The sequence below is a fragment of the Mytilus trossulus genome, chromosome 1 (genome assembly GCF_036588685.1).
Source record: "Mytilus trossulus isolate FHL-02 chromosome 1, PNRI_Mtr1.1.1.hap1, whole genome shotgun sequence".
Lineage (NCBI taxonomy): Eukaryota > Metazoa > Mollusca > Bivalvia > Mytilida > Mytilidae > Mytilus > Mytilus trossulus.
Window position 1 is genome coordinate 106,669,723 of NC_086373.1, and position 115,582 is coordinate 106,785,304.

Below are 115,582 nucleotides of genomic sequence, written 5' to 3' on the forward strand. Positions count from 1 at the left end.
CATAGCCAGCAAGCTACAAGATGTGGTCACTAGGAATACTAAATGTTGATCCTAAATCTAAAGGGCAAGTCAGGTTAACTATTAATGGCAACTGTTCTGTTAAACTAGGACAACCAGAAACTATTCAGCGAATAGGATTGGCTTTGATAAAAATGACGAACAATTCAGATCTAATCGAAAAACGCTCTGAGATTGAATACAGCTACTTTTGTTATTCAGAACAGATATGGGTTGACAAGAAATGGTTGTATCACCTTTGTTTACATGTTATTTGTCCTTTGAATGCGCTGGGCATGAAATGCTGTCGTACTGTGTATCAATATGAAACGCAGAAAAAACGTGTCATGTGTAGCCCAAAGATCATGTCTTTTGGAGACATTTGGTGGCAATATCCATTTATCATCGGAATCGTTATCTTTGCCTTTTTTCCAATTATTTTGTTAAAGACAGTAAGCACATTTTCATCCGGCAAAGACGAAAAAGAGTCTAAATATGGAAGTATACAAAACGAAAACCAAGAAGGGAGCATTCCTAAAGAATGGCTGTTATCAAATCCCATCTCTGTGTGGAATCTTATCAAGAGAGTGATGACTAACTTCGGGTGTGGACAGAGTCGTTTTAGTTCCAAAATAATCAAGCTAACCTTAGTGTTTCTAAGTCTGAGTGTCCTTGCTGTAGAAATTATTCAGAGTTACTATTCTGAATATGAATTTGTTGTACAGAGTGTGAGACAAGGTATACCAATGAACTTTGCCTCAGTTTTAGCAGGATTTAAGGAAAGTAGAGAAAAGTTCTTGTATTATTTTGGTGGGCCCTATATAGCTTTGATCGTGTATGTTTTCTCGCTGTCGTTACTGCTTTGTATTCCTAAAAGATTCTCAGATATAATCGACAATGGAATTCCGGACAATTCCGGTCTAGCTGTAACACTAATAACACTTGATCTAAAAACTAAAGGCACCCTCGGAGGCATATATGATTTACACAAGCAAAAGGAATATAAACGATTTTACAGTCTATTGAAGTCACATTTGTTTTTATTAATAAACCCAGCCACATGGGTTCTAGGTTTCAGGCTTCAAGCTCAGAGATTCAAAGGATTACTGAATATTTCACGAAGAAAGTCATTTCTAGTGTATATTACATCATTAACTTTATTCCCGTTTTATTTAGTATTTTGCACTTTGGAATGGTGTATTGTAATTGTCTACTTTGTCTTACCAGTGTTTTCGTTTTTCTTTGTAATAATATGCGGTTTCTGGAAGACACTTACTAATTACTGGAGCTCTGGAACCGGAAGAGCAATAATATTTCCGATCCTCGCATTTATTATGTTTTACAATATATACATATTCTCTGTAATATTTTTGGAAAGCTTCATCTATATGTCTCGAATTTTTATCTTCACTATGACTGGATTTATTGCCTTTCCGAACAAAAGCTACGTTTACCTGGTTCTTACTTTAACAATTACCATGTACATAGCAGAAACTATTCATTCTGTCCGTAGTGTCTACATGGACTATTTTGTTCGAATATTTTCTATATGCAAAGACATATCTGATAAATGTCAATTTCCAAAAGTACAGCTGTTTTCGAAATACGGAGATTCTTCTGTGATTTCACGAGAGGTGTTTTATTACGTCATCAATAGGCTTCGACCAATCCGAATTGAAGTTTGTTTTTCTCTCACGAAAGTGCTTTTGATCATGTGTGTTCTATATTTAGCAGTCTCAATGATCGTAAGTTTTGATTCATTCGATAAAATGGAAAGTGTAACTCAAGTTGTTACTGTCTTATTCATCTGCTTAGTTCCAAAGCTGTGTAAGAAACTTTGTTACACAGAAAACAAATTCAAATTAATGAAAGATAACGCAAAAATAAAAGGATTAATTGAAGACTTTTGTAGGCAAAGACTGTATTCTGGAAAGAATAGGAAATCCGACAAAGTGTTGATACAGAGTGATGAAATATCAAGCCTTATTTCACCTGTCGAACAGATGGATGACGATAGCAGTGACGAGCTTCTTTTCGAGTCAATGTAACATTTAAAAAGCTAAAGAATTAAGATATGACATTTCAATTATATTCAGTTTAACGTTGTAGAAGGTCAAAAAAGATGATTAGACCATAAAGTATTTGTAAATATCAATTTTATGTTTTCTGTTCTTTTTTTAAAAACTTACTAGTATGTTATGAGCATACATAATGAAGGCTACTCTAGAAAACAAATTTATTGCGCACTGAAATCTGTATCTTATCTTTATATTCATTACAACATGATTTTTTTAATAGAATATAATGTCATAAGTTGGTTTTTCTATTCTTATATGGTTGACCATTAAAAGCGAGACGAAAGATACCACAAGGGCATTAAAACTCAGAAGTCGAAAATAAACAGACAACGCAATGGTAAAAAAGAAAAAAGAGCAAAGCACAAACCATTGTATACAAAACACTACAAGGAAGAAAAACGACTGAGCAACACCATCCCAACTCCATGAAAGATTTATGTTTTCGTTCATTGAATTTTCACAAGTACTAGTAAAATTGAGAATGGGAATGGGGAATGTGTCTAAGAGACAACAACCCGCCCATAGAAAAGACAACAGCAGAAGGTCACCAACAGGTCTTCAATGCAACGAAAAACTCCAGCACCCCAAGCTTCCTTCGTAGTTCATTTAACTCAATAATATAAGAATATTTACCTCTATGTCTGAAGTGCCAAACAACGAATGAAGGCATAACAAGCTTTGGAACATGCACTATTTGCATTACTTAAAACTGTGTTTAAGTCTCATACTACACTAGTATTGACTTTGTGGATTTTAGAAACTTGTACAATATAAAACACAACTTATAGATATCATTCAGATATTAGAAGAGAAATGTTCGATTTTTGTCATTAGGTTTATTAGAATGTTAGTGGTTCGATGCTACTGCTGGTGGACGTTTCGTCCCCAAAGGTATCACCAGCCCTGGAGTCAGCACCTGTGTTGACATGAATTATATGGTAATTCTAATAAATTTCTTGTTGACAAATTTATTTTTTTTTAAACTAAGGATTTTCTTATCACAGAAATAGATAACCTTAGTCGTATTTGGCACGTTTTGGAATTTTGGGTGCTCAATGCTCTTCAACTTTGTAATTGTTTGGCTTTATAACTACTTTGATCTGAGCGTCACTGCTGGGTCTTATATAGACGAAACGAGAGTCTGGCGTATTAAATTATGTTCCTGGTACCTTTGATAACTATAAATTACACACCTATCATTTGTGACTTTGGAATGTGAACTTTTTTAATGTTAGTAAACTGAAGAAGACCTCAAATGTGAAAGAAACAGCCTTTTCAAATAGATATACATGTTTTCACCATGACGTCACATAAAACTTGAATTTTTCTATAAATTTTCTTGTTGACAATTTTTTTTTTTTTAAACTAAGGATTTTCTTATCACAGAAATAGATAACCTTAGTCGTATTTGGCACGTTTTGGAATTTTGGGTGCTCAGTGCTCTTCAACTTTGTAATTGTTTGGCTTTATAACTACTTTGATCTGAGCGTCACTGCTGGGTCTTATATAGACGAAACGAGAGTCTGGCGTATTAAATTATGTTCCTGGTACCTTTGATAACTATAAATTACACACCTATCATTTGTGACTTTGGAATGTGAACTTTTTTAATGTTAGTAAACTGAAGAAGACCTCAAATGTGAAAGAAACAGCCTTTTCAAATAGATATACATGTTTTCACCATGACGTCACATAAAACTTGAATTTTTCTATAAATTGAAGATCATTGAAACCATCGAAACACACATCTTGTTCAGTTCATGGAAAATATTTGGAAAAAAACCCACACTGATTCCAACATCAAAGAAGATATCATCTAAATGTGGACTATTTATTTGTTGATTTTGGCCTTTTTACTTGTTTGATTCAAGTCACTGATGAATCTTTTGAGTCTTTTGTAGACAAAATGCAGGTTTCCCAAACAAAATTTTAATTCTGGTATCTCTGATGAGTTTATTTGCTATATTGGTTTGGCTCTCTCTAATTAATTTACAGGATAATAACATCATAAACTACTGAAAGATTTGAGTACATTAAACTTACAATATTTTTCAGATCTTTCCAAGTCTTTGTTTCTTGTGTACATTGACATTTTTTTTTTTCATGAATATATGCTTTTTTCATGTATTACATCTTTGCTAGTCAAGGATTACGATCCACTCCCGCTCTCTTCACCCTTGGCGGATTGAGATAATATTTTGGAGACACAAGGTAAGGATTTTTATTGGTTGCAATAGAAACTCGCTGCATCCAATCAAAAAGCGCTTATAACATGATCACGTGTAGATGTAGAAAGTGTTTGTAAACAGTTGCCACGTGTGAATGGTGCAACAAGTTTTTACATCACTAAACATACGACTATATTTAGTGACAACTTGGATGTTTTTAATCAACTAATAGAAGTTTCTGTGTATGTTTCATGCACAAATGCATGATTATTGAAGGAAATTTTTGTTTCTGGCTTTACCAAGTAGGTAGAATCTAGACGCTACCGTGTTTTTACCTCCAAATTGAAGAGTTCAAGTGCTACCATTGGTCAAGAATAATGTATTAGGAATGACTTTAATCTTCTGATAGATGGCGCAACATTGATATCACAAATGTTGGCTCAATCTGCCAAGGGTGAAGAGAGCGGGAGTGGACCGTAAACCCTTGGCTAGCGAAGATGCATGTATTATTGTAATATCATAAGATGGAAACATTCTAAGGCTGTAACGAATAGAATCTACCTGATCATCGTTTCAAAATGCAATGAAATAATAACTGAATACAGTAAACATTTATTGCAAATAAGTTGGTAAAAACTACCTAACAAAATGGATTTCTTATTATAAAGCAATAAATCAATTTCTTTACAAACTAATATTTTTTTTATATAAATAAATTCATTGAAGTAGATTGCCACATGATATCATGAATAATAAAAGTAAAAATCATAGTTACATAATACATATATATATATAAATTAAAAAATTTAAAATTTATATCCATAAAGTTAGCATTTCATTAAAAATAAACAATTATACATCCTCTATGGGCAACAGTTTGATTTTTTGCTAGATATTTAATAAACAAGTGGTTCTCTGATGGTGGAGGGACTGTCCAGCAGTCTTTTATACACAAATCTATCAAAATAAACTTAATAATATCATGTTCACTTAGAAAAAAATCCTGTGCCTATCAAAATATTTCTTAAAACAATATGACACACTATCCAGTGTAAGATCAAGATATTTACTTTTAACACAACCATAAACATATCATTAGAACTTGATATAAACTTTTTGCCATTTATAAAACAATAATTGCGTAGTATTGTTTTTTTTCAAAATGATTTTTTTAATTTAATAACATTTGAAAAATTATGTAGCTGTGTTTTATTATTATTATTTACAATGCAAAGAGTAAAACTTGCAACACTCCAACAAACAAAATTTCAAAACTTCAGAACCATTATACTATAATTTAAACTTTACTGGTTTTTATCAAGAAGCCTAATTGTTGATTAAAATGATTCCCTTGAAGCATTCTCAAGCCTTAAATTGATTATGTTTCACATTATTGAGGTATGTTACTATTAAACATATGTGAAATCTATCATAATGAACCTGTTAATATTAGTTTCTAACATTGCATAAAAGTCTTCGTTCACATTTTGAACTAATACTAATATTGTGCTCTTTATAGAAATCAGGGGTGGATCTAGCCATTTGAAAAAGGATAAAGAGTGGGGTGGGGGTCAATCACATTCAAATGCGTTGATTGTCCCAAACAAAAGGGGGGTTCCAACCCCGGAACCCCACCTGTATTCGCCACTGGAAACACAATACAGCTTGGGTCAAAAATACAAAACAATATGACACAAGAATAAACACATGATATTATATAGATTTATAAATTCTACATTGAAAATATATAAAAGTAGCACCTCTTCTTTATAGTACAAGAAAGATTAAAAAATCATATGAAATTGGTAAACTACAAGAGACAACATCCTATCTACACTCAAAAGCATATACATGGAGTGATGGTTTCTATCATGTATTAAAAAAAAATATGAATAAAAATATTCAGATATGTCTTATTTCAACCTATGTAAATGTATTCTTAAATACTCCATATATGAAGAAATGAATATTCTATAGTAAAAATATGTGTAGCTTCACAAAAATGTAAACATTATAAAACTAAAAAATCACAACACTAATGATAACTTTTTAAGTCAAATTGTTATATATAATATTATGACAACTATGTGAGAACATTAACTTCGGGATCTCACACACAAATAATATCTATTTTATTCAAAATGTAACTATTGCATCAAATGTCTGAGAATCAGATCTATTTTCCATTATATACATCATCTGCCCATGTCTAATCCTGGTCAGCCTTTGTTGCAAAAGACTGTAGAGTGGACAATTCTGATGGCATGTTTGTTAACTGTACCTCTTCTTCCTGGCTATCAGTGTCAGCATCTGAAATACACATTAAATGGTGTAAATTTAGGTGAGATTTACAGTTTACCTACATGAATTACATTTCAAGCTGAATATCACATTTTAATGCAATGATTCAGAGATCCTTTATTTAATGTTGATTACATGAACTTATTTCTGTACACAAGGTTTCTTTGAATGACAATTTATATACTCATATTTAAATAAAAAAAGTTACATTCCTAACCTGGCATGCTTATAAATCAAAAGGGAAAAAGTGACTCAATCTTGCATACATCATTAAATAATTCTGTATCATTGAAAAAACTGCTACCATACAGAATTTGTAAGAGGGGTTAAAGATATGACAGAAAATAAAATATATTTTTCATTATTGCTTAAAGTTTTCATTGTTTTTATATAAAACTACCCATGTATTTTCACAATTGTACTTACGAGCACTGGAAGCAGTCTTGTGAGAGGGAGCATACAGAGACAGCAGTCCAAAGATGTACACATTCCAAAGACCATACACACCTAAAAAATAAATCAATTAGTCTATCAACAGAGTAAATTATTACATAAATATACACAAATTTTATTCTTATGTTTATATACAATTATATACACTTTTTAAGCTGTCATAAAGATGAACAAAACATTATTTGTTTTTAATCTTATATTACTTACCTGTAAAGAATGCACTTGAGTATTCCAAATTAAGATTTTCATCTCCCCATTTCCACTGTCCTTCACTCAACTGACTGATGATGAAAAAAACTACGGTCAATGCAGCACAGAATAAAGTCAGCAGCATCAGAAACTTAAATCGGAAGATTAGACCCTATAAAAACAACAGTAGGTGTTAATATTGCTATTTACTTACTTTTACTTTATCTTTCTGTGTGATAATGGTTTTTCCTAGTGCAGTAGAGAGGGAACATGATAACTTTATGAAGCAATGTCATTGATATTTCCAAGGAAGTGTATCTATGGTCCTTCCAGATTTTGTCCTTGGATAAGACTTTTGTTGAGAAACTACGTTTAATTTCAAAACCATAGATATTTGCTTAAAATACTAATTAAGACAAATAACAGGTTTGATGTATAAAGAACTGTCAAAACAATCTGGGTTTTTTTGTATTGATTTTTCGTTTATTCATGCACATTTCACAAAATGATTAAATGAAAGATCACAAATATTTATAGGGACTGATTTTCTCAATTTAGCTTAATGTTGCTGTCTCTCCATTATCTCATGATTAAACATGCACATTTTTATGTAATCACTTTATGAGAAACTGATTTATCCAGAAAGTTTTTTTGTTTTGTATTGAGTAGGTTGATTGATATTTGTAAATAATTTTTTGAAGAACAAAACTGTATGCCATATGATAAAGAGTTTATATGCTTAATTTTTATGAAAACTTCTGTTTTTATACTGCCATACCATATAATACTTTTTCCTCATATGGCTCATGCTTGGTAGGGATGATTTTTTGGCACTGATGTTTCGGAAGACACGGTAAATCATGACACACAAGAACAGGAAGTAGGCTGTGGCAGCAACAGCAGCTATTATAATAAAAGCCAACTTTTTATGTTAAAGAAAAGAGCTTTGTGATTTAAAATTCATACTCTTTATAGATATTTATAAAAATATAAGTATGAGTATGAGGGCGAGAGAACTTTGAGACTAATATTTCATCTTAAAAGATTGCATTGTGTTAGCTGACTTGGGCATAACAAGAATGTGTCCATAGTACACAGATGCCCCACTCCCACTATCATTTTACATGTTCAGTGGACCATGAAATTGGGGTCAATACTTTAATTTGGCATTAAAATTAAAAAGATCATATCATAGGGAACATGTGGACTTAGTTTCAAGTTGATTGGACTTCAACTTCATCAAAAACTACCTTGACCAAAAACTTTAACCAAAACTTTAACCAGATCTTCGCACAATCTTTTTCTTTGTTCAGTGGACCGTGAAATTGGGGTAAAAACTTTAATTTGGCAATTAAGTTAGAAAGATCATACCATGCGAAACATGTGTACAAAGTTTCAAGTTGATTGGACTTCAACTACATCAAAAACAACCTTGACTAAAAACATTAACCTGATGGGTGACTAAATGACTGAGGCACAGACCAGAAAACATAATGCCCCTCTACTATCGTAGGTGGGCCATAAAAAAGCTTAAGCAAATTGTTTTTTAATAACAGGACATATCCATCAATATTCTCAATGCTATTTGACATAAAACAACAAAAGGATACAGCCAGTTTTGACCCAATTTCACTTGACCATATACTGTAGAATGGATTCTTCAACTGCATTCCTCTGTAAAATAAACACAATTGAAGCATGATTTTTTACTACGGTATTCAAAAAATCATATTATGCTTTAAGTAGTTGTAGTGTCAGGAGTTGTTATGATACATTCCCCATTTCCATCCTCAATTTTATTCAGAAGGTGTTATTGTAGAATTAAAGTACAAAACTATGGTGAAAGTTCAATAACTCCAGTAAAAAATGTCAAATCAAACTAAAAGTATAGTATGGTCAAGAGAATATGATGACAAATATTCCTACCACATATGCAAACTTTTTTTATGGTCTCTTTGAGTATTGTTGTGTTTTGAGCAGATGACCAAAAAGACATACAAACAAATCCTTATAATATATCTTGAATTTAACAGGTGTTATGGAAAAGTGTTCAAAACAAATACCAATGATGGTAAATTACTGTAAAATGTTTTTGCATTGCAAAGTCTACAGTACAAGAATTGGCACTTACAAATAATTGATTACAATTTTGTGTGTTTTTAACAATGAGGCGGTAGAAGTAAGTATTTATAATCAAATATGTACCTTTCACACATCTCAAACACAAACAAGCAGACACAACCCACTATTACAGCAGTTAAATGTTTCCAGTACAACTTCAGTCTGTTTCTCTCTGTCTGGTCCTATAAAACAATGTTAATATACTGATTGAGATATCTCTGTCTGATTCTAAAAGAGAATGTTAATATAACGACTGACATCATCTATATAATGTTAATTTGCACTAATTTAATTCATACTTAAAATCAACAGATCATCAATTTCATGCTAGACTAAAATTATCTTTTAGGCAAAAATTAAATATGATAAGAGAAAATAGTAAACAATCAAGACATTGAATGAATGTACATGTTTATATGCATGATATGTATTGGATGTAGGTCATTGTAGGTCCAGTTTTATAGTTTATTTGTATTGAAGGTATTAACACATTTGAGAATATTTTTTATATGTACAGATTTATGCATAATGGATGATTAAATCATTTGTATATTGGATGTATGTATAATTGTATGGATGTTGGATGTATAAACACATTTGTGCGTCTTTTTAATATGTACATGTTTATGCATTTATTCATTCATTCATTTCTTTATTTCCTCTATCAAGAGATTCAATGAACAACATATATGTTAACAAATTAAATTACAAAGGTTTACAAAAACAGGCAACAAAATACAATATTACACTATTTACAATAACTAAAGCATATTACCAAAAGAAAATTTTAAGACAATTGCTCTCACTAACGACAGCTCATGTACTTAGCAAGCTACTGTATTATCCTTCTCGTTACTCTGCTATACTCAGCAACACAGAGTGCAACGTGTATGTGGCACAAACTAAGAAAACTGTCAGTGTCGATATTTACTGTTGTTATGTGCTTGCCCAAAAGAATGCAGTATAATTGTTCATCTTCATATGAATACAGTTCGACAAATAATTGCAATGGAAACCTTTCAATAATGAAATCCCACCATGCATCTCTGATTGATTGAGTACCACAACAACTACAACACGCATGTACGTACACATCTAGACGCAAGTGCTTCCCGTGTTGTTAGGGATGTCAGTTAGTAATTTTGTTATGAAGTATGTGTTTACGACTTCTCTTGATGATGTACATTGGGGGAATGTGAAGTATAAAAATGTGTGTGCATGGGATAAATGTAAAGGTTTGTGTGTATGGGATGTATGTACAGGTATGTGCCTGTTGTTTATGTCAATTTCTAATGACTTGATCATCCTATTGTGTATAATATCAGCAAAAATGCTTACTAAATGTCTTCAGATCTCATAATAATAGCATCCTTCATTATTCTATGATGAACTTACCATTATATGTTCTCCAGTAAATATAATCCAGAAAGACAACAACATGGCATAGAACGCTCCCTGTCTGATATCATTCAGCAGTAGCATGAAGGGAATATTCAACCAAAATGTCAACCATTCAATGGGTACTGAAACATTATAAGCATAAGTAAATGTTAACTACATACTATGTTACACACACACACACACAGAAACATATATATGGACTTGACTTTCATGTGATGTAAGGCATTTTAAAGTACACAATCAGAAATACTTCGATGCTATCTTGTGATTTATGTGTTGAAATGCTTGCATTACAAAGATAACTGACAAGCTTCTTTTTGACAGTGTAAGAAAATCTAAAATGGTAGTTTCTTTAATGTGTAAAATTTTCAAAGTCCTGAATGTCATACTATCAGAGACACATGCGTATATGTTAAACTATTATTACTGTGTTTGAGTAACTTACAGTTTATATGTTTGAGTTACATACCTATCTTGCTATTTCAACTTCGCGTTTTCTTAATAAATGAATCTTTATCGTAACAAGAGGCTCTAAAGAGCCAGTGTTGCTAACTTTGGTCTATGTGCACATTCAACAAAAGACACAATAGAATTCATGAAATTTATAACAAAAATCTATGTTTTGTTGATATTGTCTTACTATAAGGCATAAAGCCAAAAAAAATCGTAATTAAAGGACAATAACTCAAATAAGGAGTTGTCGGACCAGGCGAGCTAAAAATGAGTATGACTTACAGTTTAAGATTGACATTGTTATTCCCAAGGCAAAGAGTGTTCTGAAAATTTAAAAACATAAATACCTGTTATTATACAGTAAATAAATATACAATTTAAATGTCTTTTATCAATCTACAAATGTACATATGATGGAATATAATGCATATCAATGTTAACAGTGTTAATCGTCTACAGCTTACTTGTCAGACAGACTTACCATTCAGGGAGCATTTAATGCTATTCCATTACTTTGTTATGTACAATTAATTAACAGTTCTGACTAACCACATTTGACAAATAAGAAAGAGGTAAAATGTTCCATGTCCTACTGTCCTTGATACAACAGGGAAATCAATGTGAATTAGCTAAACATCACTATTGGCATGAATGTTTAATGCTCTAACCTCTCTTTATATACAAAATTATGTCATATTTTGCAAAACTTTTCTATGTAGTTTTTACTTATTTTAAACGCTTCTACATGTAGTAAGTTTTTGAGTCTTCACATGTGTAACTATTGAGATCTTACCTTTCTAGTAAGTTTTGGAGTATACATTTGTGTGGCTATAGAGATCTCACCTGTCCAGTAAGTTTTGGGGTCATTGTCAACACATCTGAGACTATTGAGATCTAACCTTTATAGTAAGTTTGGGGGTCTACACATCTGTGAGTATTGAGATCCTACCTTTCTTGTAAGTTTGGGGGTCTACACATCTGTGACTATTGAGATCTAACCTTTCTAGTAAGTTTGGGGGTCTACACATCTGTGACTATTGAGATCTAACCTTTCTAGTAAGTTGGGGGTCAACACATCTGTTACTATTGAGATCTAACCTTTCTAGTAAGTTTGGGGTCTACACATCTGTGACTATTGAGATCTAACCTTTCTAGTAAGTTTGGGGGTCAACACATCTGTGACTATTGAGATCTAACCTTTCTAGTTAGTTTGGGGTCTACACATCTGTGACTATTGAGATCTTAACTTTCTAGTAAGTTTTGGGGTCAACACCAGGGACTAAACTTAACTGTTTTTGTCTAGGGGCCAGCTGGGCCCCTAAGATATTTTTTTCAGGGGCTCAGTTGAAAGTTTAGGAGCCCAGCCAATCTTTATACAAAAAGAATAAATGAAAATAAAACTGAAAATAACTTAATATACTTACTAACAGTGTTCCAGCTTGAATCTCAGGGCAGAAGGGAGCTAGTGCTCCTAAGTAAGGAGTTTTAAAAATAAAACCGGTGAGATGGGAGAGGATAATTTTATTTTGATGAAACATTACATTGCATACATTGCAGAAGCTAAGAACTGTTACTTTTTTTCTCCATAATTGTTAAAATTAAAAGCAGTTAATAAGTGCCCCCATGCTGAGACTACTATAACACAAAAAAAAAAAAAATGTGTTATAGTAGTCTCAGCCCCATGTAAGGAGGATCATAAATACAAGAAGTAAAACAGGAAGTACAGTCTTGTTTATGTTCAAATACAAATTTCTCTGATTCTTCTTTAAATATATGTTCATGGTATGAAACAAAACAGTTTTTTTTAATAAAGCTTATAATATTTAAATTATTGCCACCAAAAATGTATTATAAGATTTGACAATATTTATTTTAGGTTATTTCCTGCCAAAATTGTCTCCCTTCGTTTTTTTCAACTTCCTGTTGACCTTTAGACAACATGGCTGTTTCTTCTTTTAATAAATACTATCTCAATCCAAGCCATCCTCTAATAGTGTTGATCAAAATATATTTTGCAATAAGTTTTTATTGAAGATTGGATATCAAACTTAATATTGGGATATTTATTTACGAGACTTTGCGTTTCGTTTTTACATTAAGTATTTTTTTGTAAATAGCGATTTAGGGACAAGTTACCGTCTAACACAGGCTTATGATGACTGCCAGGTCAATTAGAAAACATCCCTTTCGCGATGCTTATTGGACAGTTGAGATCAGTTGAGAAGAAAACACTATTCAATAATGAAATAATCGTAGGAAATCTAGCAGAGTTGAAAAAAAAACATGTTGATTGAGGAGGTATATGATATATCGTGACTTCGGATTGAAAACATAGCTGTTCGACTGGGTTTAGGTTATTAGAAAGAACCTACTGGTTTTCGAAATACTCTATGTTACTATATCGCTTTGAAAAGACAAAACAGGTTTCCTTTTGGGAACAGTCTTTGTTAATATCGCTGGGGAAAGGGTACAAATGGGATTTACTTCAAATTTTTTAACAGTCGCCAGCTGGGCGATCATGATGACTAAATTTGCCCAGCCGAAAATCTGGTCGCCTCGGGCGACTGGGCGAGCGTTAAGTTTAGTCCCTGCAACACATCTGTGACTAATGAGATCTAACCTTTCTAGAAAGTTTTGGGGTCAACACATCTGTGACTATTGAGATCTAACCTTTCTAGAAAGTTTTGGGGTCAACACATTCTGTGACTATTGAGATCTAACCTTTCTAGTAAGTTTTGGGGTCTACACATGTGTGACTATTGAGATCTAACCTTTCTAGAAAGTTTTGGGGTCAACACATCTGTGACAATTGAGATCTCACTTTTCTAGTAAGTTTTGGGGTCAACACATCTGTGACTATTGAGATCTAACCTTTCTAGAAAGTTTTGGGGTCAACACATCTGTGACTATTGAGATCTCACTTTTCTAGTAAGTTTTGGGGTCAACACATCTGTGACTATTGAGATCTAACCTTTCTAGTAAGTTTTGGGGTCTACACATGTGTGACTATTGAGATCTAACCTTTCTAGAAAGTTTTGGGGTCTACACATGTGTGACTTATGAGATCTAACCTTTCTAGAAAGTTTTGGGGTCAACACATCTGTAACTATTGAGATCTCACTTTTCTAGTAAGTTTTGGGGTCAACACATGTGTGACTATTGAGATCTCACTTTTCAAGTAAGTTTTGGGGTCTACACATGTGTGACTATTGAGATCTAACCTTTCTAGAAAGTTTTGGGGTCAACACATGTGTGACTATTGAGATCTCACTTTTCAAGTAAGTTTTGGGGTCTACACATGTGTGACTATTGAGATCTCACTTTTCTAGTAAGTTTTGAGGTCTACACATGTGTGACTATTGAGATCTAACCTTTCTAGTTAGTTTTGGGGTCTACACATGTGTGACTATTGAGATCTAACCTTACTAGTTAGTTTGGGGGTCTACACATCTGTGACTATTGAGATCTAACCTTTCTAGTAAGTGTTGGGGTCTACACATGTGTGACTATTGAGATCTAACCTTTCTAGTAAGTTTGGGGGTCTACACATCTGTGACTATTGAGATCTAACCTTACTAGTAAGTTTAGGGGTCTACACATGTGTGACTATTGAGATCTAACCTTACTAGTTAGTTTGGGGGTCTACACATGTGTGACTATTGAGATCTCACTTTTCAAGTAAGTTTTGGGGTCTACACATGTGTGACTATTGAGATCTCACTTTTCTAGTAAGTTTTGAGGTCTACACAAGTGTGACTATTGAGATCTAACCTTTCTAGTTAGTTTTGGGGTCTACACATGTGTGACTATTGAGATCTAACCTTACTAGTTAGTTTGGGGGTCTACACATCTGTGACTATTGAGATCTAACCTTTCTAGTAAGTGTTGGGGTCTACACATGTGTGACTATTGAGATCTAACCTTTCTAGTAAGTTTGGGGGTCTACACATCTGTGACTATTGAGATCTAACCTTACTAGTAAGTTTAGGGGTCTACACATGTGTGACTATTGAGATCTAACCTTACTAGTTAGTTTGGGGGTCTACACATCTGTGACTATTGAGATCTAACCTTACTAGTAAGTTCTGGGGTATACACATCTGTGATTATTGAGATCTAACCTTTCTAGAAAGTTTTGGGGTCAACACATCTGTGACTAATGAGATCTAACCTTTCTAGAAAGTTTTGGGGTCAACACATCTGTGACTATTGAGATCTAACCTTTCTAGTAAGTTTTGGGGTCTACACATGTGTGACTATTGAGATCTAACCTTTCTAGAAAGTTTTGGGGTCAACACATCTGTGACTAATGAGATTTAACCTTTCTAGAAAGTTTTGGGGTCAACACATCTGTGACTAATGAGATCTAACCTTTCTAGAAAGTTTTGGGGTCAACACATCTGTGACTAATGAGATCTAACCTTTCTAGAAAGTTTTGGGGTCAACACATCTGTGACTATTGAGATCTCACTTTTCTAGTAAGTTTTGGGGTCTACACATGTGTGACTATTGAGATCTAACCTTTCTAGAAAGTTTTGGGGTCAACACATCTGTGACTAATGAGATCTAACCTTTCTAGAAAGTTTTGGGGTCAACACATCTGTGACTAATGAGATCTCACCTTTCTAGAAAGTTTTGGGGTCAACACATCTGTGACTATTGAGATCTCACTTTTCTAGTAAGTTTTGGGGTCTACACATGTGTGACTATTGAGATCTAACCTTTTAGAAAGTTTTGGGGTCAACACATCTGTGACTATTGAGATCTCACTTTTCTAGTAAGTTTTGGGGTCTACACATCTGTGACTATTGAGATCTAACCTTTCTAGAAAGTTTTGGGGTCAACACATCTGTGACTTATGAGATCTAACCTTTCTAGAAAGTTTTGGGGTCAACACATCTGTGACTATTGAGATCTAACCTTTCTAGTAAGTTTTGGGGTCTACACATGTGTGACTATTGAGATCTAACCTTTCTAGTTAGTTTGGGGGTCTACACATCTGTGATTATTGAGATCTAACCTTTCCAGTAAGTTTGGGGGTCTACACATCTGTGATTATTGAGATCTTACCTTTCTAGTAAGTTTGGGGGTCTACACATCAGTTGTATCCTTTTCCAAAACCAGATTAACACAATCAGAACACATGGAAACATGAAAGTCTTAATGGAGAACCATATTATAGTAAATCCTCCATTCTGATGAATTGTCTACAACAACAAAAACAGAATTATCTTAAAATAAACAGGTATAAATGGGACACTGATGATGCCATGCTTGCATATAAAGCTATAAAATAATTTAACTAAAGAAATGTTAAAATGATGCTACCCAAATTTGTACTTGATACATGTAAGTTTCATAATATTTGCTTGAGGCATTTTTCATTTGTAAAGAAGCATAATTAACTCTCGAACGATTAAAGTAACACCACCAACATTCAAACTTTATATGTGTTTTTTTGTTAAGTACATTGTATTAAATAAGTGTTGTCTGTACATTTCATAACATTTGGTTGAGGCAAACTAAAGTAAGAGAATAAAAATCTATTGATAAAGGAGCATAACTCTAAAACAGTGAAAGTGACGCCACCAAAATAAAAACTTGATCTGTGTTTTGTGGTTATAAGCATTGTCTATTAATTTCATAAAACTTGGTTGAGTCAAACTGAAGCAAAAAATTCAGCAATGTTTTCATTGGTAAAGGGGCAGAATTCTAGTATGGTAAAAGTGACGCCACCAAAATTCAAACATGATTTTTGTTTTCAAATAAGCATTGTGTATAAATTTGATTGAGGCAAACTTAATAGTTATCAAAGGTACCAGGATTATAAGATAGAGAACAGAAACCAACTTTGGGATGTATGTACATAAAATGTATGTTTAAGTAGATTAAGAGAACTTATTAAGGTTTAGACAATATAATCAACAACAGGTGATATCTATTAAAAATTCTACTAACCACAAGAGAGATATCATCAATCTGACCAATATTTATATTCTTCTCAGGACTGGGAGGGAGTCGTAGGTTCAGAAGATAGTAATCATGGTGTAAACTGGAAATCTCAAAGGCATGCAGCAGCTCACAATCATACTGAGACCCTGGTTCTGTCTTAAAAATAAATTTAAAGATGAAAGTAATGGTTGATTAGAACAATTGATGAACAGCAATATAAAACTTTATCAATTATAAAAATAATAATAATTTAGTAATTCCTACCTCATTCTTCTCATTAGAAGTGTCAGAACAGACAAGTTTTCAGTAATTCCTACCTCATTCTTCTCATTAGAAGTGTCAGAACAGACAAGTTTTCAGTAATTCCTACCTCATTCTTCTCATTAGAAGTGTCAGAACAGACAAGTTTTCAGTTATTCCTACCTCATTCTTCTCATTAGAAGTGTCAGAACAGACAAGTTTTCAGTTATTCCTACCTCATTCTTCTCATTAGAAGTGTCAGAACAGACAAGTTATCAGTAATTCCTTCCTCATTCTTCTCATTAGAAGCGTCAGAACAGACAAGTTATTAGTAATTCCTTCCTCATTCTTCTCATTAGAAGTGTCAGAACAGACAAGTTTTCAGTAATTCCTACCTCATTCTTCTCATTAGAAGTGTCGGAACAGACAAGTTTTCAGTAATTCCTACCATTAGAAGTGTCAGAACAGACAAGTTTTTAGTTATTCCTATAGAAGTGTTGGAACAGACAAGTTTTCAGTAATTCCTACCTCATTCTTCTCATAAATACTGATGGAACAGAATTTTTTTTAGTAATTCCTACCTCATTCTTCTCATTTGTACTGATGGTACAGACAAGTTTTCTATCCTCTGCAGATTCTGCCAGTAATTTCCAATCACCCTCTCTATCTCCTTCGTTCCTGTAACCCAGTCTAAAATCCAACAGCATCACTGGGTTTAGTCCTAATAATGATAAATAAATAAACATAGAGTGAAAATGCAGTGGTGACTGATGATATAGATGTACTGTAAATGAAGTGAGTTCAAATCTGCAATTTTGCAAGCCCTCTCTCATGGTGCTTCTTGAGGTATTTTTTTTAAGAGTTCTAAATTCAGTTCTTTGCACACATTAAATGACCTAAAAGTTAACTGTTTGTACACTTTTGTTCTTTGGTCTTTAGATTAAGCTTAGTCAATTAAAGAGGAAACATGTCCAATATCACTGCTCAATTTGAGGCTCAGTTGCATCCGGATATACATTTACATGAAGACAAAATTTAATTCATTTAATTGTCCACATATGCTCTCAAACATAAAGTTAATCTCCAAACACTTACCTTTACATAGATATTGTTTAATAAGGGAAGAAACTTCAATAATAAAAGGTAGGGCCATTAAGGGCTCCAAAAAATAGAAATAAAGGTTACAGATTAAAACAACATGTCTTGTGCCCTATGATTTAACAGTCTGCACCAAAAACTTTTTCAACTACTAGTCCAAAGACCAATATTCAGACATTTTTCTTATTGGTCCAAAAAATTTTTGCAAAAACTTGCTAGTCCGAATGAAATTTTACTAGTCTGGGGCATCGGACTAGTGGCTAACCGTGCAGCCTGTGATTATGAAAATAGTTTACATGTTCTCGCTTGAATGGCAATACTAATTTTTGATACATTAATTGTAGTAACTTCAATGTATACCATTCAGCATGTTCAGTCAATGCCCTAAAACATCAAGATGCATGTACACGAATACTGTAAACCAACTTATTTTGCGACTTACAATGTACATGTATAACACAAATATAAATCATCCTAAATATGTCAAACTGGGATCTTTCCTTGTTAAACTACATTGTACATCAAGTTAATTAGAAAATCGCCAAATTAAATAGCCGTGAAGTGGACTAGAAAGTGGTAAACGCAAAATAAAGTATAAGCAATATTAACATGATTAATTTGGTTTACAGTAATGGTAATCTTGAAGTGAATTCTTTACCAATGTAATCCACTTACCTACAGGATTGTGTGGTTGATATATAATGTCAAGCTGTAATACAGACATCATGTACTGAAACCGTGGATGCATCTTCAGCTCTTGTCCATCTCTAGGGCCAGGAATCCAGAAAGCAAAAACAACCTGTTTGTCTGTTATCTCTTGACTAATGATTTTAGGATCGTCAGGCCTTAAACTATCCAACTTCTCACAGCTAATGCTCTTATTTCCTCTAGGTATATGCCATTTCTCTCTGTTGACATATCTACCTCTGGAATAGCATTTTGTACCAATGATAATGTTCACATTGTTAGGTTGAGGAGCTACAAGTATAAAATTGAGTTATTTACATGCATGCAAAGCTTCCCATATTATTTTCATTGAAACTAGAGACTCTTAAAGTGTTAATACCACCAAATCATAGTACGTCACATCCTGTTTTCCATGCGAAAAAGGGTTGAAAAAATTATCCCTTGAAATTGACATTTGTAGGAAATTAATCAAACATTTCATTGCAGTGAAAAATTTCTACGTTATAAACATCTATGTTGGTTGTTTTAAAGCAGTGTTATTTTTCTATTTGGTGTTTCTATAGGTTTTGTTTTCTTGGGCTACAGTATCCACTCTTGTTCATAACATAGCTAGTATTCTGTAATAGCAACACAATTTGCCCCTGCTTTCCATTAGTTTCCAAATTATGTAAAAATAAGAAGTTGTGGTATGATTGTCAATGAGACAACCAGCTGGTGACAACTATCCACCACAGACCAAATCATTTTATGCTTAGATGTAAACAACTTGTATTTGTAGGCGTTTGTTCAAGTTATTGCACATGGTTATTGGTATCCTGTTGGTAGCTGCACTGTGTGTTTTATCATGTGTATTAGTTTTATAACAAATGGTCTAAATGGGAAATCTGGTTTTTTGTGATAACATACTTTGTAAGACTGGTTAATTCTTATAACCCCACTACATTTTGTGACTGAACAAAGTCAGGGTAATTAGACAGGACCATGTGTTGTTTGCTAATTTGTTTGTTGGCAAAGTATAACTGGAAGGGAAATCCCTTGTTTTGCTTGGTGATACTTCCAGAAGTGGGTAATACACGTACTGGCATGGGCATTATAAAGTTTTATCATTCTTTAGTTGTTACACAAGGCAAAATACAATTTAAATTTGCACATTTTTGAAAGCCAAAGTTTTGATATTTAGAAATCATTTCAAAGTACTGTTTTAGTTTATAGAAATAGAGGTAGTGTAAAAAGCCAAGAAAAATGGTTTTTGAATAACAACCAAATAGATATATGTGACAGTTTTGTATATTTGGGTATTCTTTTTAATTATAATGGCAGTTTTTTACATACTCAAAAAATGTTAGCAAATCAAGGAAGAAAAGCTGTTTTTGCATTATGTAGTAAAATTGTAGATGAATATTATAACTGTGAAACATTACTGTCCTTATTTGATACCTATGTATCTAGTATACTTAATTATAGCTGTGAAGTGTGGGGTAATCATAAAGCTGGTGATATAGAGAAAGTACATTTATGTTTTTTAAAACGAATTCTAAAGGTTAGAAAAACTGCTGTTAATAACATGGTTTACTGTGAATTGGGACGTTATCCAATGTATTATGAAAGACAAAGAAGACTGATTCAATTTTGGTTCAAATTATTAAATACTGATAACTGTATACTTAAAGCATGTTATGAAGATATGTTGGAGAGTTCATTTAAAAAACCCAATGACAAATCGAATTGGGCTTGTTCAGTCAAAGATATATTATGTAGTTATGGTTTTCATGATGTATGGCTAAAACAAAGTGTAAATAATGTTGATATATTCATACATGAGCTAAAACAAAGAATGAAAGATACCTTTATTGCTGATGCTAATTCTTTTTTTAATAATTCATCAAAATGTATACTTTATAGATATATATATGACACAGATATACTGCAGTTTTATTTAGATAGACCTGTTAATCAAATATATAAACCTTTTATATGTAAATATCGTATCTCCGCACATAGCCTCAATATAGAAACAGGCAGATATTACAATGTAGATAGAGAAAGTAGATTTTGTACTATGTGCACTAACAATATTGTAGAAGATGAATACCATGTTATTCTAGAATGTAATAGATATAGTGATGTAAGAAAACAATACATTAAGAAATATTATTGGCAATATCCATCCACTTTTAAACTTATACAGTTGTTATCAGTTCACAATGTAAAAGAACTTAATAATTTAGGTAAATTTTTGTTTAATATTGAAAAAAATCGTAATATGTAGTTGTATTATTTATTTATCATATGAATTTTTGTCTCATTCTCCGCCATGCATGTATTGTGTATAATTGTTGTATTTATATTTCACTGATGCATTCAAAAAATATTGTAAAATTGTATATTCTATAAGCTGTATTGCTTCTGAATAAAGTATTATTATTATTAGTGCATTGTTAAATCTAATTGCTACATATTACTAAATAAACAACATTAAGGGTAAACGCCCCCTACACATATAGATTTAATAGAACAATAATAATTGTTGCTTGTATACCCATTGTGGGACCTTAATCATGTTAATTGGAATAATAAATATTTAATTTTATTAGATTTGTAGATAAGAAATGGAATGAAATAAAACAGAATTAGAAACATGATAAAATGAATAGCCTACAGCAACTATTTTATATAATTAATTGTTTGAAGAATAATATTATGATTTAATTACACAAAATTAAATCTTTTGTTTATTTGTGTTACATTAAAATTTATCTGTTTGATTTTTTTAGTTGCAATACTGGTACAAAATATTGCAATCACCAACTACCAGATACAGGAGATCCACATAATGTATACATGTACATTGTCTTTGTATTAATGTTATAAATTTATGCTGGGTGTAAGAGACTTTTCTTTGCACTCCCACTTAAAAAAATGTAATACCAATAAAAAATAGACAGCAGAAATGATGACTAATTCAAATAAACTTAAGTTTAAACAGCCTTACAGGGTAATTTGGTGCAAACTACAAAATATATCAAACATAATATTAGCAGGGTTTTTTTTACAAATAATCATCATTCTTGAACTACAATTAAATCATTTTGAAAATGTACATTTACAAAACAAAACACTGAATGTGTCACTGATAAGACCGAATAAGTGTACTGTCCATAATTATTTATTTTACAAAAAGTTTGTACCCGAAAATTATCCGAGTGAAAAGTTAGTCAAACTTACCTTGCAAACCACCAATTAAGAAAAACGTTATAAGTAACATAAGCAATATTAAGCTGAGAATGATGAGTTTCTTCCAACTCAAGTTTTCCAAAACAACGCCAGCCATGTCTTTGATGGACAATCAGTCTAAATAACTCATAAAACGTGCTTTATCACTTTCGACAACTCTTCTGTCTGAAGAAAAGACTACAGCGCCATCTGGTCTGTTTATGTCAGACGCTTCCATTTTTAGGGGTGTACATAAATTTGTAGGACAACTTTCTTTGTCCAATTTTCCTTGTTGTATTTTGGTGATTTATTGTGAGTATTTGTTTTTACACCATATGCTAATAATCAAGTTCTCAACGAAATAGATATATAAAATTTCGTGACAAAAATATAGGAAATAACAAGTAGCGAAATATTCTTACCTGTCCCTAACAATAAGCAATCCCGTAAAGTTGCATATGGCGGAGAATACGAATTTTCCAGTGACTGAAATATAAGCAGAAGATTCCCAGTTCCTTATATTTACTAAGGTAGTTGTTTTTTCTTCATTTCTTACATTTAACATTTGTTAAGTTTATTGGACATATTTTATTCATCTTATATTCATAATCATTCTTTTAGTTTTAGTAGATAGTTTGGTTGATTTGTTGATATTTTTTTACTATTCATGTCATGAGTCCCATTGAACTGTCTTAAGAAAGTAGCAACAACGGACGTCTCTAAGGGCTTGCTTTCCGACCGATAATTAGCTCCGCAGACAGCCACTTTCTTGACTTTGAAAGAAAATTTTACTAACGGCATAACAAAATTACTGAACTCAAAGGAAAATTCAAAACTCAAAGTCCTTTATCAAATGAAAGGCATTTCCTTGTTAAGAAAATGATGGTGTAAACTTGGTAATATATCGGACCGTTTAATATTGCGATAAAGTCATTAAAAAATGAAATGTAATAGGCAACCGACCCTGATTCAAAACTGAACCTTCCGTGACGCGGTAGTCTCAGCGCGGTGTTAAGTTTCTGTTAGTTAGTACCTGGATACGTTGAAGTTGTCTGTTGACCAGTGCGACAATCATTCTTAAGCCAAAAAACTTTTCTATTGCATAGCCTCATTTTCTATTTAGGATCATTCATCATGCAGTTACCCATAAACTTCGTTTTGTTGGTTTGTCCATCCACAGGGCATAGGGGGATCTATACGTGATCTATACTGTTCTGAAGTGTTATCTTTTTGCAATTTGGCACACACACAAATCCATAGGTAAAGCGATGATTTACCTTCTTTTGCATCTATAACATGAAATCAAACAGTCCAAACAGACGACATATAAAATCGTCATGGTATGCTTGCAAGTGCTTGTTAAAGTTGCTAGCCTATTTATGTTCATGTTCATATCAGGGCCTTTTTTGGACTATCGGCAGATCGCTCATTGATCGGAAACAAACTGACAATATCATGACAAAAAACGAAAACAGACAAGAACACAAACAACAGTACAAAAACACAACATAGAAAACTAAAGACCGACAAATATGAACCCCACTTAAAACCGGCGCTCATTCCAGGTGCTGTGGAAGGGTAAGCATATAAAGTCTGCTACATACGTGAAACCCATCGTTGTGCTAAGGAAGCTATATACATGATAAGTCTAATTTGGTAGGTCTCATTTATCTAAATTACACACGAATTGTTGGTAAGTTATAACGAGTCTTTGCGTTGTTAATTATTTCTTTTGATTTTTTTTACTTGTATACACGTTTTTGTATGTTATACTATCAATTATGAAAATTAAAGTTGAATCGGTGCTCATAAATATGACAGACAGCGAATTTATATCCATTGAGTCTCTCTTGCTTTTAAATTCCAATCGAAAGTACTGCAAGCTATCTGGTTTCTGTATCACTTTTTCGTTTTTAAAATTTCATAAATAATTTACAGAAATTTATATAAAGATAAAAAAAAAAGAAGATGTTGTATGATTGCCAATGAAGTGAACTAATATATATGACAAAAGAGGACATCAAAAATAAAAGCCAAATCCATTTAGGTCAACTTTGCCTGAGAAAGTTGAAACATTAGACTTAGTTTATAATCTGTCAATGTTATAAAGTTCGCTATAAAGCATGTTAGTACACCGAAGTATTGACTACTGAGCTAAACATACCCTCGGGACTGACAGTCCACCACCAGTGGTAATGATTATGTAGGCCCTGCTGTTCATAAGACCGATATGTACAGTCGGATGTTTAAGTTTTAACGTGTACGGTGTTAGCACATGAGGTAGTGAATAGTTTATGGGAAGACATAAACCTTTCATTCTCCGATCCCATCATAAGTACTTGACGAGAATCGGTAACTGGCAGATTTAAAGTATTTTGTTTGACTCGGCAATCTGGGGGCCCACGACCTCCCACACTCTAGGCGAACACGTTACCACGAGACCATGTACCTAGTATTAGGTTTATAGATTGAACCCCCCAACGTGTTAAATCAGGACAGCAAAAGTAATACAAAAAGTCTTGTTATTTTATAAAGAGGGAAGGACATGTCTATAAACATTTTCTCATCCGAGCTAAAGTTTTGAAAATCACGAATGAACTACTGTACTCTTACCTTTCAGATTAAAGATTTATTTAATTTCAGACTATGGAAGCAAATAACACCAAAGACTATTCCTGTGGGGAACACAATGATGTCCAGATTGAAGTTCTTGATGTAAATAACGACCCAACTGATGATTCACAAAACCAAACACAGTATGTATCGCTTTCTATCTAAAATTGACTATAATACTCACCAGAAAACTTCAAACTAAGCATGCTGAAAACTTACTTGGTCACGAAATAGACAGTATTACTATAATACTCAACAAAAAACTTCCAACTAAGCATGCATGTGTTGAAAACTTACTTGGTCACGAAATAGACAATAGCATTGATATCAGACTTCAAACTATGCATGCATGTGCTGAAAACTTACTTGGTCACGAAATAGACAGTAGCATTGATATCAGACTTCAAACTAAGCATGCATGTGCTGAAAACTTACTTGGTCACGAAATAGACAGTAGCATTGATATCAGACTTCAAACTAAGCATGCATGTGTTGAAAACTTACTTGGTCACGAAATAGACAGTAGCATTGATATTAGACTTCAAACTAAGCATGCATGTGTTGAAAACTTACTTGGTCACGAAATAGACAGTAGCATTGATATCAGACTTCAAACTAAGCATGCATGTGCTGAAAACTTACTTGGTCACGAAATAGACAGTAGCATTGATATCAGACTTCAAACTAAGCATGCATGTGCTGAAAACTTACTTGGTCACGAAATAGACAGTAGCATTGATATCAGACTTCAAACTATGCATGCATGTGCTGAAAACTTACTTGGTCACGAAATAGACAGTAGCATTGATATCAGACTTCAAACTAAGCATGCATGTGCTGACAACTTACTTGGTCACGAAATAGACAGTCGCATTGATATCAGACTTCAAACTAAGCATGCATGTGCTGAAAACTTACTTGGTCACGAAATAGACAGTAGCATTGATATCAGACTTCAAACTAAGCATGCATGTGTTGAAAACTTACTTGGTCACGAAATAGACAGTAGCATTGATATCAGACTTCAAACTAAGCATGCATGTGTTGAAAACTTACTTGGTCACGAAATAGACAGTAGCATTGATATCAGACTTCAAACTAAGCATGCATGTGCTGAAAACTTACTTGGTCACGAAATAGACAGTAGCATTGATATCAGACTTCAAACTAAGCATGCATGTGTTGACAACTAACTTGGTCACGAAATAGACAGTAGCATTGATATCAGACTTCAAACTAAGCATGCATGTGCTGAAAACTTACTTGGTCACGAAATAGACAGTAGCATTGATATCAGACTTCAAACTAAGCATGCATGTGTTGAAAACTTACTTGGTCACGAAATAGACAGTAGCATTGATATCAGACTTCAAACTAAGCATGCATGTGTTGAAAACTAACTTGGTCACGAAATAGACAGTAGCATTGATATCAGACTTCAAACTAAGCATGCATGTGCTGAAAACTTACTTGGTCACGAAATAGACAGTAGCATTGATATCAGACTCGATGAATTGTAATAAGATATACATCTGATTCTTCATCAAACAGGGGGCCCAAAACTTACATTGAATAAAACGAACAATGGGGTGCAAGGTTTTCGATTCAAATTATACTAATCGACTTACAGAAATTGCGCCCCTACCTGTTCTATGTATTGTTATGAATCACAGTTTATGACTTGTCTTAAAAAAGTTCCGTCTTCATTTCATTTGACACCAAAAAAAATTCCAGGATGCAGTTTTGTTTTAAATAATTCAGAGTTATCTATTTATAGTGTGGAAAACATACTAAAATTGTTGAACATATTTTTATGCCAGGCCTCTTATAACTTACTATACGATAAACGTTTTGCTTAATGTCGAAGGCTGCATATTGCATTGTTCCTGTAGTCGGTTACACCCATATCATGTGATCTTTCGTGAAAAGTTGCCTCATTGGGAATAATTCCACGTCTCCCAATGTGTATCACGGTAACATTAGGAACCAAAAACAAAATTAACCGAATTGATATCAATCAAACCAACATGATCACACGAGAATATGAATATTTGAATAATCTTTTCAGAATTAAAAAAATATGAATTGGGGATTTGTGCTTGAAGGAGGACATAAATGCTACTCATGCTGAATTATAATACTATACCATTTTATTTATTTATTTGTAATAGCTGACTTTTAGGCCTCAAGGAAAACTAAAGTCACTTTGCTAGGGTTCAGGATATTTATTAATCAGTAACGTAAAACACCCAACATGTGGAGCAAGGTAGTTACTGTTGTGGCACAAACCAATATACTCTATACTTTCCAACTATTTCAATGGCTACTGGACATAAACGTCTGTCCTTTTCGACTCCATTAGTCCTTCTAACTCAAAACAAAGAACCTCGTCGAAAATCCAGTGGTTGTCTGTTTGGTACAGTTGTACGTTTGCACGAGTCCAGCTACGCGGGACTTCCAATCTTTCTTCTGCGTAGTCTGTAGAGTTCCAAGCATGTTCAATAATGTACGGTTGAATCTCTCTGTAAGTCCGTTACCCATAGGATGGTAAGGTGTTGTTCGAGACTTTTCCATTCCTGTAATGTTGCAGAGTTCTTTGATGATCTTGCTCCAAAGTTCGCTTCTTGATCAGAATGAATACAATGAAGTTGTTGAAAACGCATCTGCTGTGGTTTTTGCGGTCTGAAGTCTGAAGCTTCTCATAGTTGTTAAAGAACCAGTTGTTGAGTGGTGAATAGCTCAGCTGTTGTTTATCTGCTTTGCGATGTTCGTTTATCCAATATATCCAGTCTTCGATAAATCTGTCTCTGATTGTTCGGCTTTAACATCAACTAACTTCTGAGATGGTAATGAAGGATTCACAGATGCATCTGAAATAATCGATAAGCTCTGGTGATGAGGTTGAGCATATTGCAGGTTACAGATGGCTTTCACTGACTCTGGCTGGATGGTTTCAGTACATCTAGATAATCCATCGGCATCTGCATTAGCATTTCCTGGTCTGTATACAATGTTGAGATTGTAAGATGACAGACTTTTATCCATTTGTGTCCGGTAGCAGCAAGTTTAGCTGACGTCAAGACATAGGTGAGTGGATTGTTATCCGTAACTACAGTGAAGGTGTTTCCAAATAGGTAGTCGTCGAACTTTTCTGTCACTGCCCACGTTAAAGCCAAGAACCACCAATTTGTGGACAGGGTAATTCTTCTCGGATTTACTCAAACCTCTGCTGGCATACGCAATGACTATTTTCTTATCACACTGTTCCTGGTACAAAACAGCACCTAGTTCAAGCATCGACGCATCTGTACGAAGTTCAAAGGGCTTGAGTACGATGGAAATCCAAGGATCGGATGGCGTGTGAGCTTTGACTTTAGTTGTTGAAATGCATCTTCTTTTGATTTCCCCCATATCCATGATGTATTAGCTGGTTGTAGTTTAATCTAGTGCTTTCGTGTCTTCTTATGAGTTGGCATTAGGTCAGTAAGCGGTCTGGCAATCCTCGAAAAGTCTTTAATGAACTTCCGGGAATATCCAATGAATCCCAGGAACTGTCTGACCTCATCTGCAGATGTTAGAGGTGGCCAGTTGACAACTTTCTCTATCTTCGCTGTGTTGGGTTGTATACCATCTCTAAATACTATGTGGCCAATGTACTTTACCTTTTCCTGGAAAAATGCGCACTTCTTTGGTGAAAGCTTGAGTCCACTCTCTCGTAGTCTCTGTAGAACTCTTTGTAGTCTATCTAGATGTTCTTCGTATGTATCTGAGAAGATAATCAGGTCATCAAGGTAGATGAAATAGATGTTCAGGTGCACGTCTCCAAGGATTTCTTCCATCAAACGTTGATAAGTGGCTGGACTATTGACGCGTCCGAATGGCAGTCTGTTGAATTCATTAAATCCAAGGGTTCCCTACGTGGGCGCCAAATATAATAGCTGACTTTTAGGCCTAAAGGAAACTAAAATCACTTTGCTAGGGTTCAGGATATTTATTAAACATTAATGTAAAACACTCAACTTGTGGAGCAAGGTAGTTACTGTTGTGACACAAACCAATTCATGTACATACAAGAATATCATACAGTGATATCTTTATAACAGCTTACAAATTGTCAAAATGTCAAGTCTGTCAATACAATACAATCATGACTATACTTTCCAACTATTTCAATGGCTACTGGACATAAACGTCTGTCCATTTCGACTCCATTAGTCCTTCTAACTCAAAACAAAGAACCTCGGAACTAAGCGGTGAAACTTTAAACTAACCAATCAAATCCAAGTAACCATGTATTATGTATGTTTATATGAGACAATATGTTATGAAGTTTATTGAATATTAACATAATTATACATCTTTATTAAAATATAAACAAAATAAAGAGGCTACCACATATTAAGAAGATAAACTTTCACAGTTTGACACCATTTCAAATTGCTGACATCCAACATGATTTATGATTCAGTTATAACTACAAAATTATGAATATTGTTACAATATAATAAATAATTGATATTTCCTGTTGTAGAGAGTTAGAAAATATTTGTTCAAATTCGTCGAATCTAGCATCACTGGCTGCAGCACATAAAGCAATGAAGTCACTAAAGGATCTGGTTCCTTGTGAATTTTCGCGAGAGGACATTACACATTCTGCCGATGAATTGATTAATTCATTAAATGCTAAAAGAAAAAGAGACTCAGAAATTATCGAGGACTTCAAAAAGACGTGCGAGTTGCAGGTAATTGTAATGTTCTTTAGTTTACACTCCCATGTGCCTGCTAATATTTTTTTTCAGCGGTTTGGTGATCATTAAAAATTCCAAGCGGTTTCGTAAATTTTGAATCAATATTCACGCCAACCAAGTTCACCTAGATACACACAGATCGACTGTTCAATCGTTATTATGATATGTTTCTGTCATTTTTATGAATTTATAATAATAATGATATTCACATCACATAATGTCTATAAAATAACGACAATGAAAATAACACCATATACATTTAATGAATCTTGAGCTCGATCTTTCTTGATTTACCTTGAAGTGCTACATGACCTTAATGGGCCGTAAAAGAATAACCAAAGTAGACCATAAAAAATAACCAAAGTGGACCATAAAAGAATGACCAAAGTGGGCCATAAAAGAATGACCAAAGTGGGCCATAAAAGAATGACCAAAGTGGGCCATAAAAGAATAACCAAAGTAGACCATAAAAGAATGACCAAGTGGGTTATAAAATTATGACCAAAGTAGACCATAAAAGAATGACCAAAGTGGACCATAAAATGATGACCAACGTGGCCATAAAAGAATAACCAAAGTAGACCATAAAAGAATGACCAAAGTGGGCCATAAAAGAATGACCAAAGTGGGCCATAAAAGATTGACCAAAGTGAACAATAAAAGAATGACCAAAGTGGGCCATAAAAGAATGACCATAGTGGACCATAAAAGAATGAACAAAATGGGCCATAAAAGAATGACCAAAGTAGACCATAAAAGAATGACCTAAGTAGACCATAAAAGAATGACCAATGTGGGCCATAAAAGAATAACCAAAGTGGGCCATAAAAGAATAACCAAAGTAGACCATAAAAGAATGACCAAAGTGGGCCATAAAAGATTGACCAAAGTGTACAATAAATAATGACCAAAGTGGACCATAAAAGAATGACCAAAGTGAACCATAAAAATATAAACCAAAGTAGACCATAAAAGAATAACCAAAGTGACCATAAAAGAATGACCAAAGTGGATCATAAAATAATGACCAAATTGGACTATAAAAGAATGACCAAAGCCAGGTGACCACAAAATAATGACATAAATGGGCCATAAAAGAATAAAATATAAAGTAGACCATAAAAGAATGACCATGGTGGAACATAAAAGAATGACCAAAGTGGACCATAAAATAATGACACGATTGGACATAAAAGCATGTCCAAAGTGGGCTATAAAAGAATGACCAAAGCCAGTTGACCACAAAATAATGACTTAAGTGGACCATAAAAGAATAAACAAAGTAGACCATAGTAGAATAAACAAAGTAGACCATAAAAGATTGACCAAAGTGGGCCATGAAAAAATTACAAAAGTGGGAATATAAGAGAATTACGAAAGAGGACCATAGAAAAATAACCAAAGTAGACCATAAAAGAATGACAAAGTGGACCTTATATTAATGTCCAAAGTGGACCATAAAAGAAAGACCGAAGTGGACCTTAAACGAATGACCAAAGCAGACCATAAACAAAGTGGGCGATAAGAAAACGACCAAAGTGGACCATAAAAGAATAACCAAAACCATCTAATGTCTTGACTTTGCCTAAGGGAATTGGCACGTTGATTTCTTAATAATTTCTAAATTGATCAACGGAAAATGTACGCAATGGTTGTTAGATAATATGTCAGTGGCGAAAGACCGACTTCTTGGCTTAATGTATTGACTATTCTTGGGACGAACAGTTCACCAGCATTGTTAACGACACACATGAAAATAACACTTAATCAACTTGATGTGTCTGGAAACAATCAAACAATAGAATAACAAGATGTCACGTGTTTGATTGCCAAGGACAACTATCGATCAGCGTCAAAAATTTGGATTTAAGCAACAAAAGTAATGGGACACCAATAAACTTTTTTTTCTTTCGAAATTGACATGAATGACAGAAGATGCTTACCATGCGGACGATAATCGCATGTTGAAAGATTTATGACTGAAATCCCGGGAATCTCCTGAGTGTTTTTAACTTGATTTGTATCATTTATATGGATTAATGAGATTGCAAATTTAATGTTGCCTCTTATTCTCCTAATGTATTACCATAAAAAATCATTATATAGACACACATACATTATATAAATTAGACACACATACATTATATAAATATTTTAATCCATCCCGCTTCTACAATTCAAAATAACGTCAAAATAATGCATGTGATTAATTGGGTACCCTAGCATTATATCTTATTTATTTACGATCAGTAAGATATGTAAACTGAACAACAGTATTTCAGAACACTGGAAAAAAGTAAAAACACAAAATTACTGAACTCCGATGAAAATTCAAAAAGGAAAGTCCAAAAGGCAAAATTAACAACTGTCATATTCCTGACTTGGTACAGACATTTTCTAATGTATAGACAGACATACATTATAAAAGACACCCTCAACATGTCGCATAAAATAAAAATAAAATGGATTGCAAGGCCACTGATAAAGGACAGAGTTGAAACGGCAAAAAGCATACTGAACTGATCGATGTACTTTGCATGTAATTTAAAACATACATTATAATATCAAAATAGAATGACAGTTTTATACTCATCAACAAACATATACTAGTAATCGTGATCTAAATGGAGGTTTGTTGGTGCACATTTACACATTTTGACACCGATCTCCTTTTTAAGAAATTTTATCTATTGATTTAGCCACTGGATTTAGCTTCTATCGGACTATCGTTTGTATTTTTTAACTTGAAAGATGTTGAATACTCTGACATTAGGGATCAACACCTCTGAGAAGCCAAAAATTTCTAGAATTAAACTTTTAAAAACTTTTCTAAACCTGATTTTTGGGTTTATATGTCTGTAAAAAAATAATTGGTGAAGAACACATCATATGGTGGTGCGCTTATTTATTGCAACGGCCCTTTGAAAGTACCAAATTTTGAGGATTTTTCCATTTTTCATAAATTTTTACCCATTTTGGGGCTTTTATCGTGAAAAAAATCACAGTTCCATAAATTAAACTTTTTTCATACTCTCAATAAAGATGAAGCGGACCATGGTGCCAATTTTGTAATTTTGCGATTTTTCTCTGTTTAAAGAACAAAATGCATATTATTTCAACGCCCTTGTTATAAATGATTGAAAAAAAAAATACATATCTAAGAAATTTGAAAAGAAAAAGTTATATAGGATGTTTATGTTTCTGGTGAAATCATTTTGTGTACCCCTCACCCATTTTTCTAAAAATTTCACTAAAAAAGACTGACTTGATTAGTAATAAAATTTGAAAATTTCTTTACTCAAAAACTACTTATTGGAAATACACAATTCTTTCACAGAGTTAAGTTTGATTATGATAATTATTAAATTCATTGCTACTTTCCATTTGTATCGCATGTTTTGGAAATAATTCCAGCACGAGATTTCAATGAGACTGAAATGTCAGAACAATACATCCTTAGTTTGTTAATCCAAAGAATATTAATGCGAAAAACCTTTTACAAAAGAATAAAAATAAGAGGCATACAAAATGGACAATAAAAATCGAAGGAAACCACAACTACAAAAATGGAAAACAAAGATGTCATAAAATGGTCAAGACTTTGTAGATCTTAACGCCTTGTCTTTTTTATAAGTTGTATCGGTTTGCCTTCATATTTTCTTTTATATGACAATGGATTATACAGCATTTAATTTGATTTGAATTATATATACACACTATAGTTTTTCATTATTAGACCGTTATTAAACTTTTCTCCAAATGAGACTGTGTCATCCTTCATTACATAATACTCACTCACAGTAACATAAAATATATTGTTTTGACTGATGGAGAATGAGGGTGTTAAGAAGCGTTTAAGAATCAAAATTAACCTACCAGGAAATTTAACCTGAACTTGTTTTTTTCTTCGACTTTTGGAAATGAAAAAAATATGTCTGGTATGTCAAACATTCAGGGAGTTCAAGACCTATGTAAACACAACATTACACATTGTACTACCAAGGTATGAAAATAAGTTTTAGTGTAGCATTTATTTTTATTTTCAGTATTTTTAAAGTTGATGTTCATTTTTTTGTTTTCTTTTCAGACAAGCAGGTCTTGCACTCTTATAGAACAACACATATTTAAAATTTATGAAAAGCAGGGAAAAACTATCCAGGATAAAATCCAAGAGTTGTATGCTGTTCTTGACAGAATATCAAAACTGGAAAAGAAGATACAAGAGTTCAAGCGAGCACTTCAGGGACTTTGCTTCGAGTTCAATGATTAATCTTTGACTTACTCAACATTGATAGTAAAGCCTGTACTAATGTTTAAATTATAGAAAAGAAATTCTCTTTATTCAGTCGTCTCGTACTAATTTACGTAGCAATACAAGTTCTTCTTGTTATTTCATTCGCACCTCACTGAACACTATCTCCACTTGCACAATCTTAAAGTTTTTTTCTCATTTGCACCCTGAAATAAATTTCTTTTTTTTTAAAATGATAGTTTAAAACAAGACTTCTAAACACACCTTAAAAAATTGTATATGTTTTGACGTTGTTGATCACTAAGACTACCCTAAACGTCTCCTTTGGTAAAATGAACAGTTATCTCACCGTGCCGTGTCTGTTTTTCTGTCAGTAGTTGTCTCTGTATCGGTTTTTAGTTCAGTTAAGGAATTCCACGGTAGTTGTCAGACCTTTGCGAAAGCTAGAACTTCAATTACTGTAATTGGAAACTGATATTATTTTATTATCGTCTGCAGCCTTATATCACAATACAGGAAATTGTTTCATTCTTTATATAGAGAGTGAAGAATTAAGTGTCATCCCCTGGGACAGCGTAGACATATAGGAGATAGCTTAGTTCTGCTTAATTTCTAGCAGACAGTCTCCTTTACTGATAAAATATCTCACTATGACTTATAATTCTAAAGATGTTTTATATTCTGCTTAATCTGTTGACAGGTGTTAGTAATGGTGCTATACTTGCTGACCTTCCAGGTTATCGTAGTTCACCGTTATGTTTTATTTGGTTTCGTGATGGCGAATCTTATTTTTCGTAATAGTGAAATAGCAAATGGTGTGGTCTCTTGTTTATTTTTCTCATGAACAGGAGCTGTGTGTCTTTCTTATGGTCTTTGAACGGCCAAATCATATAGTAATGATTTAAAATTGTTCATGTATGTTCCATGTTTTTCAAGTACCGATTTACATTCATTCATTTTTATGATAGTCACCAGTATAAAATAAGGAATGTGGCATGATTGCATATAGTAATCAGAGGTATACCTGGCTAGTTAAAAGGCGAACAAGTATAAAGTTGAAGAGCATTGACGACCCAAAATTCCAAATAATTGTGCAAAATACGACTATATAATCTATGCCTGGGATATGAAAATCCTCATTAATTCGAATGAATCATACTTTCATAAACAGTAAATTTATAAAATTGTCAAAGTTAGTGATAATCATGCCAACACCGAAAAACTTACCACTGAGGTGGTGATACCCTCGGGGACGAAACTTCAAAGATACCAGGCTTATAATTTGAAACGTCAGACGCGCGTTTCGTCTACAAAATCAGCTCAAATAATTTAAAAGCTGAACAAGTATTAAGTTATAGAGCATTGAGGACCCAAAATTTCAAAAAGTTGTGCCAAATACGCCTGAGTTACTCATGTAATCTATGCCTGGGATAAGGAAATCCTGAGCAATTCGAATAATTCTTTGTAAACAGTAAATGTATAAAAAAAAATTGAAATAAATGATATTCATGCCAAATAAAGGCAACAGTAGTATACCACTGTTCGAAATTCATCAATCGATTGAGAAAAAAACAAATTCGTGTTACAAACTAAAACTGAGGGAAATATATCAAATATAAGAGGAAAACAACGATACAACAGAAACGAACTATAGTATAACAAGGGCCATGTTCCTGACTTGGTACAGAACATTTTAAGAAAAAAATGGTGGATTGAACATTGTTTCGTGGCTAGCCAAACCCTTCGCTTTTTATGGAAATGTTAAAAATAGCATTAAAATGACATTACATGACAGGACTAAGAAACACACAAATAATAGCTATCAAAGGTACCAGGCTTACAATTTTATATGCCAGACGCGCGTATCTTTTATATAAGACCCATCAGGGACGCTCAAATCAAATAGTTCAAAAGCCGAACATGTATAAAGTTGAAAGTTATTAAGGACCACTACGAGACATTTATCAACCAACACACTTGAGGACAAGAATGAACACTATAAATTAAACCATAGGGATACAAGTATGTACATATCTAAATCAAACCAAAGTGATACACGTTTGTACATGTCTAAATCAAACCATGGGGATACAAGTGTGTACATATCAAAATCAAACCAAACTGATACAAGTATACACATATCTCAATAAAATTATGGGGATACAAGTGTGTACATATTTAAATCAAACCAAAGTGATACAAGTATGTACATATCTAAATCAAACCATGGGGATACAAGTATGTACATATCTCAATCAAACCATGGGGATACAAGTATGTACATATCAAAATCAAACCAAAGTGATACAAGTATGTACATATTTCAATCAAACCATGGGGATACAAGTGTGTACACATCTAAATCAAAGCAAAGTGATACAAGTATATACATATCTCAATAAAATTATGGGGATACAAGTGTATACATATTTTAATCAAACCAAAGTGATACAAGTATGCACATATCTAAATCAAACCAAAGTGATACAAGTATGTACATGTCTAAATTAAACCAAAGTGATACAAGTATGTACATATCTAAATCAAACCAAAGTGATACAAGTATGCACATATCTAAATCAAACCAAAGTGATACAAGTATGTACATATCTAAATCAAACAAAAGTGATACAAGTATGTACATATCTAAATCAAACCATGGGGATACAAGTATACACATATCTAAATCAAATCAAAGTGATACAAGTGTGTACATATCTAAATCAAACAAAAGTGATACAAGTATGTACATATCTAAATCAAACCAAAGTGATACAAGTATACACATATCTAAATCAAATCAAAGTGATACAAGTGTGTACATATCTAAATCAAACAAAAGTGATACAAGTATGTACATATCTAAATCAAACCAAAGTGATACAAGTATGTACATATCTAAATCAAACCAAAGTGATACAAGTATGTACATATCTAAATCAAATCAAAGTGATACAAGTATGTACATATCTAAATCAAACCATGGGGATACAAGTATGTACATATCTAAATCAAACCATGGGGATACAAGTATACATATCTCAATCAAACCATGGGGATACAAGTATACATATCTCAATCAAACCATGGGGATACAAGTATGTACATATTTAAATCAAACCAAAGTGATACAAGTATGTACATATTTAAATCAAACCAAAGTGATACAAGTATGTACATATCTAAATCAAATCAAAGTGATACAAGTGTGTACATATCTAAATCAAACCAAAGTGATACAAGTATGTACATGTCTAAATCAAACCAAAGGGATACAAGTATGTACATATTTAAATCAAACCAAAGTGATACAAGTGTGTACATATCTAAATCAAACCAAAGTGATACAAGTATGTACATGTCTAAATCAAACCAAAGGGATACAAGTATGTACATATTTAAATCAAACCAAAGTGATACAAGTGTGTACATATCTAAATCAAACCAAAGTGATACAAGTATGTACATGTCTAAATCAAACCAAAGGGATACAAGTATGTACATATCTAAATCAAACCATGGGGATACAAGTGTGTACATATCTAAATCAAACCATGGGGATACAAGTATGTACATATCTCAATCAAACCATGGGGATACAAGTGTGTACATGTCTAAATCAAACCAAAGGGATACAAGTATGTACATATCTAAATCAAACCATGGGGATACAAGTGTGTACATATCTAAATCAAACCATGGGGATACAAGTATGTACATATCTCAATCAAACCATGGGGATACAAGTGTGTACATATCTAAATCAAACCATGGGGATACAAGTATGTACATATCTAAATCAAACCATGGGGATACAAGTATACACATATCTAAATCAAACCATGGGGATACAAGTATGTACGTATCTGAATCAAACCATGGGGATACAAGTATATACGTATCTGAATCAAACCATGGGGATACAAGTATGTACATATCGGAATCAAACCAAAGTGATACAAGTATGTACATATTTAAATCAAACCAAAGTGATACAAGTATGTACATGTCTAAATCAAACCAAAGGGATACAAGTATGTACATATCTAAATCAAACCATGGGGATACAAGTATACATATCTCAATCAAACCATGGGGATACAAGTATGTACATATCTCAATCAAACCATGGGGATACAAGTGTGTACATATCTAAATCTAACCATGGGGATACAAGTATGTACATATCTAAATCAAACCATGGGGATACAAGTATACACATATCTAAATCAAACCATGGGGATACAAGTATGTACGTATCTGAATCAAACCATGGGGATACAAGTATATACGTATCTGAATCAAACCATGGGGATACAAGTGTATACATATCTAAATCAAACCAAAGTGATGCAAGTATGTACATATCTAAATCAAACCAAAGTGATACAAGTATGTACATATCTAAATCAAACCATGGGGATACAAGTATACATATCTCAATCAAACCATGGGGATACAAGTATGTACATATTTAAATCAAACCAAAGTGATACAAGTATGTACATATTTAAATCAAACCAAAGTGATACAAGTGTGTACATATCTAAATCAAATCAAAGTGATACAAGTATGTACATGTCTAAATTAAACCAAAGGGATACAAGTATGTACATATCTAAATCAAACCATGGGGATACAAGTATACATATCTCAATCAAACCATGGGGATACAAGTATGTACATATCTCAATCAAACCATGGGGATACAAGTGTGTACATATCTCAATCAAACCATGGGGATACAAGTGTGTACATATCTCAATCAAACCATGGGGATACAAGTATGTACATATCTCAATCAAACCATGGGGATACAAGTATGTACATATCTAAATCAAACCATGGGGATACAAGTATACACATATCTAAATCAAACCATGGGGATACAAGTATGTACGTATCGGAATCAAACCATGGGGATACAAGTATGTACGTATCTGAATCAAACCATGGGGATACAAGTATGTACATATCGGAATCAAACCATGGGGATACAAGTATGTACGTATCTGAATCAAACCATGGGGATACAAGTATATACGTATCTGAATCAAACCATGGGGATACAAGTATGTACATATCGCAATCAAACCATGGGGATACAAGTATGTACATATCGGAATCAAACCATGAGGATACAAGTGTGTACATATCTAAATCAAACCATGGGGATACAAGTATGTACGTATCTGAATCAAACCATGGGGATACAAGTATGTACATATCTGAATCAAACCATGGGGATACAAGTATGTACATATCGGAATCAAACCATGGGGATACAAGTATGTACATATCTAAATCAAACCATGGGGATACAAGTATGTACGTATCTGAATCAAACCATGGGGATACAAGTATGTACATATCTAAATCAAACCATGGGGATACAAGTATGTACACATCTGAATCAAACCATGGGGATACAAGTATGTACGTACCTGAATCAAACCATGGGGATACAAGTATGTACACATCTGAATCAAACCATGGGGATACAAGTGTGTACGTATCTGAATCAAACCATGGGGATACAAGTATGTACGTATCTGAATCAAACCATGGGGATACAAGTATGTACGTATCTGAATCAAACCATGGGGATACAAGTATGTACGTATCTGAATCAAACCATGGGGATACAAGTATGTACGTATCTGAATCAAACCATGGGGATACAAGTATGTACATATCTGAATCAAACCATGGGGATACAAGTATGTACGTATCTGAATCAAACCATGGGGATACAAGTATGTACGTATCTGAATCAAACCATGGGGATACAAGTATATACGTATCGGAATCAAACCATGGGGATACAAGTATACACATATCTAAATCAAACCATGGGGATACAAGTATGTACATATCTGAATCAAACCATGGGGATACAAGTATGTACGTATCTGAATCAAACCATGGGGATACAAGTATATACGTATCTGAATCAAACCATGGGGATACAAGTATGTACATATCGGAATCAAACCATGGGGATACAAGTATGTACGTATCGGAATCAAACCATGGGGATACAAGTATGTACGTATCTGAATCAAACCATGGGGATACAAGTATGTACGTATCTGAATCAAACCATGGGGATACAAGTATGTACACATCTGAATCAAACCATGGGGATACAAGTATGTACGTATCTGAATCAAACCATGGGGATACAAGTATGTACGTATCTGAATCAAACCATGGGGATACAAGTATGTACACATCTGAATCAAACCATGGGGATACAAGTATGTACGTATCTGAATCAAACCATGGGGATACAAGTATGTACATATCGGAATCAAACCATGGGGATACAAGTATGTACGTATCGGAATCAAACCATGGGGATACAAGTATGTACGTATCTGAATCAAACCATGGGGATACAAGTATGTACATATCTGAATCAAACCATGGGGATACAAGTATGTACATATCTGAATCAAACCATGGGGATACAAGTATGTACGTATCTGAATCAAACCATGGGGATACAAGTATGTACGTATCTGAATCAAACCATGGGGATACAAGTATGTACGTATCTGAATCAAACCATGGGGATACAAGTATGTACGTATCTGAATCAAACCATGGGGATACAAGTATGTACGTATCTGAATCAAACCATGGGGATACAAGTATGTACATATCGGAATCAAACCATGGGGATACAAGTGTGTACATATCTAAATCAAACCATGGGGATACAAGTATGTACATATCTGAATCAAACCATGGGGATACAAGTATGTACATATCTAAATCAAACCATGGGGATACAAGTATGTACGTATCTGAATCAAACCATGGGGATACAAGTATGTACACATCTGAATCAAACCATGGGGATACAAGTATGTACATATCTGAATCAAACCATGGGGATGTATGTGCTTTTCGAAATCAAAAGATTTGGATACAAGTCTGTGTTTATGAAGATAAAACATAGTGATACAAGTATGTGTTATTCGAGTATGCTTGTATCCAAACAAAAAATAGAGATATACGTATGTGCTTATCAAAATCAAACCATGGTAATACAAGATGATTTGGGGGTGATATAGAGATTATATCCCCCAATCTTTATACTTCTAGTGTTACTATTTTCTTTACAATGGAGGAAATGTACCACGAGTACCAATCAAAAATTTTCATTCCCAATTTTGAAGATTTTTTTCTTCTTACTATACTCTTTCTTAATAAACTTGTTTATTTACCACAGAACAATAAGGAATTTAAACTATCACTACAGTGGTCAAGAAATCTGCACTCTCGCATCAATAAAAATGGTCAAACAAATTAATGTATTGAATTGACGAAGTTCTGAGTAAAATATGACTTGCACATTTTTTCCCTTAACACGCGTTTCAAGAACAATGGCCTTGAAATCTGATGACGCAAATATGTCCTTGTTCAAAACTATATGATATTTAACGTGAAAAGTTTTTAGCAACACTCATGAAATGTTGTGACAAGAAGTGAAAACAAAGCATGTGAAATGAATATTTCACACGATGGTGAGGCGTATAAATATAAGAGATGAGATCAAACGGACCATTTAACGGACGAAATGGACTGGAAAGTTGTCTTCGTTTTGGTCTTTGGACTAACAAGTAAGTTTGCTCTGATATCATACTTATTTCATTATTTTTACTAGTTTACGAAAAAAAATTATCACTACAAATATTGCAAAAGATTTTCCTCGTAAAATTTCAGAAGTATCATTGATTTTGATAGTAAAATATCAATTTCTATACACTTTCTTGGTAGAATATAGTGAAAGCTATATAAATATGCTTACTTATTACATGTATATAGAAACATCTAATGTGATGTTAAGCAAACACTAATGAATCAATCCTTATGGTAATCATAGCATGTCAAGGAATGTAATTTAAAAAAAAATAGCATATGTTTTTAAATTATAAAAGATAATGTAACTGTGAAGTCCAAATTGCTGTGAGAGTTGAAAATAATATTTCTTTTCTTTTCAGATTCACAAAGGAGCGTCGATCGAGGTATGCTAGTCTTTATTTTCTTTAGTTTTAATTTGTTATTCGAGAGTAGATCAAATTTATGCAAGAAGTCATGAATTGACAGAACGAATAAAAAGATGCATAGACTAACAATAGTAAAAAGTCAATACCTTCCAAGTGAGTAAAAGTTCGGTACGATGCAATTAGTCGCTGCATCATCTCATAGATAATGGTAAAATATATATACCGAAAATAAGAACTCCCACATAGAGAACTGTAACATCGTTAATCGGTTATTCGACAAAAATATTCCCAAATTTACATTTTATCAAACCTGAATGAATTTCTACCTCCCAGGGCTTGATAACCATGTTATTTGTTTAAAATAATATTTTTAAGTAGGTAAGGAACTAAAGTTTCATCTTTTTGGATAGTATTTTTAGGGAATTTAAACATCCTTAAGTTTCAAAATTTTATGTATGAACATTCCTGGTGAAGCTAAATCCATATCTGGGTAAATTATCTGCATGGTGTTAGACTGTCAGTTCCCAATGTTATCAACAACTCTGTAGCCAGTGCTTCGGTATGGACATAGTTTTTTTCGAAAATTCTCCGATGATAGATTAAGGTTTCAACTCCCTCAGACTTATTTGACACTAGCAAAATTTGACTTTCTTTTATGTACTTTTTGATCGAGAGCTCTTCATGTCATAAGATTTGAGCTTTTCTGGTGTAGGTAAATCTATAAAAGCACTTCGGATGCATGACTAACACAGTGTTATTTTCATTTTTCACTTCTTATTCCCTCTTTTCAAATGTAAACATTTCAATTTCAGCATATTCACCAAACACGGAATATGTTTACGAATATGAAGCTCAGTTGGCAACTGGAATGCCGGGAGGTAGCAAGTTGTATTCTGGGCTGAAAGTCAAATCTGATGTCCGTTTCCAGTTCCAAACAGTATCCAGAGTCACGATGAAGGTTGGTTAATTGTTTATAATTAATAAAATTGAATTGATTTTGATGTGCCCATTATACAGCTATAAAACTCCAATGGGAAACCAAATTGATATGTTTGAAACATCAAAGGACATGAAAAGGAGAGAAATTAATTGTCAGTGCGAACTTTGGCCTACAAGAATTCAAATTATATCATTAGATACGTAATATATTTGACTGTTTCTTTTAAAACTAATATCTTTCATCCCTCTTTTCTCACAACCATGCTCGCTCATAAAAGAAAAAGGTTGTCCGATGTCAGATGCCTGTAATCGAGTGGTTGTCGGCTTTTTTTGTATTTTTTTGCTGTTTTACTCTGTCCCACTCCCGACTTTTTTCTTACTTTGTATATCAAATTAACTATTCAGCGACATTCTGTTTATATTTAATTCATTCATTCCCAGACGAATATCTTTTAACTCCGTGATAATCATATATGGATCCCAATAATATTTTTAACTTTACACTCGAAAACTGAAAGCTTACAATATAACAAATATTGTATTCCTTAAATAAAATACCCCGTTATACATATTGTGTATGTTTTTAGATGGACAAAGTTTATCTTTATAAACTGAACGGCTTGGTTGAAAACGAGAACCCTACTAGGGAACAACTCTCTGTTTATGAAGAACTCAGTGGTTCAGAGGCCAAATGGATGCTTGACTATCTGATGAAACCTATGACGTTCAAGTAAGTTAGTTGGATATAATACTAAAACTACGGATAATCGAGAAAATTTAACCAATGTAATCAGCTGGAACTCAACGAGATCAAGTTCGTCAACGTTTTTTTTTTTCTCTTCGGCTTGTTCCGTTTCAGTATGTCACACATAAATACCTTGTTCTAACCCTTATCTTAGTATAAATAGAGACCTGATTTGAACATGTAGCTTGTTTACAGCTTTGACTCTAATCATTGAATAATAGAAATTTGAAGGTTAAAAGAAAATATGAAGGACAATATGAAATATGGTTTAATGTCAACATTATAAATAAAACTGCATGTTATATGCCTTAATACATCAGACTTATTGCTTATTTAAAATCAGGTACATTAAAGGACATGTACTAGAAATTAGGGGTGAGACTGATGACAATGCTTGGTCCACCAATGTAAAGAAAGGTATACTGAGTTTACTGGAGATGAATCTGGAGGAGAGGATGTCTGTCAGCAGTAAAGATCGTCTGGTGGAACTTAACCGTAATAGGTTTGCTCCAACAGACTTCTATACTGTCATGGAGGTACTATTTTATCTTTCTGGTCATAGGAAATAAACATGCCAATTCAAGCACCTACTTTTTGCATATTTTTTTATATTGTGTTTTGGGTGGCACTAGGGTTTTGATTTACCGCGCTTATTATAAAATCAGAAAACAAATGATACTTCGGTGCTGACATCAATAATAACAAAACTTTGTAAAATTGTCCGTTAAAATGTTTAGAAACTATAAGAAACCAAGGTTTCAACCTTCAGACAAAGTTTACCTTAGATGGATTTGGATTTTTTATGTCCTTTTTGTTTGTACAGTTCTTCAACTGTTGAGGTTCTCATACATCTTCATAATAAGAGTACATCCAGAAAAGCGCGTCGAACATATTATAACGTAGTGTATTCATTTTTTAAAATCATTATGTAAGTACAGCACTAATGATTAACAATATCCCCGACAGTCCGTCTAAGTCAATACAAAGGCGACAAGAAATGTACTGACGTTTCATATTCGGTACAATAAGACTTAACACACTTCAAATTTATGAACAGATTGAGAATAGCATTGATTTGAAAATTCACGACATCACCGAGGTTGTGAGTTCTATTACCGCACAGGTGCGTTTAACTCCAATCTTAATTTACTATGATAGCTAGTATTACTGTCGAAGATCGGCGGTTCTCTCTGGGCACTCCATCTTCCTCCACCAACAAAAAAAAACCTGTATTGCCACTAGTGCTGAAATTTACTTTAAACACAACTCAAATCATCCAATTGAATTTCTTGTCTGTATCATTAGAGATGTAAGACTGTGTAAAGTGTTATTTGCTTTAATGTATCCTATTTTTCAGCCAAGTGTTGTTGGTGACTGTGAAACAACATACAATCTTGAAACAGATATGTCCAATGAAGGCCAGAATTACATGTACTTGACTAAAATCAAGAACTATAAACGTTGTCTGGATCGTCCTGTATATACCAGGTCTTATTTCAATGCAATGAAATGTGCACAGTGTGAAATTGAAAGGGTAAGTATTTAGATATATGATTGATTCTGTTGTTTGTTCAAAAGTTTTCAAATAAGTATATGTTTTAATAGCTAAATATTGGAACAATTTAAAAGGGATGGGATGTGAATATGAAATGGATCGCCCAGGAAATATATAACATATCTATGTTAAGACGAATCGTGGTTTTCGCTTTGAAGTGTATCAGATTTGATCCATTTTTGACGTTCACTACTATGCTGTTTCAATGGTTTTATCTGCTTTCAATTACGGTGCAACATATTTTCGGGTGTTTGTGTTAGGACATATAGCATATAGCTTAAGAATGAGCATACTCTGATTCTAAGCCTAGTACCTTTGATGAATATAATACTTCGTTCAATGTCTGTATATGAGCCTGTCTTGATTTTAATGTCTTTCATATTTTAATCATATAAAAATATCGTTTTTTCCAACAGACTGAACCATTCAAATCAGCATCCCAGATCCGATACATTCTCAACGGAGACAAACGCATGTTCCTTATCCAAAGTGCTATAGCAGAAAGTCAGCATATATTCACACCGTATTCAGCTGACGGAGGAAATGTTGCTACTTATATTAAGTAAGATATCTAGATTACACCTTTGGTTTTCCCGTTTGAATGGTTTTACACTAGTAATTTGGGGCCCTTTATAGCTTGTTGTTCGATGCAAACCAAGGCTACGTGTTGAAGGCCATGTATTGACCTATAATGGTTTACTTTTTTAAATTGTTATTTGGATGGAAAGTTGTCTCATTGGCACTCACACCACATCTTCCTATATCAATGTAATTATTTACAAGTGTTCTTTCAAAGTATAAAATTAACCTTTAATAAAACTTATGTTTGCAACAATTTTGTCTTGCTTATAAACGCCCGAATGTAACAACTTGTTCTCACTGTTTTAAATATCTATACGAAAATGTCAATCATTTTTCTATGTTTATATAAGCTATATATTTGTATGCCATAACCATTTAATGTAAATGTGTTTGTGCGAATAAAATATTGTCTATTGTCTATTGTCTATTGTCTATAAAATATTATGTAATTCATCAGAAATTGTATAACAAATCAATAAAAGATATATTGTTACATATAAAAATAGTTGTAGAATTTGTTTTATAAAATGGCTTTACAGAATATTTTACAAGGTTATAAGTTCAAATTGGTTAATAATTCAACACCGAACATTACACATGTGTAAGTGTTTTTCATCACTAATATTATAGCCAGACAATGGTGTTGATCAACCAAGAAAAAATCCAAAGTCCAATCGCCGGCCCACGAAATCCACAGGTCTATACTAATGGACTTCAAGCTGATGTACATGACAAGCAGGACCAACTTGAGAAACCTCTAACAATGCAACCATCTTTAGATCAAATGCCAAAACGAACTCCCGAAGAAGCCAAACAATTGGTAAGTCACACTACACGCTAAACGTATTCATGACGTATATCTCTATTTTCCATTATTGTAAAAGTTACTTTAAGCAATTTTGTTGCTAAAGTCAAGATTTTCAGTTACTTGTATTTCACTGTTGAGCTGGAAAACTGGTCAGCCATAAGTTTCAAATACTAAAATTGATGCAGCTATAATTTCCAAATTTGTGGTAATTGCAATCTCTATAACATGATTTTATTTTCAGATTTCAAAGTATCTGAACATGATTGTTGGTTACTCAAAAGATGAAGTCGAAGCAGAGGCGACGTCAGTAACTTTTACTTTAGCTGATGAAATAAGAAGAGCTGACGCCGATATTTTACGGTCTGTTTGGGAAGAATATGCAGAAAGTACTGATAAGTCAGCTAATGGCGACAAATACTATAAGAGGTAAATAGAAAGGGACGCTGTATTGCAAAGGTATTATGGAACCATGATCAAGTTTTACAGAAATGTAAAAGCTTTTTGTAAATAATCTCCGTTTGTTATCTTGATATTTAAACTACTAATATCAAATTCATTTCAGAGAAAAGAGAAAAACATGTTCTCATTATTTTTTCTCTCCATTTTCTGGTATAATTTACAGAACTTTAATAGCTTGTATAAATGATCTCCTTTTGATATTTTAGTATTCAAATTATTAGAATCATTCCAGACAATAACCAAAAATGTATGCTCATTCTTTTACAGAGAAATTTTATTAGATGTTTTTCCAATGACTGGAACGCCAGCAGCTTTTGAGATTTTGTCTGACTACATCAGAAAGGCTAAAACCAGTCCAGAGAGAATGTCCGTCGCCATTAATGCCTTTACTGTCACAGCTTATCCCGATATCAATATTGCCAAATATCTGCTGGTAAGTGTTAATATAAACAAACTTTTCATGTTATTTATGTATTTGGCACAACTTTTTGGAATTTTGAATCCTCAATGCTCTTCAACTTTGTACTTGTTTGATTTATAAATATTTTGATACGAGCGTCACTGATGAGTCTTATGTAGACGAAACTCGCGTATAGTCCTGGTACTATTTATTGACTTATTATAAAAACCAAAATTCAAGATTGAATTTTGTTGTTTCAGAAGGAACAGTTACGTTTATCATTTGGATGCATAGGGACTTGTGCAAGTTGAGAATGACAATGACTATTTGTAAGAATTTTCCTACATCACAAAAAAAAAAAAAAAATAGAAAAAAAACCGTATAAATGCAAACACTTGTATCTTTCTTGTATCTTTGTTTCTTCTAATTATGAGCTCTACTCCCTAGACAACGACATTTTGTCGTTATGCTGCCGTGGTGCAGGAACTTGTTTCAATCGTTATTTATAAATTGAAAACAATTTCTATTCATAGGAAATGGTGCGTGACAAATATATCTACAACACAGAACCCTTACGTCAATCCACATACATGTGTTTGGGCGCTTTTGCCGATAGGATTAGAGTTGAAAAGGACAAGCTGAACAAAAAGTTGTTACAGAAGGAAAAACAGATAAAGGCACTTCATGATGCTGAGAACAGGAAATACGTACAATCTCAGCTTCAATCTAAGCTCACACATGTCCAAGATCAACTGGAACAAACTTCTGCAGTATTTTCTAAACTAAAAATGGAAATCTTAAAGGTAATTATACCAATAAACATCGTAGTAAATGTCCGTATGTCAGCCTTTACCGATAGATAGAATTGGAATATTGATTATACCGATCAACAGTTTGGGTAACGTGATGGTACCCATATTGCACCTATTATGCCATATTTTAAAACTATGTTTGTTATGCTCCAAAACAAAGTTTCCATTCTGAGTTTTTTTTTGTAGATATATCCTTATTTACTATATAGTAACACCAATATAATTTTGAATCCATATCGAATCATAGAAAAATGGGTCTGAATTGACCTCCAAACGATCCATGATTCTGTAATGAGGAGTACCCAAATTGCATCGACTCTCCCATTCCTATTTAACTCGACGTTATGCACATGGGGATTTGTATAAAACTTGAATTCGAAGAAAAAGAAGACGAAATAAAGTAATAAACAGGTATCTTGTAATACGAGACTCTTTAACAGTTTACCAGCTAATGTATTATATATGTAGACATTCATCTTTATAACTTTGTTAAAATGGTTTAAGCATTGGTACAACAGTTATTGTAATATATCTAAGTAAAGACATTTGAGATATAATGCTTGACTTATTGTATGCTACTAGGTATTTTCCCCCTGTGTCAGGGCCTCATTATATGCATTTTATATTATCATAACATATTGCTGTCTTACAGAAAAATTTCAAAATTGTATTCGCATTTCAAAGTAAGTCACATTTTATTAACTGGTAGATACGGACACATGCTATGGCCTGTTTTTAAAAGGCAATCATGAAAAGGTCAGTTTCATTTATGTGACTTTGGAATTTCAGTAAAAAAAATGATTTTTTAATCTTTTAGTTTGTTGAACTGAACCATCAATGCGATACAATCTAAAATTGCTCTTTTGCATTTAAAAGGGAATTATCAATAGGAAAATAGGGAAACAATCTGAGAAAATGTCATGTTAGCCTACATCTTACGTATTTATATTTATTTGCAGGAAGTGAGATCATTGATGAAATCACAGAAACCTGAGGACCTTATTCTGGCTTTGAAAACCATTGGAAATGCCGGATATCCTGATTTCATTTCTGACATCAAACCTATTATAGAAGACAAATCAAAATCACAAATTATACGTGCACAAGCTATTTACAGTTTAAGGAAAATAACTGCTTACATACCGGAGGCTGTAAGTTTGTTACAATTCAGAAGACTTTATTATTTGAAAGATCAGTAAAACACTAAAAAATGGATTTATCGACTTTACTTAAAATGGAACTTTTTCAATTTTATGTAATTTGACAATATCCTGACTTAATCAGAATCACGGTTAATTACTTTCACAATTGATTATGAATGAAATGAGAGAAACACTCTTCATTGCATAGTTTTCTTGGGTGTAAATTTGCTGCATTAGATTTACTGATATTCCTTTTTAGGTTAGGATTTTGCTCTTGCCGTATTACTTCGACTCCCAAGAGGTTGAAGAAGTGAGAATTGCGTCGTATTTGTTAATAGCTGGCACCAGTCCAACAAGACCAACACTTGAACTGATTGCTCAATCATTGTACAGAGAACCCAATCCTCATGTTGGTACATTCGTGTACACACACTTGGAACAATTGTCTAACTCAACACATCCTTGTCTTATGTCTTGGTATGTTTATTGAAATAAAATTGAGAAAGGAAATGGTGAATATGTCAAAGCGACAACCACCCGACCATAAAGCAAACAACAGCCAAATGCAACCAATTGGTCTTCAATGTAGCGAGAAATCCCGCACCCGTAGGTGTCCTTCAGCCCATGAAAGCCCATTTATTGAATTGTTATAAATTCACTGCTTTTAAACTTAGGATCTGATTTGAAATAAATGAATGCACCCCACTCATATCTAAAGCTCTGACTCCTTATCCGGTTTCGGGCTATACTAAACAAAACATTTGAGGCGAGGAAATCTCCGAATTTTCTAAAATGTAAAAGTTTTGACTAAAAGTTTAAGTAAATTTCTGATACCTTCATTTATTGTTATTGGCACTGGCACGGACATGACCATGATCATCAACATAATCGACTTAATTGTCAAAATCTACGTCATCATAACAGAATGATATAATTTCTGAATCTTTGTTTTCTTTTCCCTTTCTTTTTAAATATTTAGTTCGTATACCATCCAATAGAATGGTAGTTTTATGTTGTTATTTTTGGTACTTTTATATACTAGTATATATATATGTGTTACAGAGAAGACTCATTTAGAATGGTTTACATGTGTCTCGTTCATTCCGCTCAAATATAGAAAATAAAATACAGTTTTAATGACAAAATAATGCTTACAGGAATGGGACAATGACAATATATGCTGAACGTACATAATTGAAACATTGAATTGATTTTATTTTCAGGGCAAAGAATGCTACATTTGCTTTGCGATTTGCCAAGAAATTTAGCCCCAGTTGGCACTACTCTCAATTTTTCCACCTATCATCATATAATGGTAAGCGAAAACAAACACCATATTGTACTGTTAATATATTCTCTTGTGTGTTAACAATTTGTATCTATTATAGAATATATAACATATATAGAGAGATGATAAAGTGGTTGACGCTGATAAGTTTTTTTGGTCATAATCTTGAATATATACTTTAATTGTCTTTAGTTCATATACATTTGCATTCTTAACCACTTGTCAAATAATAAAAAAAAACTTATTTTGCTGATGATAACTATAATACAAAATGCTTAAGTTCACTTAAAATATATTTATTTTATCTAATTCCTAATTGTAATTGTTTTAGATGAAGCTAAATTAGGCGGTGCTTTGGAGTTTGGTTACGTATCCTCTCCCCAAGAATTTATCCCTCGCAGTGGTGCAATTCATGGGAACATGCACATCCTGGGTTATTCTACAAACGTTATGGAGGTAAGTTATTCTATTTGTTTTATAATATAAAATTGAGAATGGAAATGGAAGTGGGGAATACGTCAAAGAGACAACAACTTGACCAAAGAGCTTACAATTAATAGCCGAAATCCACTGATGGTCTTCAACGCAACGACACAATCCCGCACTCGGAGGTGGTCCTCTTCTTGCCCCTAAATACAATTTTGTACTAGTTTGGTGAAAATGGACGCCACACTTAATCACAAAGCATACAAGTGAACTGAAATTAAGAAATGCAAGACAAACACAGATCAGAGGCTCATGACTTGGGACAGGCGCAAAAATGCGGCTGGGTTAAACATGTTATGTGAGACCTCAAATATCTCCCTATATCTCTAGCCAATGTAGAATAAAGAAACCTATAACAGCGTTGTATGTTTCATTATGAAGAATGTTTTTGATTGATATACAGTACACACATTAAATTACAAAATAAAGAATATAAATTGTAATTTCTTGTAATTATATATATAAATGACGTTTGACGAGAAATATCGAAACTGTTTATGTTTAAATATTGTGTTCTGTATTTCTAGGTTGGATTTAATACTGAAGGTCTCCAGAACATGGTCAGTAAATTACTTGGTCCCCACAGTAAGCTAGCTAGGAGTCAATCAGTTTTGGACTTACTCAAGTCACGAAAACAGTCTGTTTCTTCATCTGAAAGGCAATCTGAGGAAAGCAGGCAACAAGCTGACCAAGTCCCAGAAAGAGTTAGAGATATACATAAAAAAGTACGTATTTTCTGCGGAAACATTAGATACATTATTACACTAGTGATGAGGTTTTTGTCAGTAAACCTTATAGTGAATTTTGATCTCATTTTCCCAGTTCATAGGCTCACTACGATTCTGAAAGAAAGAACAGCAACAAAAGTTATTTCCCTTTGACAAATGCTTGAAGAGATTGTTTGACATAAACATTTACACCCTATCCCTATTTGTCATAATGAAAACATCGTATCTAAAATTATCAAAACAAAACGAATTTTGCATTTTGATGGTTTCGTACATATTTATATAACCACAATGATTACTTTTGATAATTTGCAATACAAATAAGTTTCGCTGTTTTTAAAATGTGAGTGGTCTTACCACGACTGGACCACGTTTATTTTAGTAATCTTTTTGTTATTGCGATCTTCGAAAAATCCTAAGTAAATAAATGAGGAAACTTTCTAACTGACATTATCAACGACAAAAACATGTTATGGCAAACCAAGTATGAACGCATATCTCATTGCTTGTATTATAACTTCTTCAAGATTGATCAGTTTTAGTTATGGGTTCTCTAAAAATCAGAATTCTCCTAATTTAACTATGTTTATTGGTTGACATTGAATTTTCTATTCTAGTTGAAAGTAGAACAGAGACGATCACCAAACCTGCAGGGGCACATCTATTTCAAACTCTTCAACAATGAAATTAGGTACTTTGATTTGGACGAATCAATGCTACTTAGTGTCATTCAAAAAGGTAAATATTGTCCACTCTGCTACACAACTTCATTTTAAATGATGACGATTGTCTTCGATATTTCAAAAGTTAATTTTATAAACTTGAATTATTATTATTGAGAATGGAATGGGGAATATGCGAAAGACACAACAACCTGACCAAAGACCAGATGACAGACGATGGCCACCAACGGGTCTTCAACGCAGCGAGGACATCCCACATATAAAATTGAGAATGGAAATGGGGAATGTGTCAAAGAGACAACAACCTGACCATAGAAAAAACAACAACAGAAGGTCACCAACAGGTCTTCAATGTAGCGAGAAATTCCCGCACCCAGAGGCGTCCTTCAACTGGCATATGTATGTGTTACCACTTACAATCTTAACTGTTTGTTTCCTCCTTTTTGTTCTACATTTTGTTACAACTTCTATGATTTTTCAGATTATATTTTATTCTTTTAGGATTGTCCTCAGACAAGAGTGATTCCAAGAATGGTTTTGACGTTGATTTTTATAAATCAGCCCAGCACATCGATGGCCAATACAGTTGGTTCACCGAGATTGGATTCCCCATTCATTTCAAAGTTAAAAGTTCTGCAACATCAAAAGTAACTGGTAAATGGTCTTTCGGACCAACACTTAAAGGAGGTGCTGTACAAGCAGAAGCCAAATTCGATATTGATTCAAGGTAAGTTGACATTTTTAACTTTTAACTTTAAAAATGTCGTATGTAAATATTGTTTTTGTCCAATTTGATGGAGTACTCCAGGAAAGATGACCTGGATGTGTATAGATTGCTATTTTAATTAAAAGGAGGACTTATTGATATCTTAAAATTCATCTATTTTTATGAAAAAATACATTTTTCTGTAAACGTTTCACCAACTAGCCTGAATAATCCATTGCTTATATGAAAATATTTAAAAAACTACAAATTATATTTTAACCAATGACACAATTTAGGGCACACCTTTTCCCTTACATAGATAAAGTGTCTGAATTAGCTAGTTATGGACATTTTTTAAAATTATTTATGCAATGGATAAAATGCTTCAGTTGTGCGTAAATTTTGTGTTGTTATATTATTACCCACCTCTGTACGCTGCAATAGTCGGAGTCAACGCTTCATGTGTTTACTTTATTTCCATAAATGTCCATATATGTTCTGTTCACCTCAATTCAAAAACATTAATAAAAATATTGCTTTTTAAAGGCTTTACCATCCCATGACATCTGAATTCGAAAATATGGGTAGATTCTATCAGTTTTACCAATGAATAAAATTACACATGTGTATTTTATTCCTACATTCAATATGTTTAATATCAAAATATCAATGGAGATCGTTATTTCGATTGATATTTGTCATACACATGTTGATGAACTTTAGTCTTAGACACTTATTTTGATCTTAACATCATCTGCAAGGTCAGGACCCAATGAACATTAAGTCTTGTTGAGAGTTAAAGTAATTTATAAAGCCAATAGTAGTATATCGGTGTTCAATAAAATTCAGTCAATTTATTACTGTTCTCACAGTTCATTATGTTATTGTATGAATAGAACTCAATACAACACAGTGGATATCGAGTAATTATGAAAATACACCAAGGACTGTACATGACTTCATTATTATGTATTGTTAAAATTGTTTTATAGAATTTTCATAGTCTAACCTTTTCAGTCAAAAATTGGTTTTTACTCGTGATCGGCCTGAAACAAATACAGTGCTGTTGGGCATGATTTAATCGAAGCTGGCATAATAAGCAACAAACAACTGAGTTATAAACTAAGGTCCCTTTATATTACATCGGGTTACTGATAGATGATTTTGTAGACTATGTTTATAAAAGGATTGTTGGTTTCTCTGTGTGTTACATTTTAATGTTGTGTCGTCATTCTCCTCTTATATTAAATGTGTTTCCCTCGGTTTTGGTTTGTGACCCGGATTTGTTTTTTATCTAAAGATTTATGAGTTTTGAACATCAGTATACTACTGTTGCCTTTATTACGCACTAGCTAAACAAACCAACGCAAAAGATGTTCTATCATTCGATCCGAAGGGCATCAATAATCTACAATGTATCCTGAGCACATGGATGTCGTATACTTGCACAAAGCTGTAGGTGTTTTATTCTTGTATCCAACAAATTTGACGTTCTAGAAGACATATCCTCTTTCAATATCCTTTTATATACATCAATTCTTAATTTGACTGCATAACGACGTTTCAGTATCGTTAAAATCTCGTTCTGGAATTATTTCATTTCCAAATTATGTGATACAAGTGGAAAATATCAATGAATTTTAGAAATATCATAATCAAACTTAACTCTGACAAAAATGGTTGTTTTCAATGAGTAGTTTTTGAGTAAAAAAAAATCAAATTTTAGTTACCAATCAAGTCAGTCTTTTAAGCAAAAATTTTGAAAAAATAAGTGAGGGAAACAAAAAGTTATTTTACCAGAAACATGTACATCCCACATCCCTTTTTCTTTTCAAATTTCTTAGAAATAATTTTTAGAATCATTTATAACAAAGAATTTGAAAAAATATGCAATTTAAACTTAAAACGGAGAAAAATAAAAAAATTACATAATTGGCAACATGGTAAATTTGACACAAAAAAGCATCAAAAATAATAAAACTTTATAAAATTAACACCTACAAATAGTTTATTCACATTCAAAAAATCAGGTTAAGAAAAAAAGTTTAATACTAGAAATTTTTGGCTCCTCAGAGGTGTACATCCTTAAGCAAGAGTAGATTGAAAAACAATCGAAAAACAGTTCTAATATTCTTCTTGTATTTGTTTTTTTTTCTTGATTATGATATTTCTTGAATACATTTACAACTTTGTGACAGTGGCCTTCTCGTTAACAATAATGCGATAATAACAATAATATTAACTTTTTCGGATTCGAGCGTCACTGATGAGTCTTTTGTAGACGAAACGCGCGTCGTCTGGCGGGTAAACAAAATTTAGTCCTGGTATCTATAATGAGTTTATATACGTATCATATAGAATCATAATCCTAATCAAACAGCATATCAATAATAACGATACTAGTTATGACAGTACCAATAACAATATTAATACTAAAAAAACATTGATTAGACTTCAACTTTCAAATGATACAAGTATATTATTCTCCTTTAGCATGGCATTCCAAATGAGAGGAGTGGTAGAAGCAGATTTTTACTATTTCAAGAGCGGTGCTACAGTAACATCACAGTTTCAGTCGGCATCACCAACAACCTATTCCCTATCAGTAAATCCAAGCACAAGAGAATTTTTCGCAAGGTTGGATATGAAGAATTTGGTAAGCATTTTATCTCATTTAATGAATACATTATATATTATAAATTCAGAAATTAATGCGATGTTTTTATTATTGCGAAAACTACGACAAATTTATAGTCGCAATAAATCAAACTCGCATTTTCACTTTTTTGAGGATTTAACAGGACTAAAGATCTCAAAAAATAAAATCGCGTTTATTACGAAATCGCAATAATAAATGCACGCAGTATTTCCTGAATTTACAGTACTGTAGTATAAAGTTTATGCATTGTAAATGTAAAGAAATCAATGCTTAGGTTTGATAATTATATTTAAGCGACAATCTGAACTCTAATAAGCGTGATACCTGTAATTATAAAAAAAAAAGAAAAAAGATATATAGATATTAAAAGTTATCCTTGAAATGAAATGATACATATTTAATACATGTATTTCAGAAAGAGAATTTCTTCCACAGTGAGATTAGCCCTACGTTCTTTGTTGAGAGTCATTACATTGGCGCAACTAAAGTTCCATATGCAGACCTTAAATATGTGGACAAGATGTACGACGCAGAAGTGATTCCAGTGAGTATTTACGCAAATGGTAAAATGTTTTACATGAACATGTAATACTAGTATTCGAAAAGTCCTTGTTAGTATTGTACATGTATGTGCTTCAAATTTCGAATTTAACTTCAACATGAAAGGAAATGATATAAGTGTTAATGAAGTTTATAAAAAGGGTTTGATATAGATGGTTGCTATTCAAATGTATTAGCATATAGATTATTTGATTTGCAGACGTAGATGTTTGCGTGTAAACATAACAAATTTGTTATTCCAAAAAGGTACATGTATGATGTCCATGGTTAAAATGGCTTTATATCTCAGGTTGTAACAAAGAAAAAAAATAATGTTGCAAGTATAAAGCATAATTTGTGGTTAAACATAATATAAATAAGAAGATGTGGTATGATTGCCAGTGAGTCAACTATCCATAAACACCAAATGTCAAATATGATCAGGATCCTGTTGTTCAGTGGTTGTCGTTTGTTGGTGGGGTTCATAAGTGTTTCTCGTTTCTCGTTTTGATATTGATTATACCGGTTTTTTTTCTCTGTTTGACTGGTTTTTAACTAGTAATTTTAAGGCCTTTTATATCTGGCTGTTCGGTTTGAGCTAAGACGCGGTATTGAAAAGCGTTTATTGAACCATGATTGTTTACTTTTGATACATTGTAACTAGGACGGAGTGCTCTCTCGTCATCAGTCATATTGGATTTAGCTCTCTCATCATCAATCATATTGGATTTTGTCCAATGCTTAGATCGTTTCTGTGTGTGTTAAGTTTTATTGTTGTGTCGTTGTTCTCCTCTTATATTTAGTGCATTTCCCTCAGTTGTAGTTTGTAACCCGGATTTGTTTTTACTATCGATTTATGAGTTTCGAACAGCGGTATACTACTGTTGCCTTTATATATCACATTTATATTGGTTAATTGACACAGCATGAAAACGCTGAGGAATAAAAAAGTTCATTTTAAATGAATGGACATATGTCTTTGTGGTGTGTTGAACTGTTCATTTTTTTTTTGTAATTCCTTTTCTTCTTTTTGTGAAATATCAAATGATATCGTTCACGATAGAAAACTGTTGCTAAGTGATAGGTCTTTGCACTTGCATGCACTCTCATGCAAAATTATACTTCGAAATTATTATTCAATTGAAATCATGCAATTTATCTTTCAGTTTGATTACCAATATGGAAAATACGAATTAGGCTATACATACACAATGAAAGGACAAACAGTTACTAGAAATTTCCTACCACGTCTGCCTTTTTATCCATTTTGTGGAAGAAATCAGATTTTCATGTCTCTTAAGCCAGGAGTTAACCCTCCAGAATTCAGAGAATTTCAATTCAAATATTTAACTAAACTATCAGATCCATCGGAGGACAGCAGATTGGACAAAAGTTCTGAAGAACGTCAATTAGATCAGACTAGTAAAGAACAAGATCAAAGTAATTCACAAAATGGTATTTGGTCAAATCTCAAGAGTTGGTTTGGTGCAAATACAGAGAGTGAAGAGTCAATGTCATCTAAACCTCGTCAGAGAACACAGCACCAATCACAACAAAGTAGTAGTAATTCTCAACAACAGTCACAGCAACGTCGATCTTCCAGCAGTTCCCCAGCATGGTATGGATTTGGGGTTCGATTTGTTGGCGTTGGAAGTAAACCAGAACGATGGACACAGTTTCGCGGATATTATCAACGTAATCCAACAAACAGACAGTATAGTTTTAATTTCCATTATTCACGTAATGCTTTTCCAGTGATAGAACAGCATCCATACAGTGTAAGTACCTCATTTCACTCTAAGGGAGCTACCATTTGATTTTTATGGTGGGGGAGAGGGGGGGGGGGGGGAGTAGGATGAAATTTGAAAAATATAGGCAGGACAGGAGTTTTGAGTGAAAAAAAAAGGCAGAATGAGACACTTTCAAAAAAAAAAGTCAGGACGACAATTTAGGTAAAAAAATGTCAGGATAACTTTAAAAAAAAAGGCAGGACCGGACAAATGAAAAATAAAAAGGCAGGACAGAGATTTCAGCTAAAAAAATGCAGGACAAAATTTCTCATCCTAGCAAGTTAGATATACTTATAATATTCTTCGGGTATTTTAGTCAATGTAAGCCTTCCGGTCTATTTTATTTCTCCCCGACCGGGTTCACTTGAAACTCCTTAATCGACTTCAGAGTTAATAGATTATCACGTGAAGGCACTGGAGTTGATATTCTGAACAACTCTAAGCAACTCTGGGGTAAGGCCCTGACCAAGCATAAAAAATAAAATATTCTCATTGGTTTGACGTCATTCAAGAGTTTCTCGAGTTTTACCCTAGCTCGGTGATGGTTGGAACCAGGGTACGAGGGGTTAACTCGAGTGGTTCAAGTAAAATCGTTTTGTTGAAACCCGAGTAAGTAAAGTTAACTCGAGAGTTTCAAGTGAACTCGGACCCCTTGTCCTGGTTTCTTCCAATCTTTTGGAAATATGAAGTAAACTGTAAACGGAAAATGATCAGCAATGAAATTATCACAAACATAAAAAAAAAAAGAATAATCAGCAATGCAAATCTCACAACCATGATTTCATGTTTAAAAAAGAGATTACAGGAATGAATTCAGTTATATAACAAGGTATAGAATATACAATTGTATGGAACAAATTCAATTTATATAATTGAATAATATTTGGGTAACCTTGTATTTGTTTTCGTATTACAGGTCGAAATAAAGGGAACAGGTACATATCCAGAAATGGAAATAGAACCTTCGTCTCTGTTAAGCTCATCATATCAGAGAGAAAACCAAAGACTAATCAAGAGATTTTTGGAAAGTCACAATAGAGAGGAAGTGTCTGATCAATTGTTGAAATTAGAGTCAGTTCTGGGAAAAGATAACCTATTTGACTTGATGTCTAACCCAAAGCATCGTCAGAGAGATCTGATCGAAGAACTAGTCCAGGAAAATAAAAGGTCTGCTGACCCAAAAATACAACAGCTGGTCAAACTGGCAGAAAATCAAAAACAAGTTTCACAACAGCTTCAAAGCCTTGTGAAACAGAGACATAATGTTTTGGAGTCGTCCAGTAAATTACGAAAATTGAACAACTTAATAGAAAAACTGTCGTCTATTAACGATGAAGCATCAAAGCAGTTGGAAGAAATATCAGACAGTTTACAGAAAGGCGTAATTTTGAAAAGCGTTGTCCTAAGGCAACAGGAAAACCAGAAGCGTCTATGGGTGATCAAGAAAAATTTACAAAGTCATTTAGACAGACAACAAAAACAAGCACTTGCTCTTAAGGTACAAAGCTCTCTGCAGGAGGTTCAAAAATTACTCCAAAAACAGTCGCAAAAAGAGAAAAGCAGTTCAAAGAAGTCATTAGTCATGAAAGAACTACAAGCAGTAAAACAGGAACAGGCCAAAATAATTGGAGATGTATCGGGTTCATCAAAGAAGGTACCAAAACACGCACTTCAACGGGTTGTACAGATGACAGATGAATTATTACACCAGATTGTTACCCAGCACAATGCAAAAGAAAACAAAGAGCAGTCTCTTGTGTTACTCAGTGTTTTGATTCAACGCCAGCAAATAGTAGAAGCTATTAAGCAAGCCACTGAAAATCCTGTAGACCAATCCAGTGACAAATCTATCGATAGTAGCGAGAATGATAGTGTAGAATCAGTTGGAGGTAAGCGTCAATGGAAAGAACTTGTAGATAAACTTCAAGATCAGGTTCGCGCTATTTCTATAGTTGTTGAAATGAGCGAACTTGAAAAAAATATCAATCAAATGCAAAAATCCAATTCACTTGATGATGTGCAAGTTGTTACAGAACTAAGCAAGTTACGTTTAAGACAAATTCAAATGGGCTTATCTCTCCCGAAATTGGCAAGATTGAATAAAGAACAAGCGAGAAACATTGTAAACAAACTTGAAGAAATATCAAATGAGGTAGCACAGAAAGCAGAACAAATCAGTCATTATAGTTCTGCTGTGTACCAAGTGAAAAAAATAAGCGAGTCGCAAATACAACTACTTGAAAAGGTTCAGAATTTAATACAGAACAAACAGGAAAAGAGTCTGCGAGACAGAATTCAAGGCGATAAACTAATCAATATGGATGTATCAAATAGATTGATAGAGAGAATTGAGAAGTCAGTACAAAGAAGTGTTCCACGAGCAAAATTCACAGTTTCTAAATTGATAGCTGAAATTCAGCTAGAACAACAATCCGTTGAAGAATTAGTAAAACAGCAGGGCCCAAGACAGGGAGGTCAACACATAGCTGATGTTTCCAAAGAAATTATTCAGAAAGCAAAACAAATCGTTGAAAAAATTTCTCAACAACCTAAACAATCATGGAGATCGCAAAATTTGGAGCAACTAAGCGAAATTGTCCAAAAACAAGATAAAATCTTACAAGCTATAGAAAGGGCCACACAACTTATTTCATCTCCTGAAATACGAGACCTTAAGGGCATCTTACAAAGGCAACAACGAGAACTTCGTGAAATCAAGGTTTCAATTGACAGACAAGTTCAAGTATATATAGCATCAAGGAAACAACAATCATCGTCGGCGTCTCAGGAAATGCAGCCAATCTCACAATCTGATAGTCCACAATGGTCAAGTCATCGTTCTGAAGAACAACAACGAGTTGATGTTCCCTCTGAGGTAGATCACTTGATTAAAGAAATACAGCAAAAGTTGGAACAGATAAAACTACAAGTATCTCAAATTTCAAAACAAAGAAAGTCACAATTAGTTAAAGAATCTATCAGATTAACAAAAGAAGCCGTTGCTGTTGTGTCTGCTCATCCGCAGATAAGGATACCAGAAAATCTACTCCGGCAAATCAAGGAAATCCAAAGTACGCTCCAGCAAATGATAAGTCGAGATGTCGATTCCTCAGACGATAAAAGCTTACAAAGTAGACAATTAAGCGAATTGAAGGTACTGAAAGATGAACTCAAACAGCAGACGCGTCAGCAATATGCTTTAAGAGAAAGTGTACAAAGCTCCGAACAAGAATATGATAGTAATGAACAGTACAGAGAATTGCAGAAGATGTCGGAACAGTCAGCAGACAACCAGATGTTTTGGAACATGGACATCACATTTGGATACAAAGGTCTTCTTCATAAGCATATACAAGTAGAGGTATGTTGACGATTACATTATGAACATATAAACATCATCAGCACGTATTTATGGTATAGTGAACTAGAATAAGAATGTTTATAAAACATGAAGTGTATTTTTATTTTTCTTGATAAGGGAATGAGTTTGACAAGTAAGACAGAAAAAAATTATAACTTGCATTTTCTTTTACCATTTAATCCGACACAAGTTCCATCTCTTTGGTCTTTAATCTTTTATATTTTCAGTCTAAGGACTTATATTTCCACTGAAATTAAAAAGACACTTTTTTTTAACTTTGGTTATCTGTTTGAAATGGACATTCCTTTTCCTTTATAGACCATTAATAGTTTTTATTTAAGAGCGGTATATATATATATAAATAGGAAAACAAATTAAGGCTGAAATTGCACCAAATATTTATATAAAATTTATCACAACATGGCATTCTCCAGATTGAATCAAACAGGAGCACATGCTTATGGTATCAGCATTGAGTCTATATTCCCCTTGCATTAAAGTTAATTTGTAATTTCTTTGTAACAATCTATATTAGTATACAAATAGTGACTAAGATGGGGTATTTTCTCATCGGCACTCATACCGTATCTTTTTATATCTATATAAATAAACTCATCAAAGGTACCAGGACTAAATTTTGTATATACGCCAGACGCGTGTTTCGTCTAAAAAAGACTCATCAGTGACTCACGAATCCAAAAAAGTTAAAAAGGCCAAATTAAGTACGAAGTTGAAGAGCAGTGAGGACCAAAATGCACTAAATACAACAAAAAATCCAAAGCGTCCTTGATTTTTTTTAATTATTTTATGGCTTTGGCCCTTATAAGATTAATTCATATTCCAAAACTTAAAGGAAAAAAAACAAAAACAGCACAGACATCAATGCTACTCAGAATATGATACATAAAGGATTACACTAACATTCTTATACACCTGTCAGGAATGTAATATATTTACAGTAAAGTTTTCAAACCTCTTTTTCAATAGGGAAGAGCTGAAAAGTCGATTGCCCAATTGCAGTGGGAAGCAAGGCAGGCATCTCCACAGAAAGACGATTTAGTACGTAGATATCTTGAAGAAAAAGACAATCCGACATCTAAATCAGAGCAGGCATACAGAGAACTTAAACGGGAATTAAACATGTTTCGACATTATCATTTTAATGTAAAATATGTCATGGTAAGTTGGTTGTAATTAAGAAAATGATTTGTTGTCGATTTGTTTTTGATGTGTTTTGTCAATTAATTTTGCCATAATAAGGAACTTACCGATTTTATTTTCCTCTGAGTTCAGTGTTTTTGTGATTTGACTTTTTACAACTGGATTATCAAAACATATAGCATTTCAATGATGAGACTTAAAAATTAAAGAGGCCTGAGGGGAAAACTATTGATCCATTAAACGATTGTGAAAACTTTCGGAAAAAATGTCACCTTGAAAATAAAATCCCTATCGTACCTGTTCCTTTTAATTGAAAAAAACATTGTTTTATCGTAATTAAACATAAATCATTTCAATTCAACAGAGCTTATTAATTTTTGTTTATTTCCAGAATGACTTCGAGCCATTTTATCGTATGATGTATTGGCGCTTCCAAGAATATATGAAATTTGCTTTGTATAAATATGGTGAATTTTATATGCCAAAGGAAACGGCTGATAAAATTGAGTTAATGTTTGATTTGCACAGAAATAATAAACAGGTTAGTCCATATAAATAGTTAAAACACACAATTTGGATTGCTTGATTTCTATTACCTACGAATTATTAATCTTTTTGAAATGCACATAAAGCAAGGACACTTGTTATATAAAAAAGAAGATGTGGTATGATTGCCAATAAGACAACTATCCACAAAAGACCAAAATGACACAGACATTATCAACTATAGGTCACCGTACGGTCTTCAACAATGAGCAAAGCCCATACCGCATTGTCAGCTATAAAAGGCCCCGATAAGACAATGTAAAATAATTCAAACGAGAAAACTAACGGCCTTATTTATGTAAAAAAAAATGAACGAAAAACAAATATGTTACACATAAACAAACGACAACCACTGAATTACAGGCTCTCCAATCAAGATGACAACATTTGCCATATTCTAAGCATAGATGATAATTGAACAATATCACTAAAACAATGGATTCTCCAAGTGTAGATACAAAAAGAAAGATGTTTGAAAAAGTTGATGAAACTGCAACTCCACAACGACACAATGATAGTACGTTTTCCAACAAAAGTCTATATAGTTCGTAAGGGAATTGAATCGCCAGTCTTATTATAAAACAAATGACTACATTTGATATAAAAACGAATTGTCATATAAGAAATAACATCCAAAGTAATATATCTCACATGCTTAGTTAATCACTTACATCTTTTTGCCAGATGGACATATCTCTGTCCACACCGTACGAAATGGACAGATTCCATGGTATTTATCTCCCTTGGATGGCCTATATGGAAATGTTTTACAGAGCTGATAGCATCAAACTGCCCGAGAGTGTACCTCAACAATCGCCATTATTTTCTGCATCTCAGAAACTGCCAGGTAAGATAACAACTAAAATGAATATTCTGAAACGAAAATCGTAACTGGTAGTTCATAAATAATTGCCTATAGCAACACTTCTAATGGAAAAATTATACATGTATTCAAATGAAGATATTCATTATAAATATCATATTTTCTGCCTTGTTTAAGTTCAACGTGAATGAAAAGCTAATTTGACAAAATTATACCAAGCTTACTGCTTTACGTGAGATATTATTCCATTTCCCCTTTTATCAATTCATTTAAAGAACAGAAATAAACGAAAAGAGATACTTATGTTATTCAACTTATACTGTCAAAATCATTGTTTCGTGTATTGCCCCTTTAAACAAACTTTACTGCTGCTGCTGCTGCTGCAAAAAAAAAGCACCGGAAGGTAACAACGGGATATCCAAACTCAAAAATGCGATCAAACTGTCCCTTGAGTTGGAAGAATTATATTCTACAAAAATATATTGTTTTACAATTAAAGGTGAATGTGAAGTCCGCCAGAGATCTGTTAGAACAATGGATGAGCATGTTATAGAATTACCTGATACAAGGTCATGTGACGTAATTCTGGCCATGGACTGCTCCCCAGCTGCTAAATTTGTTGTAAAAGCTAGAAGTGAAAATCCACATAAACGGGTAATTATTAAAGTAGTATAAAGCAAAGACTTATGAATAAAACCGATGATAGACACATATATACGTATTATCCGCCAGTGTCAGTACGTATGACAATTCATCAGATACAGTAGAGTTCAAATTAACGTACGTTAGTGAAACTTAGTATATTTAAATTAGTCAAAAAATATTAAAAAAACGCGTTCTGTTGTGACGTCTTGTCAATAATTCAAAAAGATGTTTGCATGATTTCGAATTCATTTACTAAATAGTACACGATTTCATTGAAACTTTAATAAGAAGTACGCTGGAGCTAATGAAAATCAACGATCGAAGTATGACCGACAATTATTGTAATGGTCACATTAAAAAGAAAATAACGCGAAAAATATATAACAATATTTGGAACTTCTAATAATACCAATTGAAAATTAAGTAGCATGAAAACAGCTGTAAACAGTTTCAAACTGTTTTATACATTTATGTGTTCCGAAATTATTTTTTAAAATTAATATAAATCCTTTATGACTGGTGATGAATGCAAGAAATGAAACACTTACCACGTCAACGCATCCGTCCTCGATTATTTTAGAATTCATGCGTTATCCTGATTTTATTTTGTTATATTGACTTATTATCTTCAAAGATTTTTATTATGTCAACAATGTAAAAACTCATGTTGCCTGTATGTAACTTATGTTTAAAACAAAGATAATCCGTATAATGTAATCAGTGAATAGATGACAGAACTTCAAACAAATTGTAAAACCAATCAGCACCCATCAGCTTGGAATTATACCCCAATACACATTAACAAAGGCAACCCTAGTATACGACTGTTCAAAAGTCATAAATCGATTGACAGAAAATAATTTCGGGTTACAAACTAAAACTAAGGGAAACACATCAACTATAAGATGAAAACAAAGAAACAACACAAACACAAGTGCAACAAAAAAAACCAATGCAACACATACAAAAACGAACTATAAGATAACAGCTACCATTTTCCTGACTTGGTACAAACATTTTAAGAAAACAATGGTGTGTTCTGTTTTTGTAGCTAACCAAACCTCTCATATTTTTTTTGGCAATGTTAAATACACCACAAAAATGACAATATTACATGACAGGAATACTTTACACAAAAATGCAAGAAAACAGGACAGAAAAATACACAAATAAACAATACAGTAGTACATTTCGACATGTTAACCAAAGAACAACAACAAACACTTTAAATAACAGAGGACAGCACACAAATACAGCACAACAGAACCACGAACTGTCAGTTAAACGGCTATATCAAAGCCACAAAAGTGAAGTCCTAAGTAAATTTCCAAACATTTGATATAATTCAAAATAAGGTTTTTAATTATGTTTTTGACGCATTTTATAATAGTTACAATAATATTAGTATAGAATTGTGTTAGTTATTATACAATTAATTATATTATCCAGCTATGTCGATATTTCTTCTAAATCAAACTGTAAAACAAAAAAATCGTGTACATATAATTGATCTAAACTAAATTAATATAAATGACTGGGTGATTAATTATCTTTACTTTTACGTACGAATAGAAAATGAAGAAAAAAAAACCACAGAATTAAAATTAAAAACGATAAGAGATGTCGTCTTTAGTTTTCTATGTTATGTCTTATGTACTATTATTTGTTTGTTTGTCCTTTTTTCATGGCGTTGTCAGTTTATTTTTTCTATTTATGAGTTTGACTCTCCATCTGGTATCTTTTATCCCATTTCTTTAACAAAATCCGATCAGAATTGCAAATACAACATTTTAACAAAATACATAAATTTTGGATCAACAAATACCGTGATACTACTCACAAAAACATTCACATTATAGGGAATAGGTCATGTTCTGTACTTAAAAGACCAGACGATGGTAACCACAATATGATTAAGATGTTGTATAAGAAAAGGCATCAGTAGTATTCCGCTGTTCGAAAGTCATAAATGGATTGAGAGAAAACTAATCCGGGTAACAAATTAAAACCGAGGGAAACAGTTCAACCATAAGAGGAAAAAATGTCCGCTGTTAGTTTAGACCAAGACACATCGTAGGGATCAACTAATTCATGATGGTGTCCATAACATTTACAGATAGTCATTTTTTAATCTTTCCTTCTCATAACTTTGTTGGAGCAGTTTCTGCATACACACACGTTAGGTTTTGGTCTCAACGTTATTCCAAGCGTGAGTATCCCAAATTGTTAACAGCTATAGTGTGATAACTCTTTTTAAATATCCTTTAGTACTTATGCATACCTAACTTATTTAGGTTGTAACTGTGATTACCGGGGAATCAAGAGTGGAAGTAGTAAAACAAGACGCCATCATTAGTGTCAAGGTTAATGGTCAACAGCAGCCATTGTCACAGGATAAATCAGTAATAGTCCAAGGACAAAGTGGAAAATCGTGAGTATCCAAACTTTGATAAGTTTAATCATTATAGAAAGGAACTTTAGTAAATCTTTTGGGCAGCGGAAATTCTTCTTATATTAAAACGAGAAGAGTTATGAGCAAGGAAAGTTTTCATAGTTTAGAAAATAATGAAAAATGGGTTAGTAATAGAACAATCCTGGGTGAAAAAACTGACAATGGCCAATATAAACTTTTGATACATTTATTCTTATATTAACTGATAATCTACAAATCTAATGAAACATTAATGGTTGGAATTTAACTGATATTGGGTACATCGAAAGGTTAAAAATACTATGCATATATAATCTATGTTTATGTGTAGCCGATGTTTTCTTTTGAAATAACCAAAGCTGAAAATTAATCTAGTACACCTTTCTACATTAGAGATCAAATAAATTGGAAAAAAATAAATATCATGTCCATGATAGGCTTAAACCAACTGTTCATAAGAAATGTGTTCTCTCAGTAGTAAACAAGAAGTTATTAAAGTTTCCAAAGAAGGAGAAGCTGTGAAGATTTCGTTACCTCAAGAAGGAATCCGAGTCATGGTGTTACGAGATCAAATCAAAGTCCAGGTAAGATATTCTGAAGAAAAACTAAAGGACTACATTATAACTTTTATATCTATGAAATTTTAGATTATAACAAGAATTCCCACAATTTAAAGTTTAAAACGACAGCCAATTCAACGCATAATATATTTGATAAAATCATATCATATCTGTGTATTGAAAGAAAATCACTCAGCAGAGTTATGCATACCTATGTAAAACAACTTAACTAAATATATTTAGATAAACATATTAAACTTGATGGTAACAAAGGGAAAGCAGCCTGTGACCACAATGATGTTTGATAAAGCGACTGAAATACACAAGTTAACCACAATACTGTGTGTTTTACAGGCATCTCCATTCCAATACTCCAAACTCTGTGGAATCTGTGGTAATTACGATGGCATCCCACAAAATGACCGCGAAAATCCCCAAAGACTACAACAGAGGTCGCCTAGCTGTTTGTTAGCAGATAATATATTACCTGATGATAAGTGCAATGTTAAACCAATCAAAGACCAATGCAGTAAAGAACAGCCACAGTCTCCTGGTAGGGTGATTAGAATATATAGAGCATTCCGTTATATATATTAGATGAAATTGTAAAAAAAGTTTTTTAATTCTGAGATGAATTTTGTTTATCAATTCATGCAATAGAATTGAAACGTTTTCTTCGTCGATTTGACATCTTCATTTCCCGCAAAAGTCACAGGGGGTGTAACGTACAGTATTAATGTCATAAGAAATGGTAACTAGGTTTGAATTTTAAAATAACTTTTTGTATTGAACCAAATACAGTATGACGAATGCCATAATTTTAAATAACTACTTCAGAGAATTTTTAAAAAAGCGTTACCTGCTCAATTAGCAAAATGTTCTCACTCCGATCAGCTTGTATGGATACCGAAAAGAAATAAATGTTAGTGTTAGTTTTACATTTTGGTTTTACTTCGTTCTAATATAGTTTACATTTAATTTCAGAAGCATGTAAACCTGTGCAAAAGCAACTAGTAAAAACAAGGCAACAAAATGGTCAAAGTCAGATTTGTTTCTCAGTTGAACCTGTAAAGGAATGTAAACCAGGTTGTAAGGAGATCAAACCCAGAGGAAAGCGTGTAGCAATGAAGTGTTTAGATCAACAAAATAGAAGCGCCCAGATTTTTCTCAGTCATAGCCATCATCGTCCTCTGTCCGAGATTGCATCGATCTCTGTTCCTAAGCAGGACCGATTTGTAACTGATGTTAAGGAACCTTACAGCTGTTCTAGAAATTAAATGAAACATTTTCAATAAAAGGAAACCTACATTTTAAACGACCCATGGACTCTCCGATTTTTACTGTTTAGCTATGCTTGAAACCCTGTTAATTGTATGTTTGTTTTGTAACGGCTTTTCTTTATTATTATTTTGCTTTCGTTTTATCTAGCAGTTTATACCCTTATTTTCAAGTATATTACTGCGTGCCGTGCCAAATATTACATATGGTTCTATATAAAGTAAACAATGTTTATGAACTGCAAATGAGTTGATTGTATTGATAGTATTTATGACATTCATTTTGAGCGATATAAATAGGGCATTAATTCAGAGGTGTTTTGTATTTTTTTACATTATAAATCCTCTTTTGAGTATTATTTTTGTTTTGCTTATACAAGCTGTGTATATATATTCGTTTGCTAATTTTTCTTGTTTTATGTTGATTTTATTTTATTTTTCTATAGGTCCATTTTTCAATTTGCTAATTTAGAATCGAATTTTTGGTTTTAGTATATGTCTTGTCAAACTTTTTATAAATAATTGTTTATATGATCTGCTTTCAATATTTTGTAGTATCATGGTTGTATTTTCTATGGATATTTATATGATTTAAAAGTCGTTAACCAGTAAGATGTAGACAAGTATCCTCAGGATAACATGATTTATGTGGGTTTCTATTGTATATAGCTTTTAGCAAATAAAGCATGCAGCATTTTGTTTGTTTGTTTTTTTCTTTCTATGTATGTGATTGAAAATAGATGTTAGATTAGGTATGCCTTAATGGACTTGTGTTAAACAACATAATTGGTAGACTTAATTAGTTGGTTCGCCTGAAAAGTTCAATCTTTTTGTGGCACTAAACGATAGTCTTATATACTTCTGAAGACCTAAAATATAAATAAATTACGGGGATGAAAAAGAAAATTGAAAGAAAATTTTGAATCCTCAATGCTCTTCAACTTTGTACTTGTTTGGCTTTATAAATATTTTGATATGAGCGTCATTGATGAGTCTTATGTAGACGAAACGCGCGTCTGGCGTACTAAATTATAATCCTGGTACTTTTGATAACTTTTATTACTATGGTCATAAAACTCCGACACACTCCGATCACGATTTTGTGCTTGTTATTTTCTCATTTGATTAGAGACTTTCCGTGTTGAATTTTCCTAGGAGTTCAGTATTTTTGTGATTTTCCTTTTTGGAATTAATATCATTCGTACGATTTAATACTATACCTTCAGTAATAGGGATTGAAAAACATCCGTACCATATCTATTTCTATTAAGTATGTTCCGATTTCAGTCCTGGCGTTACCATTTCATCAGTAGATTATGCTTTTAAGCTGCCATCATTTCAATGGTACATGTTCTCTATGAATTTTTAATTAGCGAATTATTTTGGTTTCCGTTTAGGCTCTTTTTTATATATTATAAAGGTTGCTGCTAACAAGGAAGCTATTAAACGCAAGAGTTCCAAATGATAAGGTTGACATTACGGACACCATCAAGAGTTGATTAACCGTTATGGAAAATCCGTTTCGTTGATGATAACGGATATGTTTATAACTGCAACCCTGACCCCTTCCCCGAATGGGACCTACCGAATTAGACTTATAACCGGTTTTGTACTAGCATGTGCTGACATGAGCAACACAACAGGAGCACTTCAGTTGCCCTGTTTTGGTGGGTATCGTGTTGTGTTTATTTTTATTTTTAGTGTTTCGTGTACTAATGTTTGTCTGTTTGTCCTTTTCCTTTTTAAGCAATGACATTGTCATTTTATTTTCTACTTATGAGTTTGATATCTTTTGCCTCTCTTTTTTTAACGTCGCAATCTGTATTTGACTGTTCTCAGTCAAGCGTCCGTAATTAAGTGGTAGTCGTTTATTGCTGGGTAACATATTTGCTTTTCCTTCATTATTTTGTACGTAAATAAAGCCGTTAGTTTTTTTGTTTGAATTGTTTTACATTTGTCATGCTGGGGCCTTATATAGCGGACTTTGAGCTTTGTTTATTGTTAAAGGCATTACAGTGACCTATATTTATTTATATCTTTATCATTTGGTCTCTTCTGTCTTATTGTCAATATTATCACATCTTCATATTGTCATATACATGTATTAGAAGTAAGATCACTGGCAAAGTGGTCTTAACACATAGTAACAATATTCAATGTTTCGAATTCGTACTTCACCAATGAAAGGCTAAGAAATTTGCATCAGATAAATCTGATCTGATAATGTGGTATGATTCTCAATGAGACAACTATCCATCAAAGTTCAAATGTAGTGGATGTAAGAAATTATAGCCTCCAGCTACTATATTAATGAGAAAATCCATACCATATAAAAAGCCCCGACATGAAAAATTATGAAATAACACAAGACCTATAAAATCAGTATAAAGGCTTGACTCATCAGATAGAAACAATGCAAAATATCAAATAAAAACACAGACAGGACGTGGCAAGGTTTGCAAATGTCCTTATCCTCGATGTTATTTTATCCGCTATAGTGTCACAAATATGAACTTCAATTTACACATTCGCATTGTGAAATGAAGGAGGCGATCAAGATCATGATGTTTGTGGTATGCTGTAGTTCAAGAGTTTGATGTTCAATCGTGTCAAATACCTTTCGAAATCTAAAATGAAGCTGTTCTCTTCTTTCCGTTTGTTGATGACACTTAAAAGACATTTACAAGCTGAGTTTCGAAGTCATGATATCCTGAAAGCGTGTTATCTGCTTTTGAGAATGTTTATGTTCTCTTAAATGCTTTATCAGATGCCACTGCTACTGGTAAACATTTCGTTCCCGAGGTTTTCACCAGCCCAGTAGTCAGCACTTCGGTGTGGACCAGAATATCAATTATAAGTAGAAGGTATTTTTTTTTTTATAAATTTCCTGTTTACAAAGTATGAATTTTTCGGAATACTGAGAATTTCCTTATCACAGGCATTAATTACCTAAGCCGTATTTGTTACAATTTTTTTTTGAAATTTTGGTCTTCAATGCTCTTCAACTTCGTATACTTGTTTGGCTTAATAACTATTTTGATCTAAGTGTCACTGGTGAGTCTTATGTAGACGGAACGCGCGTCTGGCGTATTAAATTATAAGCCTGTTACCTTTGATAACTATTGAGTAAATGATATGATCCAATTATTTGTATGAATATATACGAGTGAGTCAGGTCTGAAAATCACTGTTACAAGCAATATCAGTTTGTCTTTAAAAGTAGGCAGATTTTGGCACTTTACTGACACCTTTGTCGATGGATTGTTGATAGAAGTGTGTAATTACCTCTGAAAGTTTAGTTTCTATCTCTTGGATGAATTTTGTCTGGGCTCATTGATTTAGTATCTTTTAACGTTTTCAGTATCTATTAAGATTTACTCTAGAAGTATATCGATGTTTAAAAGTCGAATAACATATCAACTGAGATATGTTAACTCATTACAATTTGGGAAAGATTAGAACACAAGTAAGAAATATTTAGAAATCGTCACGTTTGTCATCGCAACTAACATACCTGCCAACTGTAACTATTTGCGTTGGATTTCCCCCACGAAAGCTTCCAAATGAAAATTTTGAAAGTGCAATTTTGCCCACAATTTTAAACAAAAAGTTAATTTTAATGTTTTTTAGGACTGTAATAGCCATCTTTCTTGCACAGAAAACCCCCATGATCATTTTGGAAAGTTGGCAGGTATGAACTTACAGTTTGGGGAGGGTGGAGGGGGGACATTGTTTTACCCAAGTCCGTTCTCCAGTCTTTCCGTCCAATTATATGTACATTAACTTCACATAACTCCTCCTACAGTTAGTCAAGAGTGCACACGCTGAAATGTATCGCCTTTTTTTTTTACTAATCATTGATATTATGGTGATATTCTTAAGTCTAAAGCTTTATTAAAAACTGTCATATAAACTTAACATTAACCAAGATAACTAAACAAAGACCAATAAACCATGAAAATGAGGTCAAGGACAGATGAATCATGCCAGGCAGACATGTCCAGCTAGCAATGCTTCCATACAACATTTGATTTGTTACTTATAGTTTAAGAAAATAGACCAAAACATAAAAACTTAACTCTGAGCAATGAACCGTGAAAATGAGGTCGAGGTCAAATAAAACCTGCGCGACTGACATATAGATCAGAAAATATTTCCATACACCAAATATAGTTGACCTATGGCATATAGTATTAGAAATAAACACCAAAACTCAAAAACTTAACTTTGACCACTCAACCATGAAAATGAGGTCAAGGTCAGATGACATCTGCCCGCTAGACATGTACACCTTACAATCATTCCATACAACAAATATAGTAGATCTATTGCATAAAGTATAAGAAAAACAGACCAAAACACAAAAACTTAACTATAACCACTAAACCATGAAAATGAGGTCAAGGTCAGATGACACCTGCCAGTTGGACATGTACACCTTACAGTCCTTCCATACACCGAATATACTATCCCAATTGCTTATAGTATCTAAGATATGGACTTGACTACCAAAACTTAACCTTGTTCACTGATCCATGAAATGAGTTCGAGGTCAAGTGAAAACTGTCTGACGGGCATGAGGACCTTGCAAGGTACGCACATACCAAATATAGTTATCCAATTACTTATAATAAGAGAGAATTCAACATTACAAAAAATCTGAACTTTTTTTTAAAGTTGTACTGAACCATGAAAATGATATCAAGGACATTTGGCATGTGACTCACCGAAACTTCGTAACATGAGGCATCTATATACAAAGTATGAAGCATCCAGGTCTTCCACCTTCTAAAATATAAAGATTTTAAAAAGTTCGCTAACGCCGATGCCGCCGGATCACTAACCCTACAACAAAGAATGCAGGCGCGACACAAACTAGGAAGTAACCATTTGTTGGGGGTTTGCCCATATATTGAAGGTGTGCAAGTTGTCAGGGTTTTTATTTTTATTAATATTTGCTCTTTTGGATGATAGTTGGAACTCTTTTTTTGTGGTTCATACTTGCATAGCTTTTCAAGATGGTTCCTCCTACAGTGAACCATAGACCCTTGTGTTCCAATGCTCAATTTTATGTATTTTGATGTACTATTTTGGTCATCATTGCCTTTTTAATCCTGTTTCTTAGCCTCACTGAGGAGTCTTTTGTAGACGAAACGTACGTCTGGCACATACAAAATTTCAATCCTGGTATCTATGAGGAGTTTATTTGCATCTACGGGGGAACCATTTGTGTCCCCAGACGCATTAACATCTAAAAAAAGTCCAACATTATCTTTGTTATAATATACTAAGTAGTTGATTTAAGAATGGTGTGTGTGGGGTTTCACTTTGTCTAGTTTGAAGACATCATTAATATTTGAAGGAAAACTAAAGAACAGAGCAAAATAGTTTGCTTATATCTTTAAAAAGAGTTGCTGAATGACTGTCCTCTTATGAATACAATTCAAGTCGTCCAGTAGAGGTGAAAAATTATAACAGACTTTTTGTTGAAATGTCAATTAACTGGGATGCAGGAGCATAACAAGATGAAAATGCGTTTAAAACTCGTGAGCATCATTGTTGTCATGTTTTCCACAATTCAGAAGGTATAAGACCAATGATCCATAAAAAATGATGGGGTTTACCAAACAGCCATTCTATATACCAAATATAGTTTACCTATCTGAGAAACTTATCAAACCTAAAAAAAATATCATTGATCATTAAACAGAAATAGAAGTTCAAGGCAAGATGAAACCTGCTATACAAACATTCCATCCACAAAATATAGCTGACCTACTGCTTATAGTTTTTGAGATACCACCACGAAAAAGTTATGAGGATGAGCTTTAAATGTTTAAAAAAATTTACTCTCATTGTCTATCCCCTTAGTATCTCTCTTCCTCATTTGGAAAGTATATATGTTGTTATGATTAAGATTTGCTTTGATTTTGTGAAATTACAGTAAAACCTGGGTAAACCAAACCCTGATAAAACCAAATTTCAGTTTAAACCGACAATTTTCAAAGTCCCACATAATTTCCCTATCAATTAACGGTAATCTAACCTGAAAAAAAAAAAGAACCCAGTCAACACCGAATTCCAAACGCTTTTTGAAGGCTCGTTAGTAAATTTGTATATCAAAATTACCTGTCAAAATCGATTGATAGCAATCAAAACAATAAAATATAATAATTATTTGCATGATTTAAATAAACAAATACAGGATGACAGAGTATCTCCGAGGGTATTTTAGGTTATTGAACTTGTGATTTTTTATTACACACTAACTAGCATGTCTGTGTCGATTATAAAGTGATTTCTTTTTGTAAAGAAAGGTTCAACTGGTCAGCTACCCCCATCGCTGATATTGACAAGAAAGGAACTTTCCCTCAGATCAATTAAATGCACCTTACTCAAATAATAACGGCCACAAAACCGTAACTGCCATTCTGTAGCTAAGGGTGCTATAAACAGTTTCGTATAAAAAACTAGGGGTTATTCCCCGACTAAAAATAGACTTGAAGGGAAGTCCCTTTTTATCAACACAATTGGTAAAAAAGTATCATGTTTTTTATATTTGATTGTAAAAATAAATTAATTAGCTTCAATTAAAACAGGTTGAATGATTAAAATAATTTTTAAAAATTAGATTAAATACACATGTTTTAAGGGGAGACAAACTGTAAACATCCTGTTTTTTTGGCAGTGAAAAGTGCAAAACTTATTTGCAGCCACTGTAGCTCTTTTCGTAGCAGGCGAACGTAGCCTGAAGCATAAATTTTTAGAAAGACCAGGTAAAAACCTATGAAATTCATACAGTTTTGAATATAAAAAATGTGCATGTATCATGTCTGCATGTGTGTGCACATGGCCTGATTTCATGTTTTTTATGCATAGATTAGGCAATGTTTTTCCCATTTTCTCTGGATAAAACTTTTTGGTACTATTAAAAGTACAATTTAATTTTATTTCATTATAAACTAGAGAAAATTCTGATTCTAATGATACCTAGTTTTATACAAGTATCTTCATTAACATTAACACCACTAAGGGTCAATTATAGATGGTCCCTCAAAATATGACGTCATAGAAAAAAACTGTTGATTGCACCCTAAACTGTTTAAATATATAATAGTTTTAAAGTCTTTCACTGGATTAGAAGTCATGCAACACAACAAGGTCAATGGATTTCGATTGCTGGATTCCCATTAGAGGCCCTATATATTTGATTCAATCCTCCCCAAGACTTCTGTTAGCTATTAAGCATAGATAAAGTCCGAGAATAAACTGAACCCCTGCTGCTGTTTCACTCTTATTGTTTGCCAAATTATCATAATCAATCAGCTGGTGACCATGTGTCTATCTTCATCTTCTCTTTTTTTATATTTACATCTAAATCAACACAAAAATAAACTGTCGTCTGTCGTGTCACCTATTATCCCTTTTACAGTAAATACCAAAATTATTTTGGTGTCGACTTCCGTTTACCTCTACAAACCGAACACCTGTGAAAACCAAACATAACGCAAAGTCCTGTGGGTGTTCAGTTTGGACAGGTTTCATTATCAGTGCTTTGTCAGACTATCTGTATTTTTAAATTTGGGAAGAAAAAAACATCTTCTGTTTCCTGGGTTTTTTTTAAAAATAACACATATGTAACCATATTTTATTTTATTTCATAAATAAATATATCAGCAACAAGATTAAAACAATGTAACAAAATATCTCACATAACAAAGGTTAAAGGTTAATTTTTTTATACCTTAAGTTCAAAGTAACACAAAAAGTGTAAAAGCAGCTGTTAATTATAATTTTCCTTCCAAGGAGATACAAGACTGACCCAGTTGAATTGTCTTATTTTTGTTTCCAAAGCAATTATACTAACATATTTTTGTCCAACAAAAAATGTCAAATATTTGATTTTGACAAGGTTTCTAAAGTTATACTACAAATCAGAAAATTAATGTATGTGCATTTTAAAGCAATTAAAACCAGATGCTCCGCAGGGCGTAGCTTTATACGACCGCAGAGGTTGAACCCTGAACGGTTGGGGCAAGTATGGACACAACATTCAAGCTGGATTCAGCTCTAAATTTGGATTGTGATTAAATAGTTGACACAGCATAGGTTTCTGACACAGAATGAATGTTTTCTAATGAACTTAAAATTTTTGTTTTCTCTTAGAGCAATTCACTATGCTGTTGAATATTAATCCTCTCAAAAAAATGTTTGAAGAAATTTTCATTCTATTTATGAAATTTCATTTCAAATGAGAAAATTGAACCCAATTTTTTTAATCACATCCCCCTTTCCCTTATTCCAAATTAATCTCAATTAAATTTCTAATGGAGTTTGCAACAATAACTACTCATTTAAATACATCATAAAATATTAAGATGTAAAAAAACTGCTTGTTATCACTGAATGGTAAAGATTATTTTAATTTATCAGTGGGTAGTAAAAAGTGAATATACATTGTATATAACAAAGATTTGAGTTGATTCTGGACAAAGAAAGATAATTCCAATTAAAAAAAAATATTGCTATTTCACAATATTGTGCAATTAGATATTTCTTGCTTACTATTCTGGACAAAGAAAGATAACTCTAATTAAAAAAAAATATTGCTATTTCACAATATTGTGCAATTAGATATTTCTTGCCATTGTGCAATACTGTGCAATTGAAAAGACTTGCTATTGCACAATACTTAATATAATATTTTAGATCCTGATTGGGACCAACTTGAAAACTGGGCCCATAATCAAAAATCTAAGTACATGTTTGGATTCAGCATATCAAAGAACCCCAAGATTTCAATTTTTGTTAAAATCAAACTAAGTTTAATTTTGGACCCTTTGGACTTTAATGTAGACCAATTTGAAAACAGGACCAAAAATGAAGAATCTACATACACAGTTAGATTTGGCATATCAAAGAACCCCATTTATTCAATTTTTAATGAAATCAAACAATGTTTAATTTTGGACCCCTATTTGGACCAACTTGAAAACTGGGCCAATAATCAAGAATCTAAATACATTTTTAGATTCAGCATATCAAAGAACCAAACCGATTAATTTTTTGTCAAAATCAAACTAAGTTTAATTTTGGACCCTTTGGACCTTAATGTAGACCAATTTGAAAATGGGACCAAAAATTAAGAATCTACATACACAGTTAGATTCCGCATATCAAAGAACCCCAATTATTCAATTCTTGATGAAATCAAACAAAGTTTAATTTGGACCCTTTGGGCCCCTTTTTCCTAAACTGTTAGAACCAAAACTCCCAAAATCAATACCAACCTTCCTTTTATGGTCATAAACCTTGTGTTTAAATTTCATAGATTTCTATTTACTTATACTAAAGTTATGGTGCGAAAACCAAGAAAAATGCTTATTTGGGTCCCTTTTTGGCCCCTAATTCCTAAACTGTTGGGACCTAAACTCCCAAAATCAATACCAACCTTCCTTTTGTGGTCATAAACATTGTGTTTAAATTTCATTGATTTCTATTAACTTAAACTAAAGTTATTGTGCAAAAACCAAGAATAATGCTTATTTGGGCCCTTTTTTGGCCCCTAATTCCTAAACTGTTGAAACCAAAACTCCCAAAATCAATCCCAACCTTTCTTTTGTGGTCATAAACCTTGTGTCAAAATTTCATAGATTTCTATTAACTTTAACTAAAGTTATAGTGCGAAAACCAAGAAAATGCTTATTTGGGCCCTTTTTGGCCCCTTATTCCTAAAATGTTGGGACCAAAACTCCCAATATCAATACCAACCTTCCTTTTGTGGTCATAAACCTTGTGTTAAAATTTCATAGATTTCTATTCACTTTTACTAAAGTTAGAGTGCGAAAACTAAAAGTCTTCGGACGACGACGACGACGACGCCAACGTGATAGCAATATACGACGAAATTTTTTTTAAAATTTGCGGTCGTATAAAAATGTCATTATACTTTTAAGGAAAAGAGGTAAACATTCAAAAAAATAAACATCTAGATATATGTTGTTAATAAAGGTAACAATCATCTTATTACATTTTGAATTTTAAAGAAAAATTTGAACATTTCTATTTCATTTACTTAATAGTGATACTGTTCCACTCCAAAGGTAGACCAATATAATAGTTAGCAAAAATGTAATGTGCAAAGTTGAGGCTGAATTGGTGGCACATGTACAAACAATGATCAAGTACTCTTTCTTACTCAAAACAACAGAAAATCAAGAGAATTTCCAACACATATTTACAGAAGTCATTTCAGTTGCATATTGAACAGAATTTTTAAAGAAACAGGAAATTTATCCTTTTCATTTTAAAACCAGGATTCTTTCCATGATAAATAATTTGTATAATCCTTCATTAAAGGATTGAATACCTGTAAATGACATGGTGGTCTTTGAAACAACATATATTTTGGATGTGTGTTGATTCTGGACAATGTTAGAAGTACTAAAATCTGCATAATATATGTAAATTCATTTGATCAACAACTGACAATTCAAATTACTGTGAGCCATTTTAAACAAAACATCTTCAATTAGCATTCCTTGTTGAGCATGCCAACCTTTATCATCTAGGCTTTTAATTCAGCATTTTTTTCATATTTAATGAATATATATAACCCTTTCTCTCTAATGAAACGGAGAGCACAAGCATATGACAAGCTTGTCTACTTCTAAGTACTTTTTTTTCATTAATTATCAGTCGAAAGCATGTCAATAAATCAGTATCATTGTTGTTCTGAATCACAATTTCATGCCTTGTAGATTGTTCTGAAGATTTAACACTTCTTTTTCTTGTCTTTTCATCTCTGATTTAAACATTTCTTTATTCTGTTTCTTTTCCTGTCTTCTTTCCTGAAACAGAATAATCATTTGTTATAATCTGTTAAAGGACATTGGAATTGTACCAATGAACTAAAAGCTTTCAAAACCTTCTTAATCTTGTCATAACCTAAATGAAATCAGTACAAAGAATGTGAATCTAAGGGGTGTATATCAGAGGTTCCTTAGAATGTTCAGAAATCTTCATTAAACTAATCTGAGAACACAGGATTCATCATGTATACCATAAATCCTACATCCATATTCAAGTGATATTGAATTGAAATGTTCCATGATTTTATATTGGAACTTATTATGAATAATCTTAAAGGAAAAAGAACTTGTCAAAACTTGAAAAAATTCCAGAATATGTACTGTAAACATTGGAATTTTTGCATGGGGTAATTAACTTATCTTATTAAAAATTAGCAAAAAATGTCTCGTTCATGATTAGTTATTAGAAAGCAATTTTGGATGCGAAGGCTTAACTTTTTATTCAATGTATAAATTCAACCTTGCAAGAAATTATGATTAATTGAAATCATGAACCTTAAAAACATCAATGTTTTCAGCACTCAGTACAAATTTGATAAAAAAAAATCCATAAATTAATCATTTACTGCCTTAAAATTGATTTAATATTCATCTTCTACATAGGCATATACATGTTTTGGTCTGCTTTAGTGTATATCAGAGGTTCCTTAGAATGTTCATAAATCTTCATTGGACTAATCAGAGAACATAGGATTCATCATATACACACTGTAGAATGAACTTTCATTTGTTTAAGGCAACAAGTGTTATTATATCTAAATTCATTTTCTAATAGACATTTTCATGCTAAAGCACTTTTTAACCTGTATGTTAAATTCAGTTTTTGAAGAGTTATTGATAAACTGATCATAAACCACCAAACGAATTGTACTCTGCTATTTTTTTTTAGAATTTGAAGAAGAGGCACAAAAGAATTCAAATAATTTTCAACAATAACATTATATCATGTTTACACAAGTTTATGTAATTAGCTGTAAAGCAGCTACTTTTTACTCTAAACACTTGGGTGTGGAACTAAGTTAAACTTATATATAAATCAACTCTGCAATGAGAAATTAATACACAATGTACATGATATAACAACTTGGTGAAATGATTGTTTTGAAATTACATTTGTTCACATCATACAATTACATACAAAGGGTTTCATGAAATTTAAGCAGGAAAACTGCAACTATTGTTAAAATGTTTTCTGTATATCAGAGGTTCCTTAGAATGTTCAGAAATCTTCATTAAAATCATCTGAGAACACAGGATTCATCATTTATACAACTGAGGAAAGATTTGATTTAGGGTAAAATAAAAATCAAATGTATTTCTTATGTACTTTTATATAATTCTGAAGTTTTGGTTTTAAAAAAAAGGTCGTTTTCAAGGGATATACAGCCATAAAATTAAAGTATCATTAGTTGTGTCTTTTCTTGTGTGTGTAACTTTGACCTTCATGACTTTACATGCTAATATTTTGTGATATAAAATCTGATAAAGAAAATATTGCAACTATTATCTAAATGTTTTCTGTATATCAGAGGTTCCTTAGAATGTTCAGAAATCTTCATTAAACTATCTGAGAACACAGGATTCATCAGTTATACAATTGTGATCAGATTTGATTTCGGGTAAAATAGGCTTTAAAATCAAAGTCATTCCTTATGTACTTTTATAATTCTGAAGTTTTGGTTTAAAAAGGTCGTTTTCAAGGGATATACAGCCATAAAATTAAAGTATCATTAGTTGTGTCTTTTCTTGTGTGTGTAACTTTGACCTTCATGACTTTACATGCTAATATTTTATGATATAAAATAAAATATGAAAAAGAAAATATTGCAACTATTATTTAAATGTTTTCTGTATATCAGAGGTTCCTTAGAATGTTCAGAAATCTTCATAAAACTAATCTGAGAACACAGGATTCATCACTTATACTATTGTGGTCAGATTTAATTGAGGGTCAACACGGCTTTAAAATCAAATGTATTTCTTGTGTACTCTTCCACAGCACACGAGATCACCCTCAGTTTTTGGTGAGGTTAGTGTTGTTTAGTCTTTAGTTTTCTATGTTTTGTTTTCTGTACTATTATTTGTCTGTATCTCTTGTTATTTTTAGCCATTGCCTTGTCAGTTTATTTTTACTCTATGAGTCTGGTATCTTTCGTCCCTCTGGTGTACTTTTATAAAATTGTATTGTTTATACAGCCATAAAAATAAAAGAAACATAATTTAGCTTTGTTTTTAGTGTCTGTGAGATTGGTCTTTAACATTCCATTAAAACTCAGCAAATCTTGTCTAAATGTTTTCTGCATATCAGAGGTTCCTTAGAATGTTCAGAAATCTTCATTAAAATAATCTGAGAACACAGGATTCATCATTTATACAATTGTGATCAGATTTCATTTTAGGTAAAATAGACTCTATAATCAGGTATTTCCTAATGCATTTTAAAGTTATGAAGTTTTGGTTCAAAATGTTTCCATATCATGGGTAATTCAGCCAAAATATATTAATATCAAATAAATGCAGTGTATGTCTATTCAAAGTGTCTGTAACCTTGACCTCACATCAAAAGGTATGCTTTTCTTCTCATTATTTGTTATGTATAACAAAGTATTATTACAATTAATAAATGTTATTGTAATAAGATATCTTCAATTTCAGAACATATATTTTGCACATGACTATGATGACTTATTTCTTAAACTGCTTTAAAACTGGTCACATGTTTAACTGATAAAAGAGCATATATTTGTATGTAATGGTCTGCTATAGTGTACATCAGAGGTTCCTTAGAATGTTCATAAATCTTCACTGTACTAATCAGAGAACATAAAATTCATCATATATACACTATAGACAATGATAGAATGATCTTGTATTTGTTTGAGTCAGCCTGTGTTTCTGTAACCATTCCCCCCCTAGTACCTCTATACATACTAAAAGAGAAATGATGCCTAAAACACTGTTTGTTTTTACATTTCTACATTTTAACCTATTTAGTGATAAGTCCTATGGTCTAGAGTAAACAGCAGAGGAATTGTACATTGTCATTCTTCTATAATTGAAAGGAGAGGGGGTCAAAGACTTCAGAGTGTTTTCAACACTAACCATAAAATATATATGTAATATGGAGACGAAGTCCCCAATAACAGTAGAAAATTCAATAAAAAAAAATTCCGGAAAATTTACCGAATTTTTCATTGTACTAATGAACTCAAAATCATTCTTTTTTAAGTCATGTTTTGAAATCCTGCATCTGCGCAGAAATCTACAGTGTACTTCCTTTTTCCTGGTTGTTTGCATGAAACTTTGAGTTAAATATATATTTATCAGTCTAGTATACTATAGTAAGGAACGCATGATCAATTTCATTTTTGATAATTCCTTGATATGAAAAAACGTTACCTAATGATAGCGTTTCTCTGTTTACATTGCATATGACGTCATAATTAAAATAACGTCACAACTAAAATTCCTAACAGCAGAACCAAAATCGGAAACGTTACAGTATTTCCGTTTATTTTTTTTTACAAATATTTAAGTTACAAAAAAATAATTCATAGAGACTTCGTCCCCATTTACAGGTAATGCCTGCCTCATATTACGTTGTAATACACCAACCCTCTCCCCAAGAATGCTCATATAATAAAATTTAACTTATAAATGAATCAAGTACACATTAAGAAATATGAAAACTTTTCAGTGAAATATTTGGTATGGAATTGTATCAGCTAACTTTATACCAACAAAGAAGCATTAATTGGGAGAGTAATATAAGACAATAAATATTCTCGAACCAAAGAGTATGCTAAAATTTGATGATATAAAATATTGTAAATTTTGTCAAAATGTTATCTGTATATCAGAGGTTCCTTAGAATGTTCAGAAATCTTCATATAACTAATCTGAGAACACAGGATTCATCATTTATCATAAGGGCTATTCCAGAAAAAAATGTAGGGGGTGGGGGTGTGGGGGGTTGGAAGGCACATTGTATTAATAATACATGGGTGATGGGTATCAGAGCAACTTTTCACACTATAATGCACTATAATTTTCAATTACAATTGTCTGGGTGGCGGGTGCTGACAAAAACTGCCTTCCAACCCCCCCCATACATTTTTTTCTGGAATAGCCCTAATCAGATTTGATTTCGGGTAAAATAGGCTTTAAAATCAAATATATTCCTTATGTACTTTTAAAATTCTGAAATTTTTGTTTAAGAAAAGTTGTTTTCAAGGGATATACAGACATAAAATTAAGGTAACATTATTTGTGTCTTTTCTTGTGTCTGTAGCGCTGACCTTGAACATCATATCTAGTACTGTGAAAGTACTTTTATTCGTGGGGTACCAATTTTCGTGGTTTAAGTGTCCAACGAAATAAAACAACTATTGTCCAAAATCAGAACAAGGAAAGATCCTGATGTACCGGCATGATGTCGGTTTGACTACTGATATGATCAAGAGAATGTATTGAATAACGCCAAATCTGAAAATACTTTATTGGCAGTCACAGAACTATATATGCATGCAGGAGTATACCCATTTAATCTTAAGTAACCTAAACTGTTTATAACTGTTTATCTTTTAATTCTCATGAAAAATATTTTTGATCAATGAAAGTCAGATTTCCGTTATTGTGCTTGTATGATAAAGTGTTCATTTCATATCCTCATAGTTCTCATACATATGGGAAATAATAATTTCATGCTTGGCTTGATTTTGATAAGAATTATTTGACAATTTAAGATACGTTTATAGCATTTGTTTATGTTACTGTTTTCTTTAGGTGACATGTTTATGGCCTCATTAACACCTTCGATGGTCTTCAATCTGTTGATCACTTTATCTGGCCGGGTTAATTAGTGTTGTCATTACACGGGTCAATGTTTACTTTGCAATTTCCTTCAATCCAGACTATTTGTAACCTTAGTGTCTAAAGGCTTTAATTTTTTCCTTTTTTTTTTCTCTAGAAAACTTAAATCCACGAATTTAAAAACCCAAGAACATGTAAATATTGCTAAAACCACGAAAATTGATACCCACGAATTAAAGTACTTTCACAGTATAAGGATCTTCTATAAATACAATATTTGTGGTCAAATATTCAAAGTTGGAAGTTCAACAATCAAAATGACAGCAACTTGAATTTTTTCTTTCATTTATCAGTGTATTATTAAATCAATCAATGGTCATAACTCATTGAGTTCATGGAACAGTTCTGAGGTTATTCCACAGATTTGACATAATGCACAATTTTATCAAACAAGGACCATAAAAATAAGAAAAATCTAACTTCCATTATGAAAAGGATTGGTTTACTGTTATTAATTTATTGCACTGAAACAACAAAGTACTTTTTGACAATAATAGGTCAAATATGGCCTTCAACACGTAGCCTTGGCTCACACCAAACAGCAACCTATAAAGGACCTTAAAAAGAATTGTGTTATAAATCAAAAACACTTATGAACCACACCAACCCCTGAACAACAGACTCAAGATCATTTCAAGGCATGTAACAGACCGAATATTTAAGTCAAGTCTTCCACTACAAACAAAAACTATTATTTCAGTGTACATCAGAGGTTCCTTAGAAGTTCAACTTCTTCAATGAAAGTCTGCGAACAAAATTCATCATATAGACACTGTTGTGTAGTTAACACTTTGTGTGACATTTTATTCAATACTATTAATTTTGTGTTTACATAAGATATTTTGATTTCGCACATCAGATTTCCATGTTTTAATACAAGAATATTTTAAACCTATTTGAAGGAGAAAAAAACCTTTATCAAGCCTCCTTTTTTGCTTCAAACTGAATATGATAATTATCTAGTTTTTGATCAATAGATAATAGATCAGCAAACACTTCAATTTTATTAGCATAAAATGTGTTGCCTAAAATGTTAGATCAGCATACAAATGGGTGGCTAAGATTTTAGACTAGCATACAATTATTGTCAATAGATAATACCTTTCTTTCTTCTTTGACTGCTTGTTTCCTAGATCGTTTTTCTTCAAGTGATTCATCTTTAGGTCTATATGTACTTGCACAATCAGCTTTCAAATTCTCATGAAGTTCTTTTTCCAGCTGTTTTCTTGTCATTCCTGGCTTTTCAAATGAATCTTTGGGAATCTGTAATTTTGATGTTAGTTGTATCTTCTTTTTCTGAAATAAAATTAGATACTTTTTATCAATCTTTTTTTTTCCAATGCATATCAAACATTTACATAAACTAATGGAGAGAAAAAAAACTTTTCAAACTATTTTTCACCCTGTATGTGTGAAAGATTGTATGAAAAAAAAACATTAAACATTTTGATAAAAGTTTTCCCCTTTCATAAAGAATTGTTCTCAACAATATCAATAAAGAAATTGAAAGAACAACAAATACTTTGTGTGCAGTTTTCTAACCTTGATAATACTTACTGTGTGTGGTTCTGTTATCAACTTTGGATGATTATATAAATTAGAATATGTACCTGAAAGTGTAAAACATTTGTTACAAAGCTGTACAATATATAATCAGTCATAATGACATTGAACAGTCATAAATATGCAAATATATATCATGCATTCTCTATAATGAAAGCATAGTATTAAGGAAACACATTCTAATTCCTATCTATTTGCTCATTATTAACCAAAAATAAAGGAAAAAGTTGTAACTGTCATCTCTACATATGAAGAGAATATCTATAAACATGATAAAGCAAAGTACATTTGCATAAATATTCTAAATATTCCTTTAAACATTTAGATCGTTTTCATGTGTATATTTCAGAAGTATCAGGCTTAATCTACAATGATACTACAGGATGTTCAAGTTATCTTTTCAGATCTTTGACAATTTCTGTTTAATTTATTTAAACTAGAGGCTCTAAAGAGCCTGTGTCGCTCACCTTGGTCTATGTGAATATTAAACAAAGGACACAGATGGATTCATGACAAAATTGTGTTTTGGTGATGGTGATGTGTTTGTACATCTTAATTTACTGAACATTCTAGCTTCTTACATTTATCTCTATCTATAATTAACTTGGCCCAGTAGTTTCCCTAAAGGGGTAACTGACAATTTCGGTCATGTTGACTTATTTGTAGATCTAACTTTGCCAACATTTATTGTTTTTTTATAGTTTATCTCTGTCTATAATAATATTCAAGATAATAACAAAAAAACAGCAAAATTTCCAGTTCAGGTGCAGCAACCCAACAACGGGTTGTCCGATTCATCTGAAAATTTCAGGGCAGATAGATCTTGACCTGATAAACAATTTTACTTCACGTCAGATTTGCTTTAAATGCTTTGGTTTTTGAGTTATAAGCCAAAAACTGAATTTTACCCCTATGTTTTATTTTTAGCCGTGGCAGCCATCTTGGTTGGTTGACCGGGTCACGCCACACATTTTTTAAACTAGATACCCAAATGATGATTGTGGCCAAGTTTGGTTAAATTTTGGCCCAGTAGTTTCAGAGGAGAAGATTTTTGTAAAAGTTAATGACGACGGACACAAAGTGATGGGAAAAGCTCACTTGGCCCTTCGGGCCAGGTGAGCTAAAAATGAAAAAAAGAATGTCATTGTGAGAACATTTTGAAAACCCAAGAAAGAGTCAAGATACTTAAGTTAATAACACAACAATATTAAAGTTAAACCTCATTTCTTTTAATTCTTTGTTTTTTAAAGGACAAATACAGGTGCGAGTAAGTACCAAATAATTCCAAATCATAGAGATAGCAATTCCTTTATAAAACCTACTTAAAATTGATTCACAATCCCATTTTTCTTTAGGTGCTTGGATGATCATTTCTACAATATCACAGTCATCTCCTGATTCAACATCAACATCATCATTACAATTCTCAATCTCAGTGAATTTTCTGTATAAATTAAAAAAATATAATACAGATATACTAAATGTCAAAGTTAACAATATACGTACTGTTAAAATGTGGTCAAATGTATTTTTGGTGTACCTGTGTAGCTGTGTAGAATGGTTGCAACTTCCATTCAAAACATTAGTTTCAGAGGTTTTTAGTGAGACTTTTTAGTTTGTAAATTCCATCTACCACTGTAATTCAATATAAATTTTAATATATAAAGCAATTTTTGATCACATATCAAAAAGAAGAGGGTTAAAAATTGTTCAGATAAAAATTAAATGTACATTGTGAACATTAAGTCACACAACCACTGGTGGACTGAACATTCTTAAATTACATGACCACCTATATTCTCACTACACGGACTGTGTAATTATGACTCTCTGAACTCCATAACAGCAAGTCGGAAATAAATTCTGACATACAAAACTAATGTCCAGAGAAAGAATATGTGACATGTAAGGGATTATTTTTTGTAGGTTTTTAAAAGTGATAAGTATTATAGGATGAATTACTTTTCCTCCTGCTCTTTTTCAAACTCCTCTAGGATGGAATCTAATACTTTACTGTCTTTACAACCATCAATGTCTTCATGATCTAAAGCACCGATCTCAGTATCCTCATACTGCTCATATAACTAAAATAATAAATAATAAATAAAAGTTTAAACCAACTATCTGAGATTCAATTTCCACGATATAATGACTAGAAAATGATCTATGTTTGTTTAGAATTACTTATCATCAGTTAAAACTGAAAAGTGTCATGCAATAGACATTCTAAGTTGCACATTATCCCACCAAATTTTAAGGACAGACTGGAATACAGGCCTTTTCAAATCGATCATCCAGAAGGGTAAGGCCTTCATTCCTTCTCATGACAGAACCACTATACTGACCTTTTCAAATCGATCATCTAGAAGGGTAAGGCCTTCATTTCTTCTCATAACAGAGGAGGATATAGAATAATTAGTAAATTGTGTCTTGGTTTCTTCATCCATAAACATGTGTCCATCTTCATTATCGGAGAAATCATCTGAACCAAAGTCAGATCCAAACTCTTCATCTTCACCAGAGTCCTGGCTGTAAAATGAAAAGGAAAATTCAAGATTTGGCATTGAATGTTTAAATATTGTAGAAATAACTCATTTACTTTTATTTTTTATATTAGTTTGTGTATCAGAATTCAACTGTCCAGAAGAAATATTTATCATACATATGTTATAAGAAGTGACTCCCAACTCCTATGGAGACTAATTTATGGATTCATGACACTCCAGTGGTTTTAAATTATATCTCTTGTCCTAGTTCATCAATTGTTTGACACGCCAGTGGCTTTAAATTATATCTCTTGTCCTAGTTCATCAATTGTTTGACATTATAATCTGTTATACTGATAATTAATAACTTTTAAATCAACTCTATAAAACAGTTTTGTCAAAAAAAAGCTGTTAAATAATTTTACATTTAGTTTAAAATTGTAAAAACCGTATGCAATTGATAACATATTTTGAAAGGAAAAAATACTTAATATGTCATCCTTAAAGATGTTGGAAAATCTGATCAAATCTCTTCATTTTATTAGTGTTAAGGCCAAAAAAAAATAATATGTGTGTTTCCTATTACATGGAATTTCAAAATAGGGTAGGTAGGTGTTTTTTGTTTTGTTTTGGTTTTTTTTAATAAAAGGGGAGTTGAAATTTAACATATATATTGAACGGTATACTGATGTATATATTAAACAGTTGTATTACCTTTTCATTTCAGCAATGGTTGATCCAATGAAAAGATTTATGGCTTTGATATAATCATTGTTTTGTTTGATTCTATATAATATGCTTTTAATTTTGAACTCCTTTGCTATTAAATAAACTGACATGACTGAGAATTGCATATATCATCTTAAGTGAGTCTTACAAAAAAATGCAACTGTAGTACTGTATTGAATTCGTTAATTACAAAAGAATGGTTAACCATTTATCATCAATGTACTAGCATTATCACCAAAGACAAACTGTGGAAGAGATAAGACGGACAAGGACAAACAATACGTATACCAATCAACTACAAAAATTAAAATCAAATGAAAAACACAGACCATGAAAAACTAGGGTTGCCTCAGGTGCACTGGAAGGAATACCAGCTCCGGCTTCTTACAAGATAACCACTATGATTCTCACATAGGTTATTTCAGAAACGATTAAAAGGAATATATGACATCCGAAAAGGCAGTACTGTACTCTGACCTACTATTGCATATATATTTACTTCTTCAGGTCTTCAATTTAAGGAATTGTCTCTTTGGTAAATATACCAAATCTTTTCGTGTTTATAAACTGATGATATTTGGGACACAGACACCCCACAATGGTCATTGATGGTCAATCCACTCAAAAATTTGCACCTGACGTAAAATTAGAAAAATATTAACATCTTGATGCACCAATGACCAACACAATTCCAGACATGGTTGAACATGATTTTAAGATACCTTAGTATGTGTAAAGCACTCCTTCCTGTCTATAAATCAAAAATGTAATACTAACCAGATGCTTCGCAGGGCGTAGCTTTATACGACCGCAGAGGTTGAACCCTGAACCGTTTGGGCAAGTATGGACACAACATTCAAGCTGGATTCAGCTCTAAATTTGGATTGTGATTAAATAGTTGACACAGCATAGGTTTCTGACACAGAATGAATGTGTTCTAATGAACTTAATTTTTTTGTTTTCTCTTAGAGCAATTCACTATGCTGTTCAATATTAATCATCTAAAAAAAATGTTTGAAGAAATTTTCTTTTTATTTATGAAATTTCAAATGAGAAAAATTGAACCCAATTTTTTAATCACATCCCCCTTTCCCTTATTCCAAAACTAATCTCAATTAAAATATTCTAATGGAGTTTGCAACAATAACTACTCATTTTAATACATCATAAAATATTAAGATGTAAAAAAACTGCTTGTTATCACTGAATGGTAAAGATTATTTAAATTTATCAGTTGGTAGTAAAAAGTGAATATACATTGTATATTGTATATAACAAAGATTTAAGTTGATTCTGGACTAAGAAAGATAACTCAAATTAAAAAAAAATCTTGCAATAAGATATTTCTTGCTTACTATTTTGGACAAAGAAAGATAACTCTAATTAAAAAAAAAATTTGCTATTTCACAATATTGTGAAATTAGATATTTCTTGCCATTGCACAATACTGTGCAATTGAAAAGACTTGCTATTCCACAATACTTAATATAATAATTTTAGATCCTGATTTGGACCAACTTGAAAACTGGGCCAATAATAAAAAATCTAAGTACATGTTTAGATTCAGCAAATCAAAGAGGCCCAAGAATTTAATTTTTGTTAAAATCAAACTTAGTTTAATTTTGGACTCTTTGGACCTTAATGTAGGACAATTTGAAAACGGGACCAAAAATGAAGAATCTACATACACAGTTAGATTTGGCATATCAAAGAACCCCATTTATTCAATTTTTGATGAAATCAAAAAAGTTTAATTTTGGACCCCGATTTGGGCCAACTTGAAAACTGGGCCAATAATAAAAAATCTAAGTTCATTTTTAGATTCAGCATATCAAAGAACCCCAAGGATTCAATTTTTGTTAAAATCAAACTAAGTTTAATTTTGGACCCTTTAGGCCTTATTGTAGACCAATTTGAAAACGGGACCAAAAGATAAGAATCTACATACACAGTTAGATTCGGCATATCAAAGAACCCCAATTATTCAATTTTGATGAAATCAAACAAAGTTTAATTTTGGACCCTTTGGGCCCCTTTTTCCTAAACTGTTGGGACCAAAACTCCCAAAATCAATACCAACTTTCCTTTTATGGTCATTAACCTTGTGTTTAAATTTCATAGATTTCTATTTACTTATACTAATGTTATGGTGCGAAAACCAAGAAAAATGCTTATTTGGGTCCCTTTTTGGCCCCTAATTCCTAAACTGTTGGGACCGAAACTCCCAAAATCAATACCAATCTTCCTTTTGTGGTCATAAACATTATGTTTAAATTTCATTGATTTCTATTTACTTAAACTAAAGTTATTGTGCGAAAACCCAGAATAATGCTTATTTGGGCCCTTTTTTGGCCCCTAATTCCTAAACTGTTGAAACCAAAACTCCCAAAATCAATCCCAACCTTTCTTTTGTGGTCATCAACCTTGTGTCAAAATTTCATAGATTTCTATTAACTTAAACTAAAGTTATAGTGCGAAAACCAAGAAAATGCTTATTTGGGCCCTTTTTGGCCCCTAATTCCTAAAATGTTGGGACCAAAACTCCCAAAATCAATACCCACCTTCCTTTTATGGTCATAAACCTTGTGTTAAAATTTCATAGACTTCTATTCACTTTTACTAAAGTTAGAGTGCGAAAACTAAAAGTATTCGGACGACGACGACGACGACGACGACGACGACGCCAACGTGATAGCAATATACGACGAAAATTTTTTCAAAATTTGCGGTCGTATAAAAATTGATTAAACAACGCAACAGTAAGCCCACTCCATATTAAACTTAAATGGATAAGAAATGTGTAAAAAGACAAATCCTAAAATTTCAAACTTTATTGAATATTGGATGTAGCAATAAGATCCCCAACGTGCATATTGAGCTGGACATCAAATGATGTTCCTTTTGACATGTTTGAGGTGTCCGTAGAAGTATTGCAGGTCACTGTCAATTGAAAACATTTATTAGGCAGCTCTCCATGGTTTTCCGTAAAAACAACCAACAGGGTCCTCATATTTTCAATGCATGGGAAAGCATTTTAATCTACTACAAGCTGTTGGCATTAGTTTATCCGTGCAGCCAACAAAATTGTTGCTGTCAACAAATGCGCAGCCATTATGATTTATGTATTAATAAAAGAGACGGTTACGGAAAAAATACGTAATTTTTCCGGAATTTTTGGAAATCGTCAAAAAAAAGTTTAGGGTCGGGATTTTGGGTGGAAAAAATAGGGTATATCGGGTAACCAGAAACACACATATTTATTTTTTTTGCCTAACAGTTGCATATTTGCAGGCAAAGGGCAAGTTACAGTTAAAATAAAGTCCAAGAAAATTATTCTTACTCATTAAACTCTGTACCATCAACAGGAGCATTAGCCTTCAACATAAAGTCATCATCTAAAATATTGTCTGGATCCTTCATATCAAAATCATCATCCAATGCCTCAACAATATCGGGATCCCAATTAGGCTGTGGACCTTAAATACAAGAAATATACCAATATTAAGGTACATGTACATGTTTTAATTAACTTTATGAAAAATACCCAGCAAATATGATAAGTTCATGTTGACCAATGAAGAATTTAGATTACACAAACCAAACATTAATTATAATCATGATAATAAAAATTACCAACTGGTCGTGATAAAAATCATTTCATTTAAAAATAAAAATCCACTTCGTTCTGTTAAAATACTAAGTCTAAACTAAATTAGGGTTAACTGCAATTAGATTCTAAAGTTCCTTTCATATCGAACTCACCTGTTATAGTTACTGCCTTGTTTAATAATCCTACTTCAGTTTCTACTTCTGTTGGGAATACAGAAGATGGCAGCTGTATTCTGGCTTTCTGCTGAAACAAAAACTTTACACAATTAGTAAATTATTTATTTTACCTTGCCATTCTAAGATGAAAAGATCAAATCAACTGCAATGAACAATCAATGAAATAATTCTTAGAAACATGATAAGTTGGAAGTTTTCATTTAAAATGTTCAGTTGTCATTGAAAAAAACAATGTGTGTGGTATGTCTGGAGTCTCGCATTGGTGACTCAGTGACTGCTAATTTTATTTGCCATGATTTTGACAATATGCAAAGTTATCAACACATTGTAGTTGTAAATAGTGTATGCCTTGATTTAAACAACGTTCAAACTTATCAACATATTACAGTAATAAATATTCACTTCTGTCTGAACCTACCTCTGGTACTTTTGATGAGAGTCTGAATTTATCAACAACAGGTTCAAGTTCATATACTTCGTTGGTATCCTTCAAATGTTGTAAGTAATTATACTCATCTTCAAAAAGTATACCATACTTCACCTGGTCTTCTTTCTGTTTCTCTTTCTTAACCTGGTTATTGTTAAAAAAAAAAATAGGTATATAGAATTTGATATAAAGAAAATTAAATAAAAAAGCTATTATGTTCCTTTCACTACATCAAAGTCAAACAGACACAAGTACCTTTCACAACTTATTGAAAACAAGGAAGTAGGTGTCTTACAAAACTGAAAAGTACTAATATGTTACAACTCACAATTGTACAGCTGCTAGACAAATATAAAGTCATGCTATTTTGTAGTACTGGGAAGATGTAAGAACAATTTGCTGGTTGCTTGTTTTGGTAAAAAAAATATTAAAAAGTAATAAAAACTTACTTTATCATTGGTCGATAACAGGACTCCCAAAGAGGCATCTTCACTTGCTTGCAATGGATCTCTCTGACTTCTGTGGACAAGGTGAAAGGTCACAGCATTTTTCTTATCTATGAATTTCTTCTTTTTATTAGGCTGAAATGAACAGATGTAAGTTTAGTTAGTACATTGTTTTCTTTTTTGCTATCTGGTTAAATATAGGAGAAAAAAGATACAGAGAACAGACATAGTGATTTAATCTATTTACAGAAGATAAAGCTATTTATGTATGTAAACTGCTCTCTGAAAGAGTTGACAGTCTGTTTTTTAACAACTGTAAACACAGTAATTGTAATAGATTCCATTGCGTTATTTATGGGAAAAATCAAATGAAAATCTCTGAGTTGTCTATGAGGTGTTAGATGTATAAATATGTTTGAAGGTGTGAAAATGATGTTTTCTTTTCTAGAGTCTGATGGTATGAGAATTGTGCTAGTTGGTGTAGAAACAAGATGATGTATGTGTATTGCATATGTTATTGTTTATAATAATATTGTCCAGTGCTCTAGCTAGAAATCAAAAGGGGCAGGGTGCCAGTGGAGGGCAGGGCACTTTTTATGATAAGAAAAGGCACTGCTCATTTTTTTGTCTACGTTTCTGTGTGTATCACGAGTTAACAAATCCTTCTCTCTTTTTTTTTTTTTTTTATCTATATAGGAATTATAGCTTTTGATTCATCAATTGCCCTATGGTAAAGAGCATTACTTATTTAACAATGTTTAGAACATGGATTGCTAAAAGTGTAATTATCAAGTAGAAATTGCAATATATTTTTTTTAATATGTTCAAAGACAGTTAATATCTTTTAGGTATCATTATTATGTTATTATATATTCAATTGGTGATTTATTCCTTTTTTTGATACTAGATAATATTTTTAGAGCACAAATTTGTAATAAGCTAAAACAGGGGAAGTAACTGTCAGAATCAATTTCCACCACGTTTGCGTTATTTAGAAACTGTGCTAGTCGCTAACAAGTTGAGATGAAAGGCATTTCTGTAAAGGCATAGTTTTATTTTTATGACTTAATTTCAATTCTAAAGTCATGAAAGTCTTCATTTATACACTCTTCCATTGTGACTTTGAGATTGAAAATGCCGGCCCAAGCTAAACACACTCCACACTCGCTGACACATTCATCAAAAGTATGACAAAAAGATACACGGGTTATGTTCTTCTCATATATGTTATGATGGTATGATACTAAACCCCTAACGGGAAGGATTGTGCCTGAGGTTCATATGATGAAATCATAATCTTTCAGTCAGTTTAATTGAAGTCTGGAGCTGGCATGTCAGTTAACTGCTAGTAGTCTGTTGTTATTTATGTATTATTGTCATTTTGTTTATTTTCTTTGGTTACATCTTCTGACATCAGACTCGGACTTCTCTTGAACTGAATTTTAATGTGCGTATTGTTATGCGTTTATTTTTCTACATTGGTTAGAGGTATAGGGGGAGGGTTGAGATCTCACAAACATGTTTAACCCCGCCGCATTTTTGCGCCTGTCCCAAGTCAGGAGCCTCTGGCCTTTGTTAGTCTTGTATTATTTTTATATTAGTTTCTTGTGTACAATTTGTTGGAAATTAGTATGGCGTTCATTATCACTGAACTAGTATATATTTGTTTAGGGGCCAGCTGAAGGACGCCTCCGGGTGCGGGAATTTCTCGCTACATTGAAGACCTGTTGGTGACCTTCTGTTGTTGTTTTTTTATTTTGGTCGGGTTGTTGTCTCTTTGACACATTCCCCATTTCCATTCTCAATTTTATTGTTCTAATTAAATTACCTAGTTATTAACACCTTTGAAGTTCTTTATCATTGTAATTGATTGTAATGACATGATTAACCTGGGGGCAATCACACAGGTGTCATATATGTAATTAACTTGGAGATCAGAAATCGATGAAACAAAATTTTATCAAAACGGCACAAGATAATTTTGGAAAAAGACGTCAGGGCAGAAGGGCGCGGATGAAGGCACCCAGGGCGCAGCTGAGGGCACCCAGGGCGCGGCGCCCTTCTATTTTGGGCTAGTGAGACCACTGTTGTCTGTATGATATGCCCTCCTGGGGCCCTAATTTGGTAAATAAAAATATTCTATTCTATTCTGTATACTATATGACAACAAAGCATGCACCTACAATCTGTAATCAGTTGAAAGGCAAACGATTTAATGGCTTCCAAGTTCAAGACATTGGTCACGTGATAAAAGGTCAGAGTTTACGATTTTTTGGTAAACGTGCATGCCTCATGGTTTTTGGACTCGTATCGTCTTATTTGTACTCGTACATTAATAAAAACCAAAGTGTTCAATTCTAGATTGAATAAGCTTTCTTATTTTATATAATCATAATAAAAAAGTATTGTTAAAATGTTATAAATTCACTAGTGAAGTGAAACTTTTTTTCTGAAAATTTGCGTAGGTCCATGGAAAATCCTTAAATAAATCCTTAAATAGGTTTGGTAACGTGTTGAGGGGTACAAAATATAAAGTAAAACCTTTTTTAGCTCCTTATAATACAATATCAGATCACAAAAACCCCGGATATGCAATTGTGTCAGTTTATTTGTGGCGAAGCGGAGATCAAAGGGAGATAACTCGGTACGCGCATCGTAGAAAATTGCAAGTTCACAACAGTAAATTTGAGTAAAATTAATGATTGCAGATCCATTTCGACGAGTTCTTGAATACCTTTCAATATACAAAATGTACTATGTTCCTCTACTGTTGTAACATTCAAATAGTCATGGACAGGTTGAATATGACATTTTTTTCAAGTTCTTACAGGTTTTTGAACACTTCCAAAGAAGACAATTACCTACATTTTATAACAGACTGACTTTTTCTCTGAAACTTGAACTTATTGTATACATATATATTCTCAAACACCCTTTTGGTAGATAGAAGGATGGGTTTACTCAGTCATTTGTCAGAAGAACCTGTGTTACAATAGAAGCAGAAGCAGAAGATTACATTTAAACAAAAATATGGGGGAAAAAAAGGAAATATAGTCTTCAAAATTGTGACCATTACCATAGATTGAAAATAAAATCAATCTGCAGTGGCCAGAAGTAGTACATGTACAATTTTTGTTTTATAATAGCTGCTTTAAGATACAGTTGCAGATCTCAGGGAGTCTGGTGATTGGAACCTTCTCTATTTATGGAAGATTAATGCATTTGAATGGGATAGCATGCATATAGTTGGACCCCTCCTTTTTATCCTTGGTTGAGAATACCACCACTTATGTTTAACATTTTCTGGATTCACCCTGAGATAAGAAACTACATAAGTTGTACAAGTTCTGTTGCTTGCCTTAATCAAGAGAAAAAAATCTGAACATTCAAAGAACCAGAAAGTTAACTGAACAAAAGCTGTATTGCAATCTGATATCCTGCAGTTATCATAAATCCTATTATATGTAATATTTCAAGTTTTGTTTTATTTTTTTTCTTATTTCTTATATTTGAATTCAAAAGTCCTGCAACCAACTGTTAAGTCCTTTCAATTAAATTATTGAATGGATAATAACCAAAGCTTTCCAGTAAATAAAATTTGAAAATGCTTTGTTGAAATAAAATAGTGGTATTATGTCATTAGATATACTGAATCAACTTCAAATTTAATCTAAATTCACATTTACCTGCTCTTAAATGCATATTCAATTGGACTACAAAAACCTGAGACTACTTCAATGTATAACATAGAGATTGCGGTCACCTCCCATGTTATAGTAGTCTCAGACAAATACAAAACTGACTTAAATACAGTATATTCAGAATTTTTTTGAAAAGGACAACAAAAAGAAATTTATTATTCTGATATCAGGAATAATCTCATAGTACCAAAGCAGAATGTCAGTTCTTTTAATTAAGAAAACCAGTTTAATCACATTATTTACTTTTATAAAAAAAAAAACTCATGATATTATCTGGATTTACAATCATTAACTAAGCTTGTCATCAACTCATTTACTTTAAATGCTTTTAAAAGTTAACCTGTCAGTACTAGAATAAAGAAATGTGGTATAAGACAAGATATTTTATTCCAATTAAAGGGCATACATGTATGAAGAGCAAAGTAATGTACAGGTATTACAATGATTTATATATATTATGTATATATAATGGAACAATAATGTTGATATACATCAGATAAATATGGAGATAACCAACTCCATTCTTAGATTTTAAACTACAGCCAGTTCAGAGCCACACATATATTTGAAAAAGGCATATAACAATTATATCTTCAATTAACAGGCAAATATTCCCAAAGGCCCAATTAAAGCAATATCTGTACTCTATATATTGATAGTTTTCTGAGTTCAAAACATTTATTTCACTTTTCAATGCCTCTAGGTTTTCTTGAATGAAAAGCTAATTAGATTTGACACTTGTGCTTAACTTTTCAAATTTTTTACAACTTATTATAATATTATCATTAAATTCTTTTCTTAAAAACTTATAAAGGGGAAACTGACATTTATGGTATAGTTGCCAATGAGATAAAAGCCTGGAAACTTATCACCAGAGTCCAAGTCTTTGTTAGCAGTGAAAGTTAAATTACTAGTGACTTTACATACATCAACAATCAATACATTCCATTGTTTTTAAGGCAAATGAGGAAAATAAGAGTAACAATAGCTTTTGCCTTACTACATGCACAAGAGAATATTAGAAATTATAATATAAATAAGTAAATATCAGAGGAAAAAAGACAGGACTTAGCCAATGGACTTTTAGTAAAGTATGCCCTTACTAATCCTTAGAGGAGCTGCTGTATACTAGAAAAAATGATGTTGATGATTTGACCCCATCAATCAGCATTTTAGCATTACATTATTGTCAATTGCTATCTGCTCTATTTGTTCCAACCTGTTATGAGAGTCAAAACGTATACCTAGGGTGGGAATTAAACCCATGTACGTTCATTTACTTTATTGTTCTTTGTGTACATAAAATGTACATGTACATGAAATATATCAAATGCAAAAAATGCTGTAATGTATCATTACACCCTCATTAGTTAAGGACCAAGTAAAGGAAGTCCCTGCACCTACCTAGACGTATTTCTTGGGTAAGATGTATTATATAACTCTTGAAAGTATAAGACGATAAAGGTTATTGGTAAGTATATAGTAACATCAACGTGCAATTCAGGTAAACAAACTGTCAAACATAAACAATCTACCACCTGTTTGTCTGCTGTGCTTGAATTCAAAACGACCCATCAGGCTTATTTACACGAATTTTTGCTCAAGCAGACAGTTAAATATGTCCGTTTACCTTATGGTGTCTTTTAAGAATGAATTTGCTGTTATAAATTGTGTATGCATGGAAATATAAGGAGGATAACATTGATTTTTACCGTAACTTTTGAATACACAACATTCCCAAGGTATCCCCACAAAACATATGGCTACTTTGTAACGACGGCTGGTAACGTGTAGCCACTTTCTAACTGCAAATGTAATTGGATGATCTTCAAAGATCAATAATAAAAATGCTAATAAATGATTGGATACGAATTTGTGTCAGATTATAAATAGGTGAAAAAATGTAAACATTGAAATCCGCCATCTTGACGTAGGATACAAACTAATTTTCAGTCTTGGATTAAAGGACATTGCGCCCATTGCCAGCATATCATGCATAAACAGTCATCTGCAAATATATCTTTCAATTTGTGTTTTACACTTACTTTTCTATGTTTTAGTTAATTTAATGTTTTAATTTACTACAGAATGGGACATCGTTCTTAAAGATGTCGTAGAAAAAATTATAGGTGGCGCTGTTTGTGGGCGTAAACATTTTTACATACAGGTTCTTTTTTTGTCGACAAATTGACCTCTATCTGTCAGATTCAGAAGTTTGCCTTCCAACTGAATCTGAGGTGTTAATTGTGTCCAGTTGAGTGTATTGAGCATGTTTGATACACTGCTAGTGTTATGATACCTGTTGCAGGTAGATTATTATTATTACTGAGATTCTGAAATGTGCGGGTCACAAACCTTTTGACCCAATTTTAATATATGTCTTTCTTTAGCCTGTCTGCATTCAAGAGAATTCTTACCAACTAATTATCACTAATTAAACGTCAAATAATGAGGTCAAAACTTTTACGGTGTTAACATCTTTTTATGATTTTACTTAATATTTTTGAAACACAATGTAGTTTATTTTTGGGATAAATGACTGGAAACAGGTCTAACGTTTGCTACAAACCATTTTTTTTGTTGGTTGAAAATGTTATTGATGTGTTTTACATTTTCTAAACCTCGTGTTTGGAAATCAGCGGAAGTGCTAGCACATTCGAAATCCTCTAGTGTTTATAAGTTTTGTTAAAATCCGAATGGAAATCTAAACCAATTAAAAATTGTGGTACATTTGGCCAATCAAATGTCCAAATAGCCAACTCAGCTATCAGAGCCCTCTTTTGGCAAATATTTGTGTGACTAAATCAGACAAAAAATAGTCCGCTCGTCGGTCCTCAATTTCTATATACTTTTGTACATTTTCTATATTTGACCAAACTCTTTATAAAAATTAGACATTAAAGTCTCATTTTACTGAATAATTAATGCAAAATATATGTTGGTGAAGATTTAGATGGGAAGTTCTACGTCATTGATATCGTATTATCGTAACCACGTGGTCTACAATCGCGCACTGCTCAGTCCAGTCGTTCGTCACTTTACGTCACGACACTGGAGAGAGACTTCCCAGATGCCAGTGCGCTATAGATATCCGTACAATTGCAATGTATGGAAGTCCGCCATACTGGACGGACAACATCAGTCGTTCAGCTGGCTGAAATCCTTTAAATTGGGGGCTTTTTGGCGTCCCAATGCAGTGCAGTCCGCACGAATTAAAGGAGAAGTTGCTGAAGGGCCTTGATGAGGAAAATAATGTAAGAAATTAACGGGGATAATTGAAATATAAAATTGTCCCATGGTGAAGTTGTGCATGGCTCCCATGTTGTGTTCGACCAGCTTGAAACAAACTATTTACCGATCATAGGCGAAACATACATGCGTGAATTTTCACAAGTAAAAATAAAAATTGTTTATGGTTTATATAACGGAATCCTCCATATGAAAATATTTTTATTTAAAAAATTACATATCAAGCAAATTAATTAATTTGATCTGTGCATATATTGATTATAATTCACTGGTATCTCGCCCCTGTTGGGAAATAAGTTAACTGAAAGTAGTTATATACTGTACAAGAACTTATTTTTGTCACATTTAAATGTTTTTTGAGATTTTTTGCTGAAACTATAATGTGATCCATTCTTGATAAATGACATTTAATCAAACAAAGAACTTTTAGTATGTTACCTGTGCATGGCTTTCATTATTCATCAACAAAGTTAACCTTTTGTTTTTGATTGTTGTTTTGCTAAATGAGATTTACATAACAAGTAAAACTCTTAAAATTCATTATACAAAGATATTTAAGATAATGGATGAATGATTGCTGACGAGATAACTCTCCATAGACCTGATGACAGACTTGAAGTTCCCATCAATATTGATCACTGTACACCACAGCCTACGACACGAGCAAAACTTACACTGCATAGAAATCTAAAAATGTCATGAATGGACAAAAGAAAAACAAATATTTATAACACCAAACAACAGCTAGTGAATTGCATGATCTTGATTCAATTGGTACACACAGGTGGGATTTATAATGATGGATGTTGCCTGACACTCCCCAACCCAGGGCAGTGGTGTACAAAATTTAATTAACCTTGAAGCAAACAGATAAGTTTCATGGTCGATGGAAAGCAAAAACTATCAACAAAAAAGAGTGAGGAAGTTTGCTAAAGGTTTTGCAGCTTAAATACATGAATCTTGAAAAAAGATGATACACTGTTAGTTACAAGTGGGAGTATTAGGTCTGTTCTCACCAAATACACTTTTGCACCCTACAGATTCATGCCCATTTTTTATTCAAATTTCAATAAGAAATTTGTTTATGTTTAAACCAAATAATTCCATTTTCATGAATAAAATTTGAGGAATTATTATATAGATTTTTTTTATTTATTTATTGGATGATTAATAATTAAAAGTTAATTATGTATGATTGCTGCTAATTGATATGTATTCACACCTAAATTTGGTGTTATTGTTGGGTATTTATAAATCATGATTGATATTTTAACTTGCTTTGATGTAAATATTTAGTTTGGTATTCATGAGTAAAACTGAAGATTTTAAATAAAATGCCCCTTATTGCAACTGATACATGACATATTCACACATAAAAAACAATTGTCAGAATCGCAATTCCTTTTGAAACAATGAAAAAAATATTTATAGCATTATACTTCCCATGCTTGCCATTTATTCAACACCAAAAAAAACATCAGAATCACACTTAATTTACTAAAAACTGATTTAAATTTTTAAAATAAAATACTGGTTGTCAGAATATCACTTTATTTAAAAACAGTGGAATTTTTTTTTATAGCAATACACAAAAAAAAACTTTGTCATAATCTCACTTTTTTTAATTTTTTTAGAAACAATGAAAAACCATACATTTATAGCAATACACTTTATACCATTCAAAACTCGATAACAAATTGTTTAACACAAAACCAATAAAAGTTGGGGGCGAATATGTAGGGTGGGAAAGTGAAAGGTGCGAATGTGAATGGGCACGAACAGACCCGGATTCCAAGTGTGGCAATTCAAAAAGAAGATTAAGAAAGAAAATAAGAAGTCTCTACATATAAAACTTAAAGAAGTATGATAGTAACAAACCTCTCTTGAAAACAATACCTGTTGAATTTTTCTGGTTTCTTCATTCTTGAGCTCAAAGAGCAGAGAAAGAAAATCATGAAAAGATTGAATTTTATGTACATGTAAGAATGAAGTACAATTTAATATTGAGGGCAACTGAAATAAATGAAACAAAAAGAAAAATATTTTCCAACTTCATTTCTTTTTTGGAGAATTGAAAATATAAAATTGTCTTCAATTCATAATTTTATACATTTGTAGAGGAAATTGAAAGAAAAAATAAGCATATAACTATAATTGAAGATGTTAACTAGGGTGAAGAATAAGCGAGGAGTTGTTACTTTTATAGAGGAATACACAGTTCTAGCTTAGATAGACATGATAGATACCTTCATTACGCAAGAACTTGTTGATATAACTCCAATTATCATATTGAAAAGACTAAGACACTAAAAAAAAGATCTTTATTACCAGGAAAGAAATGATCTCATGTTTCATAACCTTGAAGATCGAGAAAATCCAGAACGCAGAAAAAAAAACTTGGACAATACAAAATCGAAAATTAAAGCAATTTGGGATCCCTTTTCAAAGACATGATAAGGAAAGCAAGTTAACTGCTTAATAAACACATAGACACCAATCACTTAAATATTATTAAGACTTGGGTGATTTCTTTAAAAGAATAATTAACATATTAAAGAACAAATTAAAACTATGTATGAGATCCATTAAGTACTGTAGTGTATACGAAAAGTTCAAAAGGCATCACAATTTAGGAGAAACAGAAAATTAAGATATTTGTTGTATCTGCTTAGCAACATCTTCTAGCATTACTGCAAACACGATTTTGTGATCTCATAATCAAACCCTCCAAGTGTATTACAAGAATCCTTCTCAATATAAAGTAGGCTGAATGGCAACCCATATTTGCTATAAAAAAAAATTGTAGCTTTTGTTCATAGTCACCAAGCTCCCATTGTCTAGATGTGGCTTGAATAAAACAAATTATGAATCTGCTTCAGGACAAAACCCCAACCAGGGGCGAGAACACTAGATATTTTTGAATGTGGAGTCATGAATTGGTTTAAAAATATGCTGTATTGTTACCTTTGAGACAACTTTCCACCATTGACAAACTGGCCTTTAATAATTAGCAAAGCCCATACTGCATAGTCTGCTACAAAAATCACCAAAATGACAAAAGTAAAATAATTCAACAAGAAAGTTAAAGGCCTTATTTTTATACGCCTGTTTGGTGGACATATAATGGTGTATCCATGTCCATCCGTCATCAACATGTCAGACATTAACTAAAAAATGCTTTTACTAATATGCTTAAAACCTTAGTGAATTGTTTGTATCTAATGATGTGAGCTCCCTTTTGGTTTTTATAAATTTTTGATTTAAGGTGGTACCTAACCCAAAGGGAGATAACTCTGTAATATCAGCTAAACGTTTTGAATACGTTGTGTTGTGAAGGCATTGTAAAGGTTCTCAATGATCAAAATTAGTGTTTGTCAAACTTCTATTGTCCATTTGACTTCTATATATATTTGCAGAAAAAAATTCTTAAAAAATCATTTTTATGAATTAATATTTTTTTCCTTGATGTTAATATTTGGTATATACGAACTCTGACTATTAATTTCATAATTTTTGGTCAATATTCAAAAAAGTTTCCCATTAGGTCTATGTTAATTTTATTTTTTGAAGTGTTGATTACCTGATGGAGTAAGTGTAACGGCCTTCTAAACAAAACAAAAACAACATACATGTGCTTTTAATGTTTGTTTATTTGTACCATGTGACCTTGCATATTTAAATATTAAGATGACCTCTACTGACCATCAACTAAACTTAGATTTCATGTCATGTGATTGTAATAGTTTGTTCGATCTATGATAAGAAACTTCAATTTCCATTTTCTTTTTAAAAAAAACCATAAGATATAGTATAAACTAGTAAAATAGTACTTTATAGGGAAAGGATATGAAAAAAATGAATATTGTTTTGTTATGTTAACGTTAGTGGACATTTAGTAATGACAGAATTTACCAACTATAAAAACCTTTTTCTAAATTGTTTGCTTCCAAGATGTGCATTTTGCACATTAATAAATAACTAAATGTTTATTAACTGAAATCTGTTTTTAACTATTCAGCGCCTCTTTTTATTGTTATACAACTCACCATGCAAAAAGCATAAAAAGCTTGTGTATAGTAAGTTAACTTATATAATGATATAAAATCAATAATCAAAACCACAAAGTGATGATCATTTTCATTGGTGTCCTTTAATATTCAAATTGGTATAGTCACATGATACAAATAAACAAACATTAAAAACACACGTATGTTGTTTTTGTTTTGTTTAGAAGGCCGTTACACTACTTATACTTACTCCATCAGGTACATGTAATCAACACTTCAAAAAATAGAATTAACATAGAGACCTAATGGGATTTTTTTTTAATTATTGACCAAAAATTATGAAATTAATAGTCGGAGTTCGTATATACCATATAATAATATACATCAAGGAAAAAATAATTAATTCATAAAAATGAATTTTTAAGAATTTTTTTCTGAAAATATATAGAAGTCAAATGGACAATATATAACCAGTGTATTTTTTCTAATATAACGCTTGGTTCAATTTTTTTTATGTTTTTATATTTTTGTAAAAGGGCCAAAGTGAATACTTTGTCAAAATTTTATGAAATTTAAACGAGCCAAATTAATTTTAGTGAAAGTGTTGGGTACCACCTTACTGGTTATGAGTTATGGGGTTTTATCATTAAAAAGGAGGATTTTCCAGTTTTCCTGCAATAACTCTAAATGCTTTCAGCCGTTTCTCTTTAAACATTGAATTGCTTATATCTATTGTCATAAGAACTCTCTTGATTTTTCTTTAATTTTGTATGTGACATTGGAAACTTTTTTCTATGCTATGTAGCTAATAATTTTATTTGAGAATTTTTTTCATGTTGGGGTGTACATGTACCTGAGAAAGAGGGAACATATATATATTAATGTATGGTCATTTGTGTAGTTCATGATATTCAAACTGTATGTCTACTAGTTTATTGTCTATTGTTTTTTATACGACCACAAATTTTGAAAAAAATTTCGTCGTATATTGCTATCACGTTGGCGTCGTCGTCGTCGTCGTCCGAATACTTTTAGTTTTCGCACTCTAACTTTAGTAAAAGTGAATAGAAATCTATGAAATTTTAACACAAGGTTTATGACCATAAAAGGAAGGTTGGTATTGATTTTGAGAGTTTTGGTCCCAACATTGTAGGAATTAGGGGCCAAAAAGGGCCCAAATAAGCATTTTCTTGGTTTTCGCACTATAACTTTAGTTTAAGTTAATAGAAATCTATGAAATTTTTTGACACAAGGTTGATGACCACAAAAGAAAGGTTGGGATTGATTTTGGGAGTTTTGGTTTCAACAGTTTAGGAATCAGGGGCCAAAAAAGGGCCCAAATAAGCATTATTCTTGGTTTTCGCACAATAACTTTAGTTTAAGTAAATAGAAATCAATGAAATTTAAACATAATGTTAATGACCACAAAAGGAAGATTGGTATTGATTTTGGGAGTTAAGGTCCCAACAGTTTAGGAATTAGGGGCCAAAAAGGGACCCAAATAAGCATTTTTCTTGGTTTTCGCACCATAACGTTAGTATAAGTAAATAGAAATCTATGAAATTTAAACACAAGGTTAATGACCATAAAAGGAAGGTTGGTATTGATTTTGGGAGTTTTGGTCCCAACAGTTTAGGAAAAAGGGGCCCAAAGGGTCCAAAATTAAACTTTGTTTGATTTCATCAAAATTGAATAATTGGGGTTCTTTGATATGCCGAATCTAACTGTGTATGTAGATTCTTCAATTTTGGTCCCGTTTTCAAATTGGTCTACATTAAGGTCCAAAGGTTCCAAAATTAAACTTAGTTTGATTTAGACAAAAAGTGAATCGGTTGGGTTCTTTGATATGTTGAATCTAAAAATGTATTTAGATTCTTGATTATTGGCCCAGTTTTCAAGTTGGTCCAAATCTTTAACTTTTTTGATTTCATCAAAATTGAATAAATGGGGTTCTTTGATATGCCAAATCTAACTGTGTATGTAGATTCTTCATTTTTGGTCCCGTTTTCAAATTGGCCTACATTAAGGTCCAAAAGGGTCCAAAATTAAACTAAGTTTGATTTTATCAAAAATTAAATTCTTGGCCTCTTTGATATGCTGAATCTAAACATGTACTTAGATTTTTAATTATGGGCCCAGATTTCAAGTTGGTCCAAATCAGGATCTAAAATTATTATATTAAGTATTGTGCAATAGCAAGTCTTTTCAATTGCACAGTATTGTGCAATGGCAAGAAATATCTAATTTCACAATATTGTGAAATAGCAAATTTTTTTTTAATTAGAGTTATCTTTCTTTGTCCAAAATAGTAAGCAAGAAATATCTTATTGCAAGAATTTTTTTTAATTGGAGTTATCTTTCTTTGTCCAGAATCAACTTAAATCTTTGTTATATATATACAATATACAATGTATATTCACTTTTTACTACCAACTGATAAATTTGAATAATCTTTACCATTCAGTGATAACAAGCAGTTTTTTTACATCTTAATATTTTATGATGTATTTAAATGAGTAGTTATTGTTGCAAACTCCATTAGAATATTTTAATTGAAATTAGTTTTGGAATAAGGGAAAGGGGGATGTGATTAAAAAATTGTGTTCAATTTTTTCTCATTTGAAATTTCATAAATAAAAAGAAAATTTCTTCAAACATTTTTTTGAGAGGATTAATATTGAACAGCATAGTGAATTGCTCTAAGAGAAAACAAAAATTTTAAGTTCATTAGAACACATTCATTCTGTGTCAGAAACCTATGCTGTGTCAACTATTAAATCACAATCCAAATTTAGAGCTGAATCCAGCTTGAATGTTGTGTCCATACTTGCCCCAACCGTTCAGGGTTCAACCTCTGCGGTCGTATAAAGCTACGCCCTGCGAAGCATCTGGTTTCTTTTTGATATTGTTTTTTTTTGGTCTTATAATGTACTATACTCCTTAGAGAGCCCATTTAATTGAAAATAAACAGCTTCTATGGATATGCGAAGGGCGTACATGCACTCATGGCGCAGCTGTTTATTGCATATGTTCAAATATTAAACGAAAAACAAACTTGTAAAACAGCAAAAAACAACAACTGAGTTACAGATTCTTGACTTGGGACAGGCACACACAAAAATTGTCAGGGATAAACTATTTGGAAGGCACCAACTCTCCCTAGGACAGACTCAATAAAGTTGATGTTATTGGCCATATGTTTTCAAAAGTGGATTATATATCTGTATAAAAAAGTTTCCTTTGTTTCCTCAGGTTGTTGACATGGCAGCAGTGGTGGCTGTTATCTCCATATTGGAGAAATATCCTATGTCTAGAGAAGCACTGGAGGTAAGAGTTGTTTACAAACATTTATTTCCTCCCATTATATGAACATAAATAGAGATTGTCAGATTGATTGGCTAATATCCATCTGATATTAAATTTTAATGATAAGTGGCATAGTACACGAACGGACACATCTAACCAATTTTATTTTGAGTATATTAGGCTAATATTATTAGCATGTGTTAACATGTTCGGCACAGCAGACTGACACAGCTGACACTTATTTGCTTTTACACAAGATAACCATGACATAATATACATGTACACTAAAAATGTGTTAAGATGTTCAGTTTTTATGTATTTGGAAAAGGTAAAAAGTTGAACCTACATACCTGAATATAAATTGAAGACCTGAATCGTACAAATAGTACAATTCAAACTATTCTGCTGTTGTCTGTTCTTCTATGGTCGGGTTGTTGTCTCTTTGACACATTCCCCCTTTCTATTCTCAATTTGATTGACCAGTCATTTAATAAGCATTGTTAGAACAAAAAAAACAAAAAAATATTATTAAAGTTAGAACCACTATAAATACCAGTTTGAGAAAGGTTCATATACCAGAGGCAAAATCAAAATTATGATTGTAGAAGATTTTTGAACACATGGAACATTTAAATATCTACAATGAAATTAAAAAGAGATTTGATAACTTCAATATCTATTTAAAGGTAGTCATGAGTTTCTTCAGTTAAAATGCAAGTTAATTTGTTCCACATTAAGGAAGGAGGTGACATTTCAGCATGTTCATGTTTTCATGTTAAGACAATATTTTTTTTTCCTTTTCAGCAAACACGAATTGGGAGATACGTAAATGAATTGAGAAAGAAAACAAAAAATGAACAATTAGCTAAAAGAGCTAAAAAGTTAGTGAAAAATTGGCAACATTTGATCAATTCTGACAATCCCATTGTAAATGGGGATAATGGTGAACGCCTTGTTCATCCAAATGTTGCTAGTTTACAAAGTCCTTCATTGGGATCATTATCACCAGCCTATGTAAAGTCTAGTCAGTTTAAAAGACTGCCAGGAAGCAAACCAAACACACCATCACTTCCTTCGTCAAAGCCAAATACACCAACATTGCAACAAAAAGTCAAACCAAATACTCCAGCCATTAAGAGCAAACCAAACACTCCAAGTATGCCTCAATATTTTAAACAAACTCTCTCTCCAAGTTTGAGATCCACACCAACATCCTCACCACGATTACATAGTACACCAAAGTTTGCAATTTCTCCAAAAATGACATTTTCCACTGATTCCAGATCACCAGCCGTGTCTCCTGTATCTTCTTGCAGTAGGCCATCAACTCCAGTAGATACTCCTCTCCGCCCACCGACTTCATCTCGAACAGAAAACTCGTGTAGATTGACTAGAAATATGTCTCAAGAAAGTTTATCAAGTGCTTGTAGTGAAAAACTTCCACGTCGTTCTAAACATTCCCCAGAACTCAACGGAAAAGCAAAAAACAGAAATATTGATGAAAAATTGTCTAAAACAAATATTGCAAACAGGAAACGTGCACGAAAGGAATATACAGATGAGTCGCAGAACAAAACAGCAAAAATTGACAATTGTGTGGATTATTCAAAAATGAATGGTGCTGTAAAATCCAGTTCAAATAGCAATACGCAAAAAACAAATGGCTCATTATCGCGAAGTCCATCTGAAGCTAGTTTAAATAAAAGTTTTCCTTCAAGGAAAAATGTAAGTCTGTCTGTAAATACCGACTTTTCAATGGACAAGTCTAACAAAACTCCAAAAGTGAAAACAACTGCACAAATAATTGCTGAACTTCAAGCCAGAAGTGGGAGTGCATCTGTTGGCAGTGATATAATAAAACAAATAGAAACTAATCAAATTGTGAAGGAAAGTGACGTCCCAGAATCAGCACTGCCACCTGGTGCCAGACCAAAACGTAATAAAAAGAGGCTTTTAGAACAGTCTTTACTTGATATGTCCACACCAAGTAGAACCCATGCAAATTTAAGTCAGGCAAAGTCAGACCTTGTCCAAAAATTTCTACAAACATCTGTAACACCGAGTTCAGCGGTGGACATGACTCCTTTTAGATGTGATGACCATAGTGAATCTCTGGAGAGTGGAAAAGGTGAATCTAGTGTTGATGTTATAGATAGTTCAGGTGGAGATATTGTTTATCGGTCAGATGAAGTCCGATCACGTGAACAAACTGATCAAGAATCTAAAGGCATTAAACCTCCTTCATTAGAAGAAATTCAAAGTAATCTCCCACCGGTTGATTATGATAATGTGTTACATGAAGACAGTGATTATGATATTCCAGATCGAGGCATTGTTTCTGAAGACATAATTGATAAACTGCATAATGAACAATGGACTAGTGTGAATGGAAATCTTGATTCAAATGGCGAGTGGTATGACTGGACACAATTATTTACAAATTTATCATATTCAGATGAACCATTACATATTTTGCCATATGTTCTCTTAGATGATTGAAATCCCAGGATGGGCAAATCCCAAAAGAGGCGAATCATTTAGTTCAAAACAATTAGTCATTTTTCAGTGCTTTCATATGCAGTTGTTCTAGATTTAATTTTATGTATGTATTTTTGTGTAATTACGTACAAGAAAAAGTTTTGTCTGATTTATTAAATAAATCACTGTGGTTCTTACATATTATATAAAATATTTGTGATAACTAGTTATGTATATTGTGTATTTAATTGCCATTTTAATATGTCTTGATTTGCCAGAGCCTAAAAGCGAGATTTCCAGGGACAGCTTCAACAATGTATTATTTTGTGATTAGGTCTAGTTCAATGATATTTGGTATGCAGTTGTATTAGCATTGGCTCTTCTTATTACAATGGATTTTTTTGGGCAATTTCCCCTCAGTCATGGTCTATTGACTTTGAAACTTTTGCTTTATTTACATGTATTAGTGATTGGGTCAGTTTATGGGGAACCACTAATGTTAAGTCAATGATATTTGGTAAGTTGCAAGTTTTATCTCCATAAAGATTATACAATCCCACATCCATGACATCCTCATCATAATTCATTGACTTTGAAATTTTTACATACAATGTAGTTTACAAGTAAATGTTTGTTTTTGAGGTTGATATACATGTATGACCGCAAAAATAAAAAAAAATATATTGGTATAACATTGCAACGTCGGCCGAAGACAGATGGTTTCCGGATAATAACTTAAGTATAAGTTAAAAAAAATCAATAAAATTTTAACAATGTTTATAACCACAAAAGGAAGGTTGGGATTGATTTTTGGGGGTTATATGGTCCCTAAGGTTTTAAGAAAAAGGGGCCCAAAACAAGCATTTGTCTAGTTTCAGGACAATTAGTTGTGTATAAGTATTTCAATTGCTCTGAAATTGTACCACAATGTTTAATACCATAAGTAGAAGGTTATGATTTATTTTAAGGGTTATCAGGCAAACAGTCTAGGAATTAAGGGCAAAAAACAAGCATTTTTCTAGTTCAGGACAATGACTTGATTGTTACTGTATGGATCTCTGACATTGTACCACAAGGTTCCTTAAAACAAAGGGAAGGCTGGGATTGAGTTTGAGGTTAATTTACCCGATCATGTAGGAATAAAGGGCCAAAAAGAAGATTGCTCTATAAACATGCTTTCAGATAAGAAAAAGAAAAATGGTGTCACCGCAATTGTTTTCTTGCTTCATATCAAAATTGATAAATTCATAACACTTTCTAATATAAAAATTACTTTATCTGAGTTATCTCCCCTTATTTGGCAAAGTTGAAAAAAATCTAATTTAACACAAACAAGGTGTTTTTGAGAAATGAAAACTGTAATTATGATAAAACACACAATTTTCCATATTTGTATTAAAAGTCTTACTTAAATTACATACTACTCTCAAAATTTGCACATTTCATCAAATATCTAGACCAAAATTATCTGCTTTTTCAAAATCCAAGATGGAGGAAGACTTTAGTATATGGATCTCTCTGAAATTATACTACAAAGGAAAGGCTGGAATTGAGTTTTGAGGTACATTGAGATTTTCTGTCCAATGTGTATTCAGATTTTTTATAAACGAGTTGATTCAGAGCTTTATATATTGTAAATGCCATGCCCTGTCCTTGTATTACAGAATATGTGTAATCTTCAGGGGTCTTTTTGTGTATCAGGTGCTGTTCCATTAATGTTAACCTTGGGTTTATTTTTTAAAATTGATATTGCTAGTGCTCTAGCATTTCCATTTCTCTTTCAAATTTACTACATGAGTGCACATGCTGAAATGTCAAGCCTTTACTTACCATTGATTTTATGTTAATAGTCCTAAATAGAAAGCATTCTACAACTGTTACATAACCTTAATATGATCCAAGAAAATGTGGTCATGGTCATATACACCAAACGAGAAAAACATGCACACCTTACAATCATTCACATTAAATATAGTTTCCAAGAAACAAGACTTAAATAAGAAAACTACCGTACTAGACCTATTGCTTATAGTATCAGAGATATGATCTTGACCACCAAAACTTTATCTTTTTCACTGATCCATGAAATGAGGTTGAGGTCAAGTGAAAACTTTTTTCAAGTAGTCACTGAACCATGAAAATGTGGTCAAGGACATTGGACATATGACTGACGAGAACTTAGTAATATGAGGCATCTATATTCAAAGTATGAAGCATCCAGGTCTTCCACCTTCTAAAATATAAGGCTTTTAAAAGTTAGCTAACAGCGCCACCGCCTCCAATGCCTGATCACTATCCTTGTCTAGCTTTCTGCTACAAAAGACTCAGACTCGACACTGAGGATGTGTTGGAGACTTCAACCTGACCAAAGAGCAAAAAACAACCTAGGACACCAATGGGTCTTTAACACCTGAGAAAACCCAAAACATTTAGGTGAGCCTCAGCTGGCACTTTAAAAAATGAGGTATACTACATTGTGGTTTAGCCCAATGGACGCCACACTAAAGTCTATAACATACAAATGAACTGACACTAAAAAACCACACACAAGACTAACAAAGGATAGAGGTTCTTACCGGGTACTTACCAAAGAAGCTAATACATGATAAACAAAAATCTGCACTCTTGGTAGCTTTCAACCTTAAAGCGCATTCTTATTTTGAGTTTCCTGCTGTCATATGGTCAGACTTTCTTAGTGTTAATTCTCATATTTCTTTGCCAAAATCTCCCTTTTTTCTGCGCTTATACAATAGGCTTAGTCCTTTCTCCATGCCAATAAGCTAATATGTTTTCCAGTTAGTATAAAGCAAGTTAGTGTTATACATAATATTTTGACCATCCAGTTCCAGTATCAGCCATTCCATTTACTGCTTCATGAGGACAGATAAACAATTGAACATCTATATAGTTCTAGGAAACACTAGTTTAAATGTTACTTACAAATTGATGCTTATATTACAAGTCATCTGTCTTCACAATTGATACTTGTAACAGTGTAACATTGAATGTTTTATATTAACAGTTTACTTGCCAGAACTGATTCCCTAACATCACTGTAAAATTATCTCCCTTTGATATCCATGATACCAGAGAAACTTTATTCTTACAACACAAGAGTGTACATGCTGAAATGTCTTGCCTTCTTTACTAATCATTGATATTATGTTGATAGTCACAAGTATAAAGCTTTATTACAGCTGTCACATAAACCAAGAAAACCAAACATTGATTAATGAACCATGCTAGGCAGACATGTACAGCTAACAATTCTTCAATACAACAAATACATTTGACTTATTGCTTATAAGTTAAGAAAAATTTGTAAGGGTTCCACGGAACCCACGGTCTCGCCTGCTTTTGCTGTAAATGGCAGGCTCAACAAAAATGAGGAAAAAAATCAATAAAAATATTCCTCTTGATTCTATCTTTTGATTGTAAGAAGCTTCTGTCCAAGTTTGGTGAAAATCCAGCATAGTTTATGAATCTAATAAATGCTTTGAAAACTTTAACTGTAGACTTTACACCTATGTAATGTTAACTTGAAGAAAATCTAAGTCCATTTAAAAGTAAAATACGGAAAAAGCAGATTTATTTTTTTTACAAAATTTACTTCTGGATACTATCTTATGATCATAATAAGATTCTGTCCAATTTTGGTACAAACCCAGGATAGTTTAAGAAAGTTATTAAAATTTTTAAAACTTTAACCACAGAGTGAATGTAATGTTTACCCTCAGAAAAACTAAGTCCATTCAAATGTAAAATATGGAAAAAATAGATTTATTTTTTTACAAAACTTACTTCTGGATACTATCTTATGATCATAAACAAGCTTCTGTCCAAATTTGGTACAAACCCAGGATAGTTTAAGAAAGTTATCAAAATTTTAAAAACTTTAACCACAGAGTGGATGTTATGTTTCCCTGCAGAATGGCAATGGACCATAAAAATGAGGTCAAGGTCAATTAAAATGTGCGTAACAGACATATATAGATCATAAAATATTTCCATACACCATATATAGATGACCTAATGCATAGAGTATTAGAAAAATAGACCAAAACACAAAAACTAAACTATAACCACTAAAGCATGAAAATGAGGTCAAGGTCAGATGACACCTGCCAGTTGGACATGTACACCTAACAATCATTCCATACACCAAATATAGTAGACCTATTGCATACAGTATAAGACAAGAGTGCACACACTGAAATGTCTCGCCTTCTTTACTAATCATTGATATTATGTTGATAGTCCTAATTAGTACAAAGCTTTATTACAACCGTCACATAAACGTTACATTAACCAAGATAAGTAAACAATGAACCATGAAAATGGGGTCAAGGTCAGATGAACCATGCCAGGCTGACATGTACAGCTAACAATGCTTCCATAAAAAAAATATAGTTGACCTAATATTTATAGTTTAATAAAAATAGACCAAACACAAAAACTTAACACTGAGCAATGAACTGTGAAAATGAGGTCACGGTCAAATAAAACCTGCGCGACTAATATATAGATCATAAAATATTTCCATACGCTTAATA

The 115,582-nt window shown here is 32.5% G+C and overlaps 6 protein-coding genes across 9 annotated transcripts; 4 read left to right on the plus strand and 2 right to left on the minus strand.

The window, feature by feature from the left end:
* Positions 1-4,843: 4,843 nt before the first annotated feature.
* Positions 4,844-22,586, minus strand: LOC134696114 (protein wntless homolog). Its single transcript, XM_063557727.1, has 13 exons — positions 22,364-22,586; positions 19,127-19,429; positions 17,935-18,074; positions 17,120-17,269; positions 16,232-16,368; positions 11,444-11,484; positions 10,703-10,830; positions 9,392-9,489; positions 8,797-8,860; positions 7,965-8,108; positions 7,205-7,358; positions 6,971-7,051; positions 4,844-6,553 (listed from the first exon to the last, which is right to left on the minus strand). Exons 1-13 carry the CDS (start codon positions 22,467-22,469, stop codon positions 6,453-6,455), a joined length of 1,647 nt encoding a protein of 548 aa, XP_063413797.1. The 5' UTR covers positions 22,470-22,586; the 3' UTR covers positions 4,844-6,452.
* Positions 22,555-34,053, plus strand: LOC134696117 (uncharacterized). Of its 2 annotated transcripts, none has more exons than XM_063557746.1 (4): positions 22,555-22,663; positions 24,995-25,107; positions 29,496-29,706; positions 33,800-34,053. In XM_063557746.1, exons 2-4 carry the CDS (start codon positions 24,998-25,000, stop codon positions 33,980-33,982), a joined length of 504 nt encoding a protein of 167 aa, XP_063413816.1. In that variant the 5' UTR covers positions 22,555-22,663; positions 24,995-24,997; the 3' UTR covers positions 33,983-34,053. The 2 variants fall into 2 exon arrangements, with proteins under 2 accessions (XP_063413816.1, XP_063413808.1); XM_063557738.1 differs by lacking the exon at positions 22,555-22,663 and adding an exon at positions 22,673-22,881.
* A 4,541-nt stretch (positions 34,054-38,594) lies between these two features.
* Positions 38,595-40,931, plus strand: LOC134705631 (uncharacterized protein DDB_G0290685-like). The gene has a single exon (XM_063564355.1). The coding sequence runs from the start codon at positions 38,595-38,597 to the stop codon at positions 40,929-40,931; it is 2,337 nt and encodes a 778-aa protein (XP_063420425.1).
* Positions 40,932-41,484: 553 nt separating this feature from the next.
* On the plus strand, positions 41,485-69,807 carry LOC134696132 (vitellogenin-5-like). Of its 2 annotated transcripts, none has more exons than XM_063557762.1 (30): positions 41,485-41,595; positions 41,977-42,000; positions 42,795-42,940; positions 43,509-43,651; positions 44,010-44,202; positions 45,024-45,200; positions 45,638-45,783; positions 46,434-46,623; positions 46,853-47,037; positions 47,338-47,503; positions 48,004-48,273; positions 49,242-49,433; positions 49,684-49,901; positions 50,648-50,739; positions 51,044-51,168; positions 51,726-51,923; positions 52,544-52,664; positions 53,111-53,336; positions 55,809-55,971; positions 56,390-56,518; positions 57,681-58,292; positions 59,221-61,665; positions 62,653-62,844; positions 63,218-63,367; positions 64,057-64,219; positions 64,695-64,849; positions 67,135-67,271; positions 67,747-67,855; positions 68,186-68,384; positions 68,816-69,807. In XM_063557762.1, the coding sequence occupies exons 1-30, from the start codon at positions 41,553-41,555 to the stop codon at positions 69,106-69,108; spliced, it is 7,602 nt and encodes a 2,533-aa protein (XP_063413832.1). In that variant the 5' UTR covers positions 41,485-41,552; the 3' UTR covers positions 69,109-69,807. The 2 variants fall into 2 exon arrangements, with proteins under 2 accessions (XP_063413832.1, XP_063413841.1); XM_063557771.1 differs by having other exon boundaries at positions 67,750-67,855.
* A 9,237-nt stretch (positions 69,808-79,044) lies between these two features.
* On the minus strand, positions 79,045-100,693 carry LOC134696143 (protein LTV1 homolog). Of its 2 annotated transcripts, none has more exons than XM_063557793.1 (11): positions 100,559-100,693; positions 94,292-94,423; positions 93,834-93,986; positions 93,392-93,479; positions 92,970-93,105; positions 88,760-88,943; positions 88,377-88,498; positions 87,737-87,858; positions 86,409-86,461; positions 85,953-86,147; positions 79,045-79,958 (listed from the first exon to the last, which is right to left on the minus strand). In XM_063557793.1, exons 1-11 carry the CDS (start codon positions 100,559-100,561, stop codon positions 79,848-79,850), a joined length of 1,299 nt encoding a protein of 432 aa, XP_063413863.1. In that variant the 5' UTR covers positions 100,562-100,693; the 3' UTR covers positions 79,045-79,847. The 2 variants fall into 2 exon arrangements, with proteins under 2 accessions (XP_063413863.1, XP_063413852.1); XM_063557782.1 differs by having other exon boundaries at positions 93,392-93,482.
* Positions 100,694-101,006: 313 nt separating this feature from the next.
* On the plus strand, positions 101,007-111,255 carry LOC134696151 (mediator of RNA polymerase II transcription subunit 26-like). Its single transcript, XM_063557804.1, has 3 exons — positions 101,007-101,243; positions 108,498-108,572; positions 109,356-111,255. The coding sequence occupies exons 1-3, from the start codon at positions 101,181-101,183 to the stop codon at positions 111,048-111,050; spliced, it is 1,833 nt and encodes a 610-aa protein (XP_063413874.1). The 5' UTR covers positions 101,007-101,180; the 3' UTR covers positions 111,051-111,255.
* Positions 111,256-115,582: the final 4,327 nt, after the last annotated feature.

What these genes read in the sequence shown, in the direction of transcription:
- LOC134696114 (XM_063557727.1), bottom strand. Translation starts at nt 22,469, where the DNA reads ATGGCTGGCGTTGTTTTGGAAAACTTGAGTTGGAAGAAACTCATCATT. An exon ending in CCCCCAAACTTACTAGAAAG is followed by an intron (nt 11,485 to 16,231) that starts GTAAGATCTCAA and finishes TTAAATTTTCAG; the next exon opens with AACACTCTTTGCCTTGGGAA. An exon ending in CAAGACTGCTTCCAGTGCTC is followed by an intron (nt 6,554 to 6,970) that starts GTAAGTACAATT and finishes TGTGTATTTCAG; the next exon opens with ATGCTGACACTGATAGCCAG.
- LOC134696117 (XM_063557746.1), top strand. Translation starts at nt 24,998, where the DNA reads ATGGAAGCAAATAACACCAAAGACTATTCCTGTGGGGAACACAATGAT. An exon ending in GATTCACAAAACCAAACACA is followed by an intron (nt 25,108 to 29,495) that starts GTATGTATCGCT and finishes TTCCTGTTGTAG; the next exon opens with AGAGTTAGAAAATATTTGTT. An exon ending in AAAAGACGTGCGAGTTGCAG is followed by an intron (nt 29,707 to 33,799) that starts GTAATTGTAATG and finishes TTTTCTTTTCAG; the next exon opens with ACAAGCAGGTCTTGCACTCT.
- LOC134705631 (XM_063564355.1), top strand. Translation starts at nt 38,595, where the DNA reads ATGGGGATACAAGTATACATATCTCAATCAAACCATGGGGATACAAGT.
- LOC134696132 (XM_063557762.1), top strand. Translation starts at nt 41,553, where the DNA reads ATGGACTGGAAAGTTGTCTTCGTTTTGGTCTTTGGACTAACAA. An exon ending in TAGAACAGCATCCATACAGT is followed by an intron (nt 58,293 to 59,220) that starts GTAAGTACCTCA and finishes TTCGTATTACAG; the next exon opens with GTCGAAATAAAGGGAACAGG. An exon ending in TTAATGTAAAATATGTCATG is followed by an intron (nt 62,845 to 63,217) that starts GTAAGTTGGTTG and finishes GTTTATTTCCAG; the next exon opens with AATGACTTCGAGCCATTTTA.
- LOC134696143 (XM_063557782.1), bottom strand. An exon ending in CAAGGCAGTAACTATAACAG is followed by an intron (nt 93,106 to 93,391) that starts GTGAGTTCGATA and finishes CTTGTATTTAAG; the next exon opens with GTCCACAGCCTAATTGGGAT. An exon ending in TAGATGATCGATTTGAAAAG is followed by an intron (nt 88,499 to 88,759) that starts GTCAGTATAGTG and finishes TTATTATTTTAG; the next exon opens with TTATATGAGCAGTATGAGGA.
- LOC134696151 (XM_063557804.1), top strand. Translation starts at nt 101,181, where the DNA reads ATGCAGTGCAGTCCGCACGAATTAAAGGAGAAGTTGCTGAAGGGCCTT. An exon ending in GCCTTGATGAGGAAAATAAT is followed by an intron (nt 101,244 to 108,497) that starts GTAAGAAATTAA and finishes TTGTTTCCTCAG; the next exon opens with GTTGTTGACATGGCAGCAGT. An exon ending in TGTCTAGAGAAGCACTGGAG is followed by an intron (nt 108,573 to 109,355) that starts GTAAGAGTTGTT and finishes TTTCCTTTTCAG; the next exon opens with CAAACACGAATTGGGAGATA.